General features: G+C 34.2%; 3 protein-coding genes, 1 long non-coding RNA gene and 1 pseudogene across 4 annotated transcripts; 3 read left to right on the forward strand and 2 right to left on the reverse strand.

Moving 5' to 3' along the window:
- The first annotated feature begins 28057 nt into the window (after positions 1-28057).
- Positions 28058-30448, forward strand: LOC114381528 (replication protein A 70 kDa DNA-binding subunit E-like). Its single transcript, XM_028340803.1, has 10 exons — positions 28058-28078; positions 28156-28423; positions 28513-28597; positions 28749-28876; positions 28953-29043; positions 29143-29304; positions 29532-29600; positions 29672-29792; positions 29894-30064; positions 30284-30448. The coding sequence occupies exons 1-10, from the start codon at positions 28058-28060 to the stop codon at positions 30446-30448; spliced, it is 1281 nt and encodes a 426-aa protein (XP_028196604.1).
- A 9760-nt stretch (positions 30449-40208) lies between these two features.
- Positions 40209-56317, forward strand: LOC114381529 (annotated as a pseudogene).
- Positions 56318-59371: 3054 nt separating this feature from the next.
- On the reverse strand, positions 59372-60970 carry LOC114381530. The gene is made up of 3 exons (XM_028340804.1): positions 60966-60970; positions 59853-60198; positions 59372-59676 (listed from the first exon to the last, which is right to left on the reverse strand). The coding sequence occupies exons 1-3, from the start codon at positions 60968-60970 to the stop codon at positions 59620-59622; spliced, it is 408 nt and encodes a 135-aa protein (XP_028196605.1). The 3' UTR covers positions 59372-59619.
- Positions 60971-61578: 608 nt separating this feature from the next.
- LOC114381531 (probable 2-isopropylmalate synthase) lies at positions 61579-107744 on the forward strand. The gene is made up of 8 exons (XM_028340805.1): positions 61579-62213; positions 75358-75571; positions 75650-75730; positions 84700-84792; positions 84889-84975; positions 85922-86022; positions 106567-106600; positions 107655-107744. The coding sequence occupies exons 1-8, from the start codon at positions 61669-61671 to the stop codon at positions 107742-107744; spliced, it is 1245 nt and encodes a 414-aa protein (XP_028196606.1). The 5' UTR covers positions 61579-61668.
- Positions 79301-82487, reverse strand: LOC114381462. The gene is made up of 2 exons (XR_003660048.1): positions 82070-82487; positions 79301-79848 (listed from the first exon to the last, which is right to left on the reverse strand). It is a non-coding gene; the product is annotated as an uncharacterized LOC114381462 (long non-coding RNA).
- Positions 107745-144179: the final 36435 nt, after the last annotated feature.

The following is a 144179-nucleotide window of genomic DNA, read 5'->3' on the forward strand; positions in this document are numbered from 1 at the left end:
AGAAAATATAAAAAGAGTTTTAACAACAATGTGTCAGATGAAAGAGTTGAACTGGAATTTTTTAAGTAGAAACTTTCACAAAACAAAATCAGAACTAAAGGTTAGGAAACAAATAAATAAGACAACATAATAACACAAGATACAGGTATTCTTTACACTTAGTCACTTCTGATTTTTTCTAAGTATTGTTTACAGTATCTTTCCAAGCCAATATCCCCAAGTATTGTTTCCTACCAAGAAACTTCTAGATCTAAATAAATCAACAAATTTGTTTAAGGTTAGGCGCAAATAGACTTAAGCTAACGCTTTACAGACAAATATACAAGGTTAACCTAATTGAAATAACAGATATCACACTGGTAGAGGGATTGAATAATGTGTTGGATAAATATGAAAATCATTTTGCAATAATATAGTTTTCACAAGCAAATAAGGTTTGGGATTAGACGGAGGTTGTTTCTTAGGTTTCTTGGCTTGGTCTGAAGGCTTAGGGTCAGATGGTGGTGGAGGTGGGTCTTTTATTTGGGTAAGGAGTTTGGGTTTGGGTTATCTAGGTTTAGTCTTCTGAGATGTACAACCTGACTCAAGATCAACAGGTTACCTAAGCGTGTCCACACAACACTTTCACTTAGGAAAACTAGGCAGCAAATGTCGATGTCACCCTGATGTGCCATCATTTTCTTCTATTTTCTAAACCCTTTTTGCACCATTTTAATTACTGATTGGTCTTAATTGTCAATTAATCAGGCAGTTTTATTATTTGGGCTCATTTAGCTAATTTGATGTTTTTAATCTAATTTCAAGAATTAATGAAACATTGGGCTTAATCCGGATTTTGGTTATGGACTTGAAGAGGGCAAATAAAGCAGCGCTTACCTTAGTTAATTTCTAATTAGGAAATTTCGCAATTTTATTTTATGTTGTTCAGTGTTTATTTCGTTTTGGGCCAGAGTATTGTAATAGGGCCCAGTGACTTTGAGTGACTCTTTTTAAATAGCAGCCTTAGGATTCGTGCAAGGCTATTCTGTTATGCTATTTTATTATTCAGAGCTTTTGTTTTAGGTTTTCATGTTTTTCTGTTCTAAGGCTACTGTTTTCGTTCTTAATGTAATTTTCCGTTTTCTGCTTCTAATTACAATTTCGTTCTTGCTTCTTCTTCTACTCTCATTTACGTTTCTGTTCATTTACGTTTCTGCTTCATGTTTCATTTGTGTTTTCTGTTTGAATCTATGGAAGACTAGTTTTTCTGGTGTTGTTTCCTTTTGAGGACGAAGCCCAACTCTCTTTGAGGTTTCGTTTGTAATGTGGTTTCCTGGCAGTTTTCCCTTCACCAGTTATCCCAAATTCGTGAACATTAATCAGTGCACGCTTCATATTCGATTAATTGCCTCTGAGCCTAACTCGCGTTCATGCTAAATGGACGAAGGGGTAACTGGTATATGTGGTGCCTAATCACGTATTGACAACCCTAAGTTGATTTTCGCTTAGTAAATTGAAATAGGGTTGGATTAAGTGGTTGACTGTTAGGGACGAATTCTCCATAACCCAGGATAAGAGAATGGCTTCTGAATCAGAGGAAACAACCCATTTTTAATATTAGTAGTTTCATATTCCAGTTTACTTGTTCTGCTCTTTAATCACGAGACAAACAAACCGCCCCCCCCCCCCCCCCAATCGTTACTGTTACTGCGCAAGTATATTATGAATATTTGGTTTATCATTGCTCGTTGGGAAACGACCTAGGATCACTTCCTAGTTACTGCATTTTCATGTTTATTTGATTCGGGTACGGCCTCGATCACACCCTATCGTACACAGGCAACTCCCCCCTCCCCCCATGGTGATCAACCTGAGTCTCATCATTAACATTATCTAATCTCAATGACATTATCATCACCAACATCATCCTATCTCAATGTCATTCTCAACATCAACATCATCTCATCTCAATGACATTATCATCATCAACATCATCTCGATCATGTTACATTATCATCAATAATAACATCATTCTCATATCAATATTATCACCAATAACAACATCATTCTTTATCAATACTATCATCAATACCAACATCATTCTTTATCAATATTATCATCAATAACAACACCGCCTCATATCAACATTATCATCGATAACAACATCATCAGTAATCACATCCCACAAATACATACATATACATTTCATGCCTAAGACTCACACCTCCCAGTTCTTCAAACAACACAAGTCTAATAAAATTATACATCATTTATCAATAGCTCATGTATCACATCTCATTAGTCGAAAACATTATTTTTCTTGAAAACCAACATGCACAGGGACAAACACTCATTCCCATAATTGGGTTCCTGGCCCCAATTATGGTATCAAAGTCATAAATTATAATAAACTCTCCTCACCTATCGTGAACTCTCTGTCAGCTCCTTTTTGCGTCGCTCAGAGACCTCTGTATTCACGTTCGTTGGTCCAAACACAGTGTTTTATATACCTAATCGAAGGAAATTTAATATAAATTTCACAAACAACGTTAATAATAACATTCAAGGTCACGAAGATAACATCAATTTTATAAAAAGATAATTTTTACAACGTCTCATTTTTAAGGGTTTTTCAAAGGGAGTGTAAAAACATCCTATTACGGTACCTAAAACACAAGAGACACTGAGAGAAGTTCAAACTAACTTGGAGAAAGACATATAAGTTAAGATTACCTTAGAGAAACTACAAAAGAAAGGATTGGGAGCTTCTTCTCCACCAAATCCTTGAGGTGGATTTTGAGGATTTTGCTCTGATTAAAGTGTTCCTCTCTGTGTTGTGGTCTGGCGGTAAGCAACGGTGGCTCATGGTGGCCATCAGTGGTTGTGGGTGGTGGAGAAAAAGTTTCTAGGGTTGTTTGGGTGGAATTTTGACGTGAAATCGTATTTTTCATGTTGAAGAACGTATTTATAATCTGAATATCTCGCTTAGTGAGCTCGTCTCGCTAAGCGAAAATCCACTTTTAGCACTAAGAATGACATTTTGTGTTGATCACAATTCTACTCGGGTTTGAATTTGCGCTAAGCGTGACATTTCGCGTTGAGCGCAATTCCTCTCGGGTTGAAATTGCGTTTAGTGCGTTTGTCTCGCTAAGAGAGATGTCCAAAAGCGTTATTTTGCAAATCCCAAAGGTCAAAGTATGAAGGTGTGGGTTTTGAACCTACAGACCCAATTTGAAGGCAATCCAACGGTCAAAGAGTTCGGGGTCATGGTTTTAGTGGAACAGGTTTAGGTAAAACTTGAAATCTCACAGTTTCAACATAGGTCAATAAAACTCCACATAACCTAACATCCACATCAAGCAATCACACTTAGCTAATTCACATAACACCTCAACTCATCCAAATCAATCAAATAATACAAGAATTACATTAAACATCAAATTTAAGTTATCAAAATTCTAGGGTGTTACATAAGGCACACTAGAAGTAGACTTAATGGGCTTGGTTGCCTTGATCATGTGGTTGATGATCAAATGGGGTAAACGGAGAGGAATCTTCTTGCATAAGTAGTAATTGACATGAAAATCATGGTCATTTACCTCTTGGAAGGTGCTAGCCCTTGGCATCACATAGTGCATATTGATCCAATGGATAATCCTTCCAAAGGATGCTAGAGACTTAGACTTAAAGTCTATATCCTTGTCCTCCAAGAACTTCTTCATAATCTTTATCTTTCTGAGCCCCATGATCTCAAACTAGTATTCATAGAGCCTTAAACTATTAGCAGGAATTCCTAAAAGGTCTGCTAGGAGTTTTTCTGAGATCAAGGCCTTCAGGGTGAAGTTGTTTCTATCCACCACAATAGCTTCAAAGAAGTCTCTCACTAGCCTTGGGTAGATTGGTTCATTCACTTCAAAGAACCCTATCCACTTTTGCTTCTTGACAAAGCACAAAATGTCCCATCCACTATTTGATCTATAAATGATCAATGTATCTGCTATAAACAACTTTCTTGCTTGCCCAACTCTTGTCAAACTTCTCCTTTAACTTCTTATCACTGAAGAGAGTAAGAGACTCGCATTTTGACCTTCTTCTATTTTTTCCAAATTTTTCTTTCTTCACAAAGCTTCTCTTCCTAGATGACCCAGTCACAATGCCCTTGGTACATGGGGTGTGAGGGTCATTCCACTTTCCTTACTTGCGCTTTACTTTTAAAGACTAACCTTGCTTTGGTCTATACATTCTAGTCTATGCTCACATAGTCTCATTCTAGATAAATTAATCTCTCTCTATGTTCTTAAAGGGCCGCATCTCATCCATTCCATGTCATCACAATAATTTCACAACACAATATATGATAACTAAGGATGGAACCATTCACACATAACACAACAGTAACCCAAGGCATTCATGGCATCCATGTGACACCCTCTACCCACACAAATATAAACTAATAACAAAAGAAAAAAAACCACGTGTAATTAATTAAAAAATTTAAAACACATTTAAATAAAAACAATTCAAAAGGGTAAAAGGTTCACATCCACATAGTGAAATCATAATAGAACTTGTTCAAATAAATGATAAAATTATCCTGAATCAAAACAAGGCCACCTATTCTAAATGAAAAAAAAACACTAAAGCAAAAAACAAAAAACAATTATATCATTCATGAGATTATAACATATGAAGTAAAACCCTATGCCTCGATGTCACATTTATCAGAGCATTTCCCTGTCACAGGCTAAGTCTCTCCATCTCTAGCATGTAACTCATCATATGTTGGCTCACCTAAAACAAAATGGCAATCAACCCAAACACAAAACACACACCGGGAGTGAGTTATCACATTTTAAAGTAAAATACGGATAAACAAAAACATAAGTAAAATACATCATACAATTATTTATAACATAACTCAACTTAATTCAATCCACGTTACTTCACCACTATATCATGTAAAATTCTTATTTCAATCACCAATCACATTACACATGAATCACACACTTGAGTCAAGACATAACAACACTCATCAATTTCATAATAAACAATTCACAGGCGTTATGCAACAATTATACTAAGCCTCAAGCCTATATGCAATGTGGTACTATGTCAGTGAAAAACCACACTAGGGCTTAGGAGTATATAACAAGACACAACACACAATGGGTATGTCAGGTCACTTTCACTAAGTAAAATCGTAAGGTGACTAGTCAGGGTCACTTTGTTTTATGAGAATGCTCCAACCACATGGGATCAACATACGCTTAAAGGAGCACTCAAACTGAGTGTCTTTATCCCCAAGGCTTAGACTCCAAAGAATCTGTTAGATCCTTACCTTCCTGATTTAGGTCCAACCCCTAAAACAATTTTTTCCACACAGACACTGTTCATGAATTATACAATGCCCATGACCTCACACTTATGTTTCAAGCACGTTTAACACATTGCGCTACAATTTAACACTTCAGGTTCCTAACTTGGAACCCTACATTTTTCTTTTAACACTTCGCGCATAAACATTTTTTTCCAAGAAAAACACCAGTCGGGTCATTGTATAATTCACAACTCACAACACAAGTAATATCACATCAAGTATTAATCACACACTTATTCATAACCATATCTCAAGTCTACAATTTAACATCTCATAATTTAACTAATTACAAAATATACTTAACAAATAGATAAGTATGTATAATAATAATAACAAAACACATCTAACTTGAAGACTTATAAATATATTTACATGTATCAAATATATATAACACACCACTATACAATTACATGTAATACTATATATATATATATATATATATATATATATATATATATATATATATAATTAATTAATAATAACAATAATAATAAGTGTATCATTAGATAAATATTATATATATACATGCATAAATAATTAAACACATTAAATATATATGTAAGTAATTAAATGTATTATAAACATTAATATATATATAAGTAATTAACGTACTAAAAACATTAACATAAATATATTAAAATATTAACATAAAGTTAATTATATATATATATATATATATATATATATATATATATAAATTAATATAAAATAATAACAATAATATCAAACATATCATTAGATAAATATATGGTATACATATATAACAAATAAAAAATTTATATACTTATATGGATTTACATAGAAAACATGTATACCTATATCCTAAATATATTTCAACGAAGCCATGGACATCCAGTAAATGCCTAATTATAAATGTGAATAAAGCTTTAGTCAATTCCTACAAATAGCTTTAGTCAATTCAATTATCTAATAACCACTGCACCTATGCATTTGATGGTGAGAAGTCACGTACGCGGAAGAAGAAAAATAAAGCTTGTGAAATAAAAGTGTCAATAAGTGTACGTGTATACAGTGCGGCATCAAAAATTTTAGACAGAACAAAAAGAAATCAATAAGATTGAAAGACCAATATATCAAGTATAAAAAAAATCACCGCCACACATTTTTTATGCTAATTATAAAGAATACCAATTTCTGGGGTTCACACTCAACACAAGAACACATCAATTTCACAACAAATTCGCATCGGGACACCAATTGGTCTGTCAAACATAGTCAATCGGCGATTAAAAACATAAAAACAAAATTGAATTTCATAAAACAACCCAAAATAACCCAAAAATTGATCTTCTAGGGATCTCTACACATGTTCATTCTAATTCCCAAGCGTGAGTAACTCATCCCTTACCACGAGATAGTCACTCAAGCGTTCTCCGTTAGCAATGGTGACATTTCTGGTGCTTTCTAGAGCTCCTCCTCCGGTTGCTCTGTTAGGATTCTTGAGAGTCAGAGAAAAACGAACAAAAATGTTTTTACAAAGTTGCTCAGGGTTAAAGTTCCTTTATATAGTGAGTACTAATGACCTAATCTTCTTTTACATCCCCCCTGTTGTTAATAAATGCATTGAAGTTGGAACAAAATTGAATTATATCTCTAAATCAACATAGGTTATTCTTGTACTCCATAATTAATCCTAGTTTTATTTGTTTTGCAACGATTCGACAATCGTTATCAAAACCGACGTCGCTGCCAGGGATACAATTCATTGTGTGCCAACCTTAATTGACTCATAACTAGATAGTAGTATTAGTATAATAGGTTTGCATCTGTACATTGGAAAAGAAAAAAAATACACATTAAACAGATTCCAGAATATGCAAAGTTCTTGAAGGATTTGTGCACCTATAAGAGGAAGCTAAAAGGAAATGAGCCATCAAATAGAAATGTTTCTACACTTATACAGGGCAAAAATATTGTTGCCATTGCACCATCCACCTTGCCACAGAAGTGCAAAGATCCTGGCACTTTTAGTGTCCCTTGCACCATTGGAGATTGCACTTTTACATATGCCATGCTTGATCTTGGAGCCTCAATTAATGTCACGCACACTTCAATTTACAAATCACTACATCTTTGTGATTTGAAACCCATCATTGTTGTCATTCATCTAGCCAACCAGAGTGTTGTGATTCCACTTGGAGTTATTGAAGATGTGTTGGTGCAAGTTAAGGATTTGATTTTTCCAGTAGATTTTTACATTTTGGATATGGAGAATGAGTCTTCCAACCATGGGTCCACATTGGTCCTAGGGAGACCATTCTTGATGACAGCTAGGACCGAAATTGATGTGCATGCAGGAACTCTTTCCATGGAGTTTGGTGATGATGTTGTGCATTTCAACATTTTTTAGGCCATGAGACATCCTGTTAGAGATAGGGGAGCAACAAGAAGACTAAGCTTTGGAGCTTGAAGAAGTTTTATCTTTTTACATGCCCAACTCTTTGAGTGGCATTTGTATTAATTTTTGCATGTTAGTCTCTATCTTTTCATATGTACATCATGCATCATCATGTAGAGGTAGGAAGATTATTTCTAAAGTTAGAAACTTCTTCAATGGATAAAACTCTCTGTTTTAATCAATTACAAGGCTAATCGTAATTGATTACACAAGTATTTGTATCTTGTAGAGAGATTCTAGTTTCGGTTTAATCGATTACCAGTTAATCATAATCAATTACATAGTTTACTTGAGACCATGTCTAGTTTTTCATGAGTCTCTGCTTTAATTGATTTCCAACTGATCGTAATCAATTACTTTGTTCTTAAAGGTGTTCCCAAAAGTGATCAAGAACACTTTAATCGATTGAAATGGTAATATAATCGATTACTTCTTTGAAATAATCGATTACATTGGATATGTAGTCAATTACAGGCGGTTATAATTGTTTTCTCTATAAATAACCACCTTGTGTTCACAATTTTATAAAAGAAGGAAAACGAGAGAAGAAAAAGTGCTTAGAATAAGTTTATGACTCACAACTTCTAGACTTTGTTTTTTCTGAAGCTCTCATGGTAAAAAGTGAGTTGTGAATTTCTTGTGAGATCAAGAAGAGACTCATTCACTCAAGCAAAGGTTGTTGCATGTGATTGATCAGGTTGTGTCTCTCTTTGACTCAAGTTTTTCGTGTGTTTTACATGTTAGAATATGCATGAATTTCTGAAGGCATGTTAGAATAGGTTTTTCTAGTTTAGGCTAAGGGTGGGTTTCTCTTAGGCTCTTATTCATAAAGAACCCTAGGGTTGGGTACCTTAGTCTCTTTTTCTAGGGTAGGAATAGAGATCGATTGCGATTTCTTGTAAGAATTCGATATGCATAGTAAAAATCTAATTTGGTTTAGATTAGTTAACTGGAGTAGCTTCTCTAGAGATAGAGAGTGAACCAGTATAAAAATTGGTGTACATCTTCTCTTGATCAATTTGCTAAAGGTTAAAGAAAATATCTTTTTGAATAAGAACTTTAACAAAAGGATTTTGTGTTAAGGATGATCGATTAAATATTAGTTTTAACAAAAATTTGTGATATGATCCTTGGAAGAGAAAACTTTTCAAAACTATTTTTTTATTTGATTTAGAACCAATTCACCCCCTTGGTTTGTGAGTTCCATCATCTTTTCTCACATCCTGCAAAGGAGCATTAAGTTTTCCTTGTAGATATCATTGATGATGTAGTAGATAGTGTAGACATTTGTACAAATTTACTTTCTGAGTTTTCTGACTTTTATGATTTTGATCTTTGTTCGTTTAGTTGTGCATGTGATAATTCTCTTGTTGTATGTAGTACTTGTGTAGAGATTTCCTCTGCAATTCACTCTGATTATGATATAGGTGCAGGTCCTGATTCTTCTACTTCTTTTCCACCAGCCATCAACCTTCTATTGCCTTTCACCATTTAGCCACCTTCCTTGGAGCTGAAACCACTACCTGAGCACCTTAAATATGCCTATTTAGATTATGCTCAGAAGCTCCCAGTCATCATAGCCAACATCTTTTCACATGAGAAAGAGGATAAGTTTCTGCACTTTTGAGGGGCCACAAAAAGGTGATTGGGTGGACACTTGTTGACCTTGATGGAATAAATCCTTCCATATGCATGCATCAGATACTCTTACAGGATGATTCCAGGCCTGTAAGGCAGCCACAGAGGAGGTTGAATCCCACCATTCTTAATGTGGTGAAGAAGGAGGTGATGAAGTTACTAGCTGCAGTGATCATTTATCCCATTTCAGATAGCACTTGGGCTTCACCTGTCCAAGTGGTCCCTAAGAAGTCGGGCATCACTGTTGTGAGGAACCAGGATAATGAGTTGATCCTAACTAGAGTTGCCAATAGTAGGTGAGTTTGCATTAACTATATGACACTTAGCCATGCCTGCAAGGACCGTTTCCCTCTCCCATTCATTGACCAGGTTCTAAAAAGGTTAGTAGGTAAATCGCATTATTTCTTTTGTTATTAATAATATTTTCCCCCATGGTGCAGTTGAGATTAAAAATGAAGTTATCAAAAAAGTGTTCAAAATGAACGGTCACCAACTCAAGTTTTTTCATGAGAGCCCTCAAGTGAAGGGGAAGTTTGTGGCGAACCTCTCTTTGGTCCTGCCAATTTTATGTGATGATGTGCCTTGATGGGCACCTGAGGAGCTTCCTTCTCCCATCTTTTATATGTTGTCTCTTTGTTTACATTTCATTGCATGCTCACATTTAAGACAATGTGCATTTCAAATGTGGTGGGAGGGTTTAGAAAAAAAATCTGTTTTTTGTTTTTGTTTAATGTTTACTATTTTTCTGTATCTATTGTTGTTTTTTTGTTTTTGTATTATGTTTAGTTTTTGTGTTTGTATCTGTTTTTTGTTTGTTGTTCTGTCTGTTTTCTATATATGTATGTTGTTTCTATTTTTTTGTATTTGTTTTGTTTTGTTACTGTTTTTACTATTTTAACATACAAAAAATAATAAAAAAATAATAAATACGAGGTCACCCTATTGTGCATAGGCAACTTCCCTCCCCCACCACGGTGATCAACATGAGTCTCAAGGGAGTTCCAAACCAAGTGACATGCACCCAAGTACAAGTATTTTCCCTCATGAAAAATTATAAGTACTTATTGACAAAGTTTATACTATTTCCATGCAGTATGAAATATGAAATATGAGCACCATCAATACACTGAATAATTAAAGATTCTAAGCCATCACCCAACAGAGATGCTTAAAACTCTTTAACCACTTTATTTCCCCCACCAGGGACATCTAGCTTGGTCACTGCATCCCCCATGTACATGTACATACACAACATACATAATCACAATGACATCATCAACATCAACATTATCTCATTTCAATGCCATTATCATCATCAACATTATCTCATCTCAATATCATCAATAACATTAACATCATCTCATCTCAATATCATCATCAATATCAACATCAACATCATCTCACACAAACATTATCATAAACAACAACATCATCTCATATCATCATCATCATAAACATCAACATCACCTCATATCATTATTATCATAAACATCTACATTATCTCATATCATTATTATCAGAAACATCGACATCATTTCATCTCTATGTTATCAATGTCACCATTAATCGCATTCCATATATATACATATAAATTCTTATGCCTGGGATTCACACTCCCCAAGTCTTCAGACAAGACAAATCTCATACAACAACGATATCATTCACAATTTCTATCATCAATAACAATTAACTACATCCCATTAGTCAAAAACACAGTTTTTCTTGAAAACCGACATGCAACAGGGACATACATACATCACTATAGTTGGGTTCCCTGACCCCAACTACATTATCAAAGCGGTAAATCAAAATAAACTCACCTCACCTATCATGAGCTCTTCGTAAGCTCCTCTCTGCGTCGCTCAAAGACCTCTCTTGTTCACGTTCGTTGGTCCAAACACAGAGTTCTATATACCAAATCGAAGAGAATTTAGTATAGATTCCAAAAACAAGGTTAATAATAACATTTGGGGTCAATTACCCTTGTCAAAACAAAAGGCCTAAGGGGTGTTTCAGGTTCTACAACAAAGAGACATCATTTTGAAATTCTAATCACACCAATGTGACCGGGGTTCAGCGAAGGTCACAAAAATAACATCAATTTTATAAAAAAGATAACTTTTTCAATGTCTCATTTTCAAAAAATTTTCCAATAAAGTGTAAAAACATCCTATTACAATACCCAAAACACAAGAGACACTAAGAGAAGCTTAAACTAACTAGGAGAAAGGCATAGAAGTTATGATTACCCGAAACTATGAAAGAAAGGATTGGGAGCTTGTTCTCCACCGAATCCTTGAGGTGAATTCTAAGGATTTTGCTCTGATTAAAGTGTTCCTCTCCGTGTGGTGGTCTGGCGGTAAGCAACGGCAGCTTGTGGTGGCCACCGGTGGTCATGGGTGGTGGGGAAGGAGTGTTTAGGGTTTTTGGGCAGAAGTTTTAGAAAGAGGGAGCTCAAAATGCGTAATTTTACGTTGTTGGATGTATTTATAATCTATAGATCTCTCTTAGCAAGCTCGTCTCACTAAGCAGAAATCCACTTTTGGCACTGAGCGCGACCCCTCGCACTGAGCAAGTTTCCTTTCGGTTGGGATTTGCGGCAAGCGCACCTTTCTCACTAAAGGAATTTCCCTCTCAGGTTGGGAATTTCACTTAGCGCGCTTGTCTCTCTAAGCGAACAATCCAAAAATATGATCTAGACAATCTCAACAGTCAAAACATGCAGACTTAAGTTTGAACCTACAGTCCAAATATGAAGGTGATTTTACGGTTAACGAATCCGAGATCGTGGTGTTATAGGAACATGTTTGGATAAGACTTGAAATCTCATAATTTCAACCTAGGTCAATTAAACTCCACATAACTCAACATCCACATTAAGCAAATCACACATGGATAATTCACACAATACCCCAAATCATCCAAATCAATCAAATGATCAAATAACACGGGAAATACATTAAACATCAATTCTAAGTTATCGAAATTTCAGGGCGTTACATCTTCAGTGTTCCCAGCAACAGGCTCTACAGCCATTATCCATTCATGATCAACATACCTTATACCAAGTGTCTTGAGATGTCTTTCAGTTATCTCACTAGAGGCTTTGGTAAAATCCACAATCTCATCAAAGACATCAACCTTAAAGTAGTCAATAAATTAGAGGCAAGCACAGCATATGGAAACTCATAATCCACAAGGCGACGACATTTTAACAAAATGTCTTCAATCTGTAGTACCAAATTCATCTTGATACCTGATTTCATACCATAAACAATCTACAGATCATCATCTAGTACCTGAGCATGATTGCTTGACCTTGGTGTGAGAATGTAGGTGATGAGGTATACTAGCATTTTGTCCTCAATAGTCAATCCACCAACTCCTTAGTGATTTCTCAAAATCCTAACAGGATCAAGAAACATTCCCCTATAGATCTGCATCTTGTTGTAACCATCTATAGTTTCATCAAACTTACGGACTCCACCCATGTCCAGACCAATAACTTCCTTCCACACAGTAGCATTAATAATCATATCTACTACATTAATAGTAGAGAAGAGGTTACCTTTAAGGTCAACATGTGCATAAGTGTAGAACACTTTGACTAGTTCTGGATAAAATGTCCCTTTCATTTGCACCAGCTTTGTCAGCTTGTGAACTTCTAACAAATTGGGAAAGTTGAACTCTTGCTGAGAAAACCACTCCAAGTCTAGATACTTGGGGACTCTCACATTTTTTACAGCATAAATCAGCTTGTAGTCACTCTTCTTTCCTTCATCTGTGAACCATGTATCTAAGCGATTGATGGCAGCTTGGGAGCATTCACCTTGCTTCCTTTTGGAGGACGTTTCCTTCTTCTAAGCTTTTAATGGGTTACTTTCCATTTTCGAAGAGAAGACAGAAGGTTGGAGAGAAGAGGTTTGGGTTCAGAGAAATGGTGGTTGCAGAAACTTGAGAAATGGTGTTGGTGTGATTTGTGGATAGGTTTAGGTTTGCTTTTAAAGAAAGGCTGGGGCATTTTGATTGGCTGAGGTGGGTGGAGGGAGTAAATGCAGTGATAAAGGTGGTTGATGAAGTGAAGATGAAGAAGTGTAATGGACTATAACACACAAAAAACATGCAAATAATTGATTAAAATTACATAGTAATCAATTAAATCACCCTTATTTCACCCAAAACCCAAAATCTGATATAAGTAATCGATTAAAAACACAGTGTAATCGATTAAAATGTAGAATAATCAATTAAATAAAACACAAAGCCAAAAGAAACCATAAATCAGAGCATGTAATCGATTAAAACAAGGTTGTAATCAATTAAACCATAAACTTTAAAACATAAAAACACAAAAGCATACATTGCAATCGATTAAAATATCAAGTAACCGATTAAAACAGAAAAACACAAAACAACACTGTGTAATCAATTAAAACGAGCACATAATCAATTAAAATAGTGAAAAAACATACTAAAAATGTATCTTTTAAAAATTCGAACACATCTCAACATATCAACATACACAGGCTTTCAAAGAAAAAAAATAGATAAACATAAAGAGCATATATCAAGATGCATATACTATAGCACAATACCTTTCAATACTAGATCCATCTATGATACCTAGCTCATTTCTAATAAAGAAGAACCTATCTCCAGCAAGAGGTTTAATAAAGATATCAGCTAGTTGATGTTCACTATCAACAAACTCAATGCAGCAATCACCTTTTGATACATGATCTCTTAGAAAATGATGTCTAATCTCTATATGTTTAGTTCTAGAATGCATGACTGGATTCTTAGACAGATTAATAGCACTTGTGTTGTCACATTTTAGAGGAATGTGATCAAGGGTTACCCCAAAGTCTTCAAGTTGTTGTTTCATCCAAAGACTTTTAGCACAACAACTTCCAACTACAATGTATTTTACTGCTGTAGTGAATAGTGCTACACAAGCTTGTTTCTTGTAATTCCAAGATACAAGTGAATTTCCCAAGTGTTTTTCCTATCTAGCTTGCATCCTGCAAAGTCAGAATCTGAAAATACAATTAAACTTAAGGAGGTACCCTTGGGATACCACAAACCAACATTGGTTGTGCCCTTTAGGTACTTAATAATCCTTTTAACAACTATTAAATGGAATTCCTTGGGATTTGCTTGATATCTTTCACACAATCAAACACTAAGCATAATATCAGGTCAACATGCATTCGAGTAAAGGAGTGAACCAATCATACTTCTGTACTTTGACTCATCTATCGATTTACCTTTTTCATCCAAGTCAAGATAGGTGGATGTTGCCATTGGTGTCAATGCTTCTTTGCACTTTTCCATATTGAATTTCTTAAGCAATTCTATACAATACTTTGTTTGACATTGGAAGGTTCCATGTTTCATTTTCTTTACTTGAAGTCCAAGGAAGAAAGTTAATTCTCCCATCTTAGACATCTCAAATTCATCCTGCATAGAACTAGAAAATTTCTTGCACAAAGCTTCATTAGAGGCACCAAAAACTGTCATTAACATAAATTTGCATAAGCAAGAACTCATTGTTTGATCTCTTGATAAACAATGTTTTGTCAACTTGACCTCTTACAAAAGACTGTCCAATTAAGAAATTGTTTAATCTTTCATACCAAGATCTAGGTGCTTGTTTTAAACCACACGGTGTCTTTTTCAACTTGTAAACATGATTAGGATGTTCAAAGTCTACAAAACTTGGAGGCTGGTCTATATATATCTCTTCTTCAACGTATCCATTGAGAAATGCACTTTTCACATCCATTTGATATAACCTGAAATTCATAATACAACCAAAAGCAAGCAATAGCCTAAACTGATTTAGTTCTTCAAGCATAGCCAACAACCAATGTTCCTCATGTAATGCTTCATCTATGTTTCTAGGTTCAATTTGAGGAACAAATTCCATGTTATTGCATAAAATTCTAAGTCTAGATTGAGTGGATACTCTCTTAGATATTTCACCTATGATGTTGTCCAAGGGGAGGTCTTTTTGAGTTCCTCATTCCTTTGGGAGGTCTTTAGGAGGTGTGGTTGTGACTTCCTTATTTTGTTCAAGATCCTTAACCTTGGTTTCATCTTCAAGTGCAATGTCCTTATCCTGAAAACCTGTATCTTCATCTTCCAAAGCATTTTCTTGAATAAGAGAGTTAGTTTCATCACACACAACATGTACAGATTCTTCCACACATAATGTTCTCCTATTAAACACTCTATATACCACCTTGCTTTTCAATGAATAACCAAGAAAAATTGCCTCATCAGCTTTTGCATCAAATTTTCCTAGAGATTCCTTTCCATTGTTTAAAACAAAGCATTTACATCCAAAAGCCCTTAAATGAGAAATATTTGGTTTTCTTCCTTTGTAAATCTCAAAAAGGAGTTTTCTTTAAAATAGGTCTTATTAGAAGCCTATTGAGAGTATAGCAAACAATACTCACAACATCAGCCCAAAAGTACTTTGGTAGCTTTGTTTCATTTAAAAAAGTTCTAGCTCCTTCTTCAAGAGACCTATTTTTCCTCTCCACAACACTATTTTTTTTAGGTGTTCTTGGGAAAAATTATGATGAATTCCATTTTCTTCACAAAATTTTTCAAAATACTCATTTTGAAATTCACCTCCATGATCACTTCTAATTGAAACAATATTGAGACCTTTCTCATTTTGAATAACTTTGGCTAGTTTGCAAAAAGCATCAAAAGCATCATTTTTGGTTCTCAAAAACAAAGTCCAAGTGAACCTAGAATAATCATCAACAATTAATAAGTCATAGTAGTTGCCACCTAAACTCATAGTTCTTGATGGTCCAAATAAATTCACATGAAGTAGTTCAAGGGGTTTTGAAGTAAAAACAATATTTTTACTTTGAAAAGAGTTTTTGACGTGTTTCTCCTTTTGTTAGGCTTCACACAATTTATTTTTCTCAAACTTGAGTTTTGGAATACCAATTACTAAGTCCTTTTTAACTAGATGATTGAGATGATGCATGTTTACATGTGTAGCGCTACAATGCCATAGCCAAGAATCATCAATCTTACTTACCAAGCAACTAATCTCATGAAATGATGCATGTTCAATATTAAGCATATAGATATTGCCAATTCTTTTACCTATGTGAACAACCTCACCAGTTTTTGCTTCACAAATGAGACAACAATTCTTGTTGAATTCAATTTTGAAGCCTTTGTCACATAGTTGACTTATGCTCAAGAGATTGTGCTTAAGTCCATCAACATATAGAACATTTTTTATTTGTGTCTTTTTATGATTTCCAATATTTCCTTCTCCCATAATTCTTGCCTTATTGTTGTCTCCAAAAGTGACATATCCACCTTCCCTTAACACAAGGTCAGCAAGTTTGGACTTGTCACCAGTTATGTGCCTAGAGAAGCCACTATCCAGGTACCATAGTGAGTCTCTTGATTTTAGGCTACAAGACAAAATCAATTAAAGAGATGTGGTACCCAATTGAGGTTGGGTCCAATGGGGTTAATTTCTACAATAAATCTTTAGGAATCCAAACACATTTACCTCTCAGAACATCAAATCTCCTAACATAACATTTGTAGGATGTGTGCCCTCATTTCATGCAATAATGATAAGTCTTTGCATCAAGCTTAGGATGCACTATGTTTTTCTTTTTGGAGACTCTGTTTGGGTTCACCTTTTTGGAGGATGCAAACTTAGTTTTCTTTAAAAAGTTAGTTTGCTTGTTATACCCCAAACCAGTCTTACTGGTAGTATGCTTTTGCACACTGAGCAAGTGACTAAGATCATTCTTTTCTTTGTTCATTTTCCTGAAAAGATCTTTAAGATAAGAAAACTCAGTTTGTAACTTTATAAGTTCTTCATAGTAATCCTTTTTAAACTTTTCAAACTCATTTGGCAAAGATTTGTAATCATCCATATTAAGAGAAGTAGAAACACAAACACAACCAATGGCTTTATAACTTGAAACAAGTTTTTCACTTTCATGCTTCAATTTAACAAGCTCACTTTGTGTTGAAGCCAATTTAATGATATTTCATTTTAGATCGCTTCTTAGCTTATTGTTCGAAATAGCAAGCCTTTGTGTTTCCTCATGCATTTCATTAAAGGCTTCTAAAAGTTTTTCAAATTCAGAATTTACCTCAGTTTCTTCAATGGTTAAGGATTCATCCTGCAAGTTCTTCTTCACTAGAAGAATCAAAGGATGTTGATGCATTGTCTTCCTAAGCTATGTAGGCCTTTTATGGTTTTCTATATTTCTTTCCTTTCTTTTCAACAAGTTGTTTTTTAAGGTAGATAGGACAATCTGATTTGATGTGGCCTTGCTTCCCACATTCGAAGCATGTGAAGGTGTTTTCGTTGCTTTCCACCATGTTTAATGGTTTAGAGAATTTTTTTTTTCATTGGATCTTTTGAGAACTTTATCAAAGTTCTTCACCATCAAGCTCAAATTCTCTACATCTTTATCATCACTAGAGCTTTCTTTGTGATCTTCCTTTGTGGAACTAACCTTGAGTTCAATCCCTTTCCTTTTCTTTTTTGTATCTTCCACATGAGATTGTCGAATCAACCCATGTTCATATTCAAGAAATTTTCCGAAGAGAGCTTCCATCCACATAGATGCCAAGTCCTTGGATTCCTTGATCATTGTGATTTTCGATTCCCAAGTTCTTGTAAGACAGTTGAGAATCTTGATGTTTAACTCATCATCTTCAAACGTTTTTCCAAGACCAAGCAAGTGATTTACTATATGGATGAATCTTGTTTCAAGTTCTGAAATGGTTTCACCATTCTTCATTCAAAAAGATTTATATTTGGATACAAGAGTGTACTTTCTTGCTCTTCTCACATCTATAGTGCCTTCATGAGTGACTTCTAGCATTTTTCATATCTCCTATTGTTCGACGGTCGGCAAGTGCACCGGATCGAGCAAGTAGTATAAAACGGTAAGTGAATACCGAGTATCGAACTCTCGGGGAATTGTTTTACTTGGTAACCTGTGGTTTAGTAAATAAGTGTCTTTGGATGAAAGTTTGGTGTGTGGTATGGACAAGTATGCAAACTAAACTATTCTAAAGTAAATCATGTGAGTAGTGGTGTGAGAAGACAGATAAAAAAAATGTGTTGGTCTTCCTACTGGATGACTGATGTTATTAAGGATGTTCTCTACCTAACAATGTTCATGTGTTCTATGTTGTCTCCTGGACTACTAAACCCCGATGTCTCGTGCATGTTTAGCCTAATCCTAATCAAGCGTCATCCTCAGATCCCTCTTGTTGGACTAAACTTAACCAGAACCGCATTGAGACATAACATAACAAAAACTAGGTTACCGTACCCCGATGTCTTGTGAAAATACGATAAGCTAGGCCTGTCCTATCAGGTTCTAAGGATCAAACCATTTCCCAATGTTGAGTGACCCTAACTAAGCATGCAAGTGCGTGATCAAGGTAAAGGCACACTAGAATTAAGTTCTAATAGCACAGTGAACACATAAAACATCATTAGATAGATATGAAAGTATTTATATCAAGTACCCCATAGGAAGAACCAACTGAGGATTTAGCTCTCCATAGCAGGGAAGCTTCCTTTACAACAATGAGAAGAAAAGATGAAAGATAGAAGAAATACAAGTAGTGGGGATGTCTCCTCCACCTCTAGATACCTCACAATCTCTCAAAATCTCATCCAAAGCTCCGCAAGATGGCTTCCTCTTCAAGCTCAGCTCTCTCTCAGTCTCTCCACAGCCAAAAACTCTCAAAAAAACTCAACTCCTTCAGAAATCGTGATTTTAGCTTAAATAGGCAATCCTGTCGGTGGACGCACGCTTAGCGGAAGATGAGCTCGCTTAGCGCACGTAAGTGACTTTTGGCTTAGCGCCAGTCATACTCGCTTAGCCTGAAGGTGAAGACGGTGCGCTTAGCGAGTTGGCTTTCGCTCAACGCCTTTATACAACTCATCCTTCTTCCAGAATTGTTCATGCGCTTAGCCATCAGATGGGGCGCTTAGTGGATGATGCGCTTAGCCAGAAGATGAGTGGCTTAGCGAGTTCATGAAATCTACACTTCACCAATCTTGCCTATTTTACCTGAAATTGAAGTGGAATGATCATTAAATACACAAAATTGGGATACTAAAGTATCTATTACCTAAATTATCAAAAAGTAATTACAATACTACCAAAAACAACTATACATGGGAGGAGTTGTATACAATTTACAACAGTTTTTTACACAAAAGTTAGTTGTATTGACCGACTAACACCTATGCACTTTTACACCTTGCAATATGGAAAAATTCAATCAGAAGATAAACCAAAAGTTAAAATGATTTTATCCTTTTGATCATCTTGCACTTTTCTTTTCTCTTCATCTTTCATCTCATCCCATTCTTTAGGAACCAATTCACCATTGACTTCTTTAGTTAGTATAAATGGTCCTTTAACAATAGCATTTCATGCACCAGGATCAATTGATTGAATAAATATTTCCTTTCTCTTTTGCCAAAACAAAAAATGCTCTTCCTCAAACAATGGTGGTCAATTAAGAGAAGTACCCCTTTGAAAGTGATTTGTTTAGAGCCCATTTTTTGAAAAACTGTGACCTTGAGCAACTTTCAAGATGTAGCTCGAATACTCATTGAAAAAGATGATGGAACTCACAAACCAAGAGGGGGTGAATTGGTTTTGAAAACAAATCAAAATTAAAAACAAAGTTTTGAAAAACTTTTGCTTCCAAGGATCGTAACATAAACTTTTTATTTCAAACCAATATCTAATCAATCACCCGTACACAATATCCTTTTGTTAAAGGACTTCAAAAAGAAATATCTTTAAACTCATCAAATTGATCAAGAATGCAATGAAAGAGAGATAAGATTCAAGAGAATATGAATAACAAGATTTATATTGGTTTAGTATCTATTTCTAGAGAAGCTACTCCAGTTATCTAATTCAACCTAAATTAGATTTCCACTATGCACATTGAGTTCTTACAAGCAATCAAAATCAATCTCAATTGCTACCCAAAAAAAAAGAGACTACGACACCCAACCCTAGGGTCCATTGTGAATAAAAGCCTAAGAGACACCTAGCCTTAGCTCAAACTAGAAAACCCTATTCTAGAATGCTTTAGAAACTCATGCATATGTTGTAACAATATGTAAGAACATATGAAAACAGAGTCAAGGAGAGACACAACCTTATCATTTAAATGCAAGAACCAAAACTCGATTGAATGGATTTCTTTTTTATCTCACAAGATGTTAACAACTCACTTTAACCTTTTAAAGCTTCAAAAATGACGACTAGAATGTGTGAGTCGTGAAAGCTCGTTCTAAATCATTGTTTAAAGTGAAAACACAAGGTGGCTATTTATAGAGAAAATAGTTACAACCGCCTGTAATCGATTAAATTACCAATGTAATTAATTATCTCAAAGAAGTAATCAATTAGATTCTCATTTCAATCAATTAAAGTGTTATTCCCAAAACTTGGAAAGCTTTCAAGAGCAATGTAATCAATTTGATTCTTGACTTAATCGATTAAAGTGTTCTCGATCACTTCAAGAATGATGTAATCGATTACTATACCCACATAATCGATTAAAGCAGAGATCCTAAGAAAACTAAGATGGTCTCAAAAGAACAGAGTAATCAATTACGGATAAGGAGTAATCGATTAAACCAAAATGAAGATCTCTCTGCAAACTTCTCAAAAGACTTATGTAATCGATTACGCATAGCAGGTAAATCAATTAAAACAGAGAGTTTATTCACTGAAGAAGTTTTTAACCTTAGAAACAATCTTCCTATCTCTACATGATGATGCATGATGTACACATAGATGGATTAAGACTAAAAAGGCAACAATTAATACAAATGTCACTCAATAAGTTGGGCATACAAAAAGACAAAACTCTTCAAAGCTTAATCTTCATGTTGCTCCCCCTATCTCTAACATGGGCCAAAATATAACAGATTTCAATTTTGAGGACCAAAAAGGACTCAAAATTTCGCAAGGACAAATTCCAAACATTTCAATATTTATTGGGATAAAAAACATATTTTAGCCTATAATTTAAGTTTTAAAAAATATCACGTAGGCTCAGATTCATCCAAGCCTAGCTCTAGGCCAAAAAAATAATACATTTCAATTTTAAGAGGAAGAAAAACATATTGAAAATTTTGCTGGGACGAAAAACATATTTAAATTAATTAGACCTTTGGATCATATAATTTCCCTTTTTATCTCTCTTTTCCATTAACTAAAATACTTCATTTTGTTGTTTATGTTTATAATGTTTCAGACTTCAGAGGGATAGGATAATACCTCTCAATATCTCATAACCATATCATGGAGATATGAATATGAATAAAAAAAATCCTATAATAAATAAAAAATTATAAAGATATGGATTATTAGAGAAAAAAATATACATCTTATAATTACACATATGATTTTAGTTTAAATGTTTTAATCATTGTTTTTTTTATACATTTGAGTATTGATCCTTATAAATTTATAAGGCATGGGTTCTTATATTTTCAATTAACTAAATTTAGTCTATGGAAAACTAAAATCATAATATATATATATATATATATATATATATATATATAATATTTAAACCCAAATATATAATAAATATAGCTAGACTTTGTGTTGCTTTTTGTAGCTTAATTGGTTTATATTTTGCTTTTTCTTTTCCTCCTATTCCAAAAAAAAAGGATAAATAGTTTGTTTTGTTCTTGTAGTTTGCATTCGGTGACAACTTTGTCCGTGAATTATGAAAATGATCAATTTAGTCCACAAAAATACAAATGTCCCAACAATTTAGTCCAACCATTAAGTTATCTTGGTCTCTATTAAAGTTTTAGGTAATGTGGCATGTGAAGATCAATGTGGCACATCCACATGTGCGAAAGTGAATAGCATGCGCTGAGCCAAGCAACTATGGACCAATTTTTCAATTTACTCTTTTTGTTTTTACATCTAAAAGTCACCACAACCACACAAAGAGAGAAGAACCTAAAACCCCAGTGTTCTTGACTGTTCTTCTTCCCGCCATTTACATTATTAGTGGCCAATGGTGATGACGCAGCGTCAGATGGTGGCATTGCATTCGTGGTTTCTGTTTGAACACAATATATCCCTGTGCATTGAAGATGAGAGAGACCATCTCGTAAGGTAAGGTCACATTTCGTTACTTCATTGCACAACAAATGCGTGAATGAGGATGCTCTGTTTGAACCCTTAAAGAAGGGATTCAAAGCTTGTTGCAAGGACATCAACTATATCATAATTCGATCAATGCATGGAAGCTGTGAAATGGAAGATGATTAGGTTGTGATGGATAAGTTGCAATTTCCTCTATTATTTTAATTTGAAGAACAAATTACTTTCTTAACCTGTTTCTTTTTTGGAATTTCTGTTGTGACAATATTATGTTTTGTAACATCCCAATTTTCTCAGGTTGGGAAGTTTGATGTAGAAAATGTCTATGTTTGTTGATATGCAATGTAGTAGTATTATTCTTAGTGTAATCATACATATAAGACATAGAACCATCATCATTAGATAGTCATGTGACCTAGATTAAGTCTTGAGTCTAAGGAGTAGTGGTTTAGATACATAGAGCCCTTAGTCAAATTGTAACGCCCTGCCTCGTACCATAATTTTTCCTCATGAAGAACCACAGGTACTTACTAACAAATTTATACTATTTTCACGCAGTTATGTAGTATGAAACATGGGCTCCAACAATACACTGACCTCGGATAGTTAAATTTTTTTTTTAAAAAAAAAAACCCTTCCCTCTCCAGGGACACTTATAATTTTTAAACCAATCCTCTTCCCTTTCTAGGGATATTCAGACAGGGTCACTACACTCCCATGTACATACACAACAAACATTCATCTCAATGACATCATCAACATCAACATCATCTCATCTCATTGTCATCAACATTACAAGCAATCGAATTCCACATATACACATATAAACTCATGCATGGGATTCACATTCCCCAGGTCTTCAGTGTAACGCCCTGCAATTTCGATAACTTAAAATTGATGTTTAATGTAATTCTTGTGTTATTTGATTGATTTGGATAAGTTGAGGTGTTGTGTGAATTAGCCATGTGTGATTTGCTTGATGTGGATGTTGAGTTATGTAGAGTTTTATTGACTTAAGTTGAAATTATGAGATTTCAAGTTTTACCTAAACTTGTTCCAATAAAACCGCTCAGCACAAATCCCAACCCGAGAGGAATTGCGCTCCTCGCAAAATGTCACGCTCTGCACCAAAAGTGGATTTCCGCTTAGCGAGACGAGCTCGCTAAGCAAGATCTGTAGAAATATATTCAAGGGAAATCCGGTTTGCCGGAAAGCGCACTAGATCGTTAAGTATTTAAAAATTAAAACGGATGAATCCGAGTATCGAACACAGGGAACTAATGTTAGCCTGAGTTAAGTTCAGAAATGAAGCATTGTTGAGAGAACATGTATGAAGTGCAAAGTAAGTAGTAAAAGTGCAAAGTAAGTAAAAGTGACAGCAGTAAGTAGAAATGCTGGGTCTTTCTAACAAACAAGCTTATGTATATAAATATATTTTTCTAATCAATCATGCTCTTGTGTTCTATGTTGTAGTCTAAATTACTAAACCTCGCTGTAAGAGAAAAAAAAACACAAATGAGTGACAATGCATTAACCAATACCTTAAGAAGTAACTCATAGGAATCAAAATTGAATTGGGTAAAAACTAAAAGGATTTTCTTTATTATTATTTAAATCTAACTTTCTTGTTCATACTCGTAAACAATTGTCCACCTACAATAATTTTGTCCGTCACAAAAGTACTTCATCGATTTCAGTAAAAAAAAAAAAAAGGAGAAACAAAATACAAATTACACAAAAAATGTATTGCACATTACTAGCTAAGATCTTTGAATAATGCCAAGACTACATCTTCCTCGGACCCAAAATGGATCGTTCTTGTTGATATTTAAAAAAAAAAAAAATTGGTTCAATAGTAACTCAGAAAAGATTGTATAGTATGGACATCATGGCTTAGTTTCAGCTGAAAGAGACAAAATTAAAAACTATAAGACAAAACTGAATAACACTCGTATAAAGCCCTTCTAGTATAGGACAAGTGGAAAACTAATCCAAATCCCTGATACATGCATTTTATACTCGTTTGACAACTAGGAAGGGCTTTTGTGGTATTGAACCCAAGTTGTTGCTTCAAAATGCAAGACGTTAAATAAAGGGTTCTTAGATGTTATGTCATTTTATGCTTTTAGGGCAATATGATATCCAATGGGATATGATACATGAAAAGTCACCCTTTTACCTAGAACGTGAAAACGACAAGTAGCTGTGCCCTTTGCTCAGGTAAGGTGGGTCAAATGGACTCCACTTGCCAACCAGTAATTAAGAGATTTGCAGACTTTCTCCTATTTGGTGGCATATTGCATGACTACTTTGGAGTGGAAGGATTGAAAAAAAAAAAACAGATTAAAGCCAAAGTGGGAGTGCTTATTGTAGTTACACCTATCAATCAACATGCCATTAATTCTTCTTTTATTTTTATCCATAAGATCTTCTTTTATGTTTGGCTTAAATTGAATTTAAACTCGTGGTCATATCGTTTTTGTTCACTTATAGTCACATATACTCATAAAAAAAAATAGTCACATGGTATGAATGTATAATGCCATTTTCAAAGCTTTTAAATCTGTCATCAACTACAGCACTATTAGACATTCATCTTTAACATTGTTCTATTATAATGAAAGAAAAGGAAAGAAAGTATGTGAAAAGAAAATAGATGAAAAGAAAAAAAATGAAAGAGAGTGAAAAATAAGATTGTTAGGTAGAGATAAAAAAAATGAAATAATAAGAAAAAAAGTGATATGGTAGATAATAAAAAATATAAATAAAGTATTTGTGAAATTTCAATTATACTCATGTTTTTTTCTGCTTTAATATTTTTCTCTTAAACGATTTTGTTTTTTTAAAACAAATTGTATCCTTTTTTATCACGTTTTATTTATGTGTGTGCAATGGATTTTACTGCCATCAAATTCGATGCTCTACGGAAATTCAATTTTACTAGGCATAGGCATATTCTAAATTATGCTAGTCATATTTCATTCTCCAACCCATATTCGAGTGTGCCTGCATTATATTTGATTTTGTTCCCTACGTGATGAATTAAAAAAGTGACCCACGCACATCATCAATTCTTGAAAACACCCATTTTAACATTTTTACCGTATTCTTTCTTTGCATTTCTTCTCAATTTAGCGGAGAAATCCGAAAGCATGGACCCCATAAATTTTGTACAAATTTCACTGTAATTTTCTACTAAAATGAACGAACGAAAGTTTGTCTTTTTTTCTATTTCGTTGGTGCAATCACTTTTAGCACATTTCTTTCCTCTAAAAGGAACGTAATCTAAGAGTGTGTTTAATTTAGATCATGAAAATAGAAAAGATAAAAATAATTTTTCTTTTTAATTAAAATAAAATGTAAAAGATAGGAGTCTCAAAAAAAAGTATAACATTTCTCTCTAATATTATTTTTCTCATTCCTTCTAAACACACCCTAAAAGATGTTTTGACAAATGACAAGTTTCGAAGAACACTGATTAGGAATTATAAAAGGAAGAAATATTGAATAAATAAAAATTCAATATGTTAGATAAAATTAATAAATACATTTCCTTGAATATTTCGGTTTTATAATATTAATTATTTAAATAAATGAAAAAAATATTTTTACTTTACTAAAAATTATAATACAGTAAATATCTTTTCCTAATTTTATATTTAATCTCAGTTTTTATGTAGTAAAGCAAATAATAACATTCACAAGAAAAAATATTTAAATGTAATTATTTAATATGTTTAATGACTTAACCAGAAAGAATTTATGGATAAAAAGATTTAATGTTCTCAATTTTAGCCAATTACAATAAAACTCAGTTGTTACTTCAATATTTTCAGCAAGTAATAAAACAGAAAGACATTTATAAACTAATAAAATAAAATAATAATTTACACAAATATACTAGTATCAATCAATATTTATATACTAAAACAGAAGTATGTGGAAAATACTGAAATACCCATGACTGAGAGGTTGACAGTTGTCCAAAATTTTGGTTTTTTTGGTCAAAATACCCATAACTGAGAGCTTGACACCTGTCCAAGTTTTTTGTTTTTTGGTCATTTATGCCCTTCTAGGTTGGGTTGGTTTTCTGCCACCTTGCTGCCATGTGTTATTTTATGGTTCTATGATTATGGTTTTAAGCCACGTAGCTTGGTGTGTTGTTGAGTGATTAGATTGTCGTTTGCAGTTTTGGTGGTTGGTGGTGTACGTGGCTTCTTTGTAGTGTTTTTTACTTCTTTCACTAGCAAGTTGCAAGCTGCTGATTGCATTTGTTTAACTTTTTCCATTTGTTTTTAGTTGACTTCCGTCTTCAATATAGCTATTCAGTTGTTTAGGATTTTGGCGTGAGGCTGTGGCTTCCAGTTCGTGATTTCCGTTCTTCTGTGGTTGAAGGTTCGAGTGCATGTTTATGTTCGTCTAGCACGTGTTCTATTCTATTATTTATTGTTCACAAATTCTTGCTTTTCTTTTCGTTGGCCTGCATTTGTCAATTGTTCTTTGGATTGCATTTACATGGTTTTAGATTGATCGTATTATTCCTTTAGAGCTATAATTATTTGGTTCTGTTTTTTTGCTTTTTTGCTGAGTTGGCTTTTTTTTTTTTTTTTGTCTCTTATCACTGGCTTCGATGGTTGGATTGTATTTACATGGTTTTTGGTTAATGATATTATTGTTTGTCTGTTGTGCATGTGTGTTTTTTGATTAACCATATTATTGTTTGTGTGTTGTGCATGTGTGATTTTGTCAGGTTTTTGTTGTTTGGTGATTTTGGTTTCTGCATGTTTATGTTGCTCTGGCACGTGTTCTGTTCTGTTTTTTATTATTTACAAACTCTTAGTTTTTTTTTGTTGGCTTCCATTTGTCTGTTATTGTTTGTTGGATTGATTGATAGTGTAATACTTTTTGTGGTATGTTGGCATTGATGGAAATCTTATTGCTTGTGTGGTTTAAGGATGGGTTGGTATTCTATTTTCCAAAAGCTGAACTTTGTTGTGTTTATTTTCGGCCTTTCTATTTGTTTGTTGATGGTTGCAATATTATTTTTTCAGAGATATAATTTTTGTTTCTGCTTCTCTGCTATTTGTTGATTTGGTTTTCTTTTTTGGTTCAGGTTGTTGCATGTATTGGCTTAGTAGTTCAACGAATAGTATCATAGTTTTTATGGTATTTTGTCATTCATTGAAATGTTATTGCATGTGTCATTTGAGTCTGTGTTGCTATTCTATTTTTTGTTAGCATTATTTTCTATTCTAAATTGACAATCATTCTTTACATAGCATTTCCATGGTTTTGGATTTATTACATTTTTCATTTAGAATTGGCAGGTCTATGTAATTTTATGGCGAGGATTCCTGACAAGATTAAGTCTATTGATGGATCAAAAGAAACGTTAAGCTTGTTGTTAGGATCACCGATCTTTGGTTCGTTGGGACTCCTAACAAGTCTGAGCAAGCGGAGATGGTTTTTGTTGATTCTGAGGTATATTTTGTGCTCTCTATTTGATTGTTGGATTGTTGTTGATGTCATTTATTGATTATATAGTTTGCATATTTCAGGGTGATCAAATTCATGCTATTTGTAAATCGGACCACCTCAAGTCTTGGAAAACTTATTTGAAAGAGAATTGCACTTATGTTATGCATAATTTCAAAGTTGTTAAGAATGATGGTCAATTTAGAGTGTGCGAACATGAGTACAAGTTATTTTTTATTGGAGTGACGGTTGTTAGAGAAGCTAATTTGCATGAACTGCCTTTTAAGGAATTTGGATTTGTTGAATTTGCAAATGTTGTTGCTGGCAATTTTGTGTCTGGCCTGTTGGTTGGTGAGTACAGTCACGATTTGTGCTTTCATTTTTATCATAACTTCTTTGGGTTTTTTTCGATGACCTATTTTTATTTCTGGTGGTTTAAGATATTATTGGGGTCGTTGATCAAGTGGTCTTTCGGCATGTTTCAACGAAAAATACCAGGGTTGTTTTTAGAATGAAGGATTTGAGGTTATGGTTAATCACAGCTTTTGCTATCTCCTGTGTATATTTGGTTATTTAGAGTTTATATTGTCGAGAATTTTATTTTTCATTTTGGATGGTGCTTATTTCTATCTTATCCTTATGAGGTGATGGATGTAATGTTGTTTCTTTGCTGTAGTGGTGAAATTTTGTCTTGCACACTTTGGGAGAATTACTGTACTCAGTTCCTATCCTATTTGAATGAACGTGGGGATGATGGGCCGATGGTTATTATATTGACACATGCCAGAATAAAAGATGCACAGGGTAAGTATGATATTTTATTTGTTGATTTGGATACTCAATAACTGAGTTTTGTTGTTGCTGTTGTTGGCATTTACAGGAAGTTATCCAGCTTCAGTGAGCAATTCCTTCAAGGCGTCAAAACTATTGATTAATGATCCTATATTGGAAATTCAAGAATTTAAAGAGAGGTATTTTGCTTATCATCTTTGCTCTGTGGTTGTTAAATTCGTGTGACAATCGTCTTAACTGTTTTCTGTTGTTTTATTCTATTGATTCGATTGGCTAAGGCTTTTAGATTTAGGTGTTGAGGTGAGTCGAGTTTTGCTACCTGGCGATCAAGCAAGCTCACAAGTTTCAGGGGGAAGTCAGCTATCATCAAAGGATTCGTTTCTTTCAAAGGCTGAAGTCAAAACTATTTTAGAAATCAATGCCATTTCTGAGGTGGACCTGTTATCTGTGTTTATTTTATATTCATTGTAGTTGGAAGTCGAATTTGGCTAGATTTGTTCGCATTCATATATTATAGCTAATGTGTCTAACAATGGCATTTTATTGTTGGCAATTTGATTGTTATGGTTTTTTAAAAGGACGTTGTTTGTGTTACGGTGGGGACTATTAGCAAAATAGTCATGGATAACCATTCATGGTGTTATCCAGCCTGTGCTCAATGTCATAGGAAAACTGACATCCAAACAGGACCATTCACATGTGGATGTGGCAAGGATAATGATCAGCCTGTTCTAAGGTAATTGGAGTTTTGGTCCATCAACATGTTTTATTCAGTATTTTGTTTTTGACTGGCATCTAAATTGGTAGGTATAGAGTTGAAATCATGGTTACCCAAAACAATGAGAGTGGCAAATTTTTGCTCTGGGACTGTGAATATGCTGAATTCATTGGTCAAACAGCTGATGATGTGAATAGGGTCAAGATTGAAGTATGTTCATGCTTTATGATATGCTGCTTCTCATTTTATGTATTATATTTTGTTCTTTGAGTTGTAACTGGCAGCTGGTGAATTTGTGTTGTTTCTGGCAGGATGGTGATCTTGATTTGAATGCTTCCCCTCAAGCACTTGACAAATTGTTGGGTCATGTGCTTGCTTTTAAGGCCAGGATTCAATCAAGATTCAAAAATGCAGTTGTACTTAGATACTCAAAAGACCTGGATTTGATCAATGCAGTTCTGGAGATGCTGCCTGATAGTGAGGTGTTCTTTTCTGATATCTATTTTAGTCGTTATTGTCATGATGATATGATTCATGAGTTTGACTATCATCAACTTATATATGGTGCAAGCATGTTCCAAAATAGATCCTTCCAATGTTGATTGCAATGATGCTACACATGCTGAATGTGTGAGTTAATGTTGTTGTCATGAACATTGATATCTTATATTTTTTTATTTACCAGTTTATGCTTTATGCAGCAATCTCTGTTTGTCACAGCTGACCATGATCCGGTTGCGGGATTGCCTTTAACACCCAAAAAGCGGATGTCATCTGATGAAGCCGATGATGAGTTAAGGAGCTCTCAAATTTCGCCAGCCCAACTATCGTCTAACAAATTAACAAGACATTCTCATAGGAGCTAATTTAGCTTATTCCAAATTCTTATTGTTGTGTTTTCATGCTGCTATTAAAATATTGGCATATTGAACAGATAATTATGTAGTTTTTGTTATCACTGCATTTGCACATTTGAAAATCGGTTTTTTTGGATTCATGCTTTTAGACGTTCTAAATTAAGATCTGTCCATATTTTGTTCCTACTGTAGTATTGCAAGTTTTCTTATATTAAATATGGCATTGAAAACAATTGATTTTCCCAGTATTCTTTGTTTGGTTGTCCTCGATACAATTGAATTGTTGTTTACCATACCTTTGATGGTCTATATGGTTCTAACAAATTAATGGCAGAGTTAGCCTAAATAAAAAAAACAGTGAAGGAGATAAATTGGTGTTCAAATAACATCAAATATTGAAAAACAACCAAGGAGGAAAATTAATAGCTACGTTGGCGATCATGTTGCTACTCGATATTCTCACGTTTTTAATCTGTTTGTTGATTAACTGCTTAATGAATTCCATTCCCATCTGAATTGCCTGGAAATAACAGGAATAAAACCATATTAAGAAAAAAATAACATGCAGAGGATTGTGTTAAATTTTTAGTTTCAGTTTTCCTTCTCAATCAAGGTGTTCTTTAAATTAATCAAAGTTTCTATCCTGACATCGTATTTCCTTATTTGGAATGTGTTTGCCATGAATGTTATCACTCCATTTTTGTAGCTATCACTGCTTTGCTAAAATCATGTGTTTGATATTTCAGTTGCAATTTTTAACTTCATTGATGGCTTACGCAACTTTAATCTTGATTTTAACTACAACAAAGTAGAACTATATAAAACAGGTCTAATCAATGGCGAAGAGAAATCAAAGAAAAAATTGTGATGTGCTGGACAAGGTTACATAATGCCAAATAAAAGATGTAAAATAGAAATTTCATATTTCAAATTGAACTCATGAGCTAATAGATTTGAGCATACAAATTAAACAAATTTGTGTTAGTGAATGGAAAATTCATCAACATATATACAATGTCTTCCATTGCAAGCTTAGTAACAGTTACAGAAGTCAATATTTCCGCCAATAACTATGATCATTTCTACCTTACCTATTTTCCATCATGGCCTTGGTTTGTGTGTTTAGATTGCCACCAGAGTCCTAAATAGACAATATCTTTCATTGCAAGTTTGCAACAGTCCCAAAACCCAATTTTTGCCGAAACCAAGTGTCATGATTTCTATATTACCAATTTTGCTAGCTGTTGATGTTGCATCATAGTTTTGCTATGTCATCTACCTTTGGTCTCATCTGTTTACCTTACAATTTAGGCAATTCTATCATTAGCCTTTTTCAATATATAGAATTGGCAACATGCAAACATATCTAATCTAGGAAATTCCACCACTAATAGCCAGCCTATAATGCATAACCAATGAAGTCCCCCATCTCCAATTTATTCCATCTTCTATTTTTATTGTAGTTTCTGCAGATTTAAAATAAGCGTTTGGTTCTTCGTTGCAACATAAATCTATTGTTTAGTTTATAATTCACCCAATTCTTCCTTTAGTCATTTTCAACATGCAGAACTATCAACATGCAAAGAGATCTGATTCTGCAAAAGCCAGGATCAACAGAAAACGTATTATGCAACAGAAGCGACATGGTCATGCTCAGTCATCTTCACAACCAACACTTAACTGCATTTTAGAATATAATAGTGAGACATCTCATATAGCATGTTCTGCAAGAAATTAATTTACTTAGCTGCCTTAATCACATTTTCTTTTGTTTTTCCTCTATTTTTTAGTGATTGCGTCTGATTCATCAAAAAGTGAAGATTCTGAATCCACACAAGGTACTGAAAAAAAAAATGTTTCATCCTCTTTTTTGCTATGGTTTACACATTGCTATTATATGTATTTATAATTTATGTCATCACTAATAGTCAGCCTATAATCAAGAAACAATGAAATGCTTCATCCTCGATTTTTTTCATCTTCTAATTTTATTGTAGTTTCTGTACATCTAAAACAAGTATTTGGATCTTCGTTTGAATGTGAATCTATTGTTTAGTTCACAATTAACTCAATTCTGCCTTTAGTCATTTTCAACATGCAGAACTATCAACATGCAAAGAGATGTGATTCTGCAAAAGCGAGGACCAACAGAAAACGTGTTATGCAGCAGAAGCGACATGATCATGCTCAGTCATCTTCACAACCAACAGTTAATTGCACTTCAGAATATAATAGTGAGACATCTTATATATCATGTTTTGGAAGAAATGAATTTACTTAGCTGCCTTAATCACATTTTCTTTTGTTTCCTCTCTATTTTGTAGTAATTGTTTCTAATTCATCAGAAAGTGAAAATTCTGAATCCACACATGGTACTGGAAAAAAAATGTTTCCTGCTCTTTTCTGCTATGTTTCAAATATTGCTATTATATATATTTATAATTTATGCAGGTTCAGTCTCTAATTTTATGACTCCCTTCGAGGATTGTCAATCTCCAACTAATCAGCCTGTAATCAACACTGAAGGTAATGACTATAATTCTGATTTCCAGTTTCAGATGCTACTCTACATGTTCTTAAGTTAATATTCAAAATTCTGATCATGATATTGTACTATGATATTGAACAATTTCAAGATATTTTGATCTTGGTGATTAACTCATCCAATGTAGATATTGTAATGCACAAATGTGGTATGATGAAAGAATATCAAAAAATAAGAATTATCAGAATCCAAGGTTCAGTTTATGTTGTGGAGATGGCAGAGTTGAATTGCCATTATTACAAAATCCACCCACATATCTGCAACAACTTCTATTTCATGATGATACAATTGATAGTAAAAATTATCAACATAACTTGCAAGCATACAACATGATGTTTGCCTTTACTTCTGCTGGAATTAAGCTAGATAAAACAATTAATAATTCAAGAGGACCTCCTACGATCAGAATACAGGGGCAACCATGCCATAGAATAGGCAGTCTATTACCAATGCTTGGCAAAAAACCCAAATTTGCACAACTATATATCTTTGACACAGAAAATGAAGTGCAAAATAGAATTAATGTCATGAGGTAGAAGTTCTTTTATTTCTGTCAGTGAGAAAATTATTCATTCACTTTCAATACTTTGTGCAATTATCAATATTTTTAAATATTGTTTTTTCAGTCAATATTCCGGAATTCAGAATCATATTGTTTCAGCTTTAAGTCACATGCTAGATCAACACAATTCTCATGCTAAAAGTTTTAGAATGGCCAGAGATAGATTGGCAGCTGATCAAGCCAATAATATCAAATTGCAACTCATAGCTGCTCGGGGAAAAGATGGTCGTGTATATAATATGCCTAATGTTCTGGAAATTGCTGCACTTATTGTTGGCGATTTTCATCCAGGCTCAAAAAGAGACATTATTGTTGAAACTCAAAATGGAGAATTACAAAGAATCCATGAACTTCATCCTAGCTATCTACCACTGCAGCATCCTCTACTCTTTCCTTATGGAGAAGACGAATATAGAGCTGACATACTTCATCGTTGTACTTCATCCAGCAAAAAAAGAAAATGAAACCGTCTGACAATGAGAGAGTGGTTTGCTTATAGACTTCAGTCCAGGTCAAATGAAGCACAGACTTTATTGCATTCTTGAAAATTATTTCAACAATTCATTGTTGAAGGTTATACCATGGTGGAATCTGAAAGACTTAGCTATATCAGAAACAACCAAAAGAAGCTTAGAGTTGATAAGTATTCTAGCTTACAAACTTCATTGGATACTGGAACAGCTAAAGGCTTAACCAAGGGAAAAAGGGTCATCTTACCCTCAACGTTTGTTGGGAGCCCACGTTATATGGATCAACTTTACTTTGACGGTATGGCAATATGCAATCATGTTGGTTTTCCAAATCTTTTTATTACTCTAACCTGTAATCCAAATTGGCCTGAAATTCGTAGATTACTTTCACCTTTGAATCTCAAACCGACAGACAGGCTAGATATTGTATCACGAATTTTCAGATTAAAATATGAACACATGCTGTCAGACTTAACAAAGGGTCAATTACTTGGAAAAGTGGTTGCATGTAAGTTGACCATCATTTTTATGCTTAAATACAAATATAACTTGGTCATTTGGCCATTTTTGTTTGTTGTATAACGCAGATATTCATGGCTAAAATATTACAATTTAACCAACACTTTTACAGATATGAAATACAGAATTATACTTACCATCATAAGATTATCTTTTGTGAATCACAGATATGCATTTTATAGAGTTTAGTTGATCATCAATTTTTATACTTAAATTAAATACAAATATTAGTTGGTCATTTGGAGATTTTTCTTTGTTCTATAACGTAGATATTAATAGCTAAAATATTACAATTTAACCAACACTTTTACAGATATGAAATACAGAATTATACTTACCATCGTAACTTTATCTTTTGTGGATCACAGATATGCATACTATAGAGTTTCAAAAGCGAGGACTCCCTCACGTGCATTTACTACTATTTCTACATCCAGACAATAAATATCCATCTTCAACTGACATTGATAAGATAATATCAACTGAAATACCTTCCCATGAAGATGACCCATAACTCTACAGATTGGTGGAGAACCATATGATACATGGCCCATGCAGAATTTTACAACCCAACTCTCCATGTATGAAAGAAGGCAAATGCAGTCGTTTTTATCCTAAACAATTTCAGCCTCAGACTCTTTTGGATTCAAACGGTTATCCAATCTATCGTAGAAGAAACAATGGTCATTCAATTTCAAAGAATGGTGTTATAATTGATAACAGATATGTAGTACCTTACAATCCAAAATTACTGAAAAAATATCGGGCTCATATAAATATTGAATGGTGTAATCAAAGTACTTCAATCAAATATTTATTTAAATACATAAACAAAGGCTATGACAGGGTGACTGCTGTTATGCTTTCTGATAGCGATAATGCAGCTCAAAATGTAAATATTCATAATGATGAACTTAAAGAATATCTAGATTGCAGGTAATTTCATCTTAACCTGCATAATTTATTATCTCACTATTATTTTTACTAACCAAGCTATATCACAGATACATTTCTCCCTGTGAAGCTGCTTGGAGAATATTTGCTTTTCCAATCCATGGCAGAAAGCCTGCTGTTGAGAGATTGTATTTTCATCTTCCAGATCAACACAACATTATTTATGAAGATCATGATGATATAGATGATGTACTATCGAAACCAACTATTTTAGATTCAAAATTCCTAGCTTGGATGAACACTAATAAAGATTTTGATGAGGCCAGAAATCTAACTTATTCCCAATTTGTGTCAAAGTTTGTATATAATAAAAGAAACAGATCATGGCAACCCAGAAAAAAAGGATATACCATTGGAAGACTCATATGGGTACCACCAACCACAGGAGAATTGTTTTATTTAAGAATGATGCTTGGCAACTGCAAAGGACCTACTTCATTTGAGGATATCAGGACTGTTGCAAATATCCAATATCCAACATATAGAGAAGCATGTTTTGCAATGGGCTTTCTACAAGATGACACGGAATATGTTGAGGCAATCAAAGAGGCCAAGGATTGGGGCACAACTAATTATCTAAGGAAATTGTTTGTATTAATTTTGTTAACAGGTGCCATGAGCAAACCTGAAGAAGTTTGGAATCAATGTTGGCATTGGCTAGCTGATGACATTGCATATCAATATACTAAATCAACAACCAACTTAGGTAGGTTGTAACAGTTTTTATGTTCCACAGCAATGGTCACAATCATTCACTACAAACTTCATTTTTCTTTTTTATTGACTAACAACTTTCTTTTTTTTTCTTAGAAATTAAGATCAATGATGATACTCTTAGAAATTTGACAATGATTGAAATTGAACAACTATTGCACATAAACCAAAGATCACTAAAAGACTATCCTACAATGCCATATCCTCAGGATATCAATCTCACATCCTACCTACAAAACAACTTGGTATTATCAAAACTCGACTACAACCATGATGAAACGAGATCAGAATTTGAACATCTTTTTGGCATCCATGACAGGCAATATACCTATTCATACATTATAAATTCTATTAATGACAGTTAACATCTTATAAAAAATGGTCATTGCGAATTATAAATTATATTAATGCTTTTAATATTCTTATTAATAACAGACAATCTACCCTCACTTAATTGTTTCCATCAATGACTAAATTAATCTTCATTTCAATATAACATCAGCTTACCTATCAATGCAGATGAACAAAAAACAATTTATCACAGAATTATCCAAATTGTCAACAACAATGAAGGTGGAATGTTTTTTCTATACGGATTTGGAGGCACAGGAAAACATTCATATGGAGCATTAGCAAGTTCATTGAGAGCAGAAAATCAAATTGTAATTATTGTTGCTTCTAGCGGAATAGCCTCTCTATTATTACTAGGAGGCAGAACTGCACATTCTAGATTTAAAATTCCTGTACCAATTTTTGAAGACTCAACATGTAATATCCATCAAGGCATCGAATTAGCAGAATTATTGAACCAGACAAGCCTAATAATTTGGGATGAAGCACCAATGGCCCACAAATTCTGTTTTGAAGCACTTGATCAAAGTTTAAGAGATATTATCACAGATAAATCAAAGTCAAATCAAATATTTGGAGGAAAGTTATAGTATTGGTGGAGATTTTCGCCAAATACTACCAGTCATCCCAAGAGGAACGCGCTCAGACATTGTAAATGTAGCAATCAATTCATCCTATCTATGGGATTCATGTGAAATATTGACCTTGACAAAAAACATGCGCTTACACATCAATCTAGAATCAGTTGATGAACAAGAAACTGTCACATTTGCTAAATGGATTCTAGACATTGGAGATGGAATTATAGATGATGAAAAATGATGGTTATGCTACAATTCAAATTCCCTGCTCATCTACTCATTACTCAATATGATGATCCAATGAGTGCTATTAGTCAAATCAAACATTTCCCAGACTTAGATCAGCACCATAATAATCCTAAATTCTTTAAATCGAAGGCAATACTGGCTTCAACAAATGAAATGGGTAGAACAAATCAATGATTACGTGCTATCCTTCATTCCAGGTAATTATATCATTACTTATTTAATTGTCACTTGCTTAGACAAAAATGTAACCACTGAAATTGAAATTTTGCAAATCATAGCTGACCACATGGAATATCTAAGCTCTGATTCCATTGATAAATCAGAACCAGTGAGAATTCGTATTTCCAATCAATTACTACTGAATTCCTTAATTCATTGAAAACATCCGGTTTGCCAACTCATTCTATCAAACTTAAAATTGGAAGTCCTATAATGCTGTTAAAACCTTGACCAAAATCAAGGTCTATGTAACGGTACTAGATTAGTGGTAACAAAGATGGCAAACATGTAATTGCAGCTGAAATTATCTCAGGTAAAAACATTGGCCTAGCTGTTATATTCCAAGAATGTCAATGTCTCCTTCACAATCACCCTGGCCGTTTAAACTATTAAGAAGACAATTTCCGATTATGCTATCTTATGCAATGACAATAAACAAGTCACAGGACAATCACTATCCATGGTTGGACTTTATTTGCCGAAACCGGTATTCACTCATGGCCAATTATATGTGCAATGTCAAGGGTCAACTCAGCAAAAGGATTAAAAATCTTATTCATGATGATGAGCAGAAAAGCATGAATTCCACCACCAATGTAGTATACAAAGAAGTGTTCAGAAACATTAAAACTTAAATTTCAGTTGTTTAATATCAGATTCAATTCTGTTGTCATGCTTTTTCAAACAGTTCTATTCTTTAATAATCAATTGTTCAATATTATATTATCACTGCATTATATAATTTAAGTTATTACAACCTTCAATACAATCAATTGATATTAAATATGAGAATTCACAATCAATTTCAATTCTTTTCTGATGTGTTCTGAAACAGTGCTCCTCTTTTGTGATCACTTCTTGCAAACAATTCCATTGATTTTAAATACTAAGAATCTAGCAAGAATAACAACAACCAATCTATAATTTTTTAAATAACAATGACAATTCCATTCATATCACCACTTTCACACAGACACACATCGAGAAAAATACACACATATATATATACACGTGGTTTTATTATAGCAAAATATGCTAGATCAGTTAAACATCTTATCTTTAAATCACATTATAAATAAAAAAACTAAGGATAAATAAGGCTGACTAAGTAGCGGTAGTTAGTAATTAGTGGACTACAATACTTTGGAACTTGATATGTCTGGGAGAATTAAAGTCCTCACAGAAAATCCTTTTCATTTTGTTTTAATTTATTTCAGTTTGAATTTCAGTTTTTTTACTCTATCTTGCCTATTCTTCTCTATTTTCTAACGTCCCTCCATTTTAAGCATTTTTTAGAAACTACACACACAACAGTTTCACAGGGCATTTATTGAGAAGATATGGGTGACGACAGAGTTGATACTGCAATTACTTCAAGCACGGGAACGTGTAAATACTTTAATGATTAGGTGAATTTTAAATTATTAATCTATTAATTAATCTATCAAGCCGGAAACCTCATGGAAAAAATTAAGGAATTTAAGGCCCAACTATTATATGCCACACCACAAACAACACTAAAGTCCAATCACTTCTAAAACCATTCAGAAAAAAACCCTTCGGTTACTTCCACAACTATTCACGTTGAGGCTCTTCATATCATCACTTCCTTTCACATCAAGAAGCACCATTCACTTACACCGTTTCCAACATAAACCTACCGCCACTTATGCCATCGAAAAGATAAATCAATTAACCAAGTGCACTCAACTATTAACCCATATTACCCGTTCCTCTGCAAACATCATCTTAACATCAAATCACATACTTTTACTTCAGAAAACCCAACATGAGTACCTCATCCTCCACCGCTTCAACCAGAGTAAGAGCCACTCTTACAAAGTTTATATCTTGCAATGCATTATTTTTTCGTTTAAACTTTTGACATTAGCAAATCTTTTGTTCATGCAGATCAGATATCCAATTGTGAGACCACCTGCAATCATGCAATCAGAGTAGCTTTCCACAATGACCAGGTTATAGTTTAAAATACAAAAAACTTTTTTCCTTACCTTGCATCTATTGGTTATTGCTTACATTCCATTGCATGGTTTTTGATTGATCATGTCATTTCTCTTCGTTTTGTTTTTTCCCTGTTTCCTGCTTTGCGTGTTCTATTTTTCCTATTTGTACTGACTTCCATGCTTCCATTGCATTTGCATGCTTTTCAATTCACCACATTTTAAATATATAGCATTTTGCTTTGACTGTGGATTTCGCGTGGAAGTTTATATCATTTTCATTTAGTTCCTTTAACTTTTTTCATTTTCTCTTTGACATATTATTTCTTTTCATACATTTTCTTGCTTTTTATATTCAGACATTCATAGAGATACCTCCATTTTACCATGAACAATGGGCACCCAATTACCCATACGAAGTTCGGTTCAAATACAATGGAGCAACCTACCCAATACGGGTCCAACAACCCGATGAAGATATTTTTTTGCAGATGGACTCTTAGAGTCAGGGCAGATTTTAAAAATTTACGAGTCTATTATCATCAACTTCTTTGCCTGCGATGATAATACCATCTTTGATCTACATTTTACACCTCCCCTGAATCAACAAACATGTGGTAGACCAATACTTCATTCCCGTGTACATGCCTGGAGGAACTGAAATTACCCAATGTATACTGGGTGCTCCCCAACCACTGTAATATACAATCACATTAACTTGCATTATTATGAGAATTTCAATAACATTATTAATCTCTATAAATGTCCGCAGAAATCCCATCACATGCAAGGAAATATCTGAAACAATGTGAGAATCACTTGACAATTTTAAGGAAGAATGCACCTCCTCTTAGAATTTGAGCATAACAAATTAAACAAATTGTGTTAGTGAATGGAAAATTCATCAACATATATTACAATGTCTTCCATTGCAAGCTTAGTAACAGTTACATAAGTAATATTTTCCGCCAATAACTATGATCATTTTACCTTACCTATTTTTCCATCATGGCCTTGGTTTGTGTGTTTAGATTGCCACCAGAGTCCTAAATAGACAATATCTTTCATTGCAAGTTTGCAACAGTCCAAAACCCAATTTTTGCCGAAACCAAGTGTCATGATTATAGTACCAATTTGCTAGCTGTTGATGTTGCATTATAGGTTTGCTTGTCATCTACCTTTGTCTCATCTGTTTACCTTACAATTTAGGCAATTTATCATTAGCCTTTTTCAATATATAGAATTGGCAACATGACAACATATCTAATCTAGGAAATTCCACCACTAATAGCCAGCCTATAATGCATAACCAATGAAGTCCCCCCCATCTCCAATTTATTCCACTTCTATTTTTATTGTAGTTTCTGCAGATTAAAATAAGCGTTTTGGTTCTTCGTTGCAACATAAATCTATTGTTTAGTTTATAATTCACCCAATCTTCCTTTAGCATTTTCAACATGCAGAAACTATCAACATGCAAAGAGATCTTGATTCTGCAAAAGCCAGGATCAACAGAAAAACGTATTATGCAACAGAAGCGACATGGTCATGCTCAGTCATCTTCACAACCAACACTTAACTGCATTTTAGAAATAATAGTGAACATCTCATATAGCATTTCTGCAAGAAATTAATTTACTTAGCTGCCTTAATCACATTTCTTTTGTTTTCCTCTATTTTTTAGTGATTGCGTCTGATTCATTCAAAAAGTGAAGATCTGAATCCACACAAGGTACTGAAAAAAAAAATGTTTCATCCTCTTTTTGCTATTGGTTTACACATATGCTATTATATGTATTTATAATTTATGTCATCACTAATAGTTCAGCCTATAATCAAGAAACAATGAAATGCTTCATCCTCGATTTTTTCAGTCTTCTAATTTTATTTGTAGTGTTCTGTAACTCTAAACAAGTATTTGGATCTTCGTTTGAATGTGAATCTATTGTTTAGATTCACAATTAACTCAATTCTGCCTTTTAGTCATTTTCAACAATGCAGAAACTATCAACATGCAAAGAGATGTGATTCTGCAAAAGCGAGGACCATACAGAAACGTGTTAATGCGCAGAACGACATGATCATGCTCAGTCACTTCACAACCAACAGTTAATTGCACTTCAGAATATAATAGTGAGACAATTCTTATATATCATGTTTTGGAAGAAATGAATTTACTTAGCTGCCTTAATCACATTTTCTTTGTTTCCTCTCTATTTTGTAGTAATGTTTCTAATTCATCAGAAAGTGAAAATTCTGAATCCACACATGGTACTGGAAAAAAAATGTTTCCTGCCTTTTCTGCTATGTTTCAAATATTGCTATTATATATATTTATAATTTATGCAGGTTCAGTCTCTAATTTTATGACTCCCTTCGAGATTGTCAATCTCCAACTAATCACCTGACATCAACACTAAGTAATGACTATAATTCTGATTTCCAGTTTCAGATGCTACTCTACATGTTCTTAAGTTAATATTCAAAATTCTGATCATGATATTGCTACTATGATATTGAACAATTTCAAGATATTTATGATCTTGGTGATTAACTCATCCCAATGTAGATATTGTAATGCACACAAATGTGGTATTGATGAAAGAATATCAAAAAATAAGAATTATCAGAATCCAAGTTCAGTTTATGTTGTGGAGATGGCAGGGTTGAATTGCATTATTACAAAATCCACCGCACCATATCTGCAACAACTTCATATTTCATGATGATACAATTGATAGTAAAAATTATCAACATAACTTGCAAGCATACAACATGATGTTTGCCTTACTTCTGCTGGAATTAAGCTAGATTAAAACAATTAATAATTCAAGAAGACCTCCTACGATCAGAATACAGGGGCAACCATGCCATAGATAGGCAGTCTATTACCAATGCTTGGCAAAAAACCCAAATTTGCACAACTTTATATCTTTGACACAGAAAGAATAAGTGCAAAATAGAATTAATGTCATGAGGTAGAAGTTCTTTTATTCTTGTCAGTGAGAAAATTATTCATTCACTTTCAATACTTTGTGCAATTATCAATATTTTTTAAATATTGTTTTTTCAGTCAATATTCCGGAATTCAGAATCATATTGTTTCAGCTTTAGTCACATGCTAGATCAACACAATTCTCATGCTAAAAGTTTTAGAATGGCCAGAGATAGATTGCAGCTGATCAAGCCAATAATATCAAATTGCAACTCATAGCTGCTCGGGGAAAAGATGGTCGTGTATATAATATGCTAATGTTCTGGAAATTGCTGCACTTATTGTTGGCGATTTTCATCCAGGCTCAAAAAGAGACATTATTGTTGAAACTCAAAATGGAGAATTACAAAGAATCCATGAACTTCATCCTAGCTATCTACCACTGCAGCATCCTCTACTCTTTCCTTATGGAGAAGACGAATATAAGCTACATACTTCATCGTTGTACTTCATCCAGCAAAAAAAGAAAATGAAAACCTTCTGACAATGAGAGGTGTTTGCTTATAGACTCAGTCCAGGTCAAATGAAGCACAGACTTTATTGCATTCTTGAAAATTATTTCAACAATTCATTGTTGAAGGTTATTACCATGGTGGAATCTGAAAGACTTAAGCTATATCAGAAACAACCAAAAGAAGCTTAGAGTTGATAAGTATTCTAGCTTACAAACTTCATTGGATACTGGAACAGCTAAAGGCTTAACCAAGGAAAAAGGGTCATCTTACCCTCAACGTTTGTTGGGAGCCCACGTTATATGGATCACACTTTACTTTGACGGTATGGCAATATGCATCATGTTGGTTTCCAAATCTTTTTATTACTCTAACCTGTAATCCAAATTGGCCTGAAATTCGTAGATTACTTTCACCTTTGAATCTCAAACCGACAGACAGGCTAGATATTGTATCACGAATTTCAGATTAAAATATGAACACATGCTTGTCGACTTAACAAAGGGTCAATTACTTGGAAAAGTGGTTGCATGTAAGTTGACATCATTTTTATGCTTAAATACAAATATAACTTGGTCATTTGGCCATTTTTGTTTGTTGTATAACGCAGATATTCATGGCTAAAATATTACAATTTAACCAACACTTTTACAGATATGAAATACAGAATTATATACTTCCATCATAAGATTATCTTTTTGTGAATCACAGATATGCATTTTATAGAGTTTAGTTGATCATCAATTTTTTATACTAAATAATACAAATATTAGTTGGTCATTTGGAGATTTTTCTTTGTTCTATAACGTAGATATTAATAGCTAAAATATTACAATTTAACCAACACTTTACAGATATGAAATACAGATATTACTTACCATCGTAACTTTATCTTTTGTGGATCACAGATATGCATAACTATAGAGTTTCAAAGCGAGGACTCCCTCACGTGCATTTACTACTATTTCTACATCCAGACAATAAATATCCTCTTCAACTGACATTGATAAGATAATATCAACTGAAAACCTTTTCTCTCCACATTGAAGATGATCCCATAACTCTCAGATTGGTGGAGAACCATATGATACATGGCCCCATGCAGGAATTTTACAACCCAACTCTCCATGTATGAAAGAAGGCAATGCAGTCGTTTTTATCCTAAACAATTTCAGCCTCAGACTCTTTTGGATTCAACGGTTATCCAATCTATCGTAGAAGAAACAATGTCATTCAACTTTCAAAGAAGGTGTTATAATTGATAACAGATATGTAGTACCTTACAATCCAAAATTACTGAAAAAAATATCGGGCTCATATAAAATATGAATGGTGTAATCAAATGTACTTCAATCAAATATTTATTTAAATACATAAACAAAGGCTATGACAGGGTGACTGCTGTTATGCTTTCTGATAGCGATTAATGCAGCTCAAAATGTAAATATTCATAATGATGAACTTTATAAAGAATATCTAGATTGCAAGGTAATTTCATCTTAACCTGCATAATTTATTATCTCACTATTATTTTTACTAACCAAGCTATATCACAGATACATTTCTCCCTGTGAAGCTCTTGGAGATATTTGCTTTTCCAATCCATGGCAGAAAGCCTGGCTGTTGAGAGATTGATTATTTCATCTTCCAGATCAAACACAACATTATTTATGAAGATCATGATTTGATTAGATGATGTACTATCGAAAACCAACTATTTTAGATTCAAAATTCCTAGCTTGGTATGAACACTAATAAAGATTTGATGAGGCCAGAAATCTAACTTATTCCCAATTTGTGTCAAAGTTTGATATAATAAAAGGAAACAGATCATGGCAACCCAGAAAAAAGGATATACCATTGGAAGACTCATATGGGTACCACCAACCACAGGAGAATTGTTTTATTTAAGAATGATGCTTGGCAACTGCAAGGACCTACTTCATTTGAGGATATCAGGACTGTTGCAAATATCCAATATCCAACATTATAGAGAGCATGTTTGCAATGGGCTTTCTACAAGATGACACGGAATATGTTGAGGCAATCAAGAGGCCAAGGATTGGGGCACAACTATTATCTAAGAAATTGTTTGTATTAATTTTTGTTAACAGGTGCCATGAGCAAACCTGAAGAAGTTTGGAATCAATGTTGGCATTGGCTAGCTGATGACATTGCATATCATATACTAAATCAACAACCAACTTAGGTAGGTTGTAACAGTTTTTATGTTCCACAGCAATGGTCACAATCATTCACTACAAACTTCATTTTTCTTTTTTATTGACTAACAACTTTCTTTTTTTTTCTTAGAAATTAAGATCAATGACTGATACTCTTAGAAATTTGACAATTGATTTGAAATTGAACAACTAATTGCACATAAACCAAAGATCACTAAAAGACTATCCTACAATGCATATCCTCAGGATATCAATCTCACATCCTACCTACAAAACAACTTGGTATTATCAAAACTCGACTACAACCATGATGAAACGAGATCAGAATTTGAACATCTTTTGGCACCATGACAGGCAATATACCTATTCATACATTATAAAATTCATTAATGAACAGTTAAACATCTTATAAAAAATGGTCATTGCGAATTATTAAAATTATTATTAATGCTTTTAAATTCTTATTAATAACAGACAATCTACCCTCACTTAATTGTTTCCACAATGACTAAATTAATCTTCATTTCAATATAATACATCAGCTTACCTATACATGCAAGATGAACAAAAAAACAATTTATCACAGAATTATCCAAATGTCAACAACAATGAAGGTGGAATGTTTTTTTCTATACGGATTTGGAGGCACAGGAAAACATTCATATGGGAGCATTAGCAAAGTTCATTGAGAGCAGAAAATCAAATTGGTAATTATTGTTGCTTCTAGCGGAATAGCCTCTCTATTATTACTAGGAGGCAGAACTGCACATTCTAGATTTAAAATTCCTGTACCAATTTTTGAAGACTCAACATGTAATATCCATTCAAGGATCGAATTAGCAGAATTATTGAACCAGACAAGCCTAATAATTTGGGATTAAGCACAATGGCCCACAAATTCTGTTTTGAAGCACTTGATCAAAGTTTAAGAGATATTATCACAGATAAAATCAAAGTCAAATCAAATATTTGGAGGCAAAGTTATAGTATTGGTGGAGATTTTCGCCAAATACTACCAGTCACCCAAGAGGAGACGCGCTCAGACATTGAAAATGTTAGCAATCAATTCATCTATCTATGGGATTCATGTGAAATATTGAACCTTGACAAAAAAAACATGCGCTTACACATCAATCTAGAATCAGTTGATGAACAGAAACTGTCACATTTGCTAAATGGATTCTAGACATTGGAGATGGAATTATAGATTGATGAAAATGATGGTTAATGCTACAATTCAAATTCCTGCTCATCTACTCATTACTCTATGATGATCCACATGAGTGCTATAGTCAAATCAACATTCCCAGGACTTATTATCAGCACCATTAAAATCCTAAATTCTTTAAATCGAAGGCAATACTGGCTTCAACAAATGAAATGTGTTAGAACAAATCAATGATTACGTGCTATCCTTCATTCCAGGTATAAATCATTACTTATTAATTGTATCACTTGCTTAGACAAAAATGTAACCACTGAAAATTGAAATTTTGCAAATCATAGCTGACACAATGGAATATCTAAGCTCTGATTCCATTGATAAATCAGAACAGTGAGGAATTCGTATTTCCAATCAATTTACTACTGAATTCCTTAATTCATTGAAAACATCCGGTTTGCAACTCATTCTATCAAACTTAAATTGGAAGTCCTATAATGCTGTTTAAGAAACCTTGACCAAAATCAAGGTCTATGTAACGGTACTAGATTAGTGGTAACAAAGATGGCAAAACATGTAATTGCAGCTGAAATTATTCTCAGGTAAAAACATTTTGATTTGGATACTCAATAACTGAGTTTTGTTGTTGCTGTTGTTGGCATTTACAGGAAGTTATCCAGCTTCAGTGAGCAATTCCTTCAAGGCGTCAAAACTATTGATTAATGATCCTATATTGGAAATTCAAGAATTTAAAGAGAGGTATTTTGCTTATCATCTTTGCTCTGTGGTTGTTAAATTCGTGTGACAATCGTCTTAACTGTTTTCTGTTGTTTTATTCTATTGATTCGATTGGCTAAGGCTTTTAGATTTAGGTGTTGAGGTGAGTCGAGTTTTGCTACCTGGCGATCAAGCAAGCTCACAAGTTTCAGGGGGAAGTCAGCTATCATCAAAGGATTCGTTTCTTTCAAAGGCTGAAGTCAAAACTATTTTAGAAATCAATGCCATTTCTGAGGTGGACCTGTTATCTGTGTTTATTTTATATTCATTGTAGTTGGAAGTCGAATTTGGCTAGATTTGTTCGCATTCATATATTATAGCTAATGTGTCTAACAATGGCATTTTATTGTTGGCAATTTGATTGTTATGGTTTTTTAAAAGGACGTTGTTTGTGTTTACGGTGGGGACTATTAGCAAAATAGTCATGGATAACCATTCATGGTGTTATCCAGCCTGTGCTCAATGTCATAGGAAAACTGACATCCAAACAGGACCATTCACATGTGGATGTGGCAAGGATAATGATCAGCCTGTTCTAAGGTAATTGGAGTTTTGGTCCATCAACATGTTTTATTCAGTATTTTGTTTTTGACTGGCATCTAAATTGGTAGGTATAGAGTTGAAATCATGGTTACCCAAAACAATGAGAGTGGCAAATTTTTGCTCTGGGACTGTGAATATGCTGAATTCATTGGTCAAACAGCTGATGATGTGAATAGGGTCAAGATTGAAGTATGTTTCATGCTTTATGATATGCTGCTTCTCATTTTATGTATTATATTTTGTTCTTGAGTTGTAACTGGCAGCTGGTGAATTTGTGTTGTTTCTGGCAGGATGGTGATCTTGATTTGAATGCTTCCCCTCAAGCACTTGACAAATTGTTGGGTCATGTGCTTGCTTTTAAGGCCAGGATTCAATCAAGATTCAAAAATGCAGTTGTACTTAGATACTCAAAAGACCTGGATTTGATCAATGCAGTTCTGGAGATGCTGCCTGATAGTGAGGTGTTCTTTTCTGATATCTATTTTAGTCGTTATTGTCATGATGATATGATTCATGAGTTTGACTATCATCAACTTATATATGGTGCAAGCATGTTCCAAAATAGATCCTTCCAATGTTGATTGCAATGATGCTACACATGCTGAATGTGTGAGTTAATGTTGTTGTCATGAACATTGATATCTTATATTTTTTTATTTACCAGTTTATGCTTTATGCAGCAATCTCTGTTTGTCACAGCTGACCATGATCCGGTTGCGGGATTGCCTTTAACACCCAAAAAGCGGATGTCATCTGATGAAGCCGATGATGAGTTAAGGAGCTCTCAAATTTCGCCAGCCCAACTATCGTCTAACAAATTAACAAGACATTCTCATAGGAGCTAATTTAGCTTATTCCAAATTCTTATTGTTGTGTTTTCATGCTGCTATTAAAATATTGGCATATTGAACAGATAATTATGTAGTTTTTGTTATCACTGCATTTGCACATTTGAAAATCGGTTTTTTTGGATTCATGCTTTTAGACGTTCTAAATTAAGATCTGTCCATATTTTGTTCCTACTGTAGTATTGCAAGTTTTCTTATATTAAATATGGCATTGAAAACAATTGATTTTCCCAGTATTCTTTGTTTGGTTGTCCTCGATACAATTGAATTGTTGTTTACCATACCTTTGATGGTCTATATGGTTCTAACAAATTAATGGCAGAGTTAGCCTAAATAAAAAAAAACAGTGAAGGAGATAAATTGGTGTTCAAATAACATCAAAATATTGAAAAACAACCAAGGAGGAAAATTAATAGCTACGTTGGCGATCATGTTGCTACTCGATATTCTCACGTTTTTAATCTGTTTGTTGATTAACTGCTTAATGAATTCCATTCCCATCTGAATTGCCTGGAAATAACAGGAATAAAACCATATTAAGAAAAAAATAACATGCAGAGGATTGTGTTAAATTTTTAGTTTCAGTTTTCCTTCTCAATCAAGGTGTTTCTTTAAATTAATCAAAGTTTCTATCCTGACATCGTATTTCCTTATTTGGAATGTGTTTGCCATGAATGTTATCACTCCATTTTTGTAGCTATCACTGCTTTGCTAAAATCATGTGTTTGATATTTCAGTTGCAATTTTTAACTTCATTGATGGCTTACGCAACTTTAATCTTGATTTTAACTACAACAAAGTAGAACTATATAAAACAGGTCTAATCAATGGCGAAGAGAAATCAAAGAAAAAATTGTGATGTGCTGGACAAGGTTACATAATGCCAAATAAAAGATGTAAAATAGAAATTTCATATTTCAAATTGAACTCATGAGCTAATAGATTTGAGCATACAAATTAAACAAATTTGTGTTAGTGAATGGAAAATTCATCAACATATATACAATGTCTTCCATTGCAAGCTTAGTAACAGTTACAGAAGTCAATATTTCCGCCAATAACTATGATCATTTCTACCTTACCTATTTTCCATCATGGCCTTGGTTTGTGTGTTTAGATTGCCACCAGAGTCCTAAATAGACAATATCTTTCATTGCAAGTTTGCAACAGTCCCAAAACCCAATTTTTGCCGAAACCAAGTGTCATGATTTCTATATTACCAATTTTGCTAGCTGTTGATGTTGCATCATAGTTTTGCTATGTCATCTACCTTTGGTCTCATCTGTTTACCTTACAATTTAGGCAATTCTATCATTAGCCTTTTCAATATATAGAATTGGCAACATGCAAACATATCTAATCTAGGAAATTCCACCACTAATAGCCAGCCTATAATGCATAACCAATGAAGTCCCCCATCTCCAATTTATTCCATCTTCTATTTTTATTGTAGTTTCTGCAGATTTAAAATAAGCGTTTGGTTCTTCGTTGCAACATAAATCTATTGTTTAGTTTATAATTCACCCAATTCTTCCTTTAGTCATTTTCAACATGCAGAACTATCAACATGCAAAGAGATCTGATTCTGCAAAAGCCAGGATCAACAGAAAACGTATTATGCAACAGAAGCGACATGGTCATGCTCAGTCATCTTCACAACCAACACTTAACTGCATTTTAGAATATAATAGTGAGACATCTCATATAGCATGTTCTGCAAGAAATTAATTTACTTAGCTGCCTTAATCACATTTTCTTTTGTTTTTCCTCTATTTTTTAGTGATTGCGTCTGATTCATCAAAAAGTGAAGATTCTGAATCCACACAAGGTACTGAAAAAAAAAATGTTTCATCCTCTTTTTTGCTATGGTTTACACATTGCTATTATATGTATTTATAATTTATGTCATCACTAATAGTCAGCCTATAATCAAGAAACAATGAAATGCTTCATCCTCGATTTTTTTCATCTTCTAATTTTATTGTAGTTTCTGTACATCTAAAACAAGTATTTGGATCTTCGTTTGAATGTGAATCTATTGTTTAGTTCACAATTAACTCAATTCTGCCTTTAGTCATTTTCAACATGCAGAACTATCAACATGCAAAGAGATGTGATTCTGCAAAAGCGAGGACCAACAGAAAACGTGTTATGCAGCAGAAGCGACATGATCATGCTCAGTCATCTTCACAACCAACAGTTAATTGCACTTCAGAATATAATAGTGAGACATCTTATATATCATGTTTTGGAAGAAATGAATTTACTTAGCTGCCTTAATCACATTTTCTTTTGTTTCCTCTCTATTTTGTAGTAATTGTTTCTAATTCATCAGAAAGTGAAAATTCTGAATCCACACATGGTACTGGAAAAAAAATGTTTCCTGCTCTTTTCTGCTATGTTTCAAATATTGCTATTATATATATTTATAATTTATGCAGGTTCAGTCTCTAATTTTATGACTCCCTTCGAGGATTGTCAATCTCCAACTAATCAGCCTGTAATCAACACTGAAGGTAATGACTATAATTCTGATTTCCAGTTTCAGATGCTACTCTACATGTTCTTAAGTTAATATTCAAAATTCTGATCATGATATTGTACTATGATATTGAACAATTTCAAGATATTTTGATCTTGGTGATTAACTCATCCAATGTAGATATTGTAATGCACAAATGTGGTATGATGAAAGAATATCAAAAAATAAGAATTATCAGAATCCAAGGTTCAGTTTATGTTGTGGAGATGGCAGAGTTGAATTGCCATTATTACAAAATCCACCCACATATCTGCAACAACTTCTATTTCATGATGATACAATTGATAGTAAAAATTATCAACATAACTTGCAAGCATACAACATGATGTTTGCCTTTACTTCTGCTGGAATTAAGCTAGATAAAACAATTAATAATTCAAGAGGACCTCCTACGATCAGAATACAGGGGCAACCATGCCATAGAATAGGCAGTCTATTACCAATGCTTGGCAAAAAACCCAAATTTGCACAACTATATATCTTTGACACAGAAAATGAAGTGCAAAATAGAATTAATGTCATGAGGTAGAAGTTCTTTTATTTCTGTCAGTGAGAAAATTATTCATTCACTTTCAATACTTTGTGCAATTATCAATATTTTTAAATATTGTTTTTTCAGTCAATATTCCGGAATTCAGAATCATATTGTTTCAGCTTTAAGTCACATGCTAGATCAACACAATTCTCATGCTAAAAGTTTTAGAATGGCCAGAGATAGATTGGCAGCTGATCAAGCCAATAATATCAAATTGCAACTCATAGCTGCTCGGGGAAAAGATGGTCGTGTATATAATATGCCTAATGTTCTGGAAATTGCTGCACTTATTGTTGGCGATTTTCATCCAGGCTCAAAAAGAGACATTATTGTTGAAACTCAAAATGGAGAATTACAAAGAATCCATGAACTTCATCCTAGCTATCTACCACTGCAGCATCCTCTACTCTTTCCTTATGGAGAAGACGAATATAGAGCTGACATACTTCATCGTTGTACTTCATCCAGCAAAAAAAGAAAATGAAACCGTCTGACAATGAGAGAGTGGTTTGCTTATAGACTTCAGTCCAGGTCAAATGAAGCACAGACTTTATTGCATTCTTGAAAATTATTTCAACAATTCATTGTTGAAGGTTATACCATGGTGGAATCTGAAAGACTTAGCTATATCAGAAACAACCAAAAGAAGCTTAGAGTTGATAAGTATTCTAGCTTACAAACTTCATTGGATACTGGAACAGCTAAAGGCTTAACCAAGGGAAAAAGGGTCATCTTACCCTCAACGTTTGTTGGGAGCCCACGTTATATGGATCAACTTTACTTTGACGGTATGGCAATATGCAATCATGTTGGTTTTCCAAATCTTTTTATTACTCTAACCTGTAATCCAAATTGGCCTGAAATTCGTAGATTACTTTCACCTTTGAATCTCAAACCGACAGACAGGCTAGATATTGTATCACGAATTTTCAGATTAAAATATGAACACATGCTGTCAGACTTAACAAAGGGTCAATTACTTGGAAAAGTGGTTGCATGTAAGTTGACCATCATTTTTATGCTTAAATACAAATATAACTTGGTCATTTGGCCATTTTTGTTTGTTGTATAACGCAGATATTCATGGCTAAAATATTACAATTTAACCAACACTTTTACAGATATGAAATACAGAATTATACTTACCATCATAAGATTATCTTTTGTGAATCACAGATATGCATTTTATAGAGTTTAGTTGATCATCAATTTTTATACTTAAATTAAATACAAATATTAGTTGGTCATTTGGAGATTTTTCTTTGTTCTATAACGTAGATATTAATAGCTAAAATATTACAATTTAACCAACACTTTTACAGATATGAAATACAGAATTATACTTACCATCGTAACTTTATCTTTTGTGGATCACAGATATGCATACTATAGAGTTTCAAAAGCGAGGACTCCCTCACGTGCATTTACTACTATTTCTACATCCAGACAATAAATATCCATCTTCAACTGACATTGATAAGATAATATCAACTGAAATACCTTCCCATGAAGATGACCCATAACTCTACAGATTGGTGGAGAACCATATGATACATGGCCCATGCAGAATTTTACAACCCAACTCTCCATGTATGAAAGAAGGCAAATGCAGTCGTTTTTATCCTAAACAATTTCAGCCTCAGACTCTTTTGGATTCAAACGGTTATCCAATCTATCGTAGAAGAAACAATGGTCATTCAATTTCAAAGAATGGTGTTATAATTGATAACAGATATGTAGTACCTTACAATCCAAAATTACTGAAAAAATATCGGGCTCATATAAATATTGAATGGTGTAATCAAAGTACTTCAATCAAATATTTATTTAAATACATAAACAAAGGCTATGACAGGGTGACTGCTGTTATGCTTTCTGATAGCGATAATGCAGCTCAAAATGTAAATATTCATAATGATGAACTTAAAGAATATCTAGATTGCAGGTAATTTCATCTTAACCTGCATAATTTATTATCTCACTATTATTTTTACTAACCAAGCTATATCACAGATACATTTCTCCCTGTGAAGCTGCTTGGAGAATATTTGCTTTTCCAATCCATGGCAGAAAGCCTGCTGTTGAGAGATTGTATTTTCATCTTCCAGATCAACACAACATTATTTATGAAGATCATGATGATATAGATGATGTACTATCGAAACCAACTATTTTAGATTCAAAATTCCTAGCTTGGATGAACACTAATAAAGATTTTGATGAGGCCAGAAATCTAACTTATTCCCAATTTGTGTCAAAGTTTGTATATAATAAAAGAAACAGATCATGGCAACCCAGAAAAAAAGGATATACCATTGGAAGACTCATATGGGTACCACCAACCACAGGAGAATTGTTTTATTTAAGAATGATGCTTGGCAACTGCAAAGGACCTACTTCATTTGAGGATATCAGGACTGTTGCAAATATCCAATATCCAACATATAGAGAAGCATGTTTTGCAATGGGCTTTCTACAAGATGACACGGAATATGTTGAGGCAATCAAAGAGGCCAAGGATTGGGGCACAACTAATTATCTAAGGAAATTGTTTGTATTAATTTTGTTAACAGGTGCCATGAGCAAACCTGAAGAAGTTTGGAATCAATGTTGGCATTGGCTAGCTGATGACATTGCATATCAATATACTAAATCAACAACCAACTTAGGTAGGTTGTAACAGTTTTTATGTTCCACAGCAATGGTCACAATCATTCACTACAAACTTCATTTTTCTTTTTTATTGACTAACAACTTTCTTTTTTTTTCTTAGAAATTAAGATCAATGATGATACTCTTAGAAATTTGACAATGATTGAAATTGAACAACTATTGCACATAAACCAAAGATCACTAAAAGACTATCCTACAATGCCATATCCTCAGGATATCAATCTCACATCCTACCTACAAAACAACTTGGTATTATCAAAACTCGACTACAACCATGATGAAACGAGATCAGAATTTGAACATCTTTTTGGCATCCATGACAGGCAATATACCTATTCATACATTATAAATTCTATTAATGACAGTTAACATCTTATAAAAAATGGTCATTGCGAATTATAAATTATATTAATGCTTTTAATATTCTATTAATAACAGACAATCTACCCTCACTTAATTGTTTCCATCAATGACTAAATTAATCTTCATTTCAATATAACATCAGCTTACCTATCAATGCAGATGAACAAAAAACAATTTATCACAGAATTATCCAAATTGTCAACAACAATGAAGGTGGAATGTTTTTTCTATACGGATTTGGAGGCACAGGAAAAACATTCATATGGAGCATTAGCAAGTTCATTGAGAGCAGAAAATCAAATTGTAATTATTGTTGCTTCTAGCGGAATAGCCTCTCTATTATTACTAGGAGGCAGAACTGCACATTCTAGATTTAAAATTCCTGTACCAATTTTTGAAGACTCAACATGTAATATCCATCAAGGCATCGAATTAGCAGAATTATTGAACCAGACAAGCCTAATAATTTGGGATGAAGCACCAATGGCCCACAAATTCTGTTTTGAAGCACTTGATCAAAGTTTAAGAGATATTATCACAGATAAATCAAAGTCAAATCAAATATTTGGAGGCAAAGTTATAGTATTTGGTGGAGATTTTCGCCAAATACTACCAGTCATCCCAAGAGGAACGCGCTCAGACATTGTAAATGTAGCAATCAATTCATCCTATCTATGGGATTCATGTGAAATATTGACCTTGACAAAAAACATGCGCTTACACATCAATCTAGAATCAGTTGATGAACAAGAAACTGTCACATTTGCTAAATGGATTCTAGACATTGGAGATGGAATTATAGATGATGAAAATGATGGTTATGCTACAATTCAAATTCCTGCTCATCTACTCATTACTCAATATGATGATCCAATGAGTGCTATAGTCAAATCAACATTCCCAGACTTAGATCAGCACCATAATAATCCTAAATTCTTTAAATCGAAGGCAATACTGGCTTCAACAAATGAAATGGTAGAACAAATCAATGATTACGTGCTATCCTTCATTCCAGGTAATTATATCATTACTTATTTAATTGTCACTTGCTTAGACAAAAATGTAACCACTGAAATTGAAATTTTGCAAATCATAGCTGACCACATGGAATATCTAAGCTCTGATTCCATTGATAAATCAGAAACCAGTGAGAATTCGTATTTCCAATCAATTACTACTGAATTCCTTAATTCATTGAAAACATCCGGTTTGCCAACTCATTCTATCAAACTTAAAATTGGAAGTCCTATAATGCTGTTAAGAAACCTTGACCAAAATCAAGGTCTATGTAACGGTACTAGATTAGTGGTAACAAAGATGGCAAAACATGTAATTGCAGCTGAAATTATCTCAGGTAAAAACATTGGCCTAGCTGTTTATATTCCAAGAATGTCAATGTCTCCTTCACAATCACCCTGGCCGTTTAAACTATTAAGAAGACAATTTCCGATTATGCTATCTTATGCAATGACAATAAACAAGTCACAGGGACAATCACTATCCATGGTTGGACTTTATTTGCCGAAACCGGTATTCACTCATGGCCAATTATATGTTGCAATGTCAAGGGTCAACTCAGCAAAAGGATTAAAAATTCTTATTCATGATGATGAGCAGAAAAGCATGAATTCCACCACCAATGTAGTATACAAAGAAGTGTTCAGAAACATTAAAACTTAAATTTCAGTTGTTTAATATCAGATTCAATTCTGTTGTCATGCTTTTTCAAACAGTTCTATTCTTTAATAATCAATTGTTCAATATTATATTATCACTGCATTATATAATTTAAGTTATTACAACCTTCAATACAATTCAATTGATATTAAATATTGAGAATTCACAATCAATTTCAATTCTTTTCTGATGTGTTCTGAAACAGTGCTCCTCTTTTGTGATCACTTCTTGCAAACAATTCCATTGATTTTAAATACTAAGAATCTAGCAAGAATAACAACAACCAATCTATAATTTTTTAAATAACAATGACAATTCCATTCATATCACCACTTTCACACAGACACACATCGAGAAAAATACACACATATATATATACACGTGGTTTTATTAATAGCAAAATATGCTAGATCAGTTAAACATCTTATCTTTTAAATCACATTATAAATAAAAAAACTAAGGATAAATAAGGCTGACTAAGTAGCGGTAGTAGTAATTAGTGGACTACAATACTTTGGAACTTGATATGTCTGGGAGAATTAAAGTCCTCACAGAAAATCCTTTTCATTTTGTTTTAATTTATTTCAGTTTGAATTTCAGTTTTTTTACTCTATCTTGCCTATTCTTCTCTATTTTCTAACGTCCCTCCATTTTAAGCATTTTTTAGAAACTACACACACAACAGTTTCACAGGGCCATTTATTGAGAAGATATGGGTGACGACAGAGTTGATACTGCAATTACTTCAAGCACGGGAACGTGTAAAATACTTTAATGATTAGGTGAATTTTAAATTATTAATCTATTAATTAATCTATCAAGCCGGAAACCTCATGGAAAAAATTAAGGAATTTAAGGCCCAACTATTATATGCACACCACAAACAACACTAAAGTCCAATCACTTCTAAAACCATTCAGAAAAAAACCCTTCGGTTACTTCCACAACTATTCACGTTGAGGCTCTTCATATCATCACTTCCTTTCACATTCAAGAAGCAACCATTCACTTACACCGTTTCCAACATAAACCTACCGCCACTTATGCCATCGAAAAGATAAATCAATTAACCAAGTGCACTCAACTATTAACCCATATTACCCGTTCCTCTGCAAACATCATCTTAACATCAAATCACCATACTTTTACTTCAGAAAAACCCAACATGAGTACCTCATCCTCCACCGCTTCAACCAGAGTAAGGAGCCACTCTTACAAAGTTTATATCTTGCAATGCATTATTTTTTCGTTTAAACTTTTGACATTAGCAAATCTTTTGTTCATGCAGATCAGATATCCAATTGTGAGACCACCTGCAATCATGCAATTCAGAGTAGCTTTCCACAATGACCAGGTTATAGTTTAAAATACAAAAAACTTTTTTTCCTTACCTTGCATCTATTGGTTATTGCTTACATTCCATTTGCATGGTTTTTGATTGATCATGTCATTTCTCTTCGTTTTGTTTTTTCCCTGTTTCCTGCTTTGCGTGTTCTATTTTTTCCTATTTGTACTGACTTCCATGCTTCCATTGCATTTGCATGCTTTTCAATTCACCACATTTTAAATATATAGCATTTTGCTTTGACTGTGGATTTCGCGTGGAAGTTTATATCATTTTCATTTAGTTCCTTTAACTTTTTTCATTTTCTCTTTTGACATATTATTTCTTTTCATACATTTTCTTGCTTTTTATATTCAGACATTCATAGAGATACCTCCATTTTACCATGAACAATGGGCACCCAATTACCCATACGAAGTTCGGTTCAAATACAATGGAGCAACCTACCCAATACGGGTCCAACAACACCGATGAAGATATTTTTTTGCAGATGGACTCTTAGAGGTCAGGGCAGATTTAAAAATTTACGAGTCTATTATCATCAACTTCTTTGCCTGCGATGATAATACCATCTTTGATCTACATTTTACACCTCCCCTGAATCAACAAACATGTGGTAGACCAATACTTCATTCCCGTGTACATGCCTGGAGAACTGAAATTACCCAATGTATACTGGGTGCTCCCCAACCACTGGTAATATACAATCACATTAACTTGCATTATTATGAGAATTTCAATAACATTATTAATCTCTATAAATGATCCGCAGGAAATCCCATCACATGCAAGGAAATATCTGAAACAATGTGAGAATCACTTGACAATTTTAAGGAAGAATGCACCTCCTCTGCAATGGGACGTCGTTACACTTGACCGCGACATTAAAGATAAAAGTATCGTCCGGCCATGGTACAAGTTTCTCAGGGAAAACGATTTCCATCACGGAGATGAGGTATCATTCTATTACCGGCCACATGAAAGAATTTGGGAAATAGTCATCAGAAGAGAAAGGAAGTGGCTATAATTTTCACTTTATATGTGATTATATTTTGTTTTATATATAATTATGTTTTATTTATTTTCTCTGAACAATCTCTATTTCATCAACATTATAATTATATATCTATTTAATATTCAATTATACTCCTGTGATTGCAATTTTATTAACTAAGTGACCCGTGCGTACGCACGGGTTACAGACTAGTATCATTTATTTTCCTTCATGGTGACGAAAACCAGTCAAAAAATCCACCATTTAATATTATATGATTTGAATGGTTGGGAGTTGAATAAAGAAGTTGCAAGTTTCCCATAGGACACCTCAAATGCAGCGCAACAGGGTTAGGGACAAATAGCAATAAATTAAAGACCATTGTCTTTGAATTTTGTCACTACGCTGCACTAGGAAGCAGAAACGAGAAGAAGAAAAAAAATGATACGTATAAGACAAATTAACGTGCAGTACATACCCGATCCTTGCTATTCTGGGATTTCAAAGGCGAGCCATTATAAAATAAATAAATTCACTAGTATTTCCATCCCCGTTCCATCCTCCTCTTATTCTTCTTCTCTCTTCATTCTTTTTCAAGTCTCCATCCATTTGCATCCAGTGAAGATAAGTTTAAAGGCTTGAATTCAAGCACACAAGATTAGCCTAAGCTAGAAGTTAAATTCCTAAAGGACATTACCCCACAATTGGAAAAAAGAGCTAGAAGTAAATTGTCCAATGATACCAAAATAAATTCAAGAACATGAAATAATCGAACCTACTTTTCCTATATCAACTTAAAGGAGCAAGGAAAGCTTACAAAACCTTTTCCCCTTCTTACTTTCTTGAAAAGTAAGCAGAGGATTGAAGCATTTACCTATCAAGTTCAGTAACTTTCACACTTACACATCACAAGATTCAGTTTTTCAGTAGGAGAAAAATGATGACAATGAAATATGCCTCTATAGCTCAACTCAATTTTCGGATTAACAAGTTGAGCTCGCGAGTAAATGAGTTCAGCATGACCTAGAGTAAAAAACAATGATGTCAAACAAATTAGTTATCTACTCATCCAATGTTTTGGTGAATAGATGCAGATCCAACCCAACTATCATTCAATCATATGCCTCACTCCATATATAAAAATGAAATCATCGAGCTATATAAAAAGGGTTTTGAAATAATAGAAGAAAATAAAAAACCTTTGTTCCCTGGGTACGAGAGACGAGGGTTTTGCCAACAAGAACATGATGTCTCTCGACTCTGCCGCACTTGTAGAAACCAACAAGCCCTTCCAGCGCTGAGGCTCGCACCTGTGAGAAAGGGTCCTTCGTGAACCTTAACAGCACCGCGAGCAATAAACTGTGTCGAACCTCAAACTTTGCACTAGCGACGTGAACCACTCGTCGTCGAGGTGGAGGCACATGAGCGAGGGGGTGAGGCTCATGCAGGTACCAGAAGAGGAGAGGTGAGAGGGCGAGGTTTGGACAGTGAGTGAGTGAGGGTCTGAACGTATCTTTAATTTGTAAATTAAAATAGTTCGCAAATCTCGTTGTTTTTACAAAAAAAAAACCTCGTTAAACACAGAATTCCACAACAGTTTTTGTAACGCCGTTGTCGTTGAACTCTTCCTGTTTACAAAATTATTACCGTCATATATTCTACGATAGTTATTTAGAATCGACGTCTTTTGGTGTCATAGAATGTACTCTTTTTAGTCGTGAAAAAAAATATTATTCCTTAATCCATTACTGATCTTTCTTTTTTTTTACTGCTGGGTGGACAAAATGTTTTAGTGTATCTCAACTTTTGTTATTTTATGAAATTATATTGATCACGCTTTGTCATTTTGAAAACATATTTGGACATCGATACAATATATTTTTATATTCTAAGATGTTTGCCAAGAAGTTTTCTGATTTTTTTTTTAATTTTAAAAGAAAAAGAGAACACAATTTATTAAGTACCAGTTTGGAAATTAATATAAAAAAATATAAAAATGTTTTGATTCCCTCTTTTATCTTATATTTAGTACTTTTTTCATCTCATTCTTTTTTTATTAAATTATTTATCATTTTTATTACTTTTTTTCTTCTTCTTATTTTTACCCGAATTCTCCCAAAATAGGGTACATGTTTGTTTTATCATATAATCCTTATATGAAATTACTAAACATATTTTTACTTTTTTTTTCATCTCATTTTTATCCTATATATTTTGTTATCTTTATATGTCACTTATTTTTGCATCACATATATTTTTTACTTTCTCATAGTATCTTTTTTTTTTATCTCTATTTCTTGATGCCAATCCACCTCATTTCGACGTGTGCATTTATCATTATTCATCCTTATATAAATAGGAATAATTACTGTGTTTGTTTTTTCCATTTTGAACCCATCAAATGAAGTTCAAGCAAGCGTAAGAATTTATTTCTTCTCACACTTAGATAAGTATAACGTGTATATCAACATGCTCATTATTATTTGACGAGATTCTACTCCTTCAATAAATTTTATTAATGTTTTGTCAAAATAAAAAATATTAACATAATATATTTCATTAAAAAATAAAAGTCTTAAATAATTAAAGATGAAATCTTAACACATGAGAATCTCATTTTGTTTTACCACTTGAGAGAATATCTTTCCCCTAACATCTAGATAACACCTAAGGAGAGAAGAAAGAAATAAAAGTACAATAGATGAGAAAATATATTAAAATTGTGAAAAAAAATTATTTTTTATAATATCATCAATCATAAATTATTATTATATATATCTAATAATAAATTTATTAACTTTAAAAATAATTACTTTAAAATCACACTAAAATTATTAGTGTTTTTTTACGGGGTAAAATTGATTAGTTACGTCTCAGTACTAATTCATTTAACTTATAAAATTTAATTCCGATTAATATCATATCATACTCTAAATAAACGACCCCCGACTCTCCAACAAAACTTAAAACCTTTTCATTCATCATTCCTTCCTTCGAATCCCCAAGCACACATCAATGGCAACCAAAACCTCCACTCCAAGTTCTCAATCCCCAAAACTCTCTCGTCTCCGCCCTCAATACATTCCCAACCACATCCCCGACTCCTCCTACGTCTGCATCTTGGACACCACCCTCCGCGACGGCGAACAATCCCCGGGAGCCACCATGACAGCAAAGGAGAAGCTCGACATCGCACGGCAGCTGGTGAAGCTGGGCGTGCACATCCTCCAGCCCGGCTTCCCTTCTGCGTCGAACAGTGACTTCATGGCCGTCAAAATGATAGCACAAGAGGTTGGCAATGCTGTTGGTGATGATGGTTATGTGCCTGTCATTGCTGGCTTCTGTCGGTGCGTTGAGAAGGACATTTCTACTGCATGGGAGGCTGTGAAGTATGCTAAGAGGCCACGGCTTTGTACTTCCATAGCTACGAGCCCTATTCACATGGAGCACAAGCTGAGAAAGAGTAAAGATCAGGTGATTCAGATTGCCAGGGATATGGTCGAGTTTGCACGGAGTTTGGGTTGCAATGATATTCAGTTCGGTGCTGAAGATGCTACTAGGTACGAGTCTTTCATTTGTCTTACTCTTTTTGGATCACGTTTTTAGTCTTTATATTTTAAAATAAACATATTTAGTATTTCATTTTTGTAAATTTTGGTTTTTTCATCAAATTCAAAAGGCATGATTGATAAGAAATTAGCATAATGTGATTAAAGTATGTTTTCACATTGAGAGAGAATGACCAAAACTGCAAATCTTGCAAAAAAAGTAGAGAACTAAATATCTTTATTTTAAAATAAAAAATTAAAATTATATATTTTAAAAAATAAGAAAATTGGATGTATTTATTTTTAAATAGGATCAAAATTAACGATTTTAAAAAATAAAGAGATCAAAATTTCTTTTAAAATGTTTATGAGAAATGCTAGGAACATCTCTCACACTTTCCTATTCATGATTAACTAAAATTTATTAAAAATTTCTCATTTTAGCAATTGTCAATTTTAAATCAGAAAAGAAACATTAAATAAGAAATATAATTTATGGAAATATAAGATTGGTCTAATGCTAAAAAGAGAAGGAAAGAAAAATAAATCAGAGTTCAAATTTTTTCACTGACAAAAACTAATCATATTTACAATTAATAATTACTGATAAAAAGAGAGTGGTATTTACAATTAATAATTACTGATAAAAAGAGAGTGGTAGAGAAAGTATTCCTACCATTTCTTTAGAATTTTGATAATTTTATCTTTAAAGAAAATTTTCATCTTCCTTTAGACTCATTTATATCTAATTTTATAATATTGGATGAGACAAGATTCATAGATGGAAAGTATAAGTATATTTTCTTTAAAGAATTCAAGAGGTTATAGTTAATTATTTGGCTATCCACTTTATTCCTATCTGTGTTATAAATATATGTGTCAGAAGTTTAAGATCCTTATATTTTTTAGTGGCAGCCATGTTTCCATTATTTTGTGACACTTTAAGGCACTACTACAAAAGTGCTTTTTTAAGACGTGAGTTCTAAGACAGTTGTTAAAAACCGTCTTAGAGTACGGAGCGGTGGCAATTTTGTAATAAAGGAGAAAACTGTTGTCTTTAACGTCGTACATTCTAAGGCGGTTATAGACGACCGCCTTAGAATTTCTTTCGGTGGCAAACTTGTAATTATGAGGAAGTAAGACAACGACGTTTTTTTATGGAAGACCGCCTTTGTATATCATTTTCACTTTTGGTATACCCTAGCTAGCTGAGGAAGAACACTCTTACTTTACTTCTTACCCCGTGCACCCTCTCCTCCGTTTTCGCGGTTTCTTCGAAACAAAAACCCCCAAACAGCACAGACAAGAAGAACTCAAATTTTGGACATTGTTATCGACGTCACTTCTTTACAAAGTCACAGAGAAAGTTTCTAGCAAACCAAACAGCACAGACAAAGTCATACCGAGGGCACTTAAGCTTTTCCTTTTGTGAGTGTTACTTGAAGGTATGTTCTCCTGCTTTTCTTCCATTTGATTACTTCTAATGTATACTTCTTTGCATGTTGTTCCTTGTTCTGTATCGAACCGATAGTCATTGCTGAAAGGAAAAGCTACCAATTGTGTTGAGGGTTTGGCCATTTGGGGGTTTTAATGTTTCGGAGTTTGAAAACAGAGGTGAAATAAGAGAGTGACACAATCTCATATGTTAGGGCCATTTGGGGGTCATTCTTTTCCCTTTCGTATGTGCTTTCTCCCTCTCTCAAACGAAGACATTCTGAGGATACAATCTCAGATTCCTTTGCTATTTTTTCAATTACTTTGGTTATACTCATGGTGTTCACCACTGTTATTAGTATACTCATGGTGTTTGCATATTTCTGGTTAATTTCATTTAATAATGGTTTTTGGGTTTTGAATTTCTTGTCTGATTGCTCGGGTGTGCGTGTAGGTTCGTGCTGTTCTGGAGAGAGCTACAGGAGGAGTTGAGAAGGCTTTACTTGGCGTTTGAGCAACAGGTTTGGTTTTTACCGTTCTAAGCATCAGAATATTTGGGTCATGTAGTGAATTAGTTGAATATTTTAATGTTTGTTGGATGTTTCTTAATTTACTAACTAATGGAAACAAAATTGGAACTCATTGAGCTGGAAGGAAATTGATTGGCTTAAGTATAGCTACTTTTTTGTTAGTTAAAATTGCTCTATTGCTTGCTATATTGATTCAGTTTTTTGCTTAGTTAAGAGTTGTTAGGTTATATAGTATTAATTAACATGTGCATCAATCATGAGAGGCATGGATACATAGCAAGGATGTCTATCTTTTTTCAGAAAGTAGAGAAATTAGAAAGCCGAAGCTTAGTTGAACAAGGTTAATGCTGCACTATATTTAATTTCCCCTAATTAACAATGTATAATTGCTAGCTTCTATGGGTTATCTGTCTGAGGGCTGATTATCTGTCTGAAGCTAAAGTAATGTCAGATTTTTCTTAAAATAATCGAAATTTAGTTGCTTTGGGTTATCTTGTTGGTTAGTAAAATTAGAAAAAAGAATGAGCTCAATATTATTGAAGTTAGATTATCCTGTTTGTTCATGCTTTCGTTGAAGAAAATTAATTTTGCAAATTTACTGTAAAATGAGGTTTTAATCTAAAGGACTCAGGTGATAGTAAATTGATGCTTTACTTCAATTTCTTTCAGGTCTTGTTCTCTGTCATTGTCTGTTCAATCCGTAATCATGTTTATTTATATAATATTTTACCCTATGTTGAAGTTGAACATAGGCATGTGTCAAATATTTATTTTGGGGTTGTCAACTTTATTATTGTAGAATTTTATTTTGGTTACTGAATTTTACCGTTTTGCTAATTGTGGAGGCTGGAATGCAGTGTGGATTGTAATAGTATATTTTGATATTTTTTAATGTTAAAAAGGGTGGTCATTAGTCATCAGGTTGGTTAAGGTTGGAAAATATTACTATTTATACCTGGAAGTACATATTACCTTTTCAGGGTTGATGTTTTAATTTGTAAGTTGCTTTGTGTTGCATCCTTAATTTGATGGATTCTCCTTCATTATGCTTTTTGCCTACCTATATTCCTTTAGTGATTGCCTCAAAAGCTAAGTTGACAAGATGTGAAATCCTTTGCTTCTAAATTTCTTCTTTCTACTTTTTCTTTGGATTTTATTTTTTCTTGTACACGTACTGCAATCACTGTGTCAAATTGGATCTAGTATTTTCTTGGAAGCAAGTTTTCAGGTTCTTGGATTGACATGTAATTGTGACAAACTTATGCTTATTCTTTGCATTAGTGAGGCATTGTTGGCTCTGGTTTATTTCTTTTATTAGTCAAAATCTTATTGGGAAGGAGTATAAAAGGTTCTCCCAACCATTTTCAAATAGAACGTCGACAATAATTTACATTTATATATTTCCTAAACTCTTTGACCTCCTAGGCATAGATAAAAAAAAAGCTCATTTGGTTTAAATATCACCCGACAAAACATGAAGAACCTGAAACTTTTGACTTGATCCAAATCCAGCTTCAACTTTGATTAGTTGCAACACTTTGTTCCAATTAATTTATAGTATAATTCTTGAAGATAATTTCATTCCTATGTAGTAAAATAGACCAAATACAGGAGAAGCATAGTAATTGCCACAAATGTTTTAAATTCTTCCCATATTTTTTTACCTCTATCATGGTTGATTATAAGGAAAAATTGAACTCAAATCATTTCATTTAGAAAATAAGACCTCAAATTATATAAGATTGATTGAAGGAACTGATTAATAATTAAATCTTGGAAAAATTACATCCACACCTTTAACGTCTTTAGGCACCCAACAGCTAGCATGGAAGCTTGCTAAGATATCTCACAAACTTTTTGCTTCTGCCTTCTTGCTATTGGGCACATTTAGTGCTTCATTATTTTTTATTTTCCCAAATAAACTATTCAGGATATACTTTAAAAAATAAAAAATTTGAACTCTTCCAAATAAAATATGGACAAATTTTCTTTGACTAGTATAATAAAACGTTTGTGAGATATCTTAGCATTTGATGAACATAAATAACATCAAAATATAATTTGGAAACAAAAGCTTCCACCAGCAGCTCCACTTTTTTTTTTCCTAGCAGGGGTTAACTTGGAAACAACCTGTCAAAGTGCATAATCAAGCATCCATTATTTCGTACCTTTTCGTTCTTCCACGTCTTGATGCCTTAAGTTAACTTTTTCAGCTTCTGAATCAGGCTCTAGAGGTAGATATCTAGGCCCTCTTGGGTTGAATTTCCTTACTTTTTCCAATGACTTGATGAATCTCCTAAGCAGGATCACTTTTTTAAGATTGCTCCAGCTTGTAGACATTTTCTGGTTTGTTTTGTTTTGCTCCTTTGGTGCTGATTCTTCTTGTTTTTGGATCATTCCGTTCCAGGATTCTATCTTTTCTTCTTTTTGGTTCAGGCCTTCACTGTATACTCTTTCAGTTCTATTGGATTGTTTGGAGTTGTCTAAAATTGTGCTGTCATTGAGTGATTCCTTGTCTGATAAGTCATCCTGATCATCTAGAAGAATTGAATCAATTGCTTCGTCTACCATCTTGATGGCTTTATTCTATTGGCGTGCAACTTCTGGATCAGCTACGACATGGTCCTTAAATTTCATCTCTTGATCAGTCACGGGTGTACTTTCATAAGAGAAGGAAGCTCCTCTTGTTCTGCTCCCATCAAACCCTGACTCTTTTTTGTCTGCCCCATCAATTAGTGACTCGGAATTGTTTTCATCCATATTTGATACCATGTGCTTATACACCAAGTACCATAATCCTGTGTTATTATGTTTCTCTACAGGGGTCTCAGGTTCTACAACAGCACTAATATGAGCTTCATATTGTTCCTTTGTAGGGAACTCTTCAAGAGTCTCAGTTACGGGTGCACTAAATTTTGATTGTCACCTACTAAGACGGTTATCGTAACCGTCTTTATAACCCAAAATTATCTGTGCACTTTAAGACGGTTATAGAAGAAACGTTGTAATATTTGGCGCATACTAAGACGGTTATAGATAACCGTCGTAGTATTAAAACCTTACAACGACGATTTCCATAACCGTCGTAAAATAGCTTATACATTTTACGACGTTGGCATTAACGACTGTTGAAAACCGTCGTGACATGGGCATAAGAACCGACTTAAAATCCAATTTTTCTAGTAGTGAGGCCTACTTATCGGAAATATTCGCTCTCACAGCATCACTAATGGCTGTTGTTTTATTTCTTTCAAAATAAATAAATGTATTAGAAGATTAAGATCCTTCATTTTCTTTTAGTGGCAACACCATGTTTCTATTGTTTTTTACACTTTAAGGCACACCTATCGGAAATATGAATTCGCTCCCATATGGCATCACTCATGGTTGTCATTTAATTTCTTTCCAGAAATATACCATGGTGAAGCCAAAGCAACCGCCCTTCTTAATTACCTTCTTGTTGAAATTTCTTTTGTGCAGCGAGAGATTTTACTATTTTAGTTACAAGTACTAGGACGATGGACTAATTTAGGGAATTTAACAGATTATTTACTAAAATGAGGTTGTTTTAAAACAAAAATTACTGACATAAGATTGGTTTAAATTACTAATGATTATCTTCTGAATATCTAAAAAAATACACTAATGGTCAGTTTTTGACAGTTTTTTTAGACTGTAAAAAATGACATTACGTAGTTTTAAATGATCTCATACCAGTGATTCATTTTAAATAATCCTATTTTTGAAAATAATTTGTAAGAGAGACCCAAAGGTCAATCACTCTTGATATGATGTATTTTTAGTGTCAAACTTCTTTATGCATTATGTTATTTGTCTTACATGTTAATGTTAATTACTTTGAAATTCCTTCCCAAAAAAGGCCTTCACTTCTATCCCGGTAAAATCTATATTAAATTACTGTTGATATACGCCGTTGACATGATATTTTGTAGCTCATATATACGCTTGTTCTAAGTTTTAAGTATTGAATAAGGATTTAACTACACTTAATCAGTTATGTTGAATCCTTGTTTTCTCTTAAAGTAGTCTAGAATGAAATCTTTTAAATTTTAAACACCGGTTTTATATTGAGATAACTTCCTTTTTAAATGAGAAAAATAAAGATTAGGTAATTGGCAAAGAAAAGAGGAGAACAAATATATTATAGGCTAACCCGCTAGATCAATTGATTTAGTGGTTGAGAGTTTGAATAATATGTATGAGATTAAAGGCTCTATCTACCCTGTAACCATTGTTATAACAACTTGTTACGTAAAGCTACAGGAGGAAGAAGGAGAGTATTCAGAATAGAGAGAGAACTAGATATTTTCTTCTTATTCCTCCTACAATGCGCTATCATATATATAGGCACTTGTAGGGCACCAAAAGATAAGCACTACACGAAAATACAAATATTATAATGGGGAACAAGCCCTAACATCAACTCGACAAAGACATGCACTAAATAACAGAATCTAACAACGTCCAACTATGCTTTTGAAACATTAGCACTTAAACGTAATCGCAAAAACGTTGAGGAGGTGTGACCTTCCTCTGAGGCCTTCCATGCTGGGCTTCATGCATGTTGACTGGTCTATCACTCCTAATCCCTTAAAAAATCACCTTGTCCTCAAGGTGATATTTCTCCTTTAATGAAGCCCAATGTTCCCAAGATGTGTCGTCAACTGGTAAACTGGCCCTTTGCACTAGCACATGTAAACGAGGTCCATTGTTTGTGTCTACCCAACGAGTATTGAGGATAGTTAGAGGGGTGATGAGAGGATAGTTGTCGAAGTCCTTTCCAGGTAATGGAAGTGGGCTGGGTTCAGTTCTTGCATCATGCCAGAATGGCTTGAGGAGTGAGCAATGAAAGACAAGGTGGATATGTGAGTCCTACGGAAGAAGGAGCTTGTAAGCCACAGTACCTATACATTCCAAAACCTTGAAGGGGCCATAAAAACATTTAGTGAGCTTGGTCTTGTTGGGGCCCGTTAGGGACGACTGACATTGAGGACGGAGTTTGACCATAGCTCAGTCACCTTTTGCATAGTGTACTTTTGGACGGTTATTGTTTGCAAAATGTTTCATTTGAGCTTGCGCTTTTAACAATTTATGACGTAAGCTATCAAAAACTTCCTCACATGTGGTGAGTAATGTGTCCCATGCCTCTACTAAAGAAGAGCTTGTGATATACTAAAGGATTGTCGATGGTTTATTGTCGTATGTGACCTCAAATGGGGAGGTTCCAGTGCTAGTATTTTTGGAAGTATTATACGACCACTCGACCCAAGGTAAGAACTTACCCCATGGCGATGGGCGATGATGAACAAAGGCACGCATAAAGTCAAGCTTAAGTGTAACTTTGTGCCAGATAGCTTAAACAGTTCTTGCCAGAACTTACTAATAAACAAGGGTTCTCTGTCGAAGACTAAGCTCCGAGGCATGCCGCGAAGCTTGGAAACTATGTCCAGGAAAAGAGTGGCAACTTGATAGGCAATATATTGAGATGGAAGAAGGCCCAAATGAATACCTTTGGAGAATCGATATACAACCACCAGTATTGTGGTGTTTCCTTTATATATCGGTAATTCGACAATGAAAATTGAGTGATAAGTTCTCCTATGGCTGAGTAGGAAAAGGTAGTGGAGATACAATCCTGCTGGTTTCCTGGTCACATATTTGGTGTATCGACAGTTGAGGCACTGTGCAACAAAATCATGAACGTCCTGTCGAATAGAATTCCAGGTGAATTTGTCATGTAGTTTGGCCAAAGCTTTTGTGACACCCATATGACTGCCTGTGGGTGTGGAGTGGAATTTATGCAACAAAAGCCTGATGAAGTTCAGTTTGTTGGGCAGCCAAATGCGACCATTTTGTAAGACCAACCCATCACTGTAAGTTAGAGTAGGACGATTGGTTGGGTTCTCTTGTAAGCCTTGTCGTAGAGCATTAAACTCGGGGTTATCAGCTAGCTCTCCTTTTAGTTCATCTATAAAAATGAAATATGGCATTAAAAAAGTGAGGACCATTCCCTTGGAATGGTCAAAGGTACAAGATAAGGCATCTGTGACCACATTGGAGTGGCCAAAGCGATATTGTATGATAAAATCATATCCCATTAAACGTGTGAGATACTTCTGTTGCTCCGGTGTCTGGATAGTTTGAGCCATTAGTTCCTTGAGACTCCTATGGTTAGTGAGAATAATCAATACCCAATAGGTATTGTCTGCATTTTTTTACGGCAGCTGTTATGGCGCATAATTCACTAACATAGGTGGAGGCTTGAAGAAGCTTAGGGCACAATGGTTTACTGAAAAAAGCTATGGGGTGCTGGTAGGCATAGCACTGGTGCTGAGCTGACTGTAACGACCCGCCTCATCACTACGGTATCCACACTCTAATATTTGATGATTTCAATTTTTATTTTTTTTTATAAAAAGAACTTCCTTAATTTTTGACTATGAAAATAGAAGTGATTTTATCACAACATAAATTCATCCAACAACACGCCATTACTTAAGTGAATATGCATAATTACCTAGAAACAATAATTCGATACACGTCATACATATAACGAAAATTAAATGTGTTCATAGATATAATTAAAATCCTAGTTTTACATCTTTAACTCAACAAAATAAAACTTAAAAACCAACTACGGAGGAGTTGATTACAAAATACAACTCTCTCCCAAAATAACGCAAACGTCAATCACGTCGACTCGGCGGCTCCTCACCAGAATCTTACTCCCTGCACCCTATCACTGTCATTCTGCTCCCACGAACAAGGTTCGTGATCATCACAGGTATCAACCACATGATACAAAATTGCAAGGGTGAGTTCATTATAAAAAGAACCAATACCAATTCCAAATAACCACAATTAGCAAGGAACATAGGCAAACATGATGAGCATACACAACAATCATTATTCAACACTCATATCCAACAAATATTCATCATCCACATTCAACAATTACTCATCATCCATCCATGGACCCAATCAAGACTGCACAGAATGATGCATGCACCTGACTCAACACTCAGATGCAATGTGGTACGTACCAACAACAACCAAATCTCAGGAAATTGCCTAAGCGTGTCCACACGATACTCTCACTTAGGGAACTGTGCTGAGTTTGTCGAGACCACCCAGTTGTGCACGTAACAGCCCCCCTCCCATAGGTGATCAGCCTGGGAGCCCAAAGGTGTTCCCTACCAGGTGACAGCCCCCTAGTACAAAGTACACTTGGCCACAGTTACTCTATTTCCTGTGTTGTATGAGCTATGATCACGGCCAAAAGTAAGTGCCAAAGACCATGGACCAATTAAAGCGCCTAAGCATCCCCTCAGAAATGCTTAGATTCTCTAACCACGCTAGTTACCCACGTCTGGGCCATCCGACAAGGTCAGTGCACTCTACCCCCCATGACATACACTTCATACGACGTATGTTTGTGGCCAAAAGCTAGTGCCAAAGACCCTAGAAGGTCAGTGCACAGTGCCCCCCACGAACATACACAACATGCACATGCTAATGCATTTCCAACATCAATCAACATTCCATTTCCATGTCATTCTCAACATGACGTTATCAACAACAACAACAACCTTATTTTATACTCACATATTCCTCAATAATAACAATTCATGTTGACATGGTCTTTATTAACAACATCATCTCAAATCAATATCATCATTATCATCACATATCAATTAAAATCCTCAATAGCAACATCAACAACAAATTGCATTTCGCACATATATACATACATATCTTTCATGCCTGAGATTCACACTCACAGGTCTTCAAACAACACAAATCAAACAACCACAACAATATCATTCATCACAATACACACACACACACACACACACACACACACACACACACACACACACACACACACACACACACACACACATATATATATATATATATATATATCGCATCCCATTAGTTAAAACGTAATTTTCTTTGAAGAAAAATCAGCATGCAACAGGGACAGGCAGATATCCTCATAGCTAGGTTCCCTGACCCTAACTATGGTGTTAAAACGGTAAATTTTATAATAAACTCCCCTTACCTATCGTGAGCTACCCCGCGGATTCCTCGTCGCATCACTTGAAGATTCCTTTTTGTCCTTGCTCGTCGATTCCACGCAAGCCTCTACCGTGCCAAAACGAAGGAGACTTAGTATGGATTTCAGAAAACAAAGCTAGTAACAATGCTCTGGGTCAAACACCCACATCACTATGAAAGAGCTGAGAGCATTTCGGGTTTTACAAAGGAACATCATTAGGAAATTCCGACCACGCCAATGTGACCGGAGTTCAATGTAGGTTACGAAAATAACATGCATTTCAAAGGAAGCATAAGACATGCAATGGCGGTTCCAAAGTCAGAAAAGATGCAAAGACAAGAAACAAGCGTAGAATCATGGTTACGTCGAAAGAAAATGAAAGGTCAGATTAGGGTTTCATTCTCTATCGAAACCGCAAGCCAAGTTGGAAGATTCCGCTTTGGTTGAAGGGTTCCTCTCGGTGTGGGGTTTCAATGGAGAACAACGATGGTTTGTGGTGGCTAATGGTGGCTATGGGTGATGGAGAAAGTGATTGGGACTTTAGAAATGGCTTTGGAAGAAAGAAAGAAAGAAGAAGAAATGACGTTTTTCCTAAGCTACACGAAAGCAAAGGCTGAAGTGCTTAAATAAGAAATGCTCTCGGGAACGGAAGCTTCTAGCACACTCCAGACATTTTCTCAAAGATCCCAACGGTCAAATCATGGAAAAGTGTCTTGTGAAGTTGAAGACCAAATTTAGAGAAGATCCAACGGTTAACGAAGGCTGGGAAGCATTTTTACTGAGGCAGCTTCATGTAGCTTTCTCTAGAAGTTTCATTAAGAGGCTTCCTCCAGAAGCTTCCTCGTGGCTTCTTTGAGAAGCTTTCTCAAGAGGCTTCTTTGAGAAGCTAGATCCTTATCTATCCACACCCCTCTATTAACTAAATTAACCTCCTTAAAAATAATTTCGGATGAAAATAACGCAACAAATAATCAAACATCAAACATAATTACTAATAATATATAGATATATATATCAAGGTGTTACACTGACTGCCTCTAGTAACGCATGAAAGGATAGTAGGGCCTCCGGTGACCAGATGAGATGTTCCTTGGTCAAGGGATGAATCAGAGGGGCTTCTATGGTAGCATATCCTTTGATGAAGCATCTATAAAAACCTGTGAGACCCAAAAATCCCTGCAGGGCTTTAAGGGAGGTAGGTCATGGCCATTGTTGAATGGCAAGTATCTTGTCGGGAAAGGGCTGAACACTAGTAGCGGACACCACATGACCCAAGTATTCAATTTGTTGTTGGAAGACGCAACATTTAGATAACTTAAGGAAGAATTGACCATCTTGTAGGATCCAAAAAGCACAATCCAAATGTTGAAGGTGGTTTGCGAATGTCTGACTGTAAATTAAAATATCATCGAAGAAGACGATAATGAATTTACGTAGAAAGGGTTTAAAGGTAGTGTTCATCAATGCTTGGAGTAAAGAAGGAGCATTGCAAAAGCCAAAGGGCATTACAAGGAATTCGTAATGCCCATGGTGAGTGCGGAATACAGTTTTATGTACGTTGTCCTCGCGCACAAGTATCTGGTGATACTCTTGTAGCAAATCGAGTTTGGTAAACCAGCTTGCACCACCAAGCTCATCCAAGAACTCATCAATATTTGGAATCGAAAATCCATCTTTAATAGTAATGGTATGGTGTTAAAAGATAGATATTAAAAGATAACTTAGCTCTTAGCTTTTTTTTATTTTAAGGTAGCTCCTAGCTTATTAAATAATCCATTTTTTGAAAAAAACAAATATTTGCACTGAAAAAATCAACCATTAGTATTGAAAGTTGGCGATTAAACAAAATTCGGCCACTAGGTTCATTGTTATCTTTGATGTTAGAGGTCAAATTAATTAACATGTATTAGGGACTAAAATGCATAATAAATATCAACATGAAAGATCAAACTATATATCCTAATGTTTAGGATTGAAATGACCAATAAATAATATGTTCAATTAATTCGTAAATCCTTGAACTTTGATATATTTTTTTAATGTTTCCGGAACTATTTTTGTTAATTGGGTTCTCGAACTTATTGTTTTTTTTTTACTTTGGTCCTTCTGTATAACAGCCTTTACGAAAAATTAACTGCCTTAGTCAATTACGTGAGTTTGAGCGGGTTGTTGTAGAATGAAGCTTGGAGAGACTTGTAAAAGAATAATTGAGTTGAATGGATCTAGAGAGGTGAGAAATATTGGTTGAAAAACTTGATTAAGAATACTAGATTTAGAATTTATAGAGGCGAGAAGACTTACATGAAGAGGCGATCATATATACTTTCATAAAGAGGTGTGAATGTTGGCCTAGAGAGATGAAAATGCATAGTGTAGACTTGTAGAGGTGACAATACTAGATTCAAAGACTAATTAGGTTCTTGTGATTCATTTTCCATAATGAGAGTTAGACAAAATGACACAATTAAAAACAAGTACAGGTTTAAGGACCTAATTGAAACTAAAATTCAAGGAATTAATTAAAAAATAATGTTAAATAGTTTAGAGACCTACAAATTAATTTAACCTAAATATATTAATTTCAAATACTTTTATTTTAAGGACTAAATAACTAACAACAACTAATGGGGGTTGGTTTAGTGGAAGGGACTAGTCCTTTAGTATGTGATGAACTAAAGTTTAAATCTCTATTGAAAGAAGTATCCATATGTAGTGTCAGATTGTATCTCTAAATAGAGTTGTCTTTAAAGAAAGATATATATAACAGAAAAATAACTACATTTTTAGAAAGTTTTACATATTTTGTTAGGGTTTTCTTAACCATTCTCAATTATTTGTATGCACTAGTTATGCATAGTAGAAATTGTTTAACATTTTCTAGATTATGTAACAACAATGCCTATTTAATTTTTATTACTTAAGTATGTAGTGAATTCAATACCAATAAACATCACAATTTTAAAGCTTCATATCACCAGGATGATCTATATAGCACTTGTTTAATAAAATGTTGTATCTACGGAATATTATGTACATAATTGTTTGTTTTAAATATTGTTGTATTTATGAATTTTGAACCTTTATTTTGTATTGTTCAATATGATAACAGATCAGATAGAGAATTTCTCTATGAAATTCTTGGAGTAGTTATTGAAGTCGGGGCAACAACAGTGAACATAGCCGACACTGTAGGTATAGTAATGCCATTGGAGTTAGGAAAATTAATTGTTGATATAAAAGACAATACCCCAGGAATTGCGAATGTTATTATTTCGACTCATTGTCATAATGATCTTGGGCTTGCTACTGCTAACACCATCGAGGTATAACGTACAACTCAACTAGTTAATTTGGACAATTGAACTACATATCAATTTTTAGATAGTCTTGGTTACTCTCAGGGTGCTCGTACAGGTGCACGGCAATTAGAAGTAACCATTAATGGGATTGGTGAAAGGGCTGGAAATGCGTCGTTAGAAGAGGTAAGTATCAATCTTTCTTATGTATGAATTTTTCCATTATGGAAAAAAATCATTTTGTTATATTTCAACATGATTCCTTTGGATGCATGCTCAATTTAACACTATTATAAATTAATTTGTCCAATGTGAATATGAGACTAAACATAATATTTTGTGTTTCCTAAATTTTTCCATGATAAAGGTGTTAAGTCCTAATGTTTATTTCTATATACTACAAACTAAAAGGGTAGAAATAATGCATTACGTTTCCCTTGATAATGTTCATAGTCTCTATATTTGTAGCTTTCTTTATTTCTTCATCATTTTCTGTCATCAATTTATTTACACAATGTAATCTAAAGGTTTTTGGTTTCTTTTGTTATTCAACTTAAGTATCACTACTCTTAACATGCATGTTATCACTGTTTTTTTTTTTTGTGAATAAATTTTTTAACATGCATCATTGATAATTTTTGTTTGCCATTATGGTAGTTATAAAGAATATCAATGACACAATCAGTTTCTTAATCCTAAAAATTAACAAATATCACATTTCTAGGCATGTTATCTTCCATGAGAATGTTTTTTGTTTTCTTTTTTTAATTTTTCCACAATCTGTTTCTTTTGTTAATCTTTTAAATTACTTAATCATACCATAGTTTCATATTTCTTTTCCAATATCACTTCACAATAAGCCTATACCTATTCAAACTTTCTGAAAGATGATCATAAATAAAATTTTGTTTTATTTATGTAACCATTCAATAGTCATGTTCTAATTAATCTTATGTAACCATTTCCCTCCTTATCATTGTTTATAACTTAAATTTTATGTCATATCATTTGTACTTTAATTGGCTCCTAAAAAACATTCTATAACATTCTTTGAATATAAAAATCCTTATTAGAGGGACTCGATGAAAATGTTCATGAAATCTAGTTAATACACACTTTGGAGTATTACTGTTAATGGTGATTATAATGTTCCAAAATCACCTCTAGGGATTCCTTTCTTAAGGGAAAAATAGGCTATAGAAAATGTAAGCAAGATTCAATTGAATACAAAAGTATGATACCTTATAATCTTTTTCCTTATAAAATAATAGAATATATGATTAGGTATATGCTATTGGACACAACCTTGTACTTACTGGAAAAACAGAGTTCCACCATGATTTTTCAAAGCATTCAAAGACGGTTTTGAATCGTCTTTGAATCCAACGTCATGGAAAGTGAAGACTTTCCACGATGATTCTTAAAAAACCATATTAAAAAAGCTATTATTCTAAGACAGTTTTTAATCAAATAATTGTCTTAGAATATATTTTTTAAAAAAACAAAAGGTTCACAATTGAGAATTCTAAGATGGTTTTTCCAAAAAATGTCTTAGATTGTAGACGGTTTTTCAAATAATCGTCTTAGAATGTCTTTTTTTTAACAAAAAATTTAAAAATTGAGAATTCTAAAACTGTTTTCCCAAAAACCGTCTTAGAATGTCTTTTAAAAAAAGGAAAATTAAAAAAAACACTATTTTTTTGCCTAATAAAGAAGATTTATTCATGAAATCATGTAACATATAACAAATCATATATATTACTTTAATAACTATTTAAGTGACATAACATATCTAAATAATTTATAAAAAATAAACTAAAGTCAAAAGGAAATAAATTAATAACCATTGAGCTGAACCAATGAGCATTTATATCATGTGGATAAAGAACATAAAATCTTACAAAAAAAAAAGAAAGCTAATTAATGCAATAACGATTCAAGCATTGTTTAATTCTTCATCGTCCCTCGTCGCCAATCGAATGTGGCGTGGCATAATTCGAGTCTTCTTATTGTCTCTCGCAGCGTTTCCAACCAACTCCAAAACTTAAAAAATAAAAACATCAAATTCCAATTTTCCAATCATCCAATTGCTCAAAAAACAAACAAGTATTAGGGGAAATTAAACCAATTGAAATACAAAACCCTAGATCGAATCACATGGTGAGATAATTTCAAAATCAGATTTAAAATTACGGCTATTACCTCGGTTGTGAGATATTCGAGGATAGTGGCGAGGTAAGCGGGAGCACCGACGCCAACACGCTCGACATATTTTCCAGCCTTGAGGAAACAGGCGATAGGTCGACGGGGAATTGGAGGCCGGCTTTGCTACTCCTTGAGGTGGCCTTTTTGGCAGTGCTGGACCCTAGGGTTTTGCCACAACCAGCCATTGATGAACTTTAACCTAGTTGTTGGAAAGAGAGGGTTCAAGATGTGCGAAGTGAAGGTAGAAATGAGTTCTAGTGACTGAGAAATATGAGAAGAGTATGTATTTCAAGACTTTTAGTGAATGCGAGGTTTATATGGTGGGATGCGTGAAAATTTGGCCAATGAGAGTGAATGATGTGGAGCCAAACCAAAACATAAAGGAAGGGAAAGGGCATTGCAGGTTAGAGCAGAGGTGGAGCCAAACCTCAAAATGAAAGCGCGAGAGGTGATGGCTTGGGAACCCTAGAGGGGGAGTCGAAGGGGAAGTTGAAAAGTGAGAGCGCGAGAAGGTGGAGGGAGAAATGAAATATTAAAAACAGTGTAAAATATTCTAAGACTATTTTGTAAAAAATGTCTTAAAATGACAATTTTCTAAGAGGTTTTTCGCACAATTATCTTAGAATGACAACCTTCTAAGACGGTTTTTGAAAAACCCTCGTAAAGTTGTTACATTTATTTACAAAAATGTCATTGTATTCTCTCTAAGTTGGTTTTTTTTATCACAAATGATTTCTTCATGAGGTGTGTTTTGGCAATGCCCCTAAAAGATTTATCTGCGGTATCCCATGCAAGTCCCTCATGACACAACAGGAACTTCTTATACATTATGAGGCTACAAAACTAGCAAGGGCTAAAACTTAAACCTAGGAACAGAGAAAGCAAACTAGAGAAGAGAAACGAGGTGAGATAATTCTTGATGTGAAAAAATAGAGTCAAAGAGACTCATATTTATTGGGTTGGAGGGGACCACATGACTGTTTGAGTAATTAATAATAATAAAGATAATAATTAAAATAGTTAATGATAATTGATACTAATTAATTAAACAATCAAATGATTGAGGTAGAAAGAAGGAAAATCCCATGATTTTTGTAATTGGATCAAATAAAAAAACTGTCTCATTAAAATTGGGACTTTTGGATAGGCGTGCTTTTTGAATTCAAAATAAATCTCAAAATAATTTAATTGAATAAAATGTAAAAGGATTCTACTCGCAAGGGGGAGGGTAAAATTAGTGGATTTGCACTATGACAAACCCACACAACTCATGCTCATGTGCATGAGACTTCCATCTCCTGGTAGCCACTTTGAAAGTCCATATCACAAAATGGTATATAAACACTTGAGCCAAAGCTATCCCAAGCAACATGGGACTTTGTCTTTTGCAATACTCAAAACTACAACATATTCATGTATGGTTGCAAAGGAAATATAAGTCACCTTGACTTTCACTTGTGATTGAACTAAGTTCAAAAAATGAAGATTGTATATGTTGGTGGATCAATACAATATATTGAAAATGAAATACATAGAAACTAATGATAAAATGTTTCAAATATTAAAAACTATCATTAATGGTTTTATGGCTATCAGAAGAAAATACAAATATAAGGATAACATTATAAAACTCCTCACAACTTCACCTTTATCTAAGAGCCTAAGATCATTGTCAATCAACAACCTTTTTAGATGAAAGGAAAGAGAAATTAAATAACTTAAAACTGCTGAAATACATGTAAAGAGTGCATAAATACACAAGCATACTGAGTTTTGAAAGTGTTAAATACATCCAAGGGCATGAGTGAGTCAAGGCGCATATAATGGAATCTGATGGTTGAATATAGAAATAAAAGTCTGAAGCCTAGGCCTACCCATAACAAATACATTGAGAGATAAAGGTCTTGGACTTAGAGTAGTAATCTCTAACACCCAAGCCAATTTGGAAACTACACCCAAGCATAAGTCAGTAGGTGTTTGAGCATAATTAACCAGTATACCCAAGGAAGTTATCTACGCCTCTAATCACATCGTGTATCCATCACCTCCAAGTGCACTTATCCTCGAGATAGTGTCATCTCTTTACCCGTAGTATGATCCTAAAATAAAAACATAAGGGGTGAGTCATTCTGCTTCATTAGCCAAAACACAAAAACCCTAAGTCAAGTCAAAAACACACAAGGATAACAACCACTGCATTGTGGTTATTCACTAGGTCTTACATGCATCCTAAGGTGTCTCTTTTTACTAACTCAATCATATAGATCACATTAGCCAACCGCCACTGAAACTCCCAAAACTCATTGGAGTTACAAAATTTTATTTTGAGTGATTACCAGGAGTACACCCTATGCCATGGTATGATGGCAAGCTCTCACTAGCTAGTTATGTCTTGCATTTGTCAGGATTGCCAAGTTGGCACTATGGAAAATGAGACCTCAACCTCAACACCATACCCCCAAGAAACAATAAGTTAGTGAACATAACCCAGGTACCACCTGTAAGGCCATCCTAACTCTAAGGATTTAATCCTCTATCACTCCTCACAGAGTGCTTACTTTGTCATTACCGTGGGGCCCAATTGCATAGGTACAAAACATCGTAGAAAGGTGAACCAAGTCCGAGAATCAATCAAACTTAAGATAATCACAAAATAGGAATCCCATCTACACCTCTTGGTGGAAACCGCCAATCGATCATCTTCTAGAGAACTCTCACAACTTCCTGCATGTCCCCCAAAGTCAACTCTCTTGAAAAAAATCTTCACATACCGTTGAGAGTCTAAATTTCCTTGTACGTCTCTCAAGCGCATTAATCTCTCGAAGGAAACATCCTAGTCACATGGGTACTTATGTTCATGTTCTTGCAAACTAACGCAAAGCATTGTACGTCGTTCGAGACACACAATGTTCACTAGAACGGGGTTCTAATCCACACCTAGTGCATGCCTTTCGAGATGCACTATGCCAATTAGAACATTGTCCTAGTTGATACCAGGACTCGTGCCCGAGTCCTTGTATCTACCACACATAGGTCTTAGCACACAAATCATTATCGTCTCCAGTTACAAGCCAACCAGGTCACACACAAAAGATCACGTGCAACAGTGCCTGATGTCACACCTCCCGGTCTCCAATTAAAACATCACATTCCATAGTTATAGTTGCTCAAAATTCACAATCCTTTGGCCTTTCAATAATCAAAAAACAGGTCTTAACTCATTGAAATCATTAAATTCAGCACACAATCCTTAGACAAAAAATTAACAAGGAAACACATCAACACATAGTGAAAATTTAATGATTCAATACATCAAGTAACATGCATTAAAGACCCTAGGTTTTAAAAGCATAGAACATTCAAGCCTCTTTAAAATTTATCAAAAAAATTTATGATTGAAAATTTTTCATACAGCCTTAAAGGAAAATTTCTTATCTTTCCAACAAGGTAAAGTACTTCATTAGCAAAAATCTACAAAAACACATAAAAATTTCAACAAGGCAGCAAGACAGAGAGCACTTCAGTTTGGACATAGTTCAAAGATTTGCGAATTTATACCTCTTCCCAAAACCAAAAAGAATTATATTTTTTACAGTGTGAAACTAAAAAACCTTCTTTTAAGCAAGGTAAAAATTACACAAAAATTCTCCCTATGTTGCTCCTAGTAAAATTTTATTTCTAACACTTTTCCCAAAACCTAAATATTTCATTTCTTATTCAACTCCGTTTTGCTAGGCCTTTAGAAAATGAAGATGAAATCCATATTTTTTTAAATTTAAATTTCTAAATAGAATTTATTTCTATATTTTCATAACAAGTAAACCTTTTGTTCAGATGACAACCACATAAGCTAAAAGTTACAAAACATTGAGCACGATCAGACACTCGTTGCACAACAAGGTAGTCACTTTGCATGTCATAGATGGGCTTCAAAATGACCCCATCTCTCAAGGTCTTGAACACTAAAGGTGTTGAAAATTGTGTCTAGAGTTAAAAACAATTTCACGAAAAACCAACAGGTAAGTTTCATTCAAGGCTTGAAACCTCGAGACTTGTCCATAGAACTAAACCTTCCAGCCAACCTCTCCCTAATCATTGCCCATTTTCAAAAATCCAAACTTTCTTTATAAAATATAAAAAAAAACATGGAAAAAGTCTCCTTTGTACTGGGAGCTCTTCTAAAGCATGAAAATGAACAAAAGAAGAAGATAGGTCATGCATGCAAAGAAAAAGATCTTAGCTTGTCAAAGTACAGTTGCAAAAAAACTATAAAAAAAAAGATACTTTTGATGTGTGCAATGAAATGGAGGATCAAATCACCATGGTTTCCAGGGTTGCGTTCACCAAAAAGACCCGCTGACCATAGATTTCACTGCTACATGAAAATTAGAGGAAGAGGTGGTTAAGATTATGTAAGCTTCCAAGCCTTGCAAGCACAACACAAAACTAGTGCAAAGATTTTAGAGTGACTCTTCCTTCCTACTTGGTGGTTAACGAATTTGTGTGTTTCAGAAGAGGATATGAGTGCTCTTGGTTCAATTGAGGGTCATCTGAAGCGTTTTTGGTGAGAGAGAGAGAGAACCTAACTTGTTTGCTAAGTTGAGGGAAAATGAGTAGAGAGTGAGTGTGACGGGTATGCATGAATTTTGATTGGTTAGGAGGGTGGTGTGTGAAGGTTGAGTGTTGAAGTGGCTAAAGAGAGGATTCAGGAAGGGTGTGGCAAGGAATTGTTAGCCCCTTCCCCCATTGGTGACTAGAGATTTGCTATGATTGTGAAAAGGGTTTACACTGGGTAATTAATTTACACAGTGTAACTCTACATTGTAAAAATATATTTTTCTCGCGACGGAAATTATTTTTCTGCTAACTTTAAGAATTAAATTTAATCAAATTATTTTTTTATAAAACTTAATACTTGAGATATATTTGTGTAATTAAATAAATCCTAATGATCAAATATATATATTCTGTCTCTTAAAAGGAATTAAATCACATCAAAATGTCATAGGCAAAATAATTCACTAGCAAACACTTACCGACAATTAATCTAAAGAAAACCAATTATTTAAAGACATTTCGCTAACAAATAAATAAGTTAACACGTAACGTTTAATCAAATCACACACTACATGCAATTCTCATAACAAGAAACATTGAGATATAATTACACACATATTCACATAATTGATTTTTGTAGACTTTTCTAAATAACCATTATTAAGAAACTACTAATTTCTTCTATTTTTCATTATTTTACACAATTATTTTATTAATCACATGCAATTTCTGAAGACATTCTTATAATAAATAATTAAATAAATCTTAATTAAATTACTTACGTAACAATTTACAGGGTTATAAATTTTGAAGTGTTACAAATGAACATTTTAGTTTATTAAGAATCTGAGTTATATATTAATAAAAAATAACCTAAGTGAGCATGTCCATTACCAATCCAAAAATAATATTCTAACTTCAAGTCTTAAAATTATAGTGACCATCCCTATGTGTTTTGGGTGTTGTTGGGGCATTTTGTTCGGGGTTAAGTTGTTGGTTTTATTTGGCTAAATCATATGTGAGTTTTTAACATGGCTAATGCACTTCTCTTGCTTTTAGCTACTCTTTTTTTTTATATGAAATTTTAGCTTATATTTTAAAAAATTATCCCTAAATTTACATAGTAAAAACTATCATGAAAAACCTATTACATATTACAATCAAATGTAATTTATGTTCAATTTATACAAATAAAAATAAATAGTGACAGTAAGAGTATTACACAAGGAATTTGAATAATAACTTAAAACTTTACTAAGGATAGTTTTCCATAAAGATGTTTATTTACATCTCATCTGCACATATCAATAAGTCATATACATCTTTACTAAGGCTTTGTCATATTTTATTATTCCATTATTTTTTAAATAATCTATTTTTTTTTTGTTTCTTAAGAGTCAAGATGGTGATAAGATAAAAAAAATATATTCATTTTATTTTCATAAGATAAGATCAAAGTGCTACTTATGATGTTGGTTGATATTATTATAAAAATGTGTCATAGATTTCTATCATTTAAGCTTTCTATAATTATTAAAAAATATCACTTGTTGCATTAACATTTACTCTTTCTATAAAAAGTTAAAAAAAAAGTAAAAGTTGTTTGTGAACTTTCATTTTTAAGATTAAAAGTTCCTTTCAAACAAAAAGTTGAATGGTATTTTTTTAAAAAAAAATACAGTTTTATTTAAAAATCATTATCTTATCAAAGACAAAATATTTTTTAAAATAAAAGTAATATTGCGAAAATTTTATTTTATGTGTATAGAATTATTTTAAAGATGATAAAATATTAATTTAAGTAATTAAAACTTTTAACTTTAAAAATATTAAAAATATTTTAATTAATAAAATTTTATGAAATTATATAAAAAGATTATAATTTTATAGTTAATAATTCATACATAATGGGAATTAAATTTATAGGTCAATAATCTATATTTACAAATATCCCATGAAAAGAAAAGATTGAAGTTAGCATAGGTGTGTTCCACCCAATTCATTTAGGTTGCTTTTAAAATTATAACAACTGAACTTTCAAATCAAAGCAAAAAAATAAAGAAGCAAAGTAAAAAAAAACATATGATGACATGATTCAAACAATGAATGTTTAGAAAAAGCTCCACTTAAGTTGGATTTAAGCTCCTCTCATTAGCTTTTATTTAAGCTATATTATTTTGACAATTTTTTTTAAAAAATAAGTGACTTGTTTTTTAAGTACATGATTTTTAAAAAGAGTGTTTGGATCAACTTCTCTTTTTTAAGATATAAAAAAGTAGAAAATAAGTTGGGCTAAACATACTCTTATAGTGCTTACATGTGTCCACTGTTATTTAATCAATCTTTTCCTTAATATTCTATCACACATTCCCTTGTTATTTTTTTCATTCTAGGTTGTGATGGTCTTGGCATCCAAGGGAGATCATGCCTTAAATGGTCTATATACAAGAATCAATACAAGACACATATTAGAGACAAGCAAGATGGTTTTTAATTTGAATCCATTCTTGTATTTTATATTTTCTCTCTCTTCTTTTTACTTACCTTTGTTCTTTTCAAATTTTCATAACTTCTATCAATAGGTTGAAGAATACTCTGGTATGCATTTACAACCTCACAAGCCTCTTGTTGGTGCTAATGCATTTGTCCATGCAAGTGGCATTCATCAGGTTAGTCGTATCCTGTACATGCTATGTCCTGCTATATAATAGTATTAAGACACTTCACTCATTGTATTCCTAAAGCATATAGGTTTTAGCTTTTATGTTGTCAATTTAATCTACCAGTATGCTACATTTTTTTTTTTGTAAAACTTGTTTACTAGAGTTTTTAACAATTAGTAATTTAGTCATACTAGTATACTAGCATGAAAGAAGTATTAGCAAACACTTCATTGTGATATCCAAATTTCAAAGTTAATTAGTTTCGCAATTTGTGTTTTCTTTTAATAAATCTATGGAATTTTAAACTTTGCATTGTAAATGAATATCCACAAATAACATTTAAGAATTTGAAAACTTACTTGATGTTCTTTTAATCTACTATCTTAATGTATATTTTGTTCTTACGTTGATTAAGATTGTCATTTAGAACACAAAACAACACTTCTCTCTCTCTCTCTCTCTCTCTCTCTCTCTCTCTCTCTCTCTCTCTCTATATATATATATATATATATATATATATATTAAATATTTCAATATTCATTTTCTATTACTTATAGTTTTTTGGATTCGTGAATTGCTTGTCATTTACAAATTTTAATGTCTTTAAAATTCTTAGCTTGTTTTAAATCAATACATATGTTGAATTTTCTATTATATTAAACATTCAACAGTACAAGATTTTTTAATTTATAGTAACAATCTAATATATGATTAAAACCTTTTAATCTTCATTTACACAACCCTTGTAAAACTCAAAATCAAATGTATATTATAATTTTATTTTGATTCCTTTTATATAATTAAAGTTCTTTGCAAGAATACAATTTAAGTTTTTCATTTCTTTCTTTCTTTCACGGGTGTTATTTGTCTAGTGAAGTTAGCTCTAAGACTATATGAAACTTCTCCTTTATATTTTATCCAATTTTTTATTATTTTATTTTCTACTTTGTAGGATGGAATGCTTAAACATAAAGGTACATATGAAACAATATCTCCTGAGGAAATTGGACATAAAAGAACCACCAGAATTGGTATTGTGCTAGGGAAGCTTAGGTATGCAAAATACTTTTTTCTCAAATATGCTTATGTTAGAAAAAGCATGACTATCAATATAAGAGGAAGGTGAATTGGATTTTCAACAATATTATTTCACAAATTTGTTTTTGACTTCCTCAAATTGAAATTTAATTGAAAATATTGTTTTGTGTTGTGCTTGTGATGTAGAAATTGAAATAAAAGAAACACACTAGAAGATGAATTGAATAATGAGTATATGAACTTTGAAAACTTTTTGCAATTTTTTTGCAAAACACAAACTTTTAAAACAAGTCTGAAAAGCTTTTCATCTAGGAAAATGTGAGAAAAGAAAAAAAAAGTGTAAACACAAGAACACAAGTTGTATACTATTCACTCAAAATGAGCTATGTCAACTTTTCCTTCAACCTTAGAAGGGTTATACTTATCAAATTGAGGTTGTGGACGAGTATTTTTTATGCCACTTATGGCTACACCAAATATTATCTAGTCCACTTTTGACTTTACAACAAATAATTTCTCATTGAGATTGAAAACTTGAGTGTTGTTTCAAACTATGTTAACTTCTCTTTCTACCTTAGAAGGGTTATACTTAACAAATCGAGGTTGTAGACGAGTATTTTCTATGTCACTTATTGCTACACCAAATATTTTCTAATCCACTTTTGACTTTACAAAAAATAATCTTTCCTTGAGATTGAAAACTCAGGTATTGTTTCAAACTAATCCACTTCTCACTTTCAGAAACAACATGTTTGAAGATTACAAGAATTTACTCAAAGTGAGGATATAGAAGTTTAGCACACAATTATAAAAACTGTGCAACGCATAGGATGGACATTTTAGAGCACTTATAGTATCAGAATGTCTTGTCCACATATGCTTTGGGAAGATTTATCCCTAGATTTCACCACTGGGTTGCCCATATCTAATGATTACACTATGATCATGGTGGTTGTCGACAAATATTCCAAAGGCACCCATCTTGGCCCTCTTCCATCGCAATTCACGGTACACAAGGTTGCTGTCCTATTTTTGGACACAATCTGTAAGCTACATGGTTTTCCCCGCAACTTGGTGTCTGATCAAGACCCAATCTTCATCAGCAGTTTTTGGCGTGACCTATTCCGCTTGAGTGGAACCAAACTCTGTATGAGCACGACGTACCACCCATAAACAGATGGCCAGACGGAAGTCCTCAATAGGGTCATTGAACAATACTTGCACTCATTCTTTCATGATCATCCTAATCAATGGTTCAAGTTTCTTCCCCTGGCAGAATGGTCCCATGATACATCCGTGCATTCTGGCACAAGATTTTCTCCCTTCGAAGTCATTTATGCATTTGACTCTCCAACGCAGGCTGCTTAAATCTCAGAATGTGATGAAGACTCAAGCTGATGCTCACCATTGGGATGTCCAATTAGACGTCGGTGACTGGGTGTACGTTAAACTCCGACCTTATCACCAGACCTCTCTGCAGCCTTCTTACTCCAAACTCTCAAAGAGGTACAACGGGCCTTACCTTGTAGAAGCGTGTGTCGTCCCAGTCGCGTATCAACTACATTTGCCTCCTGGCTCCAAGATACACCCTATTTTTCATGTTTCACTCCTGAAACCACATCAAGGGCCCATTACTTCTGACACCTCCCCTCTCCCTCCTCTAAGTACAAACAATCATCCAATTGTCCGTCCTTTGCAGTTCTTGGATTGGAAGATAGACACTGCTTCCACTCCACCAACCCAACAAGTTTTAGTTTAATGGGATGACCTCACCCCAGAAGACACTTCTTAGGAGCTTAGGGATCACCTCCGCCTCACTTACAACCTTGAGGACAAGGTTAATCTTCCATAAGGGGGTATTGATAGCAATAACAACACTACAGAGGTGGTAGCTAATAGCATACCAGCAAGGAACCATAACAAACCCACTTACCTCAGGGATTACATTTAGTGGAGACAACCTTAGTGCACTGCAGTTAGTTAGGGGCCAGATATAGTGCTCCCTCAAATTCTGTTATAACAAAATTTGCTATCTTCTGTTAAGAAATCAATAAGCAGTGTAAGCCAATAAATATCTAGAGAAAGGAATGAAAATACACAGAAACAAAATTTGAATTTGCTTATCTTCTCTTAATTTCTTAGTTTCCTTTATCCTGCTCCTCTACTTCACCATTAGCTGATAGTCTCTGCTATCAAAATCATTGGACATAGACCATTTTAGCAATTTCGACACAAGTTCATTTAAAACAATTTTATCGTTGTTTTGGCTCATGATTTCTTTCGAAAATTTTAAATTATAGATCATGAAACCCAACTATTTTTTATTGGTTGCTTGTAGAGGAAAGCAATGCTATCATTCTGAAAGGCGATTCTAAAGTTAAATAAGTTTTCTTTGGCACCAACAGTATTAAAAAGATACAACTTGGTTTTGATTTGAAAGTAAAGCCTAAAAGAGAAAAAAATCTAAATAACAAGAAAGAAGGGAGAAGAAAGAAGAAGGCCAAAGCTAGTGGTAATGGATAAAGAGACTTTTGAGTTCATTGACTCTGATAAAAAAAATCAAAAAGTTGGAAGCTAAAGAGAAAAAGTCAAATCCAAAAACTTGTGCGTCTAGTAAGAAGAAGGAACTTGATGTTGTTGAGAAGGCTCGTTTGTCCAAGAAATCCAAAACTAGGTTGAAGCTTCCAACACCAAAGACAACCTTGAAGTTGCACTTTAATTCTATCTTAGAATGAGGAAACTGAAGAACCTCTTAAGAGGAAAAGAGTGGACGAAGTGGAAGCCACTACTAAATCTGATGAACCTAAAGCTCCATTAGCTCAAGTGGTGCAACAACCAAAGAGGATCAAAACCTTGGAGTCATTGAACATCTCATTCCCTTAACTCAAATTTGAAAAAAAAAAAATCATCCCAATGTTGTTCGAGAACCTATAAAGTGGAAGGAATACCTTGGAATCATTCAACGTCTCATTCCATTAACTTCGGTGGAAGCCATCAAGGAGAAAGAGCTAAATAAGGAGACTGCAATTGTTGTTGCTCCTAAGCTATTTAATAGAAGGAGAAAAAGAAGCCAAGGAAAAGAGAAAAAGAATGTTGTACAGGAACAATGTTGCTATTGTTGCAATACTAGACGAAACCACGTATTGCTCATCCTGAGAATGAACTTGTGATCAGACATTTTAACTTAAGAAATATATTTAATGAAAGAAAAAGTCAACCATAATGGTAAAGAACATAAAAATGATGCGAATAAAACACAAAAAATTATTCATTTAAATAGACTTTTTGTATTTATTTCCTTTTGTCGGTGACCTATTGTTGAATTTTGTTTTCTTTGGTGTGCTCCTTTTTAAACTTTGAAGTAAGATTGACTCTTGACTAGAGGATGTTTGAACAATTTGTTTATTTGCCTTTCTCCTTAATGGACTTTCAGAGATTGAATAAACTTCAGTTGATGATGAAGATGCATCTTTTGACTTCTTGGATGCTTGTAGCTTTGAGCTTTTACTTATGACAGATTGTTTTTTCACACTTTTCTTTAATAGACTTTCTTCTTCTTTTGATGATGAAGATACATCTTTTGATTTCTTGGATAGTTGTAGCTTTGGACTTTGACGTGTGACAATTTGTTTATTCACATTTTTTCTTAATGGACTTTGTGATATTTGATAAACTTCTTCATTGGATGATGAAGATGCACCTTTTAACTTGTTGGATGCTTGTAGATTTGGGCTTTAACTTATAATTAGTTCTTCACCTGACTCATCTAATGATATTTGTTATGGTGAAGTTGGTTGTTTTTTTTAATAAAAATATTAATTAGTGGATGAAAGTGCATTTGCAAAGGGTATACAATATTGGGGTATGTCAGCCTTATTGGCATTTTTTGTGTGAAGGAGTTCAAATGTTGTTGTGCTTAGAATTTGTTGTGCATCTCGATCAAACAATTTGAATGTTGCTACACTAGCATCATTAGAGACTTTCAATTGTATCTTGAACCTAAAAAAGATTTTAAAATTTTTAATATTTATTTAATTGTTATAAAAAAATAATTCATTATATACAAAACATTAAACCTTGTTGTTGGGCCTTTGGATAGTTGTTTGCATTCTCTAAAAATGTATTGATTTCCCTCTTTTGTAACTTTCTTTTGGCACCTCTCACATGCAACATAATTCCAATCCAACCATTGATTTCATTGATTGTTGCATGAATTGTGAACACATTATCCTATTATTTTATATATGTTAAAACTAAGAAAAAATAAAGTATTATTGAATATTATGAATATGAAGGTCATGGTAGGTAGCATACTGATTCTAATACCCATCTCATGGACATTATATCTTGCAAAGATTTTCTATTTTCTAATATTCTCTTGTCAAGATCAATGTTGGCAGTGCTTGGAAGAGATAATTCTTTTATTTGATGTTGCTCCATTTTTTCCACAAAGTAGATATTTAAAATAAAATTTATAATTTTTTAGCTACATCAATTAAAGAATTAGAATAAACTAACAATTTTGTTTGTTGAATGTTACAAAATGTGTATAATAAAAAAATAAAAAAAGGAAGTTCATTTTACTCTATCTTGAACTTTGCAAAATCAAGATTGTTTAGATTGATATAAATCCTTGTACTTGAAATTGAGTTGATTGAATATTCATCTGAAAAATAATTATTAAAATATAATTGTTAGTAAATTAAAATTATTACAGTAAATAAAATATAAAAAAATTATTGTAAGCAGAAAGTATGATATAGACTTAATTGAATTAAAATTATTTGTTTATTAAATATGTTGAATTGAAAACAATACTTAAGATAGTAAAGAAACATCTCAAATAAAGAAATAAATATCAAATTAAATAAACATGCTAACATAAAAATAAAGAGAGAGGAAATTATGGATCAATTTTTATTTAAATGTTATTTAAAGATTATATATATATATATATATATATATATATATATATATATATATATATATATATATATATATATATATATCTTAATATAAAAATTAAGTTTAGAAAAATAATTTCAATTCCATAGTGAAATGCATATGAGAGTTGTTCAATGTAAATATTAAGTACAATTTGATCATCCATTTATTTAGTTATCTATATTTTTTTGGCTGAATTATATATATATATATATATATATATATATATATATATATATATATATATATATATATATATATATATATATATATATATATATATAAAGAAAAGAGATAGAGTAGTAAGATATATAAAGTGTAGAATATAAATTTTGTTAAAGATTTTAAATGTGTGAAAGTAATCAAACCTCTTAATTTCTTAACCATGATAAAAGTGATTGTAACTATGTTTGAATCTTCTTCTTAGATGTTGATTGTTTTTTCAAATTCTGAGGCTATGTTTGTCTACAAAGTAACTTTAACAACTTCATTTCTGAAAATAACCAATAAAAAAGAGAGATGTGAAAATATAATGATATATATTACATTCTATTGTGTAAAAAATGTATATATTAATGAATTGTATAAAATTATTATTTAAACAAAATTTATAATTAATAAAGTAAGGATAATTTATTTACTCTTTTAGTAGCAATTCCAATCCCCTTATTTTTTGTTGGTTTGCCACTAACAAGTACCTCTTCTTCATTTCCAAGTGCATGAAGTATACCATTAATGTCTATAATAAAATATGAGATATGTTAGAGTGAAATAAGTTAGTTATGAATTTGCAAAAAAATTAATGTTGTACTTGTTAAGACAACTCTATCATTCATCCTTTGAGTTAGAGTTTCCATTGAACCAAACTCAAAATAGTGTAGAGGAATGCTAATGGATATGTTGTTGACTTTCTTGACAACAATAGTAAGCAAAAATAATCTTTTAAATGTTCCTTTGAGACAGGTATGCCTCATTTGTTGAGACGATTCTTAAATTATGTATTATGTATAAGTTTTTCCTCTTGTAAAATATCATTGAATTTTGAAATCATATTTTCCTGTATCGCTACATGTAGTGGAGTTTCCTATTGCAGTATATTTAAAAGTGCAAATCAGGTTAAAATTAAAATATTAAATAAATTTAATCAATATAAAATTTGTTTAAATTAATTTAATGTAAAAACAATTTGCATTTTGTGATATGTAATATTCCAGATAGTAAATAAAATTATATTTGCAATAGTTAAAGTTGATGTTAAATATATTTTTTACATACTAATGTGAAAAATAAATAAATTTCAATTTTGTTTAACCAACATATTTATTTTATAGATTAGTTTGAAAACTAATTTTAGATCATGAACTTTGTTGATGTGAAATATTTATTTATATTTATATAGCAAAAAATATATTAGAATTTAGAAATTACTAATATGGAAAAAATTGAATGATATGCAAAATGTAAAAGAAAATGGTTATAGGATGCAATATAGAACATTGAAGAATGAGGGTTGTGAACCTGAGAAGCATTTGAAGGTCAATAAGATTGAATTGAAATGTTTTGGTATAGAGTTTTGTTATGTTGTGAGTAACATTGAAGAAGGAAGAAAAAAAAAAGTGATAGACACAAAAAGAGAATATTCTCCTTCCTCCGAATCATCAATTTTGCTGACGTGACAGTGTAAAAGTAAGGAACTCAACTTTTATATATTATAAATAGATATTTGTTGATGGCAGAGCAAGTAAAGGCCTAAACTTGGGTGAAGTAGTAGGCCATTGCATATCCAACAGCCTTACACCTTAAGGAGTCAATCAAGTTCAAATTCTACCCTAATAGGATTTATCAAAGGTTTCCAATCATTAACTTTCATAAAAGGAAAGGTGTGGAACCCGAAGAAGTAGATATGGCAACGAAGGCCAAAGTGGAGTTCCAACAATACTTTGAGCTTTTTAAAGAAGTTTGGAAAAAACCTAGGCTCACAAACCTAGAAACAAAACTTACATGAACTCATAAAGGAGATTTCACCATCCAATCTATTAGAGGAGGAGGAAAAGGAAATAGAGACAACATTCAACAACTCTTGTCCTTGCATCTAGTAAGAATATACCATTTCACAAATACAATGATCATTGATGAAGAAGATATCACTTATCTCAAAAATAGTTACACTTATTGGATCTTGGTTCATTATCTGATAGGATGAACTTTGAGATTCTATTTTGTAAGATGTTTTCACCTCCTGAGCCTAAAATTCTACCCTCGAAGGAAAACACTTCCATGATTGGTGTTTCTTCACCACAAGGTGAACCTCCAAAGACTCCTCCACCTCCTCTTGAGATGTCAATGGTTGTTGCATCTACTTTTGAACAAACTTCTAATGTTGCACCATCTCACATACTGCTAAAATGCTAACTATGGCTAAAGTTGAAGATCTTATTGATGTCTAGATCAAAGATCATCTTTAGAAGCAAGATTCTAGGATCATTGAAAAACTTAATCATAAGTTTTGGTATCTAGACTCATGATTTGATTAGCAATTCAAAAACAATTTTCCCCTATGATGGCACTCCTTCTATCCATAATTCCATGGATACCTATTCGAGCATCTTAAACTAAGAATCCACCTCAAGCACCACCTTGCGTGGAATCAAAAGAGCAACAACAATACCTCTAGAACCACCCAAAGTACCACCACCACAATGACTATCATGTTTTTACTCTTTACCTTTTTGGATGATGCCAAAATAGGGAGTATTATTTGGGACTTAGAACATTCTAGTTTGTCTAGTAAATATGGTTATTTTGATTGCAATTGAGCTTATGGTTTGGTTTGCTATGATATATCTTGTAGTTCTCTTATATATGCTATATGATATATGCTCTGATTTGTATGCATAATGATGCATTATGCTTTGATTCTCATGCGTGTATGAGTATTGGACTCAAGGGGAGTCTAAATACTATGCATATATCTATAGCTTTGTTTGATGACATATTTTAACTATGATGTATACCATGAGTTTCTGCCCCGATGTTTGTTTTTTTACGCTATGTTTGATCAAAATTTAATATTGTTTGTCATTATAAAAAAAGGAGAAATTGTTAGAACCAAAGACATAGAAGATGTTTAACTCCTAAGAAAATCTTGTAGTTTTTATGAAAAAAAATATATTAAAGTTTGATGGACTAGTAAGTTTGAACGAGTTATTAAGGAAAAACATGCATCTAATGTTGATATAGGTATAATCTTCCTTACTTTAGACACTAAAATTGTTTTAAATGAACATGTATCCAAGTCGCTAAAATGGAAATAAAAAATTGTTGGGGTTTCATGGTCTATAATTTAAAACTTTCTAAATAAACCTTGAGCGAAAAGAACCCTATCCAATGGACTACACATTACGTAAGAGTCATGAAGGTTTTAGAGGTTACCTTCTCAGGGTGCTTTCAAACAACAAAGAGGTTGCCTTTGATCACCAAGTGTTGAAGGATACAATACCTTTATTCAATCCACAAGAGCAACAATTGAATGGGGTTTCGGTGCAATTGACACGTAAAATATGTATGCATAAGGGAAAGTGTACCCTACATAGTAGTAACAATGAACCTAAGTCTGGATATCATACCCAAAGGACCAATTGTGTTCCCCAATAGCTAAAATTATTAAACTAAACAATTGGAAGAAATATTAAAAATTAATAGAACTATTTTTTGTAAATTTGGTTTTTAAAAGAAAGCAAGTAAAACAAGATAAACGAGAAATTTGAGTGATAGTAAAAGCTGTTGTGATTATGATTCACTAGTACAAATTTTGCCCCAACCCCATTCCTAAGAAATTCCTACCTCGAGTTGATTAATAATTCCCAAAGTCACCTAAAGCCTTTGATCCGGGTCAATGGATGTTTTTGCCTTAAATCAATACTCCAATGATCATGAATATATCAATTTAAGAAAAAGTATAAAATAAAGTCTAGGGATAACTAATTTAAAGATAAACTAATCTATTGGAGATTACCCAAACAATTTGATTAAGCAGTTTGGTATAAAACATTCACTACCTAGATCTACAAAATACACGTGGATGATCACCACTGTATATCCGATTAAGTTAAGATTGATCAAGTCTTATTTGACAATAAAAATAAGGTAGAGAACTAATTAACATAAAACATTGAGGAATATCGCTAAGAACAAGGGAAAGAGTACAATTGGGAGGTTATATCATAACCTCAGACTAGGGGTGATTAGCCGCTCATGATCAAAGCAAAACTAGAAAGCCTAGAAGAAATTAGTATAGATATACCACTAGGGAAGCAATCATGATAGGTATTCGTCATCCCAGTGTTGTCCATGCCTCAGAAGCGCTTAAAACACTCTCAAAGCTCTCAACATAAATAGGTAATGAATTTCAAATATATAAACTATAGACTCCAAAATCTTATTTATTGACTCCTAAACATAGTTTTCTTTATTAGGCGCACTACGGTCGTGGTAAGAGTTATGACGTTGAAGCCTTAGACATATAGGATGTGCCACTGTCCATTTTAGATGACTACAACCATGGTAAAGTTTACCACAATACGGTCATTGTCAAAAGTTGAAGTCACTGAAGGCTTGAGACATTGTCAAATTTGTGCTCAAATTGTAGCTTCCAAAAATCTCTTTAACTTGTTTTGCTCATCACTTTCTCTAGAAGATTCCATTTTAGTCGCACCATAAGTCTAACCCTAGGTTTTAATAGCCAAAGAACTCATATTTGGCATCAAAATTTCAAGAAAAAAATAGCCTAGCATATAGTTCCAAGAAATGGCAGCAAGCACGAAAACTTCAAGAACACCACAACTACATTTTTGAAGCTAAGTTTCCATGCATCACATGGTTAGGATTCAAAGATTGGAGAGACCCCCCTTACCTCTTGTAGTCTCCATGTGAAAGAGAAAGGTACAACCAAGAATGAAGTCTCTTGAGTAAAAAACAAGCTTCAACAAAACTCAAGAACATGAGAGAAAATTCAAGTGATGAAGAAGAATGAACAAGGCTAGAGTGAAGGGTTAACTTGCTTACCAACAGGCTTCAAGGTTTCTAGACCAGCCCTCAAGAGCGAGAAGGAGAAGAAGTTTTGCTGCTCTAAACTCTCCTAGAAGCTGACATGAAAATAAGAAGAAATGATAATGTTTTAGGGTTTTAATGAAGCTTGTCAATGTGCTTAAGGCTTTGGTCCAATGGATTAAGGTATTGCCTTATCTTAATCACTCAAGAATGACTCTTGGCATCTCATGGAAATCGTGTACATCAAGCCCACAATTAGTATTGTTTCCTTTTGAATTTTCTACTATAAATGGTTAAAGTACAGCTTTGCAAAAAATGGATATTCTTGTTTTTTTTTTATCAAAACTAGTAAATACTATCCTAAACACCTTGATTACTGTGCTAATCTCCCTAGAATTAAGTGTAACCAAAGTGAACCTCACACAGAGATCACTCTCACATAGAGCTAAATTACACTGTCACTCAGTGTACAACACAATTTTGTCATAGAAGGAATTTTCGTTCAGGAAGTTTCCATATCTTTGCCAAGCTAGACTAAACAAATTATTTACACTAACTATAGACATATATAGCATGGAAATTATGCACTTAAAATTATATAGAGAATAAATTATATCATACAGGCACAAAATTAAATTGCACAATACAAATTTTCACTGTCTAGCTTATCACAATGTAGCAAAGTAAATTAAGAAGGAAATTTCAGGGTGTTACATTAAGCCAGTTCAAGTCATGCATGCTAATGTTCCCTCCTGAGGAAATTCTCAAAACCCAATAAAAAAAATTTTACACATTGATGGAATCGGAATAAATGCAAAAAGTCCCATATATCATATAAGCTCAGAGTTGGAAACTGATGATACCCCTCCCCCACACTTTATACATGTAGTGCCCTTAATGCATAAAACAAACTAAAATATAGCCTAAAATACAACACTGAAAATGAAATACTGAAAACTAAAAACAACCTAAAATGAAAGTGAAGATAGGCTAATATAAAACAAAAAGAAATAAAGGAAAAAGAAAATAAAACTCCCTAAGATGAAGGTGGACCTTGAAAGAAGTGGTCCTACATCTTCCTAAAGAACACCATTTGAGCCGCAGAGCTCTCAGTCATCAGCTAGTGATGCTTCTCAAATCTAGCTTCTTGTGCATCCAAATGACTAAGCACCACCATCTGATGTAGGTCTCTAGCTAGTCAAGGCAGTGCACCGGGGAGGTAATATTGAAGGCTTGCTTAGGCTGCTCTTGATGTTGAGCCCTCTCCTCCATGTGATGTACTAGAGAATGCCGCTGACAGTATCATTGAGGCGGTTGTTGCGGTTGAGGCTCTGGCTGTTATGGCTCCCTTAGTAGTAGAGGAAGAGGATGCGTGACAGCATATCCATCACCCCTCTACTGAATCACCTTCATCTGGAGAAGGGTGTAACAGTCAATGGGTTTTGTGGGAACACCACTAGTGGTCATCACATAATCAAACCCAAAGTGGGTGGCAATCCTTGTGATAAAAAAGTCGACAGAAAAAAACCCACTATGGTTGGGGGAGACACCCACCTTTATGTTTTGGCAGTGTCTGGTGAATTACATACCAACATTGGACCGTAGTTCGTGGCTCATGCACCAGATAGGGAAGAGGTCCTTGGAAGTGACAAATTTGTGCTCTCCCTCTTCCCATGAAGGCTATGGCGCCAAAAACTTGATGTGTAAAATATGTATGCAAAAGGGCAAGTGTAACCTACATAGTAGTAACAATGGACCTAAGTCTGGATATCTTACCCAAAGGACAAGTTGTGTTTCCCAATAGCTAAAATTATTTATCTAAACAATTGGAAGAAATATTAAAAACAAATATAATTATTTTTGTGGTTTTTTTTTTAAAAAAAGCAAGTAAAACAAGATAAACGAGAAATTTGAGTGATATTAAAAGTGATCGGGGGTTCTAATTTACAAGTATCAATTTTCCCCTAACCCTGTTCCTAAGTAATTCCTACCATAAGTTAATTACCAATCCCTAAAGTTACCTAAAGCCTTTGATTCAGGTCAATAGGTGCTTTTGCCTTAAATCGATACTCCAATGATCATGAATATATCAATTTAAGACAAAGGAAAAAATAATGTCCAGGGATGACTAATTTATTGATAAACTAATCTATTGGAAATTACCCAAAAAGTTTGATCATGCAAATTGGTATAAAGCATTCACTACCTAGATCTACCAAATACACATGGATGATCACCACTATATATTTGACAAAGAAAATAAGGTACAACATAAATTGACATAAAACATCAAGGAATTTTCATAAGAACAAGGGAAGGAGTACAATTGGGCGATTACATCATAACCGCCATACTAGGGGAGACTAGCCACTCATGTTCAAAGCAAAACTAGAAAGCCTAACAGAAATTAGCATAGACGTATCAGTAAGGAAGGAACGATGATCACGACCCATCCTATCGGTGGGTTCCATGCCTCAAAAATGCTCAAAAGCGTAAATATGTAATGAATTTGAAATATGTAAATTATAGGTTCGAGAATCTTATTTATAGACTCCTAAAGATAATTTCCTTAATTAGGTGAACTATGGTCGTGGTCAAATCCACCATCACCGTGGTAAAGTTTACCACGCCCATTGTCTGAAGTTGAAGCTATTCAAGGCTTGAGTCGTTGTCAATTTGCCATAACCTATATGAACTTACCATGACAGTGGTGATATTTGCCATGGTCGTTGTTGACAATTATTCATTGAGGCCTTGGTATATTGTAATTTGGACACAACCCTCCTCGTGAAATTGACCATGGCCCTCTATAGCTGACCATAACCCTTATCAAGTGAAAATAGCATCAGATCTTCATGAAATTGGGCATTTTCCAACTTTTCCTCTTGATTGAGTGGTTGTACTTCAAGGTAAAAACTAACGTCCAAACATGAGTTCTGCTAAGAAAATACATCAAATAGCACAAAACTCACACAAAATATCACTCAAATTATGGTTTATTAGTTAGCTGATGGTACACATGTAGGGATTTGGTGTGATACACTTCTCTCTCTCTCTCTCAATAGTGAATTATCAGTTTCATGTCATCCACAGTTCCATCTCTCTCATATATATAGGAGCAAGGTTGTCAAAATTGAGATTTTACCTAAGATCGGATGGGAGTTAAAAAATTGAAACTCGAGAATTGTAACTCGGACTGTAAGATCCTACATCGCTATCTAAAATATTAGTATATGATAGTATAATACATATGCATGGAAAATTACATTGATAATAAAGAAAAAAACCAATAAATGACAACATTAAATAACCTAATATCACGATTCTTAAACTATACACTTTATTTGCTTAAGAAATAATATAGAGAAAAAAAAAAGGTTTCTTTTTAAATCCAAGAAAAAAAGGTTATGGCACAACCAATATAACCCATGAGTATTAAGAACAATCCATGTAAGTGCATTGGTTATTTGTTTTGAAAATACTACCAAGTCAGGGAAATATGATAATTCTAGGGGAACAAAAAACTAACAAAGCTTCATCTTCGCGTGCAAAAGTTTGATTTTGTTTTTTCATAGATTAGGTAGGTAATTCTCGATGTTATTGGCCTTAATGGTGCAGTAAAAACATTGAAATAACAACTACCACACTAGAAGGGGGGGTTGAATAGTGTGTTAATCAAAGATATAAGAAACTTATATCAACTTTTAATGTGATTATATATATGGAAATGTAGAAGAAAGATAAATCATCCACTAAGGAGAAAAAAAAAATAATAAATACACGTTTAATCGTCTAGAGACTTAGTAAAAGAGAGTCCTTTTAAAACTATTTTTCAAATAAACACTTGGTATTAAACAATTGACAGAGAGTGTTAATAGAATGCTCAATAAACCATAAAAGAGAGAAGTAGAAACACTTAGTTTATACTAGTTCACTCAACCTAAGCTACGTCCATTTTTCCTTTACACAATAGTAAAGGGTTCTACTAATCAAAACTTGATTACAAACAAGTATTTGGACCTATCACTCTTGGCTCTACAAGTATTTTTAATACCACTTATGGCACTTTCTTAAACTCCCCCTGAATCTAAGAAACTCAAGTATTTTTAACACTAAGCAACTCCTGGCTTTCACAAACAGAAGTTTGAATGAATACAAGTATTCAACAACACTCAAAGAGTGAATAAAAAATAAAGATAAATTACAAAATGAATTTTCTTAGCAAAGAATAAACAGATGAAAACTTTGTATTGATTGTCTAGTAATTTCAGCAGAATTTCACTTTTGTTCATTTCTTGCTTTTTCGTCAGCATTTTCCTCTACTTTTTTAGTAGTGGCTGCCTTTTATAGACCGTTGTCTCATAGTGAAGGAAAAGCTACGTGTCGTGCTTTGATTTGTGAGGATTTGTATGATAGTACAAACATCCTCATGTTCTCCTTTGTCTTTTAATGAAAGCAACCTTTAGAGAATATTCTTATTAGCACATTCTATTTTGTCATTTCCTTAAATTCAAATATTAGCATTTCAAAATAAAGAGAGACAAAATAAATTTGTATAGGATGGAATACGTGTACTTCCTTTTTACGGTTACCACAGACTCTTTGTCAATGCTGATCATTTCAGAAGATGTATGAGTTACTTACTGGCTGGACGCGTGGTATAACCAATAACATAGTGTATAACACTAATTGTCATAGAGAGTGGTCGCTATTTAGTTTTAGTGTGTTGGACACTGGATAGATAGTTAACAAAGTAATCATTCTTGGACAATACAACGTATTCTTAAGTCTTTTAAGAAATAGAACCAGTCCATTTGTCAAAAAATCATTAGAATATTATTAATTTATACTTTTTGTTATTCATCAAAATCTAAAGTAGTAAGACTAGTGATTGTCTAGACCTAACAAACGTGGCAACCAACAAGCACCTAAAAACGGGCCACACAGAGAGATATTTGGGAGTGACTCATAATTTGATATCGAAAGGGATCAAAGGTCCCACGCTTACATTAGTAAGCTCGTGATTTTAGGATGATTCAATATCTTGACAATCTTGTGCACGAGCCAGCATGGTGAGGAGGCTGTGAATTGTAAAATTGAATGACACTACGAGTTGTAGTGTGATCCTAATAACCAGGTATAAGAGAATGATCTGATTCAAATCCCAATCATATCTTATCCTACCAAATCCTATTTGATCTTATCAAATCTTATTTGATCTTATCAAATCTTATTCGATTAGATACATAAATACTTATCTTATTTGATTAGATCTATAGATAATTAATTAAATCATATATAATTAGCTATCTTACTAGACTATGTCCTATTTAATTAAATCTTAATTAAATATGTCATTAATTAAGTAAATCATATTTTATTAATTAACTATGAACTAAATTAACTCACATTTAATTTATTCATTTGCTCTAATTGATCACTCTATGTGTGTGACTTTATAGGCTCCCACTAGACTGGAAACAATATTATCTTTATAATATTACAGAAAGTGTTTGACATCTAGCAATGCATCGTTGCCACCCCGCTGATGAGAAAATCGGTGCTTCAATTTCAATCTTACCACAACCATTTTCACCATGTAACCTTTGACTCTTCATCCAAATGTCTTGATCAAACAAGAGGCACAAGAGAGTCATCCTTGTCAAGTTTGATCTTCAATTTCTCGATACCAAAGTGGACACATAAACAAACTACTCACATAATAGCCTCAATGCATTATTGTCACCCTAGTCAATAATAATACTTGTCTACAGATACTTTTAAAACAACAATGAATCTCACACTCAAGTCTCATTTGATTTGCCATTGAATGAATTGCCTATTCTAAAGAAATTATTATGCTATAAAACTAATAACATTATAATTGACATGTCTTATGTATATAAAATATATAAACAAAAGTCATGATACAAATATGGTCTAAAATAGGTTAGCCTCTAGGGTTAACTCCAACAAATTCATCATAAACCCATTGATCCCAAAATGTTTGTTTACCAGTGAAACATAGGTGATGTTCTTCATTTACCCTTAGCCATTCAAATCCCTAAAATATATTAGTGTAGATTGTAAGGGGATGTTGAAGGAAATACCTTCTAGTAGATGAAACAGGCCGGAAAAATATATGAATCTCAGTGATGAAGTCTTTTGACCTCACGTTGGGAAAGATGGCCTTGTTTAGAATTTGTTGGAACACTTGAGCATTACACCTTAGCATCCCTTGTCATGTTTCCAAATGACAGAGGTAACTCGAATTTGTCTCCTAATAACACCTTCTATATTGCCTTGGACTCAACATAATTGTCTACTCTTTCACTACAAATTGTAGTACAAACGGTTGTTGGAGTAATTTTCACTATTTTCCCCAAAACTTCTCCAGCAATCATCCATTTACTAGAAAACTATCCTTCAATACATCATGATCAACTTTGGGTATATGACCTCATTCATATTGAAGTAGCTTCTGATTCTACATATCTATGTTCTTCTTGATTGTAACATCTCAATTTTCGTAAACTAGATTAAAAAGGATTGTTATTTATAAATAAATAGAATTTAAAAAAATGATCAGATTTTATAAATAAATAAATAAGGAGATATAATTATTAATCAAAATAATGATTTGAGAGAAAATAAAAAGGGTATTTTTTTATTTGTTTGATAGAGAATAAAATAAAGTTTGTTTTTATAAAATAATAAATAATAAATAAATAGAGTAAATAATAGGTCGTAAATGTCCCTAGCTATAAATAGCAACATGCTAGGTCAGTTTTCAAACTGACTCCTCAGCCTCCTCTGCCTCACAATTTCATTTTTTCTCTTTTCTCCCAAAACCCTCTCTTTTTTCCCGCAGGTCACCTAACTTGTTTTAGAAAAATGATGATCTCGGACTCATTAACCGTTGGATCGTCGTGAAATTTGAGCACCACGTTTGCAACCAAATTCTGAGCATTCTCACCGTTGGGAATTTTGATATTATGTCTGAGCTAAGAGAAATACCCCTCGCATTGTAGCATTTTCCTTTCCCGCAGAAACCCAGAGTTGTCTTGGTAAAACTACGATCCCGGTTTCGTTACCCTTGGATTTTCATGAAATTTGGATATGTTGTTCGAAATTCAATTTCGCACGCTTTCACCGTTGGGATTTGCGAGATAATATTTGTGGAGGGAGAAAAATAAATCGCATGATGACAGTACAAGTGGAGGCTTCAATCCCTTCTCTGTCTCTTTGACGTTTGGGAACTCTATCGGAGCAGTTAGAGGAAAAAAATTGGAGGAATCTCAGGGAACCGCTAGAGATGCTGCTATCGCTGGCTGAAAATACGTGAGCCCGCTTAGAGGTAAGGGATAAGTTATTCACAATTGAGAATTAGTGAGAACATGTATAGGGATCCTTAGAGATATCAATTGGAATGGGTTTTGGGGTATTTTTGCAATTTTTATTTTATCCTTATAATTATTACAGTGAATTATATATGTTTTACAGACCAATTATTGTGAAATTGATATGTTATTGTGTTGAGCGTGAACCCTATAAATCGAGTACTTTTTCTAATTAATATGAATTGATGAAATAAAGGAGAAATTTAGAAAGAGATATTGATTTTGTATTTTCTCTTTTTCTTGTTGTTTAGGTTTTTATATATAATTTTAAAAAAAATTAATATCATAATTGAAATTGACCAAAGTGTTCATATAATTATTTAGAATTTGTGCGTTGAAAGCTTACTTTGTAATTTGTGATTCAATATGATGTATGTTAGTTTATATATATATAGAGGTAGTTATTTATATTAATAATTTATGTAAATAATATTGTAGAGTGTTATAGTATGATTCCAAAAATTATTAAGTGTTGGAGTTCGAGAATATTATGGTTAAATTTGATGGACATGTGTATGTTGTACCTTATGAATATCATTAGGAATATTATGAGATGGTTGATGTGATGTTATGAGATGTTAAAGTGTGGACATGATATTCGATTGTAAATAAGTGGATGTGTTTAACACTTGATGTTACATTAATTATATCGTGAGCTATGAATTATACAATAACCGACCAGTGTTTATGCGCAGTGTTAAAGAGAAAGTGTAGGTTCCTAGTTAGGAACCAATGTTAAATTATAGCGCAATTGTGTTAAACATGTTTGAAACATGAGTGTGAGGTCATGGTATTGTATAATTCATGAGCAGTGCTTATAAATGAAATATGTGATGAATTGTGGAATAATATGTTGTCTTGAGATTATAATATTGTTATTGAGATTGAGTAAAAGTGTAAAATAGAACAAGTGTTGAATTGTGAGATACGTGAAAACATGTGATGGTGGAGTGTGACATTATGAGATGTGAAATTGTGAATGAGTTTTGGTTGTGAATAAGTGTGTGATTAACTCTTGATGTGACATCATTTGTGTTGTAAGCTGTGAATTGTACAATAACCCGACCAGTGTTATCTTGAGAAAAGTGTAAATGCGCAGTGTTAAAGAGAAAGTGTAGGTTTCCTATTTAGGAACCAGTGATAAAGAGAAAGTGTAGGTTCCTATTTAGGAACCAGTGTTAAAGACACGAGTGTGAGGTCGTGGGTATTGTATAATTCACCAGCAGTGTTTGTGTGTTAAAATGATTTTAGGGGTTGGACCTGAATCAGGAGGGAGAGGCCCTGACGGACTCTTCGGAGTGTAGGCCTTGGGGGTCACTGGGTTTGAGTGCTCTTTTAAGCTTATGCTGATCCCATATGGTTGGAGCATTCTCGCAAAACATCGTGACCCTGACTGGTCTCCCTATGATCTTACTTAGTGAGAGTGACCTGACAAACCCATTGTGTGGTGTGTCTTGTTATGTACTCCTAAGCACCCCAGGGTGGTTTTTCACTGACATGGTACCACATTGCATATAGGCTTGAGTCTTAGCATAACTGTCTCATGCACTTGTTAATTATTCATTATGAAATTGATGTGTTATTATGTCTTGATCGGAGTGTGTGATTCTTGTGTATTGTGATTGATGATTGAAAAGTGAATTTTGAATGACAAAGTGATGAAATAATGTGAGATATGCTAAGTAAATTGTATTTGGCTACTATATGTTGTTTTGTTTCTCTCTAGTAGTTAGGAATGTGATAACTCACTCCCGGTTTGTTGTTTGTGTTTGGATCCTGTGATGATCTTGAACATTGTGTTCGGGGGAGCAGATGGCTAGGTGAAGTGCTTAAAGGAACCTTGTGCTGAAGGACGTCAGGACACAATACTCTGATAGGATGTGACAGTGGGACATAAGTTTTATATTAATTGCATAATGTTAGTCTATTTTATTTTATCTCACTGATTTAACAAAATATTTTTGTAAATTTTGATGGCCTTGTTTCGAGTCGAATATTTTTTTTAATAAGTTTTAATTGATAATAGTGAAGTGAATGTGAACCTTTTTACCCGTGTGAATTTGGTTACTAATATTTTTTATATATTTTATTTACTTATATGTCAGGGTAGAGGGCGTCACATTGATCTTCAGGCCAAGTTTATCTAGATAATCAATAGTGAAGTAATACTAAACATTGAGTATTGCACTATTGATATCAAGAGGACTCAGTGTGAGTAGGAACAATGTCAACAAAATCTTCGTTGGAATCCATATTCGGGTTCTGGTTAGGATTAACATTAGAAGTGGTCTTTTTTGGATTATGAGTGCAAAAGATAGAAGAGAGGAAAGTTACGTAGTAAAAATCACAAGATTGTAAGTGAGACTCGAAGGCTAAATTTTTCTGGTAAGGTGTTTATTTCAAATGCAAAAAAAATTTGGCACTCATTGAATTTTAGTAGAGAGAAAGGGTAATTGTTCTGCATTTAATGTGACATGATGAGGTGTCCAAAGGGAGGTATGGGTAATGATGCATAGTTCTAGGCCATTTATGTGATTCGGTAGGGAATTTGACACTTATTTCAAATCATTGTTAGTTAATGGACTAATGAATTTTCCGTTTTGCATACAAATGCACATATAGATTATAAACACAAAGACATATGATACACCATGAATTAGACGCAACACATGGATGGATGAATGCTCATGTATTGGATGCTAGGTCCTTTGCATGAAAGGTCCCATTGGATGCAACATATGGAATTATTCATTCCTTTGTAATTTCTCCAATGGCAGCTGAAGTCTTATTTTAATGTTTTTCAACATGTAAATTCACTATAGTAAGGAACCTCGTCTTATACAGGTGATTGGTGATCCTCTTGGTGCTAACCTAGTTGGGATTATTATGATGCTTTAGAAATCCTAGCCTTTTATTAAAAATTAAGAAATGTATATTTGTAACCAAGAAAAAAAATATTTTTTTTGTGTTAGGATATTGAATGCCAAGGCTTCTTGTGTTAGGATATTAAATTCCAAGGCTTTTTGTGTTAGGATATTGAATTCCAAGGCTTTGTGTAATCTTTACTAACAACTTTTTCATTATTTCCATATTTTATTCATTGCGCAATCAATTTCTAACTAATGTTTTCTTGATTTCTATTATTTTTTTACATTTATTGATGAAGTGGAAGCCAAGCTTTGAGAAAGCGACTTGAAGAGGTATACAAATACTTTTTTTATTGCGTATTTAGATATAGAGTTTTATGAAAGAATGTAACTTTAAGGAAGATATGAAATACCATGTTTGGCTTTATAGCTCGAGTAAATTTAAAATTTTATACTAATCTCAATAGGTAATTTATTTCTTAAATGTGCTAAATTAAAATTTCAACAAAATAGGTGGTAGTCTACTAAAATACAAAGACAAAAAAGTATTTAAGAGCGCACATGCACCCTCACACACATATATATAAGTGAATGCTAATATCCACCCTAATTGGTTTGCATTAGCGTTTAACACATAAAAATTGGACTAAAAAATCAGTCAATCTTTTATTTTTCAAAATTTAATTCAAAGACATTATCGTATTTTATTATTTTAATTAAAAAATAAAAATATTTCTCGTATATAGGAGAGAATCGTGGAAAAAGATACGAGAGAGAAAAAAAATTATTTTTATTTTGTGAATTAAATGATAAAGTTCTATAATATTCTTAAATTTTGGAAAACAGAAAAATAAATAATTTTATAGTCCAAATTATTTTGTGTTGAATGCTAATACACTCCAATTAAGAAGAATATTAGCATTCCCCATATATATCTTATTTCTTTTTCTTTCTTCATGATCTTTTCATATATGACTTCTTTTAAAATATCCATGTATTCATTTTGTGTGCTTTAATATCGATCAAATTCAACACTACCATAGTCCATGAGATTTATCATCAAGTTTAAATTACTAATATATATTTTTCTTGCATCAATAAACATTAAACAAATTAAGATTCACCAAAAAAATATAAAGTAATCAACACCTGGCAAATTTTATTTTTTACAATATAAATTTTTTTTCAAAAATGAAGAAAATTTAATTTAATTATTCTATCAAGAAAAAAATAGAACCAAGGAAATTCAATTACTATAGATTCGACTTCACCGGGTGGAATAAAGCTTTGCTATTGTTTTTTCTATTACTCTATCGAACCACATTGTTAATGTTTAAAATATACTTAATGTTACCCTTTGCTATTTTGGTTATAATCTATATTTCAGCTTGGTTATGATCTTAAGGAAGACGAAGTTGATAGTGTGTTTTGGCAATTCAAAGCAATGGCTGAGAAAAAAAAGGTTAAGAACTACTAGTTTTCTTCCCTCCATATAATTTTATTTGTGTGTCTTTCTATGTGTAAGCATATCAATTGAATTATTTTTTTAGTTTTGTGAAGTGGGAACCATAAATATGAGTCATACAATTATACATAAATAATCAAGAATAAAATTTAGTAAGTGGGTTCATGATCACTTAAAAAATCATGGACATTTTTCTTTTAATCTTGATCATAATGTATAGTAAAAAATTCTCATTTTAGTCCAACCCCACCCATATACAAAACCAAAACACCCCATCTTTAATATTGATCATTCAAATATAGTAAGATATCACAATGTTAATTCAAAATGTTAGGTCCATGTTGGTATATTTAGAATAGAATACAAATAACCTTTTATTGTTACATCCATTTTCACTATGCCAAAGTTAATTTATAACACATAATACCTCTAAGAGGATAGCAACATACTATCTAATACACTCTTTTGAATATAATTTTATTATTGATTAAATTTTATTAAAAATCACATAATTATATAGGTATTTTTTTTTTTGTAAAAAAGGAATTACAAACTAGAAACCATGAGGAAAAATAATGGAAGAAGTATTAGCATGAAGAGAAACAGTTAAAAAATCTGGAACTATATTGAAAATCCTATAAAAAGAAACTTCACTAGCTAGACTATATTTAACTAGGAGATTAAACAATTGATTTACTTATCTAAGTAATGAGGATCTACTCATAATTTTTTAATTGGTAAATTTTAACTAAAACTGGAAAAAAAAATTTAAAAAAATATGTTAAAATGTATGTTACTAAGATTCCTTTATTTCTTATTTTGTATTTAATCTAAAAACATCACTGTTAGGCATACCTTTGACAACCTCTTAAACATGGCCTACCTACCAACAATCTCTTAAAAACTACTTTTTTTATCGTTAGATCAATGGGTTAATGTTATCTATGATTTTCTAATTTTCTTTTGTGCTTACTTAACCACTAGCTGTTGAAGTAGAACCCTTTTTAAGCAACAGTTTTAATGACAACAAGTTTTTAAGAAGCAAGTTCTAAGTTGTTTAGACTTGTGCTACTAATGGATAATTTGTCTTTAGTGTTTTTAAAAGACAAAACTTAATCAAAAAGCATGGAGAAAGGTCTAAAGCATTAGCCTACAGTGAAGGTACCTCAAGTCTTAAGATTGTCTAACTTCATAAGAAATATACTACAAGCAGAAGGGTAATCATGAGTTCTTTGTCAAAGTGCAAATATTCAAAGTTGCATATGACTAAAAGCATGATTCTGGAGGTCACTTTAGTCCAAGGGTAGATACTAGAAGCTACACATGACTAAGGGATCATTAGAGAATGCACTACAAAAAAGAATAGTGTAGACAGACATGTTTACACAATTCATAAGCACGCACCGGAAGTTATAAAGAAGACGCCATAAAAAAATGTACTCGGGTCCTATCATCTAAAGTGACAAGTCGTTTTGAAAACAAGAATCATCTTGAAGAAGAAAGAGATAGTCATCAAACTATAAGTCCTATACAAGCAAGGCAACCAAGAACAAGAAAAGGAGTCTTGAGAAAATTTCACCTATTCAAAGAAGACTTACTTGTAGAAGACTTATCTTTGAAGTATAAAAAACTCATGGCTATGCTAGAGAAAAGAAAAGTCATGAGCCACTAACAACAACAAGCATCAACGACCATAATTTCGAATTTAAAGGTATGCAACCTTTTCTAATTAAGAATAAGTAGGAACCAACTGTGTTAGTGAAGAGAATTCACATTTGATATCCTTGATGATAGAAACCTTAGTAAGGAAGTGGGCCTTGATGAGAATGTTAATAGGCCCAAGGTTTGGAGAGTGTATACGAGGAAGAATGGAAAAGGGAAAAAGAATGATGAGGTGGCAGAGGATACATCAAAATAGTACTATATAAGTAGTAGTATTGAGCAGTAGTGGACAGAAAAGAATTCTGTTATTTGGTAGGGTCACTGAATCAGTGATTTGGGATCTGGTAGTACACTATCAGATTATTATCTTTTATTCCTTCAGCTGTTGAGATTGTAATTGTCCTACCATAATACAATTCCACTATTTCATCCATTTCTTCCCACTGTTTTTATCTGTTATTTACTGTTTTATTCATCTTTCTCATACTTAATTCCACCAATTGGTCCGACCTGCCGGATCAATACCCCCTGAAACCAGAAATTGTAAATGCCAAGGATACCCAAAATGGGAGAGCGGATTGAAGCTTTGGAGACACAAATGGGTAACGTAACAACGACGTTGCATGACCTTGCTCTGCAGATGCAGCAACATGCTCAACAGATGCAGCAACAGAGTGTAATTCTTACTGAGCTCAGCAAACAGATCAGTCAGAAGGGAGTGTCGCCAGAGGGCGAAACTTCTGTTGGTGACTCAACTCAGAACGAGTCTCGCCTCGCCGGAAAGAAGGTCAAACTTCCGGTGTTTGAAGGGGAAGATCCTGTAGCGTGGATTATGCGCGCAGAGATCTATTTCGACGTGCAGAATACTCCTGATGAAATGCGGGTGAAGTTGTCTCGTCTGAGTATGGAGGGCTCAACAATCCATTGGTTTAACTTGTTACGGGAAACAGAGGATGATCTTTCGTGGGAAATTCTGAAGAGAGCTTTGATTGCGAGGTATGGTGGTAGAAGATTGGAAAATCCGTTTGAGGAGTTGTCTACCCTCCGTCAGACGGGAACGGTAGAAGAGTTTGTCGAAGCATTTGAGCTGCTTTCTTCTCAGGTGGGTCGTTTACCGGAGGAGCAGTACTTGGGTTATTTCATGAGTGGCTTGAAACAACCGATTCGGCGGCGGGTGCGAACGTTGAATCCGTAGAATCGTATGCAAGTGATGAGGATGGCCAAAGATGTTGAAGAGGAACTGAAGGAAGAAGATGATGAAGGAGATCGTTACTATGGGAAGAATCGTATGGGCCGTAGTGAGCCCAATGGGCTGCTGTCTAAATCTCAAAATGGGTCTAACCTGATCCACAAAGATTTTACCCGCTTTAATTCGGGTGGGTACGCTCCAAGTCAGAAAACGGGTTCTACCGGGTCAAATACAATTCCCACGTCCTCAATGAATTCAACAGGACGAAAAGGGGAAAATGACCGTCGTACACTGTCGTCGGAACGGTGGAAGGGAGTTCGCGGCGTTCAGAGTGATGAAATAACTGAACGAAGAGCCAAGGGGTTGTGTTTTAAGTGTGGAGGGAAGTACCATCCCACGCTCCACAAGTGTCCTGAACGAGCAATGCGTGTTCTGATTTTAGGAGAAGGGGAAGAGCTGAACGAGGAAGGGGAAATTGTTTCTCTTGAAGCCACTGAAACGGAGGGAGAGGGAGAGGAGACAGATGCGGAATGCAATCTGATTGGAGTGATGGGTAGCATGGGGGAGTATAATACAATGAAGATTTGTGGAAAAATTGCTAGTATTGATGTGATGGTTTTAATTGACAGTGGAGCTAGCCATAATTTCATCTCCCCAGAAATCACTACAGCATTAGGGTTATCTGTGACCCCTATGGCAGCTAAGAACATCAAGCTAGGTGATGGTCATAAGGTTCTTTCAAAGGGAATATGTGAAGGAGTTCAAATTGATTTGGGGACCCAAGTTTTTCATGTGGATGCGTTGGTGTTAGAGCTGGGAGGTTTAGACGTGGTGCTGGGAGTGTCTTGGTTGAGCACTTTGGGGAAAGTGGTGATGGATTGGAAGGATCTATCAATGCAGTTTATGCACGAGGGAAGAATGGTAAACTTACAAGCTCAGGGCCGTATACAGGAAAAGCAGAGCTGCTTACACTCTTTTTTAGAGGATAAGCATAGAAGGGGAGGTGAAGGTTGGTGGTGGACTCAGCAGGAAGAGAGGGATATTGCTCAAGCAGTTGGACAGATGGAATTGACCAAATTACTAAGTCAATTTTCTGAAGTATTTCAGGAAAAAATTACTCTACCCCCAGAAAGAAGTCAGGTGCATCAGATTAAGTTAATTCCTGAGCATGGACCGGTCAATGTAAGGCCTTACAGATATCCTCATCACCAGAAAAAAGAAATTGAAAAGCAGGTGACGGAGTTGCTAGCTGCAGGAGTTATTAGGACCAGCATGAGCACGTTTTCGAGCCCGGTTATCTTAGTCAAAAAGAAGGATGGGTCCTGGAGGATGTGTGTGGACTATAGAGCCTTAAACAAAGCCACTGTTCCAGATAAGTATCCTATTCCAATTGTGGACGAGTTATTGGATGAATTGTATGGAGCAACTATTTTTTCTAAAATAGATTTAAAGGCTGGATATCATCAGATTCGTGTTCATAAGGATGATATTCATAAAACTGCTTTTAGGACTCATAATGGACACTATGAGTACCTTGTAATGCCTTTTGGGTTGATGAACGCACCAGCAACATTTCAGGCTACAATGAATGACATTTTCAGACCCTATCTTAGAAGTTTTGTATTGGTGTTTTTTGATGACATCCTAGTTTATAGCAAATCTGAAACTGAACACTTGGAGCATTTGAAATTAGTGTTGTCAGTTCTGGAATCTCATTGCTTTGTGGCCAATGAAGCTAAATGCAAGTTTGGTTGTAAACAGGTGGACTACCTTGGCCATGTCATTTATGGAGATGGGGTAGCAGTAGACCCAGACAAAATTAAATGTGTATTAGAATGGCCTGAGCCTAAAAATGTGAAAGGAGTGCGTGGTTTTTTAGGGCTCACTGGGTATTACAGAAAATTCATTAAGGATTATGGCAAAATTGCCAAACCTTTAACTGAATTAACTAAGAAGAACAATTTTGTGTGGGGAAAAGAAGCTTTAGTTGCTTTCAAGTTACTTAAACAGATTATGACTACACCTCCAGTGCTGGGATTGCCAGATTTTTCTGTGCCGTTCGAAGTGGAGTGTGATGCTGCAGGAAGGGGCATTGGTGCAGTTCTGATGCAAAAGAGACAACCAATAGCTTTCTTCAGCAAAGCTTTATCTGATGGGAATTTGACAAAGTCTGTGTATGAAAAGGAGCTTATGGCCTTGGTGCTTGCAATCCAACATTGGAGGCACTATCTTTTGGGCAAACCTTTCATGGTTTATACAGATCATAAGAGCTTGAAACATTTCCTGCAACAAAGAGTAACTTCACCTGATCAACAATGTTGGTTGGCTAAGCTTCTAGGTTATCAATTTGAAGTAAAATATAAGCCTGGATTAGAGAATAAGGCTGCTGATGCTTTGTCAAGATGCCATGGTGATATGGAGCTGGCTGTGATGTTATCATATCCCACATGGTTGGATGGAGAGCAATTGCTGCAAGAGGTTAGGCAGGACCCTGTATTGAAGAAAACAGTGGAAGAACTCAAAAGGAATCCTGGAGCTAAGACATGATTCACTGTGCGGCAGGATGTCTTATTTTATCAGGGTCGTCTGGTGTTATCCTCTGACTCTCCTTCAATTCCCGTGTTGCTAAAGGAATTTCATGAAACGCCTATGGGGGGACATTCAGGGTTCCTAAGAACTTATAGAAGATTGGCAGCTAATCTGTATTGGCCAGGTATGCAAAAGAGAGTTAGAGATTTTGTGAGGGCATGTGATACTTGCCAGAGACAAAAATATGCAGCAACAGCACCTGGAGGCTTGCTTCAACCTTTGCCTATTCCTAATGCCATTTGGGAGGATCTTTCTTTGGATTTTATCACTGGCTTACCCAAATCTAAGGGGTTTGAGGCTGTGCTAGTAGTAGTGGACAGACTATCCAAATATAGCCATTTTCTGCTGTTGAAACATCCTTATACTGCCAAGTCTGTAGCAGAATTGTTTGTTAGGGAGATTGTCAGGCTTCATGGTGTTCCTCTGTCTATCATTAGTGATAGAGACCCCCTCTTTATGAGTCATTTCTGGTTGGAGCTTTTCAAACTGCAGGGCACTAAACTGAAGATGAGTTCGGCCTACCACCCTGAGACAGATGGCCAGACTGAAGTTACTAACAGATGCTTGGAAAGTTATTTGCGTTGTTTTGCTTCTGAACAACCAAAGACATGGTCACACTGGATTCCATGGGCTGAGTTCTGGTATAATTCCACCTTTCATGTATCTATTGGTAAGACTCCTTTTGAGGTAGTCTATGGGAGGCAACCACCAAACATCATCCGTTTCTTGAGTAATGAGACCAAAGTTGCTGCTGTAGCTATGGAGTTGTGTGAAAGAGACGAGGCTTTGAATCAGTTGAAGGCTCATTTGCTGAGAGCACAACAACAAATGAAAAAAGATGCAGATAAGAAGAGAAGGGAAGTTCAGTTTGCAGTAGGGGAATGGGTTTTTCTTAAGTTAAGGCCTCATAGGCAGCAATCTGTAGCAAAGAGAATCAATCCTAAACTGGCTGCAAGGTTTTATGGGCCGTTTCAGATCATTGAGAGGTTGGGTGAGGTTGCTTACAAGCTTCAATTACCTCCACAGTCTAGGATACATCCAGTTTTTCATGTCTCCTTGTTGAAAAAGGCTATTGGTGATTATTCTGTGCAAGGGGATCTACCCACAGAGCTAGAGGTTACTGATATGGATGAATTTTATCCTGAGAAGGTCATTGGTTCACGCACTATCACTCAAGGAGGAGTATCTGTGCCTCAAAGTCTTGTTTAGTGGAAGCACAAGTCCAGTGATGATGTGACTTGGGAAGATGATGCGTGCATTAGAGGACAGTTTCCAGATTTTAACCTTGAGGACAAGGTTGTTGCTAAGGAGGATGGAATTGATAGAAACCTTAGTAAGGAAGTGGGCCTTGATGAGAATGTTAATAGGCCCAAGGTTTGGAGAGTGTATACGAGGAAGAATGGAAAAGGGAAAAAGAATGATGAGGTGGCAGAGGATACATCAAAATAGTACTATATAAGTAGTAGTATTGAGCAGTAGTGGACAGAAAAGAATTCTGTGATTTGGTAGGGTCACTGAATCAGTGATTTGGGATCTGGTAGTACACTATCAGATTATTATCTTTTATTCCTTTAGCTGTTGAGATTGTAATTGTCCTACCATAATACAATTCCACTATTTCATCCATTTCTTCCCACTGTTTTTATCTGTTATTTACTGTTTTATTCATCTTTCTCATACTTAATTCCACCACTTGACCTCCAAACCTCTCAAGAAAAGGAGCAGTGGAGCCTGATCACAGTGAGTAAAAACTGGATTTTGAAAAAGGAGGAGAGAGAGTAAAAGGAAACGGCGCCTGGCAGCTGAAGATACAAATATTACTGTTACCAAGAAAGAAAGGATGTGGTAAGGTGAGATATGGTGGGGAGGGTAGCCACAATTAAAGACAATTCAGTCGTACACTACACTTAACTGCTGGACAAGCTTGATGAAATAAATCATCAAAATCAAAATGTTAGAAATATTTCTTGATTATTGAATATGGAATTAATTGTGTTAAAAAAATATTTATTTTATGTGTATTTGAGTTTTTTGATAAAAATTGATTGTTATTTTGTATTAATATTATGGTCAGAAAAAATATTAAATATTTTATTTTATTATGATAGGAAATAGGAATGTTTTTTTACCATAGAAGTATTAATATGCCTTTTCATTTTTGTTTTACCATATTTTTTCATTAATTCATTGGTATATTTCAGTTACTATTAATTACAGTTCTAAAAATTTATGTAAAAAGACAGATAAAATAATTAATGACAATAAATTTGACAAACATGCATGAAAAATTGTGAATATAACCATTTTTAATGACTTATCATAATTTTTTATTTGAATATATTTTTAATAGTTTTTTTAAATTAATCATTATTAAATATTTAATTTAATAAATTATACAATGATGAATAGTAGTACATTAAAAATATATTAATTTTTGTATACAATATATACAAAATTTTGAATTTAATGACTATGCACTAATAGTGCAAGATAGTTTTATATCATCATTTAATCATAAAATCATGATTTGAATTATTTTTAAGGTAATTATTATAAAAGCGACTCAACTCACCCTATGTAATGAATTATGATGAGATGATCGTATAAAATCATTTTATATTATTATTAGCTTTTTTTTTCAAAAAAAATTATAGTTTGTTTATAGTATTATGGAAAGAAATAATCATTTGTTGTGATGGAAGTAAAGCATAAATAACTATTTCTTCTTTTCTATAGTATAAACATAATTTTGTTGGCTATAATTGATAATTGATTTTTGTGTATTATTCAAAAACACTATTACTTTATCAATCAGTGTTGAGTATTTTTTTTTTATAAAAGTTAATAAATATATCATATATCTTAATTTCTTATTAGTTGACATTAGAGAAATTATGTTAGATATAACTTTTATAATTATTATTTTTGATAAAAAAAATCAATAAATTCATCTTATATGTGTCAATTTTTAACTAGTTGATAGTAAAAAAAATTGTGTTAAATATAATTTTAAAATAAATTTTATAAAAGTTAATAAACATGATAATTTATAAAAGATTTAATAGTATAAATTATATTTAATTATTATGCATAATAATATAAAAGAGTTAATAATATATACTGACTACCTATATTATTTTTTGTCAAAATTATGTATGATAGTAATTTCTTACGGTTAAAAACAATTAACCAACATTATGCTGATATAAATTATCTTTGGCTCAGACTTTTAAGCAAAATCTTGTATTCCAAATTGTGGTTGGAAATTTGGAAAATAAATCCAATCAAAGTAATCAATCATGTTTAATTTCTTACTGAGAATAATTATAAACTAAGTCAATTAATACTTTACATTTATAATATACTAATTATACGAATTGTATGTAAATACAGATCATTACAATCCTTACACTTTTGTGTTGAATCAAATCCCCTTCTTCTATTGTAGATAAGAAGAAGAAAAAATCTCCTTCTATAAATAAGGTAGAGAATAGAGTCTTGTCAAAAAAGATAGAGAATAGTTATTTTATTATATATCATTATTTTAACGATTTTATTTTATTTTATATCATTATATGTATATATATTGAGAATACTTATTTGTTCTTGATCGATTAACAATTTTTTAATATTGTAAAGCAAAATTCAAGTATTTAACATAATTCTTAAATGATAAGTATTTTATTTTGTTTTAAACCATAATAATAATAATAACGTGATTACTACTATTTGACATTTACAAACACAAAATAAAATGGGTATAAGTATAAAATAATGCAGGATAATGGAATCAAAAGGGATATGCTAGGTGCACCCAGCAATTCAATGAAAGGTCAATTTTGCCCTTCATTTAAAAAAATAAAAAGCATTTTTTTCCCTCTTTCGGAAGCATTCTCTCTTTTTCACTGAGTCTCTTCCGCAAAAGCTTCTTCTCTTCTCTCTTCCCCGACAAGCTTCTTCTCCGCGAGCTTCTCCGACAGCCCTTGGACCCATTTGCTTTCGAGGTAGGTGGCCTTCTTCTTAGCTTTGGTTTTGTTATGCACTACATTAGGGTAGGTTAGTGTAACGTTAGGTTAGTGGAACCTTAGGGTAGAAGACGAAACCTAGGGTAGAAGACGAGAGGGGAGAAGACGAGAGTACGCCGAAAAAAATGGCGGAAAAGGCTGACGGAGAAGTCTTCCGGAAGACCCGTTAGGGGTTCTTCCGGAAGTTCCGGAAGAACATTTTCCGGAAAGTTTCCGGAAGAAGTGTTCTTCCGGAAGTAACCAAACGTCTTCCAGAAGAACCCTTCTTCCGGAAGACTCCCGGAAAACCTCTTCCGGGAACTTTCCGGAAGAAGTGGTTCATCCGGAAGAATTCCGGAAGACGCACTCTTCCGGAAGACCTTTCCGGAAGAACCCTTTCTTCCGGAATGTTTCCGGAAGAACCACTTCTTCCGGAAGTGGTTTTTTTGTTTTTTTTTGTGTTTTTTTTATAAATTTTTTTAAACAGAAATTGTTTTTATTTTTTTTAAATGAATTATTTTATTTATTTTGGTTATTTTGTTTTTTAGATTTTATGTAAAATGAAGTTTAGGTTTTTGATGTCATATTTTTTTTATAATTTAAATTGTGTATTTTTACTAAATATAAATTTGTAAATTAATTTTTTTTTTATAAAAGTACTTGTGTTTGTTTTTGTTTATTATTTATTTTTTTAAATTAGTGTTTTTTCTTTAAAAATGAAGTTGTCTATTTTTATAATTAAAGTTGTGTGTTTTGGAAGTTTTATAAAAATACTAATTTTTTATAATTAATTAGTTTATTTTATTATAAATGAAGTATTTTATTTACTAAAAAAATTGTGGATGTTTACTAAATAATTTTTTTTACATTAGTTGTTTAATTTTTTTTTAAAATTAAGTTGTGGATGTTTAGTAATGAATTATTTTTATATTAGTTGTGTTTTGTTTTTATAAATGAAGTTGTTTTTTTTTAAAAAAAAAAAATTAACTTGTGGATGTTTACTAAGTAATTTAGTTGTGTTTTTTTTTAGAAATGAAGTTTCTTATTTTTTTTTTAAATTAAGAGTTGGATGTTTACTAATTAATTTTTTTTACATTAGTTGTGTTTTTTTTTATAAATGAAGTTGTTTAATTTTTATAAAAAAATTAAGTTGTGCATGTTTATTAATAATTTTTTTTACATTAGTTGTTTTTTTTTTTTATATAAATGAAGTTGTTTAATTTTTTTTAAAAAAATTAGGTCGTGTATGTGTGAAAATAATTTGATTTAAGTTAGTCTTATTTGTTTATAAATAAAGTTGATTTTTTATAAAGAAAATTGTGTATATTTTGACCGAAAAAAATACGTGTTCGACATGATTTACAGATCATGGCCAGAACACGAGGTTTAGGTCGTGCCATAGGTAGAGTTGTAGGCAGAGATAGAGCTGCTGACGAGGATGCTGGCGATGTTCCCGAGAGGCGTAGGCCTACTGCCTCAGCCCGTAGGCTACGCGTTCATCAGATGACTACGGAGGGACGTGATATGGCTGAAGACGTCGCTGACATGACTGATGATGTCCCTGAGCAGCCTACGGAGGCACCTGAGATGCGTGCGGACGCACAGGGTGCTGATAGTGGTGAGGGGTCAGATGGTGATGATGCTGCAGAGGGATTCCCTGGTGGTCCACGTGACCCGTCAGTGCTCACATCATTTGCCGAGCATGTTGCACATGCCGTGTGGAGTGGACAGGTATTTTAATTTGTTAATTATTTGTCATTGTTTATTTATTTGTTTATGATTAATTTTTTTTTAATAATTGTATAATTTGTACTTCAAATCAGGAACGTCCTGATTTGAAGTTAGTGTCACATGGGAAGAAGGTGACACTGATTGGGAGGCCAGTGCCTGAGATTGAAGGCCTGGTGGCTGCCACAGGATTAAGTCCACTGATAGATTGTTCAGTTATTACTGGCGATCCTGGACTTATATCCGCATTTGTGGAGAGGTGGCACAGTGAGACTAGCACCTTCCACCTTCCAGTAGGAGAGCTGACGATCACATTGGATGATGTGTCGTCCATTCTACATTTGCCCATCACTGGCGCCTTGCACAGTTTCCACGCTCTTTCTACGGAGGAGGCCAGATTCTTGCTCACGGAGTTGCTGGAAGTGTCTGCGGAGGAGGCCAGAGCCGAGACAGCACTCACACGTGGAGCATATGTACGATTAGGATGGGTTCGTGACATTTATGAGACCAGATGTCAGGCCCGGCGGTGGATTGTCGCAGCTCGCGCTTATCTGCTGCACCTTGTCGGTTGCACTCTTTTTGCTAATAAGAGTGCAACATACGTGCATGTGGTCCACCTTGACGCTTTCCGGGACCTCGCTCATAGTGGTGGTTACGCTTGGGGGGTTGCCGCGCTGGTTCATATGTATGACCAGTTAGATGAGGCTTGTAGGACCACCACCCGACAGCTTGCGGGGTACTTGACGCTACTTCAGGTAAATTTTGTGTTTATTAATATGTTAGGTTCGATTATGATTTAAACATGTTTTTATGTTATGTTAACCTCAATTATTGTGTAGTGCTGGATCTATGAGCACTTCCCTAGTGTGCATCAGTGCGTGACTGACGATACATACCAGGAGACGTCCCCACGTGCTTCCCGGTGGTTGACGTCGAAAGCGCACATGAAGGGCATCACAGGAGCACCCTACAGGGCACGTTGTGATGGTTTGACCGTCACAGATGTGTCCTGGTTGCCGTACACGGAGCATCGGGGTGTTAGGGCGTTTCAGGAGATTTCATCGTTCCAGGGTCAGCTCAGATGGGGTCCTATGATCGTCACAGTTCGACCGGAGAGGGTGGTACGCCAGTTCGGTTACATCCAGAGCATCCCTCCGCCGACTGTTAGTGCACGATTGTCACAGGATCAGATAGATGACAGGTGGATAGAGTTTGCGGATCACTTACTACCTGCGGGTTAGCCTTGTCTAGTGCCTGGGCAGGTATCTGCGGATTACATTGAGTGGTTTTTCCGCATATCTCACCCTTTCATGACACCGACCCAGGCAGCTGACCAACAGAGGGATGCACCAGCTGCAGACCCTGAGGACTACATACAGCCGCCCAGCCCCCAGGTTCCAGTGGCATTTGACCCCCCTCCATATGTGGTAAGATTATTTGCGCGTTTAATGTTTTATGAGTTGTTGTTTATTTTGAATTCCATAATAAATGTTTTTACTGACTTTGACAGGATGATTACGAGGGATATGAGGCGATTGCACAGAGGTTGGAGCGTGTGCTCAACCTTAGGATAGTCACTGCAGGCACAGAGTTATATGACATTATGCAGGACTGCCTGACGATCGCGAGAGGGGGACCCAGTGCTGATGGGACGGTCAGGGCTCGTCAGAGACGCCGCACGGACCATTGATCATTGTATTTATTTTGTTGTGTTGTAGTTGACATGAATATTTGTAATTATTACAGTTTTTGTTTAATATAATTGACGTGTTTTGCACAGTTTATTATTTTATAATATAGTTTGTTATTCCGATTGTTTGTGGTCCTTAAGCGAAGTTTACGGTTGTTTTAAATTTATTTTTAAAAAAAGGGAACCTAGAATCATGAGTTTTGTTTGTCAGAATTACATAAAAAATAAAAGTTTTTAAAATGATTAATAATTCATAAGTGAACCCTTTTTCCATGTTCAAGTACCCATGTTTGTAAGAATTAAATAAATGAACCCTTTTTCCATGTTTGTAAGAATTACATAAAAAACATAAGTTTTTAAAATCATGAGTTTTGTTTGTAAGAATTACATAAATGAACCTTTTTTCCATGTTCAAGTACCCATGTTTGGGATTTTTTTGCGTGGGTGTGCCTGTGCCCTGAGACAACGGAGGGTGGCCATTTCTCATGTTTGGACGTCAAAGAATCCAAAAAAAATAGTCCCGTTCCATGGTTCCGTCAACTAACACGTCAAAACAAAGCCTCAAAATCCAAAAAAATACGAAATGAACCCTTTTTCCATGTTCAAGTACCCATGTTTGGGATTTTTTTGCGTGGGTGTGCCTGTGCCCTGAGACAATGGAGGGCGGCCATTTCTCATGTTTGGACGTCAAAGAATCCAAAAAAAATAGTCCCGTTCCATGGTTCCGTCAACTAACACGTCAAAACAAAGCCTCAAAATCCAAAAAAATACGAAATGAACCCTTTTTCCATGTTCAAGTACCCATGTTTGGGATTTTTTTGCGTGGGTGTGCCTGTGCCCTGAGACAATGGAGGGCGGCCATTTCTCATGTTTGGACGTCAAAGAATCCAAAAACAATAGTCCCGTTCCATGGTTCCGTCAACTAACACGTCAAAACAAAGCCTCAAAATCCAAAAAAATACGAAATGAACCCTTTTTCCATGTTCAAGTACCCATGTTTGGGATTTTTTTGCGTGGGTGTGCTTGTGCCCTGAGACAATGGAGGGTGGCCATTTCTCATGTTTGGACGTCAAAGAATCCAAAAAAAATAGTCCCGTTCCATGGTTCCGTCAACTAACACGTCAAAACAAAGCCTCAAAATCCAAAAAAATACGAAATGAACCTTTTTTCCATGTTCAAGTACCCATGTTTGGGATTTTTTTGCGTGGGTGTGCCAGTGCCCTGAGACAACGGAGGGCGGCCATTTCTCATGTTTGGACGTCAAAGAATCCAAAAAAAATAGTCCCGTTCCATGGTTCCGTCAACTAACACGTTAAAACAAAGCCTCAAAATCCAAAAAAATACGAAATGAACCCTTTTAACAATTAATTTTTTGGACCACTGAAACAACGCATTCAACTTTATTATGGGAATTAAACATGCCGTAAACATATAAAGGATACATCAACGAAAAAACAAAAAAATTAAACATGACATTCAGTTCTTTAGCGACGTCCCACTGACCTCGTCTTCAACATATTTAGTAAAGACAGCTAAAATTTCTATTGGTCCATATTTTTTCCAGTAGTTAGATTGTACTAACACCTTCAGCAGTTCTTCGTTGGTGATCAGCTCATTTATTTCATATTTTATAACCGTATCTGAATACTCAAACCGAGCTGGTTGGCGGAAAAACAATCGTCTTACCGTTTGTGATTCGTGAATTCCAAGAGGGGGAATCCCTTTAGGTGCAACTTGCTTGATTAAATTCTTCAGTTCATCGATGGTACATGTTGAAGGAATTTGAAATTTCTTAGGATTTTTTCCTGTGAACGCGCAACCAACAAATTTGTTCTGCGGTGGCATGTTCCATTTGCCGTTGTAATACAGGATCGCGTCATGAATACGAGGCATAGTGCGTTCAAGTAAGTTTATTATTCCATCTGGTGTTCTTCCAACGGTGCATAATAACTCAATCGGACCAACACAAGAAAATTGATCATTACACATTAACATTGTGTTGACATCGTCATCATTTATCAATTTGATACACTCAAAGCGAATTTGGTTACCTGTATCGGTGAATGGCTTCCGGTAGTGAATTTCATCCAAAAATTGTTTGTCGGATAGCTGAAGGGTATTGTTTATTCTGGTTTTTAGGCTTGCAAAATCACACCTATTTGGTACTCGAATGGGCACCGGAGTTGAAGTTTGGAAGTAAACCCCAGTATCATTGTGAATAATCGATCCATTTGGATAAATGAAAGCCAACCTTGAGTTGACAATCGTCTGAGTGCTAGTTTCTCCTAGAAATGCCATAGTTTGTGTATCAGTTGGGAGATTATTTGAAAGCAAGATAATGTGTGATTTAGTAGCCTAGTCTGCCATATATATAGATGGTTGTGACCGAGCCTTTGTTTAACTTTGTTTACAAAAAAATAGACACGCGTAAATGTGTAGTCAAGTCAGCCAATGTGTTGTCGCTAATGTGTAGTCAAGTCAATCAATGTGTTGTCGAGCGACTGCTAGTTTCAAAATGTGTACTGAAGTCAGCCAATGTGTTGTCACGCTCAAACTGTAATACGCATGCATGTCATTATGTGTTGTCAATTATGACAATGATGTATGCTGCACGCGTAAATGATTTTTGTTGGACCAACAATTTCCTTGCTTAACCAAACGAGTAGTTGATAATATTAATTGGTTAGTAACGGGTTACAACGAATTATATCGCATAATGAATACAATTAAATAAACAATGCATGTTTAGTCTTCATTTAGGTCTACATAGTGTGTTTTGAATGACATCAAGCTTGTGTATTGCTGCATTCTACTAATATATGGAATTGCCCATTGCTTTGCCTGAGAATAACAATTGGTTGACCACAACAGCGCTGGGGGCGGCAACGGACAATGGTCTTTCAAATAAACCTGTTGTACATGAACAAACATTATATCATGCGCTGACCGTGCCAAACGAACCAGCGAAGTCATTGCATAATTGTTACACTAACTATATTCAATGTACCTGAACAAAATGATTTCCAAACACGTGACCGACACATATGATGCGGTGGCCAGAAGAGTCAGGTGGTGGTTGACTTCTAAGAGGGAAAAATGTCATGCTTTGTTGTTGGGACAACGATACAAGGATTACGTTATACTGTGAAGCAATCACATATCCCATGTTTGTTATATCCATCCACTTGTCCACACTAACCTGAATGAACCAAACATACACATGTAAGTAATTTAAACATTGTTATTAAAAAAAATTAACCTAAAAACATATCTTTGAAAATCCATCAACAAGTAGGGACAACTTTAATTGTTCAAATCTCTCTGTGCCACCGAAGAGGTTGATGTACTCATGCGACCACCTGCCAAGTTCTTTAAGCAATTCATTACGCACTAACGGCCACGAATCTTCCCCCATACCTAATAAAGCGCCAATGGACCGATATCCACAGTTACCGTCCGCTTTCACATCCACAACATCACGAATGAAACCTTGAAAGAATGACGCAAATTGATCCAACATCGGGATGATCCTTGTTGGCTGACGCGGTTGAGAACATGATGCACTTCGTTTCACTGGAGAGTTGCTGCTTTGAACAGAATGAAAAGCATCAACATACTCCCAGTAAGACGGATCACGCTTTGTGGATGTTTGACTTCTTTTCATCGGTTTCTTCGGTGCACCTTTAGTGTTCACCTTTGATGGAGGAGGGCACATAGAGTTATGATCAGGGTATGCGATTTCTCGAAGTTTACTCTTCAGATTTACTTTGCCAGCCACATCAAGTTCATCAAACCTTTTAGATATGACCTCTATTTCTTCCTTGATGGTGACTTCCGTCTCACATAACCCTTGGTCTGAAAAGCAAAGTCTCCTCCAAAAAAGATGGACTGACTCCAATGGGATGCTGCTAGCAGTATACCTAGAAAGCTCACATGCACAAGGAAGCCCGTGCGTGCTTCTCATCACACAACCACAAGAAGAGAGATTGTTGCCGAGATAACGTAGACGGTCAATCTCAGAAGCAATCTGATTTAAAGCATCCCTCGAAACCATCCCAAGAAGCCTCTTGTATAAGGTTTTTTTATATACATGGCCAACCACATGCGTACTGGTTTCAAAGGATGCTTTAATTTCGACGTGTTGCAGCGTGATCATGTTGTTCATGGCATCCCAAACACTACATAGGTCTCCAACGCTATTTTGTAGTACTCTTTTGAGAGCCCAATGAGCTGATTCAACCCTACATTTAAAATACACAACAAACATGAAAATATACAACAATTAAATACCATTTAATATTAATCGTTACTAACAAATAAAATCAGTTGTTAATACCTGTTTGTTGTTGTGTTGCCTAGGTGCATGACCTTATTCGTCCATGCTGTAATAAATTTTTCCTTGTGGGGGATAATCCATGTGTCGTTAACATAGTCAACGAACATCGGCCAAGGCGAACAAGCAACTTGAAACTTCTGATATGACTCATGGAACTCGTATTCGGACGGACAATCAACCAAAGTACCCCAGTTATCCATTACATAGTCCCACGCATTTTTTTCCCCGATTAAAGATTTGCACTTCGCCTTCACATTCTTATCGATATGAAACCTGCACAACAAATTAGTAGACTCGGGAAACACAGTTTTCACTGCATTCATCAGTGCTAGGTCTATGTCAATGACAATAACAAGAGGGAGGCGATCGTGTCTTAAAAATAGGCCTCGAAATCGTTCCAAAGCCCATACAATATTATTAACACACTCAGCCTCCAGATATGCAAACCCAGCAGAGAATGTCATCGCCGTTGGTGTCACTCCAACAAAGTCAAGTAGTGGGAGTCTGTACCTGTTTGTTTTGTAGGTACTGTCTATAAAAAATACCAGATGACATGCATTGCATAACTTTACTGCATCTGGGTGACACCAAAACAGATCACGCACCACAACTTCATCCTTCAATCTATGCCAATGAATGTATTGATCACGTTCGAGAAGCTTCATCAGATGCTGCATTTCGGTATCAGCTCCTCTTATTGAAGAACGATATGCACTTCTTGCATTGTAAATTTGCTTTATCGTGGTGTAACTGTCGGCATTGTGTTCCTTCAACGTTAGCAAGATGTTTTTCGGTTTCACCATCGACTTTGTCATATCAGTAATAATTTTCTTTTCTTCCTTAGTCAATCGCCCGGCATATGGATGTCCAACTAAGGACTTCGCCAATTCATGATTATGAATCCCACAGATCAACTTCACCATCCAACCTTCCCCTCCACGCACTGGTTTCCCACGAAGCCTGAAGGGACAACCACATTTCCTACTCCCGGTGTCTTTTCTAACGAATTCTTTATTTCTACACTTGTACGTACCACTCCTTTCACACCCAATTAACACAAATGAACTTCTTCCTCTGCTACCGGTCTCTGTGTCAGATCTCATAATCACTGCAACAAATCCATTTTCATGGGCAACTGTTCGAGCCCATTGCAAAACATCATCTCGAGTAGCGAATACCTACAACGCAACCCTAACACATTAATTTTCATACAAACCATCAATTCAACCAATGACTCAAATTACCTATGATTACCTGAGATGTATTAAAAGCATTTGAACAATCGACATGTGGTTCATTCACTCCACATTCTTCTTGATTATCATAATCATAATCCATATGAACTTCTTGTGACATCGCAAAGTCATACCTCCATTGATCTTCGTCCATCTTAAGGACATATGCATCATACACAAGTACATTCAAATTATCATATAACCACATCCAAAAATTTACTACACCTTAAATAACAAACATATTAATAGGACATATGCATCATACACGACTATATTAAAATTATCACTATTTTCTAAATTTATAACTACATTATTTACTTAAACTAAACTTATCACTATAATAAACAACTAATAAAACATTTTTGTACCATTATACATTTAAGTTACCTAAATCATTTAATATTATACCATTATACCTAATTAAATCAATAATCCACAACATATATAAAACAGAAATAAAAAAAATTATAAAACAGAAATATATATATATATATATACCATTATAAAACAAAAAAATTATAATCCACAATATATATCATTATACCTAATTAAACCAATAATTCATTATTAACTAACAGAAATATATATATATATATATATATATATATATATACATAAAAATTATAAAACAGAAATTAAAAAAAATTACTAACAGAAATATATATATATATATAAATTATAAAACAGAAATTAAAAAAAATTACTAATAATTTAACATTCCGGAAGAACTTCTTCTGGAAGTTACGAATGCAAATTCCGGAAGAAGGTCTTCCGGAAGTAGTTTCCGGAAGCACTTCTTCCAGAATTGGCCTTCGTAACTTCCGGAAGACCTTCTTCCGGAAGTGGTCATTCCGGACCTTCCTCCTTCTGTGCCTAAAATTTCTTCCGGATACACTTTTTACTGTTTTTCTTCTCTAAAAACTAACCAGAAAACGAAATAAACGCGTACCTCCGACAAAATAGGAACAACAGCCACTAATAAAACTTCAAATACGGAACACGGGACCACCAAATCTTCAAATACTTCACTTCACGGGACCACCAACAGACTGCTGAAGGGACCACCACCGAAACAACAGCAAACGGAAGAAACAAACAAAGCAAACGGAAGAAGAAACAAAGCAAACGGAAGAAGAAACAAAGAAAGCGCAGTAAAACACAGCCTCAACACGTTAATTTAAAGAAATTTACACAAGGGCAAAATCGTCATTACATACGCATTAAATATTATTTTATTTTTACTTATTATTATAAAATGAAAATTCTTTTTTCTTCATTTTGTTATAAAACAATAATCACGTTTAGGAATTAATTAATTTTTATGGTTTAAATTAATATTTGACATGCGCGTAAAAAACAAATTATAAATATTAGTCATAATTACGTTCACTAATTATTTAATTATTTATGCATAATAATATTAATTATTTTATTATTTAATTATTTATGCATAATAGTATTAATTATTTTATAAATTAGTTTATGCAATTAAAAGTAAATTATTACAAAATAAAATATTTGTTAAAAAAAAAAACTAACTTCCGGAAGAAGCTTCTTCCGGAAGACAATGGAAATCTTCCGAAAGAAGCTTCTTCCGGGAACAATCCGGATGACGTTCTTCCGGAAGTTGTCTGTGAGTACTTCCGGAAGACACAAATTATTCTTCCGGAAGAAGGTTCTTCCGGAAAAGTTCCGGAAATAATTTTTTCGGAAAGTTTCTGAAAGAATCTTCTTCCGAAAGAATAATTGCTAAAGGGCAGTTTCGCCACTTCACTGTTTGTTGGGTGCCCCAGCAATAATGCTGGGTGCACGTAGCAACTCCCGAATCAAAATCACAACTTTCCTTTTTGCATTGTTGTTTACTAAGAGCCCATGTCCCGCCTTCCAAAAAAAAAAAAAAATGAGCCCATGTCCCGAAAACCCTAACCAAATGGTTCTTTATGAATGGCTGTCTTGCTGGCGCGTTCTCTCTCTCACCATGCTAAGTGCTAAATGACAAGACAAGAAACAGTGACTTTTCTCAGTTCTCGGTAGAAAATAGTTGAAAAAGTGCCCAGTGGGAATAGGGTTTAAAATGACCATATCATAATGACAATTGTACCCACCACCATCTGCTTCGTCAAAATGAATTGGTTGCCATAATTCGAGATAATTTGATTTTAATTAAATATATATTCCTTCCGTTTTTCATTAGAAGATTTTTTTAATTAATTCATGTTTTTTTTAAATAATTAATTTAATTATTGATATTAAATCTGCTAATTATATGTTTTATTATTTTAAATTTTTTTTTATTTCTCTATTTACTTAATTATTTCTCATAATATTTGAAAAAAGAATAATTAAGTAAAAATATATAGAAAAAAATAATTAAAACATCTAAAAATTAATTGAAATATTTTAATGTCTATATATTCAAATTAATTGAGATAGTATAAAAAATACCCTTAAAATGATGAATGAAAAATAAATGATAAATACTAAATACTAATCATATGTTGGGACATTGATTAAGAATTATAAAAGAAAAATATTTTTATGAATACATACAAAATTATGTTATCTGTTGACAATTTTTTAGGCTATCTTAAAATTTGCACAATAAATATTTTATTCATTTAATTTTTAATCAATATCTTAAAATCCTTATTATTCATATCCATAATAACTAAGTAATATTAATACTATCAAGCACGTATTTAGTCCATGTATCCAAAGTGGCAAATAAAGGCTGAATAAGTAAGTGGTAGTCAAAGAAGAACACATGAATCGGTTGAATGAATATGTAGGGAGGGATGGAGGATGATACAACAGGCCCGTTGCTCACTTGTTGAGTTCCTGTAACTCGCCATCTTGATTCTCGGGAGTGTTGCAGGTTGCATCCCAAACTTGGCTTCATTTGTGATTTGAAAGGCACATGTGCCCTCAACGAGCGCTAAGAGTACAAGAAGACATGAAGGGTAAATTGGAAAGTTTGGAGGTGTAAAAGACCGAAAGAGCAGAGTGAGACGTCGCATTCTTAATTACCATGCACAGAACTGTACTTGGACGAGCAGAGTTTTATTCATTTTCCATTACTTTTTCCGGTTAGGTGCTTATTTTTCCTAACCAGCACCCGCTCGAAACTATCTAGTTCTAACTGAATTTGTAACTTAACCAACACGTGGCCCAAGTCTACTGTCGGAGTAGCAAACTTCAAAGTTGGTTTTTCCAGATTGCAGACGGATCCGGATTTTTTCTCACCCCTATTATGAATATTAAATAATATATAAAGACATATTTAGTAATATATATCATTTTGTTTCTAATAAGTTATTATCTTAAAAGTAAGACAATAATTTTTTTAGTTTTGTATTATAAAATAATAATAAAGATTTGATATTTTAATTAGTTTAAAATACATATTTGGTTCTTTTGCGTTTTGGTTTTTTTTAGTTTCTCTTCCAAAAAAAAAGATTTTGTTCTTTATACCTTATGAGTTGCATTTTAGTGTCTAACATTTTCAAATAGCTTTAAATTAGTCATTGTGTTCAATTGTTAAATGTGATGTGACAAAAACAAATGCACGTGTTTTTTAAAGGATCATTTTCATCCTTAACATTTTTTTAGAAAGGAAAACATAGCATTTGTACCTTCAAATAGCTTTGCAAGGGAGTGATTCTCTTCATGATTCATTAGATGCATTATACCTTCAAATTACTAATAAAGAGATATTGAAAAAATAATTTTCTAAAGCATTGTACATTGATGGAAAAAGTAAATATTAAGTACCCCACATTTTTTTATTAACTAATTTTGAACTTCTAAAGGGGTTCTATCAAGCTTTCTAAATCCATGATCAATGAACTGAAGTAGATTAAGGCAAGAAAATTGAGAAGGCATTAGGTAATTAGAAGGCTTAAGCTAAACTTCCCAATAAAAAGTGTTCTTTTGGGTTGAATTTTTCGCACTTCCTCCAAGGACTGAAATTCAAGATCAGAATAAATTTCCTTTATCCAAGGAAAGTTTTAACAAATGTGAAACTAACTACTACCCTTTGAAGTCCAAAATATGGAGAAGTAGAGCGATCAGGTCCCAAAGCATCTTGTAAAATCACACAATATGAGTGAAGGAGAAATCATACAAGTAATCCCAATTATGCCATGTAAAGATAAGGCACATCTGTGTCAAGATAAAAGGATGGGAGGGTAGATCACTAGGATTAGAATTTCACAGTCCTTTTAGAAGTGGATATGTTTCTTCAAGAATGTCGTTGTCACCACTTCATATTTAGACGCACGATCAACCCACATAAATAGATGATAAGTTGAATTGAATTATAAGCAAGTACTTTTCCACTTAGGCAGAAGCTATTAAAGGGAACTCCAAATCCACAACACATAAGAAGTTAAATATCTAAAACGAATGACAAGTAAACCTTAAGAAATCAAGCATATTATGCTCCATCTTGAAAGTTAAAAATTAAAATATTGGAAAAGGAAGAAATTCCCCTAAAATTGTTATTTTTCCATTACTAAAAATATACGTTTTTACGATGTGCGCTCAATGACGATTGTCCCCAAACCGTCGTCATTTTGAATGCGGTGACAATTTTGTAATTGTTGCCAACATTTCAAAGACGTTTCTTGCAAAACTGTCTTTGATTACTACTATTGTCGTATTGTAGTATTCAAAGACGGTTTTCACAAGAATACCGTTGTCGTATTGTAATTATTGCCAATATGACAATGATTTTAGGAATACCATTGTCGTATTGTAGTACTCAAAGACAGTTTCACGAGAATCATCTTTGATTTAGAGTTTAATTTTTTATTTCAGTCATGCCATCTCACCCTGCTCATTGACACCATCTTTGAATTAGGGTTCTCCCCTCTCCCACGCTTCCTCGCCTTCCATGCCCCCTCCCTCGCCGCTAGGCTCCTCCTACTCATGATGTAGCTCCATGTGGAGCTTGTAGGCCTTAGATCTTCTTCATCAATGGAGTCATTTGCTTCTTAAAGATCAATTACAGCGGAATGGAGAAGGAAGAAAGATGATTGGAGACGCCACTTCAAGGAGAAGATGAGTAAAAAATAAGCTCACCACCATAGGAAGCCATGGATAAGAGCTTGAAGGCATGAGAAGATGAGCGGAGGGAGAAGGAGAGAAGGAGCACAAAATTTTATACCTCAAATGAGGTCTGAACTTTGAAGTGTAATTCTCAAATAATCAAAGTTTAAAAAATGCACACACATGACCTCTATTTATAGCCTAAGTGTCACACAAATTGGAGGGAAACTTGAATTTCTATTCAAATTTCACTTGAATTTGAATTTGTGGAGCCAAATTTGGAGCCAAAATTTCACTAATTATGATTAGTGAATTTTAGCTATGGTTCAGCCCGCTAATCCAAAATCAAGTCCAAGATTCTCCACTAAGTATGCTTAGGTGTCATGAGGCATGTAAAGCATGAAGGACATGCACAAAGTGTGACTATATGATGTGGCAATGAGGTGTAGCAAGCAAATGCTCACCTTCCCCTTAGGATGGTCCAAAATTGGATTGGCCTTCTCCCAATTCAATTAAATTTTTCTCTCAACACACATATCAAATAGTACACTTTAATGCATGTGAAATTACAAAACTACCCTTAACACAAAAACTAGTCTAGGTGCCCTAAAATACAAGGGTTGAAAAATCCTACATTACTAGGGTACACGCCCTACACTATGGAGCCCTAAATACAAGGCCCAAAAATAAAGAAACTCTAATCTAATATGTACAAAGATTAGTGGGCTCATACTTAGCTCATGGGTCCAAAATCTATCCTAAGGCTCATGAGAACCCTAGGGTCTTCTCCTGCATCTCTAGCCCAATCTTCTTGGAGTCTCCTAACCATGGCTCTGGTGATGAGTCCCCTCCTTGGAAGGATTGCATCATCCCCTCCCTCTTGAAGAGGATTTGTCCTCAAATCTGTAGACCCCTCGTCATCTGAATCAGCTACACCTGCAAAAGGAACCAAATTAGTAATGTTACAGGTGTTGCTAACTCTATACTCCTCTGGGAGGTCTAGCCTATAAGGATTGTTGTTGATACTCTCCAAGACCTGAAAAGGGCCATCACCTCTAGGGATCAGTTTGGACTTTCTCTTAGTAGGAAATCTATCCTTCCTAAGGTGGAGCCAAACCCAATCCCCTTTATTAAGCACCAACTTTTTCCTTCCTCTATTGTCTTTAGCTGCATACACCTTTATTTGGTTCTCTATTTGGTTCCTAACCCTCTCATGTAATTTCTTCAAAAACTCTGACCTAGATACCCCTTCTTTATGTATAAAAGAAGTGTCAAGTGGAAGGGGAATTAGGTCCAAAGGTGTGAGAGGATTGAACCCATAGACAACCTCAAAAGGTGATTGCCTGGTAGTTCTATGAACCCCCCTATTATATGCAAACTCCACATGAGGAAGGTACTCATCCTAAGACTTGTGATTGCCTTTTAGGAAAGCCCTTAACAATATGGATAAAGATATATTCACTACCTTTGTCTGCCCATCAATCAGGTGACAGGTGGAGGAAAGGAGCTTAGTTCCTAGCTTAGCCCACAAAGTTTTCCAAAAATGGCTAAGGAACTTAGCATCTCTATTAGACACAATAGTCTTAGGCAAACCATGAAGCCTCACAACTTCTCTAAAAACAAGTCTTGAGATGTGACTAGCATTATCTACCTTGTGGCATGGTATGAAATGTGTCATCTTTCTAAACCTATCCACCACCACAAAGATAGAGTCTACACCCCTCTGGGTCCTAGGAAGCCCAAGGATAAAGTCCATAATTATATCTACCTAGGGTGCAGATGGAATGGGTAAGGGTGTGTATAGCCCATGAGGCATCACCTTAGACCTGGCTTGTAAGCAAGCCACACACCTAGTGCAATACCTATGGACATCTTTTTTCACATGGGGCCAAAAGAATTTTTCCTTGAGGAAGACAAGAGTCTTATCAATTCCAAAATGCCCCATTAGCCCACCCTCATGGCTCTCTTTGACCAACAACTTTCTAATGGATCCTTAGGGTATACAAAGCCTTCCCTCCTTGAATAAATACCCCTTAGAAATGTAGAACCCATCTTGGGCCTTATGCCCACAGCTAGCATAAATGGGAGAGAAGTACTCATCAGAAACATACAATTCCCTTGAGTTATCAAATCCTAAAATTTGAGCTCCAAGGGAAGAAAGCAATGTGTGTCTCCTAGAAAGAGCATCTGCAACCACATTGATCTTTCCCTTTTTGTATTTGATAACATATGGAAATTTCTCTAGGAATTCTACCCATTTTGCATGCCTCTTGTTTAACTTGCATTGCCTTCTAATGTACTTAAGTGATTCTAGATCGCTATGAATAATAAACTCCTTGGAAACAAGGTAATGTTCCGATGTTTGGAGGGCTTTAACTAAGGCATAAAGCTCCTTATCATATGTGGGGTAGTTGAGAACGACACCATAAAGTTTTTCACTAAAGTAAGCAATAGGGTGCCCACCTTGCAACAACATAGCTCCCACACCTACACCAGAGGCATCACACTCTAGCTCAAAAGTTTTAGAAAAGTCAGGGAGAGCTAGAACATGTGCCTTGGTGAGCTTTTCTTTGAGCAAAGCAAAGGCTTGCTCTTGTCTCTCTCCCCATGTGAATGCCACATTCTTCTTTACTAACTCATTGAGTGGCGAAGCAAGTGTAGAAAAATTAGGAACAAACCTTCTATAGAAACTTGCCAACCCTTGGAAGCTCCTAATATATCCTACACTTTTTGGGGTGGGCCACTCTTGGATGGCCTTGATTTTTTTAGGGTCCACATGTTTTGCTAACCACAAAACCTAAGAAGACTACACTATCAACACAAAAGGTGCATTTATCTATATTAGCAAAGAGAGTGTGTTTCCTAAGAACTAAAAGAACTTGCCTTGGATGTCCTAAGTGATCATCTAGGTCCCTACTATAGACTAAGATATCATCAAAATAAACAACTACAAACCTACCTATGAACTCCCTTAGGACATGATTCATTAGCCTCATGAAGGTGTTTGGTGCATTAGTGAGCCCAAAAGGCATCACTAGCCACTCATACAACCCAAACTTGGTCTTGAAAGAGGTTTTCCACTCATCACCTTCTCTCATCCTTATTTGGTGATAACCAATTTTAAGATCAATTTTAGAAAATATATTTGCACCATGCAACTCATCAAGCCTAGGAATAGGGTGCCTATACTTCACAATTATGTTGTTGATGGCCCTGCAATCTGTACACATTCTCCACTTACCATCCTTCTTTGGTACCAACAACACAGGCACAACACAAGGACTTAAGCTCTCTTGGACCCAGCCCTTCTCCAACAATTCCTTAACATGGGATTCAATCTCCTTGGTCTCTTGAGGATTAGTCCTATAAGTTGGCCTATTAGGAAGGCTTGTTCCTGGGACTAAGTCTATTTGGTGTTCTATTACCCTAAGAGGAGGTAACCCAGGGGGTATCTCTTTGGGAAATACATCACCAAATTCCTGTAAGAGTTCTTGGACCTTTAGTGGAATGGTATCAAGTGGGGGAATTGTGGCAGTGCTAAGGGAAGTCTCCCTTGAAAGGAGAAGGTAGAAAGATTGCTTGAGAAGAAGAGATCTCTTAATATCTCCTTTTCTTGCTTATTTCTTTTTCATTTTTGTTCATTCTTTTTCCATTGTTTTTGTTCAGATATCTATTTTATCCAGTTAAATTTCAGTTCAAAACTCAAAGTATTCAAGCCATGGTGGAGTTAAGAAGACAGTATTCCAAAACTGACAACAACCAGAATTTCAACCTAGAAATCAAGAGTAGTGTTTGATGCAAGCTCCATTGGAGCTTGTAGGCCTAGGATCTTCTTCATCAATGGATTCCTTTGCTTCTTGGAAGATAAATGGCAGCGGAATGGAGAAGGAAGAGAGAGAGGAGACGCCACTTCAAGGAGAAGATGAGTCTAGAAGAAGCTCACCACCATAGAAGGCCATGGATAAGAGCTTGGAGGAAGAAGGAGATGAATGAAGGGAGAGGGAGAGAAGAGCACGAAATTTTGTGCTCAAAAAGAGCTCTGAAATCTGAAGTTAATATTCAAATGATCAAAGTTCAAAAAAATGCACACACGTGACCTCTATTTATAGCCTAAGTGTCACACAAAATTGGAGGGAAATTCAAATTTCACTTGAATTTGAAATTGAATTTGTGGAGCCAAACTTTGGAGCCAAAATTTCACTAATTATGATTAGTGAATTTTAGTTATGGTTCAGCCCACTAATCCAAGATCAATTCCAAGATTCTCCACTAAGTGTGCTTAGGTGTCATGAGGCATGAAAAGCATGAAGGACATGCACAAAGTGTGACTATATGATGTGGCAATGAGGTGTAGTAAGCAAATGCTCACCTCCCCCTCTAAAATTTAATTGGATTGGGCTTCTACCAATTCAATTAAATTTATTTCCAACCACACACATCAAATATCCACTTAGTGCATGTGAAATTACAAAACTACCCCTAATACAGAAACTAGTCTAGGTGCCCTAAAATACAAGGGCTGCAAAATCCTATATTTCTAGGGTACCCTACCTACATTATGGAGCCCTAAATACAAGGCCCAAAATTAATGAAACCTTAATCTGATATGTACCAAGATAAGTGGGCTCATACTTAGCCCATGGGCCCGAAATCTACCCTAAGGCTCATGAGAACCCTAGGGCCTTCTCTTGCATTTTTGGCTCAATCTTCTTGGAGTCTTCTATCCAATGCCCTTGGGGGGTAGGATTGCATCATTCCCTCCCCCTTGAAAAGGATTTGACCTCAAATCCAGAGGTTCTTGAAACTCATGGATTCTTTCCTCAACACCTGTAAAAAGAATGAAAACATATGTATTAGTGATGTTGGGTATGTTAGAGTATGGTAAGGACTGAAAACCCCTTTCCTGGTCATCTTCCCATGAGAGAATATAGTTCCTCACCAACTCAATGAGTGGTGCTACAAGTATAGAAAAATATGGGACAAACTTTTTGTAAAAGTTTGTTAAGATATTGAAGCCCCAAATTCCCCTTATACTTGGTGGAGTAGGCCACTCAGGAATGACCTTTATTCTCTTAGGGTTCATGGGAAGCCCTTGATCACTATTTAAAAAGTTAAGGAAAGTAATGGAATAATACATACCTTTTTCTTTATTTTCATGTTGATTATTCCTAAAAAAAATTACGACAAACCTAAGGTGTCCCACATGAGCACCTAGGTTTGTATTGAAACAAAAAATAAGAACAAACCTACCTAATGAGTCCCTATGTACACAAATCATGAAGATGTTGGGTGCATGAGTGATTTTACAAAAGAGTGTTGCACCACTCAACACATTCATTATACCACCTATCATAGGGATTTGGTGCCTAATAATACCTATTTTAGGCACCAACAAAGCACGAGGATTTAAGCTCTTGCGAACCAAACTCTCATCCAAAAACTCCTTTACTTGAGGAATAACCTCAAGCTCAAGAGGTATGGCGGTGCTAAGGGATGTTTCCCTTGATAGGAGAAGGTAGAAAGATTGTTTAAGAAGGAGTGCTATTTTAATATCACATTTTGTTGCAAAATGATTTTCCTTGTTAATAATCTTCTTGGAGGAATCCTTTTCCTCCTTTTCCTTCCCCTTGGCCTTTGAACACAAGGCCTTACTATCCTTCTTTTTCTTTTGTTTTTCTAGTTTTTCTTCCTCATCCCTCTTATCTTTCATAGTTAGTTGATCTTTGGCCACCTGTGAAGGTGTTTGAGGATGCAACACAAATTTAGTGCCAAGATGGGTGAGGGTAATTTCATTAGTTAGGCCATTGTAAATGATCTTCCTATCAAATTGCCATGGCCTTCCTAAAAGAATATGTCCTGCCTCCATGGGAACTATATCACAATTAACTTCATCCTTATATGTCCCAATGGAGAAAGGTACCTTCACTTGTTGGTTAACTATCATTTCCCCTTGCTCATTGAGCCATTGAAGTTTATAAGGTTTTTGGTGGGGAATGATAGTGAGGTTCAACTTGGAAACTAATCTTGTGCTACAACAATTGCAACAAGATCCACACTATCCACAATGAGAGAACAAGTTTTATCTAAAATTTTGCATCTTGTATGAAAGATGTTCTCTCTTTGGGATTGAGATAGATCACAAGATTGACCTCCAAGGAGCCTTCTAACCATTAAGAGGTCACCTTCTTCATGGGGGTAGACTTCCTCACTAGACTCTTCACCCCTTACTTCATCTTCACATACACTAGAGGAAGGGCAAGAAGTAGTCTCCTCTTGACTACTATAAATGTCTTGACCCCTCATGATCATGGTTTTCTTTGTGGGGCATTGAGAGGCAATGTGACCTCTCCCAAGACATTTGAAGCATTTAATGTTGCTAGTCCTTTCTTGGGAACTAGTCTTAGGGGTGTATTTCTCTATGGTCTTACCCTTATCTTCCTTGGGTTTTGAAGGTGCAGCCCCTAAAATTCCATAGGCTTGGTCCTTCCTTGGATAAGAGTGAGAGCCATAAGATTTTGAAGAAGGCTTTCTTTTAAGTTGTTGCTCCACTCTTATACAAAGTTGGACTAGCTCATCTAGGTCCCTATATGGAAGGAGTTCAACCTTGTCCCTCACTTCCATATTAAGCCCACTAAGGAACCTAGCTATGCTTGTTCTTTCCTCCTCCCTAAGTCCAGCTCTTAAAAGGAGTAATTCCATTTTTTGTCTATATTCTTCAACACTCATAGTCCCTTGTCTAAGCCTTTGAAGCTTGTCCATAAGCTCCCTCTCATAATAGGAGGGAATGTGTCTCTTCCTAAGGGCACTCTTAAGATCATTCCAATACTCTACTAGAGGATCCCCATGAATCCTTCGTTCCCTAACAAGGGAAGTCCACCAATAGAGGGCATACCCTTGAAAGCTAAGGGTAGCCAATGGAACTTTTCTCTCTTCGCTAATATGATGGCAAGCAAAGAGTTGTTCAACCTTCATTTCCCAATCTAAGTAGGCCTCAACATTATCTTTTCCATGGAAATATGGGAGGCTAATGTTAACCTCTTGAGGCCTTCTATCTTTTTCTCTTCTTTGGGAGTGATGTTTAGTATGTGAGCTCTGGCGCCCTCTATAATAGTCGCTAAGTTCTTCACTTAAACTCTTGCAAGAGTCATGACTACTAAAGGAGGCATGTTTTTCTCTTTTCATTTCTTTCATTATTTTTCTTCTTTCTTCCTCTCTTATTTTCTCTCTTTCATCTTGACTTATTTCTTCCACTCTTTTTTTACCTTTTTCTTTTCTCTCTTGTTTTTATTTCCACAACTTAAGGGATCTCAACTCATCTAATATCTTATACAAGGGGTCCTTAGGAGTAGAACCCTCACCATTAACACTAGATGAAGAATGAAGACTCATGTTGGTTCCTAAGTTATGGTTCTTTCTTGTTGGGGGTTTGAAAACAAAAGGTAAAAGAAACTATGGTGGAAACTAGCCAAAATAAACACTAAAAGAGGTGTGAAAGATAAGGTAAAAACTAATTGGTAAAAGGCAAGCTATCTAGGCGGTTTGACAATGGAGGGTAAAAGAAATAAGCTATGAAAGTAAGCAAGAAATTAAGGTGCAAGAAATGCAAACTAGGCAGATCCTAAGAGTGTTTGGATGACCTCATTTAAGGTTCCCAACAAAACACTCACTATCCTAAGGGAAAATTGCCTAAAATTATTACACACAAATGGAAGTAGGGTGACCTAGCGGAGGCTCCCAACTTACTTCCAATGAAAGGCCTTTTTGTTACAAAATTTGAAAGCAAAGCAAATTGCCAATTACAAAATTACAAAGAAAAAAAAAAGTCCTCAATTGTGGTGGCTATTCTCTCTTTAGTGTTTCACTCAATTTGGAGTGCTTCTTAGTCCAATAGCTCTTAAGGTGGTTGGCCCCTTTCTTCTTGACTCAAATTCTTCAAGATATGGCACCAATCCTCCTTTCCAATTCCCTATATGGTAACTCACAAATAAGGAAACAAAGAGACAAGCAATAACCAAAGACAAAAAAAAAATGAAATGAAAGCTAAACCAATAGAGTTTTAACAAGACAAATTTTCAAGGATTATTCAACAATTAAAGCAATGAAAAGCACAAAAAAGCAAGCTAGGACTCAAAGAGAAACCTAGAATGGCTCTAGAGTAGAGTAGAAAAACTAAAAAAAAAAAGACTCAAGAAACCTCTAGTTTTGGCACTTGTTTTCACAATAATTTTCAATTTAAATTTCAGAACTAGGATTGGTATAAAATAGGCACCAATTATAGAACAAATTTTTGAGCCAAAGCAACAAGCACACTTCCCTTTCACTTTTTTTTTCCTGGACACTGATTTTTCTGCCAACTTGTGTGATTTTTCTTATTTTTTCCTTTAATCCAAATCGCTTGGTTCTTTTTTTATAATTTTTTTCCAGATGTCTAGAAAATTCAGTAAAAATTTCAGCTCAAAAATCGTAGTGACCAATTCCCAGTAATTTATACAATTTTGTATGTTCAAGCTGCCAGCACCAGCGATTTCAACCTAGAAATCAAGAGTAGTGTTTATGTTGCTTAAGGCTTGGATAGTTACAATTTGTGTTTGCTTATGCTCAATTATCTTGAATAACACAATTCAAGAGAGCTTAAGACTTATTTGATTCACAAATCCAGCCACAACTCAGCACCACAACTCAACTTCATCATAGGCATCATGTAGGAATCTTAGAAAACAAAAAAGAGTTCAACAACAAGACTACTTCTAGGAATTGATTTAGAACATGTTATGAACTAAATAACATGCATGAATTAGACTCAAAATTCAAAAGATAGGCTAAGAATGACAAGAATACATGAACAAATGTATCTAGAATTCAATAAACAAAATAAAAATTCAACACCAACTTAGAGCATAATGTGACAATTACTATGACTAAACATGACTCTAAGACAACATGGATTAAGTGATTTACACTTAGATTTTTGTGTTTTTTTTCTAATCAATATTTTGGAACAAAATTTAGATCTAAAGGTTCAGTACAAGAATATTATGAATGAAAATTGATAGAACCTAAAATCAACACAAAAACAAGATTCAAGAGTAGATCTACAAAATTTGAACCATAGAAATGCAAGAACAAGTGTAGATCTAAGATTTAATCGGTTTATTTTTTTTGAATCTACTCTAAACAGCACCAAACCACAAGACAATGGAGGATATACATGGAGAATAAGATGAAGAACAAGGAATTAAAGAGAATTCACCGAACAAAAAGATAGAGGAAGCAAAAGAACATCACCTAGATGAAGATGCTCTTGATACCACATGATGCAAGCTCCATTGGAGCTTGTAGGCCTAGGATCTTCTTCATCAATGGATTCCTTTGCTTCTTGGAAGATAAATGGCAGCGGAATGGAGAAGGAAGAGAGAGAGGAGACGCCACTTCAAGGAGAAGATGAGTCTAGAAGAAGCTCACCACCATAGAAGGCCATGGATAAGAGCTTGGAGGAAGAAGGAGATGAATGAAGGGAGAGGGAGAGAAGAGCACGAAATTTTGTGCTCAAAAAGAGCTCTGAAATCTGAAGTTAATATTCAAATGATCAAAGTTCAAAAAAATGCACACACATGACCTCTATTTATAGCCTAAGTGTCACACAAAATTGGAGGGAAATTCAAATTTCACTTGAATTTGAAATTGAATTTGTGGAGCCAAACTTTGGAGCCAAAATTTCACTAATTATGATTAGTGAATTTTAGTTATGGTTCAGCCCACTAATCCAAGATCAATTCCAATATTCTCCACTAAGTGTGCTTAGGTGTCATGAGGCATGAAAAACATGAAGGACATACACAAAGTGTGACTATATGATGTGGCAATGAGGTGTAGTAAGCAAATGCTCACCTCCCCCTCTAAAATTTAATTGGATTGGGCTTCTACCAATCCAATTAAATTTATTTCCAACCACACACATCAAATATCCACTTAGTGCATGTGAAATTACAAAACTACCCCTAATATAGAAACTAGTCTAGGTGCCCTAAAATACAAGGGCTGCAAAATCCTATATTTCTAGGGTACCCTACCTACATTATGGAGCCCTAAATACAAGGCCCAAAATTAATGAAACCTTAATCTGATATGTACCAAGATAAGTGGGCTCATACTTAGCCCATTGGCCCGAAATCTACCCTAAGGCTCATGAGAACCCTAGGGCCTTCTCTTGCATTTTTGGCTCAATCTTCTTGGAGTCTTCTATCCAATGCCCTTGGGGGGTAGGATTGCATCAATGTTTATGTTGCTTAAGGCTTGGCTAGTTACAATTTGTGTTTGCTTATGATCAATTGTCTTGAATAACACAATTCAAGAGAGCTTAAGACTTATTTTGATTAACAAATCCAGCCACAACTCAGCACCACAACTCAATTTCTTCATAGGCATCATATAGGAAACTTAGAAAACAAAAAAAAAAAGTTCAACAACAAAACTACTTCTAGGAATTGATATAGAACATGTTATGAAATAAATAACATGCATGAATTAGACTCAAAATTCAAATGATAGGCTAAGAATTGCAAGAATAAATGAAAAAATGTATCTAGAATTCAATCAACAAAATAAAAAATGAACACAAACTTAGAACATAATGTGACAATTATTATGACTAAACATGACTCTAAGACAACATGGATTAAGTGATTTACACTTAGATTTTTGTGTTTTCTTTTCTAATCAATATTTTGCAAGAAAATTGAAATTTAAAGGTTTAGTACAAGAAGATTATGACTGAAAAATTATAGAACCTAAAATAAACACAAAAACATGATTCAATAGTAGATTTATAAAATTTGAACCATAGAAATGCAAGAACAAGTGTAGATCTAAGATTTAATCGGTTTATTTTTTTGGATCCACTCTAAACAACACCAAACCATAAGAAAATGGAGGAGATACATGGAGAATAAGATGAAGAACAAGGAATGAAAGTGAATTTACTGAACAAAAGATAGAGGAAGCAAAAGAACATCACCTAGATGAAGCTGCTCTTGATACCACATGATATAGCTCCATGTGAAGCTTGTAGGCCTTGGATCTTCTTCATCAATGGAGTCCTTTGCTTCTTGAAGATCAATGACAGCGGAATGGAGAAGGAAGTAAGATGATTGGAGACGTCACTTCAAGGAGAAGATGAGTCAAGAACAAGCTCACCACCATAGGAAGCCATGGATAAGAGCTTGAAGGCATGAGAAGATGAGTGGAAGGAGAAGGAGAGAAAAGGCACAAACTTTTATGCCTCAAATGAGGTGTGAACTTTGAAGTGTAATTCTCAAATGATCAAAGTTGAAAAAATACACACACAAGGCCTCTATTTATAACCTAAGTGTCACACAAAATTGGAGGGAAATTTGAATTTCTATTCAAATTTCACTTGAATTTGAATTTGTGGAGCCAAATTTGGAGCCAAAATTTCACTAATTATGATTAGTGAATTTTAGCTATGGTTCAGCCCACTAATCCAAGATCAAGTCCAAGATTCTCCAGTAAATGTGCTTAGGTGTCATGAGGCATGTAAAGCATGAAGGACATACACAAAGTGTGACTATATGATGTGGCAATGGGGTGTAGCAAGCAAATGCTCACCTCCCCCTTAGGATGATCCGAAATTTAATTGGATTAGGCTTCTCCCAATTCAATTAAATTTTTCTCCCAACACACACACACATCAAATAGTGCACTTAGTGCATGTGAAATTACAAAACTACCCCTAATACAAAAACTAGTCTAGGTGCCCTAAAATACAAGGGATGAAAAATCCTACATTACTATGGTTCCCTCCTTATACTATGGAGCCCTAAATACAAGGACCAAAAATAATGAAACCCGAATCTAATATGTACCAAGATTAGTGGGCTCATACTTAGCCCATGGGCCCAAAATCTACCCTAAGGCTAATGAGAACCGTAGGGCCTTCTCCTGCATCTCTGGCCCAATCTTCTTGGAGTCTCCTAGCCATGGCTCTGGTGATGGGTCCCCTCCTTGGGAGGATTGCATGAACTCACCTCTGCCTTCACCCTCAAGGTCTACCTCATGGATGTCATGAGCGTCACCCTCGTCGTCTGCGTCGCCATAATACAAGTAATCGTATTTGGACTTCGAGGAAAACAAGGTTGTGTCAATGGTATTAGGTTGTTTTGTGAGAGCTTCGATTCTACCGATGGTGTGGAAGCTAGCATCACCACCACCAAAGTTGGAGGCGAAGAGGATGAGCTTCCCATCGGTTGTCGGCATTTAAGGGTTTTGGGAAGGTGCAGCTCACGATAATGACGATGTAGACATGGTCGAAGCCTTAGTCGGGGGGGGGGGGGGGGGGGGGGAGGATCTTGTAACAGACGGTGGAGGAAACTTTTTTGTTGTATCCGATGAGTGAGAACCATGTGCACTCATAGGTGGGTTTGGCGTAGACGTGAAGAGGTACTTGTGGAACGTGGCAACAATGCAGAGGAGGAGGTAGATCTCCCTTTCCATTTTAGTTCATGGTTAATCTTGTCGAATAATTTCCAATGCAATTTGGTAAAGTTTATCTCTTCAAATCAATTTTATCTGTGATAATTCTTGCTATGTGCTTGTTTGCATTCCATCATATCTTTTAATTCCATGTGATTCTTTTTATTTTCTTGGAACACGTAGGTAGTACAAAGGAATTTCATTATTCTCATACCATGTAGCATGAAAAATTAAATTTTGTGTTACTACTTTCTACTGTCTACACTTTGCACATGAATTGATTGATTTTAGCCTATATGATCCAATGTGTTTTAGTGGTTTAATATGTTGTAGTTATATACCTGTTCTCAATTATGTTATTTGAAAATACATTTTGTGATTAGCTTGTCATTGGGAACTAAAGGAGTTAATGTATCATTTTGTAGTTAATGTTTTTATTATGATAAATTCTTATAAGTATCAAGGATAGTTGACTG

This window comes from Glycine soja, chromosome 13 (genome assembly GCF_004193775.1).
Source record: "Glycine soja cultivar W05 chromosome 13, ASM419377v2, whole genome shotgun sequence".
NCBI lineage: Eukaryota > Viridiplantae > Streptophyta > Magnoliopsida > Fabales > Fabaceae > Glycine > Glycine soja.

Bases quoted from the DNA above. Each gene is read 5' to 3' on its own strand.
- LOC114381528 (XM_028340803.1), top strand. From the start codon at position 28,058: ATGGTTTTTGTTGATTCTGAG. The intron at 28,079-28,155 runs GTATATTTTGTG...TGCATATTTCAG, and splicing joins TGGTTTTTGTTGATTCTGAG to GGTGATCAAATTCATGCTAT. The intron at 29,793-29,893 runs GTATGTTCATGC...TGTTTCTGGCAG, and splicing joins TGAATAGGGTCAAGATTGAA to GATGGTGATCTTGATTTGAA.
- LOC114381530 (XM_028340804.1), bottom strand. The intron at 59,677-59,852 runs GTTTTTTATTTT...TTTTTACTCTAG, and splicing joins CTCGTACCCAGGGAACAAAG to GTCATGCTGAACTCATTTAC.
- LOC114381531 (XM_028340805.1), top strand. From the start codon at position 61,669: ATGGCAACCAAAACCTCCACTCCAAGTTCTCAATCCCCAAAACTCTCT. The intron at 62,214-75,357 runs GTACGAGTCTTT...ATATGATAACAG, and splicing joins GGTGCTGAAGATGCTACTAG to ATCAGATAGAGAATTTCTCT. The intron at 86,023-106,566 runs GTATGCAAAATA...TTATTGATGAAG, and splicing joins ATTGTGCTAGGGAAGCTTAG to TGGAAGCCAAGCTTTGAGAA.